Genomic DNA, 121,896 nt, shown 5'->3' with positions numbered 1-121,896 from the left:
TAGTGATGCCATGCTGTCAAAAACAGTGTTTATTTTTGGGAAGCTGGTAGGTGTCTTTGAGGGCAAAAGGATAAAAGTTAATGTTATACAATTGGTTGTGATACAACATAAAAGCCAAGTCCGAATGACTTAAGTCATTTGGCAGTGGCAGAAACTGCTCACCATTTTGTTTGCTGCAGCCTGTAGTGAGATGATCTCAGCCATCATGCCCGGGAGCTCTGTTTTACTTCTGTCTTTACCCATTACAGTGTAAACCCTGCAGCAATTTCCATACCCTGAGCATGATCCTGTCTCTTCAGGTCAATTTTTCATTGTTCTGGCCCTACTCCAGGTGAAAACAAATCATACTTAGCATAATTTATTCTTCAAAGGTCAAGGAGTTTCTGTTACTCACACTTTTCATACCTATTTTATCAAGGTTTGCATGTGACAGACAGGAACTTGCAGAAACAAACTTATGCAATAAGTGTGCACATGTTCCTAAGGTAGGGTTAAGCTAGGTGAAAATTATCTAAAGTCAATGCAATTCCCTTCCTGAAAAATTAAAAATTGATTGTTTTTTAATTTTGTCTAACACTTCATAATCAAGATTGAATTTTCTAATAATATAATGTAACCTTAATATCTATGCCATGATTAGTCATAGCTGATATTAATATTCTAATTAAATAGTAGGAGTCATATCTTCTGATTTTAGCCATTTCTGTGTCCAGTTTCAGCTATCCCACAGGAAAGTATTCCCTCTATGTTACCTATTTATTTTAGGAAGGAATGAAGTACTCTCTGAAGATTCACACTTCTGTTCATTTTAGAAAAAGTTAAAGGACTAGAAAAGGGCAAAGGTCTACTTTTTAATGGCCAAATTTAGGTGTGAATGGATGTTGCAAATACTTGAATGGAGCCAAATATCCTCCCTATTAAATACAGTAGAATACAAATCAGAATTGTTTGGACAGATTGCTGGTATACTTGACTCAGAGGGATTTGGGGCCAAACCTTTAGTGCAGGCTTCTATAAAAGCAGAGGACAAAAGCCCTAAAAAGTCCATGTATTCATGTGCCTTCTTATTGTTGGAGTTTAACCTGGCAGGCAGCTAAGCACCACACAGCCATTGTCTCATTCCTCCTCCAACCCCTACACTAGGATGGGGGAGAGAATGGATGGAAAAAAAAAAATATATATATATATATATATATAACAGAATATAAAAAGCAATGCAATTGTTCATTACCCACTGACCAGACCATCCCTGAACAGTGCCCCCCACCCTAGCCAACCACCCCAGTTTATTGTTCAGCATAACACCTTATGGTACGGAATATCCCTTTGGCCAATTTGGGTCAGCTGTCCTGGTTCTTGTTCCTGGTTCTTGTCCTCTCCCAGCTTCTTGTGCAACCCCAGCCTCCTTGCTGGCAGGACGGTATGGGAAGATGAAAATTCCTTGACTTAATGTGAGCAATGCTCTGTAACAGCTAAAATATCAGTGTACTATCAGCATTATTATCATCCTACATCCAGAACACAGCACTATGGCAGATACTAGGAAGAAAATTATCTCAGCCAAAACCAGGACAATATCTGTAACAAAGGTGTTATTTTTAATATAATATTAATTACTGATATTAATTTAATATCAGTATCATCATGGTAACATCGTTTCAGAGTTTTAGGACTTAACTGCAAGTCAGAAAATCCAATTAATATAGCCAAGACTTACAAGAGATTTAATATGACATGTTATACCTCTGGCTGAGACATAGAGAAAAGCAGAATGCCATCACACATTCAGAAACTGGGTGAGCCAGACAATGACTGACCTGTTTATTAGAAGAAAGAATTTTGTTTGCCTTTTATCTCTTCTTCTTTTATCTTCCAGTTGGACATCATGATGGTCTTCAGGGGAAATTTGCTACTTCACAGCTAGATATACAACAACAAAAATGCAGAAGCTGTAGGAAATTTTCTGTCTAAATGTCTATGGATAGATATGGGTAAAATTTAGACTTTTTACTCTGACTTATTACTCTGGGCTTTCTTTCTAGCTGATAGAGACTGTGATCTGCTAAGGCTGAAAAACAAATCTATCTCCAGGGAAGAAGACTCATTCAAATAACTTGACATTCATGCCTCTTTTTCACATTAGCAGAACGCTATATACAAACTCATCTTTCTGTTAGTCTCTTTAAACAGATCATCAGCTGCTCAACACATTTCCATCTAGCTCACCTTGAATCCCTCTGGAAATGGGAAGAAAACCAACATAAACATCTTAGGCCCCACATTGCAATCTGTGTTCTAAGGAGTCCCTGAAGAAGTGGAAATGAAAACCTTCCTCCCCCTGCTCTTTCAGACTCTTCTCCCACCCTCAGGTATGAATTCAGACATTGCTGTGTTTTTCACAGACTGAAGAAGAACCAAGGAGAAAAAAAATGTAAATGGAAAGGAAGGAAGACACCCCTTGGCATCTAGCTTTTATACGAAAACTAGCTAGCATAACATCTCACTTCTTTCAGTTAGCTATAATTACACTAGCTGTAATTACCTGGATACAACAAAGCAGAAAGGAAGGCAATTCCATGTTTCTATATTACCATTTCTGTTGTTTAATAGGACTTAGCAGCTCACTGGAATGTCCTGAAGAGCAGAGTGAAAATGTATTGGCCTGATGGTCCTCACCGTTCAGTACAGTTTAGGTTTTCTCACTCCTTTCCAAACTCTGATATTCCCAGCAAAGAAATTAATCAATCTGTCCATCTACAGATTACAACAGCCATTTGGAAAAATAAAAAAATAAAAAATAAAATAATCTCAAGCACAAACACTGGAAATGCAAGTTTATTCCCAAGCTTCTGAATATTTTACAACGCTGGAGAGCAAAAACAGTCAGACATGAGAAAATACTTAGCAGTGTTCCTAACGCTCCCCTAGCCCTTCTCCTGTAAGTCTCATTCTTTTTCTGTGCAGAACAAATTTACTGCTTTTCTTTTTAACTTGCTTGCAACTTTGAGTCTTTTTGCTTCTAAAGAGCGAATATAAGAAGACAATATAAGATGACTTTTTAGTCATGTGTTATAGTTTGACAATGCATTTGGTTTCCTATTTGCATCTCTACTGAATCAAAACAAGGAACAAAGCTTGAACGAGCTGGATAGATTCCAGTTCCCATTGTGTAAAGATTGAATAACAGTTTCCAGAGGTCATCTATAGTGTCACTGAAGGGTACTACTGGTGTCCACTCCCCAGACACATTATGCTCATATGTTCATTAGTAAAAGAGTGTAGAGAGGGAACCAAAAAGAGGTGATATGTGTGTTTGCTGTTTATCCATGAGAAGGCTATTTTGATCAGCCAGTCAGTCTTTAATACATCACTGCAGTGCTTGTTCTGCAAGAGACAGCTGCTGGGCAGAATTTCTGCAGAAGTGGATTCTCCTCCAGTTTGCTCAGAGTAAGCTGTAATCCTCAGAGTTTTTTATTGTTGTTTATTGGTTTGTTTTTCTTAATCAGGCTTCTATACATGATTACTCCAGCTTCTGAGGCTGCCTTAGCACACAGATGTAGTCATTTTTACTCCAGAACTGGTTGGAACAGTCCATCTTGTCCTTCTCCAAACTGGCATAAGTCCGTATCTCTTACCATGCCACCTCCGACCGATTTCCGTTTGCACCTCAAAAGGAAAGGAGAATGTTATTAACAAACACTGTTCAAGGAGGACATTGGTGAGAAACAGGAAAGACACAAAGGGTGGTTAGAGAAGGGTAAAATATTACTCTTCCCATTTCAGAACAAGCTAGCTCCTCTGGGCTCCCTTTCTATCTGATACAGAAAATTAGGATAGTACAAAGAGTGGTTCAGCTGGCCTGTCCCAGACTTCTGACAAAAATTATAACATGGCTAGCTCAGAGTTGGTCTCCTATGTTGAAAACAGTAAACAATTCCAATTCTAGCATTCAAGAATTAAGGACACACTCTCTCCTGTGTTTCTCCATAACAATTATGGGCCCAACAATCAAAGGCTGTTATTAGAGCTGTCACACGGAAGGAAGGAAGGAAGGAAGGAAGGAAGGAAGGAAGGAAGGAAGGAAGGAAGGAAGGAAGGAAGGAAGGAAGGAAGGAAGGAAGGAAGGAAGGAAGGAACTTCTTTCTCCCATCAAAGTAATTATACTTTGGTGTACTCTCTAGCACTGAAAAAGATTTTCTCCACCAATAGAATATTTTCTCAGCTTTTTTCAGTATCTTCTTTCTGCCTCTTTTTTTTTTTTTTAATATCCCTTTGGAAATTTATTCCAGCGTTACCAACACTTCCTACACAATTAAACACATTGTCTCCACATTGCTTGCTCTTCCCAATTGCTAAGAGATGTCTTCTTGTTCCCATCTGTTTCTAGAACAGTAACATTTCCAGCAAGTTCCTTAATCTACACTCACCAATTTGTGGCTAAGAAATAATGCTACTTTGATATTTAAGACAGCAAGAGGAAAAAGACACCAGCAATCATTTTCTTTCTGTTGTTGACAAGCATGCATGCCATGCCTTGTCATGTTCACAGAAACACACACTGGGTCCAGACCGGCAAGTAAGGCCTGCTTTAGCATCTGATTCTTATTAGAAATGTGCCTTCCCAGATGCTTGATAGGAAGGAAATATCTACATTGGAGTGCTGTATGTCTGGGACAACAATCTGGATGTAAAATTGTGGAGACTATCATCAGAAGAGACTAGAGATTATTAATACACTGGTAAAGTAAACTTTAAAAGTAAACTTTACATTGGAAAATGGAGATCTGGTCAATAAAACCAGAGGGATCTAAAAGCTGGTCATCGCTCTCTAACACAGATGATTGCACTTTGTAATTTGAATCTTTCTCTAAGCTGCACTGACTGTGATGATTAGGAATAGGATTCACCTCCTAAACACACGTTTGACATCCTAGGGGGTATGTCTGTGGGAGCAAAAACAGTCTTACCCCTGTGGGGTGGCATACATGAATCAAACTCTCCTTTCTTAGGAGCAACAGGTAGAAAGTGTATGTAGAAGAGTGCTCCTTTAAGGGTAACTCATCAAGGACCTTTTCCAAGGCAACAAGGGATAATAAGAAAGGAAGGAAGTGATGGGACATGATGGTCAGTCACATTAATTTATGAGAGCATGTGAGAATGTAGGCAAGTTTACTCCAGCAGAGTTATCTGATTGAAGACTTCTAAGCTGGGAAACAAACACAAGAAACAAGCCTCCCTGTCATGCTAGTCGGTGGGCTAACAAGCTACAGGTGCCACTTCTGGGAAGGATGAACCTTGCAGCTGATAAGATGTGAACCAAGAGTGCCCAGACTGGGAGGGGGGCAGAAAGTGCAGAGCACTGCAAGTCCATGATGGTTGTGCATGGGAAAAGGGGAGCAGGAGGAGTGAAGAGTGGGGATAGGTAGATAAAGGGTAGGAGAAGTGCTGGTTGCATGTAGAACAGGGAGGGCCAGTGTACATGTCTGGCCAAGCCCAGTGCTTCTTAAATTTCCTCATTAAATGTTTTCTTAACTTTCACTTTGTTCATTTGCACTCTCTCCTGAGTGTATGTGTACTGCAAGTACTCTATGCCAACTACAGGTAAGACCTGTGTGTGTGTGTCAGTGAAAGTTAGTGCCAACTACTGGAGTCAGGCCAGGGGTGTAGGCTCTGCAGACTGTGGTGCCAGCTACTGAAGCAAATGAGGACCCAGCCTCACCTACTGGAGTTACTGGGGGTCTTTTGCTCCATGCCACTGAGGCAGGAGCAGTGTGTGTTCCCAAACCAGCTGCTGGGGGGGGGGAACTGCTGAGTCACTCACTAAAGCTCTGAGGTGCATGTGGGGCTCTGCACTGGTGGCTGGGGGGGGGCTGTAGGTCACTGCCTGTGTACCTAGTGCTGGCTGCTGGGCATCGGGGCATGGCCGAGTGTCTGTCTTTCTCAAACCTGGACTAGCCTGTGAGTAGCTGAGGCCTCAGGTCCAGCCCAGAGTATCAGGTGTGTGTGAGGTCAGTGCTGGTACAAGGAAGGGAACTTGTGAGCATGGGGTGTATGAGGGACAAGTGTGTGAGTACTGCATGTTTGCAGTGAACTTCAAGCTGGACTAGCCAGTGATTAGGCAGCCTGTGAAGCAAGTAAGGGGCCTGGGATCCATGCAGGGGTGCTGGGTGGACAGAGGGGCCGCAATGGTACTCGAGGAACCCATGAACTTCAAGTTGGACTATCTGGGGATAGGTGACCTGTATAGTGAGAAAGGAAGCTTGGGATCGGTGCAGGGGTACTGGACAGACAGAAGTGCAGTATCTGTAAATAGGTGTGGGCTTGTGAACCTAGAGAGTGCTGAGTGTGTGCCTGAACTAGTGAACTTCTGTCTCTACCAGCCCAAGAGGAGGAGGGGGACTCAACTGTCTATGTCTATGGCTTGCATGAGTGTTGTGCGTCACTGCTACTGAAGGCAGCCCTTGGCTGGGGCAGCCTGTGTGACCGGTTGTGTCAGTGTCTGGTCTCTGTGTGTGTCCGTGTGTCTCCAGGATATGTGCTCAGCTTTGCTATGGGTTGGGCCTGCAAGGGGGAAAGCAGCAGCTGTGTCCTCCAGCCTGCGCAGAGATCCCAGGTCCCCAGGCACCAGGCTGGGCCCAGCAGCCATGCAGGAGCAGTGCTGGGCCGGAGCAGCTGGAGGAGAAGGCCTTGCTCTTTACCTCACTTAACAGAAACCAGCAGACTTTTAGTGTAGTCTGAAACTGAATCTCATTCACAGTTTAAAATAGCCATCTCAGCTACCCTGTATTATGAAAAGGGGAAAAATCCAGGTTTTCAATTTCTTCTAAAATAGGGAAGATAAATGAATTATGTAGGCAACAGAAGAGTTCAAGATGCATCCTTATTACAATTTCTAGACTATAGAAATGGAATTGTTTACTAAACTAAGTGGAACAATACTTGTCCCATTAAGAATAAAGTTCTGGATTAAATATTCTACATGGAAAAACATATTTATCAATGCAAGGAAATACTGGGGAGTTTCATGAGCATACTAAAATACTAGAAAATAATATTTTGGTACTTGGCAATCTGTATAAATTTAACATTATTTACAGTTTAGTCATTTAGAAACTGGAGGTCACACTGCTTCACTGCACCAGCTTGTGCTGTCAGGTCTGGACCTAGAATGGGTTTCCCAAGCTCCACTATAGTACAAAAGCATGTAGAAATGATTAAAAAAAAAAAAGGCTTGATGGAATAGCTCGTTTCTCCACTAGATGGCTTCATTCACATGAAGATAATTTAAACAAAATTAATCTTCACTGATTCCCATGTTAACAGACAATCCTGCAAAACTGAAAGATTTGATTATGATTGTTTGCATGATACTAATTATGAAGTCTATAAACCTGTCAGTGAAATCAATATTGTAAAGAATATAGTTCCCTTACCTCTTGGTTCAGGAAACAGTAAAGAACTGCTACAATAAACCCCTGAGGAAACACACAAACAAACAAAAAACAACAGTTAAGTGTTAGCACAGCTTGAAAAAGCCACTTGCGCTATCTGAATCCATGATAGTAGTGTGTATGTGAATCAATTTAGTCAGAGTATTTTTAGAAATTTCTTAGCAATAAAGCTTCTTCTTCTTCAGCAATAAAGCTAGTCAGATAATCAGCTAGCTAATTTCACCCAAGTCAGAAAGGCCATAGGAATTCACAAGAACAGGTGATATGACAAACTCCCAGGTTATGTTTACAAAAGCATGTCCATTCTACAGCTAAGAAGCTCCTACAGCTTTTAAGTCAAGTTTTGTGCCATTATATCAGGTGAGATAAAATTCTGGCCTGCTGAATATATTTTTTTAAGTTTCTGAACTGAGATAAAGCCAAGAAAATCCTAGGAGGTCAATGGACCTATGTGGTCAGATACTCACTAAACACCCTGTCGTTTTATTCAGTTTACCTTCTTCTTACATTATTGGTTAACAATGAAGAACAGATCCAAGTATGGAGGCTCAAGAATAAGTTGTATAGGATGGATTGTATGGGATTGACACAGTGAGTTAACTGAAGTTAAAAACTGAACTGAAATGTCTGAAGTTAACCCAATGTCAAGCTTACACATGAATATGAAAGACTTGGCCTTGTATTGACAAAACATGCAAACATACAGTCTAACCTACAGCCAGTTAGGATGTGGGTCACATCTTCAAATTTGTAACACAGCAAAGAACCATGAGGAGACATTATCTTCAGTATATAATTATTTTTTTGTTTGCTGCTATTTGTCATATAGAAACTAGATTAAATGAGAAAATCTGCTACGAAGAAACTGAAGATTCCTCAGTGATTTTACCTGAAAAGATCCAATGCAGAGCTCTAAATAAAGCCGAACCCCCAGGCTGGTATATTCCGGAAGAAAATTGAAGACAATATAATGGGTTCCAAATAAAGGAATTAGAAGCAGAGTTGACCTTGAGAGACGTCTAGCACGGGGCATGAGAAGAAGTAAGGTAATATTATTTTTCCAGAGTAAAGACCAATGTATGCAATACATAATAGTGATGAACAGAAGTTAAAAATGGGATCTAAATGTCTAGGTGTGAAGTTCTTATCTCTTGGGATGACAGTGCTGGAAAGCATAATGAGAAAATATCTGGAAAGAGTTTTCTCATCCTTATTGCCTTATTGGCAATACTATGTTCATGACTTTTCTTACTGTATTTTGTAATTCACTCTTTCTGAATGTGATTGTAGTTCAGAAAGACACAAGCAGTAGAATATATTTTGACTTATCTGAGCCATTGAAAATTTGACATTTATTTGTAGACAGATACAGAGGAAGTAATATGCAGGCTCCTTGTATAGTCCACGTCCAGAGAAAGACACCTCTAGAAAACAACTTACTCCTTTGACTAGTTTCCTTAGGAATGGGGTAACATTGGGAATTTCTAAAATTAAATGTCAGTCAAACTGAGCCTGGTTTTGGCACTGGATCTGTGCTTCTGTTTAGAAAAGGTGATATAAACTTTTGTGACTTAAATCATTGATAAATTATTTTTTGTTGTTGTTGTTCCATACATTACCTGTACTGAGATGAGTTATTGAAGTTGATTTGTCTAGGGTCTAGTTTTTTCAGCAAAATTCTGATGATGTTGATAAATAGGACAAAATTGACCTGTTTAAAATATTTTTGGGGGGAAAAAAAAGGTTACTTTCTCATATGAAACTTTTCAATTACAATCATTATTTGACTCCTATTATGTAATTTGTACCATTTCAATGAGACCTGTGTGTAAGATGATTAATATAATCCCTGTTGGCAGCATTCAAGCCTCTCAATAGGTTGCATTCCTTCTTAAAGATATAGATCAGGCTGAGAGCTTGAGAATTTAGCTCTGTTAAGCAAACTATTTTTGTCAATATCTTGTGCGATTCCTTTTTTTTTTTTTTTTGTAGCTCATATCTTTTTCATTCTCATTTGAGATGGCTATTGCATTAAATTTTGGCTAATATCTTTAGACATTATTAGTAGAATCATCTGGTTAAGTATAGATATCTCCAATGACATGGCTGCATCTGGTCTGATCACCCTGTTCTCCCTTTGTAGTCCATGGCGTGTGAGCCAATCGATAGAGCCTCAGGTGGATTTGGGGATCTGTCATCTCCTCTGAACATCAACATCTATTGTCAGGTGAGTCACATACCAGAAGTGGCTGTTTGTCTTTGTTGACTCCGAAAAAAGCTGAGGAGCATTATCTCAGCTCCAAAGCTAGCTAGGGTCAATCCTAACCTGCAAAGATAACTTTCTCCGGTTGCATTTTGACACAGCTGTACTAACGTCTATGGAGCTGCTTAGTGCTCCACAGTCAAAGAGTTTCTCCACATGCATTTTGTGTCCATAGACACCAGATTTTGTTTAGGGGAGGCTAAATGCTTAATTTTGCCTAAGAATGTACATATTTCACCAGAAGATCTCATTTTATCCATCAGTAATACGTTAAGTACATTCCAGCAGAAATATCATCAGTATGATCCCCTGAATTCTCTTAACTCCAAAAGTGAATGTGAGGTGGGCATTAGTAAGCGGAAAACTAATGGAGGTAGAAAGAAATACAGTATTTTATTGAAACACAGTAAATTATGACCAGAATTCACCTTGAGATTCTCCATGCTTGTTGTTTACCTATATATGCCTTATTTGTATGCATCTGTCCTCCAATTACATTAATCTTATGATAGATGGTCTTAAGGCCATCCACTAGCTGCTGTCTCACACATTCCTTGGGCTTAATGACATGTGAGAGTAATCATGCCATAATCATTTAAGGCCCATCAATTTATTCAATTTATGTCAAGCTCAAGAACTATTATTATCACCTGTGAAAAGAACTATTGCTTTTGAAATTTTATATTGAAATTTATGTCTGATTCTGGACTCTTAGGCAAAAATTCTGTTATCATATACTATAAGAATGGTTTAACCCCACATCTGCCATTAATTTCAATCAGATTGAAAATTCTATGAAAACTTCCATTTCTTTGAACAGTGTTTGCTATGGGTGATAGGGAGAGGGCAGTTCTCTGCCTCCTTTTGGCCTACATTGTTTGTAGGTAAGTGATAAAATATTTTTACAGAACAAATTCTACCATTCCTCTTCCTTATTAAAAAAAAAATAAAATTAGCAAACAGTAACTTTTTTTTTTTTTGCATTTGAAAGTCATTTTTTCTTACAACTGTTGTTGGCAGAGTTAGAAGTACCTACCCCAACAGAAATTATAATAGGTCCTTTGATTAGCCACCAGTAAGGAGAGCCCTGATTAATATCCCAGCATCTGAGAAAATAACAGCAAATTTAGAAGAGAGATGTGTGTAATCACTACAATCAAGACGCCACATAGCAGTGCCAGTAAAATTCTTAAGAGATACATTTTCGTGGAAGTGTCAGTATAGTGCAAGTATATAGATATTTAAGTTCTGCTTTGTACAGGACCTGCTTTTTATAGATTATTCTGCCCTTTTCAAAAAGATACAGAGCTTTCTCGAAGTGTTAAGTGAGACATGGATGAAACAATTCCAACAAAAGTTTTAAACAGATGATGCCATGACTGATAGAACGATACAACTTTGTTCTTCAAAGACACTTATTTAAGACATGAAAAACATTTTGTTTGTGTAAAGTAATGAGCACTCCAGCCTTCAAAAATATCAGAAGGTATTTTGTATCAGAAGCTCCAAAAGTTTTGCTTTCTCACTCTGTTTATCTGATTGGAGTACCTTTTTCTTTTGCAGCTGAAATAAGTATTTCAGCTTCCTGAGAAGCATGTCCTGCACAATTACAATACCACTGCCATATTATGCTCCAGTGGACACTGTAAATCTCTATTCACTATGTCTATACTGGAATGGAAATTCAGAACTCCACCTCGGGCACTTATCTAAATGGTAATGTAGGAATAGGAAAGGTGTGTAATATACTGATATTATTTTCCCGTGTCATTGAAATGGCATGAGCCTTCATCACTATCATAATTTTAAATATATAATTTATGTATGTAGAATAATGTAAGAAATAATGACTTACTCCGTGTCTTCAAAGTAGAATTTTGCTAATATCCATATAAGGATGAAAAGTGTTGGAAAACCTGTCAGACAATTAAACAAAAAAACTTTTGTTGTCTAGTTTCATCAGATAATCCAAATCTTTTCCACTGAAATTCTACTGTGATGTTGCAGGTCACCTTTTTTCAGAACTGGGATTACCCTTTGTGGTCTACTAATACCCATGATGAAATGAAGCACGTTGTGGCATTGACTATTTGGTGATCATGAATCAGTGTGAAGATGTAAAGGGATACAGAAGCTACTCCGCACATGATGCAGTGCTGCCAGGAAAGCCTGAGCTTGCAGCTTCCTACCTTCGTGAGTGCAATTCACATGAGTGATTTTACCTGAAGTTAGCACTTGAATGCAGATAGTACATTAAAACCCATGTTTTTGTTGTGTGCTTTTTGCATGACAAAATATTAGTGAGTATTGTTTGTCAAATCCTCAAGTAATAGCAATATGAGCAGCTTATGAATGCAGACTGTGATACCTTAAACTTTCCTAAGATGGCACCTAAAATCTCCTAAAACACAAAGAGCATTCAGTCTTCTTAGTTGTAACGCCTACCTTAACCTTAGCGTCAACAAGCATGGATTGCCTTCCTGAACTGAACAAAAATTCCCCCTGGGCAAGTACGTTCACCTGCCATATATCCTCAGGGAGGAGTACTCTGATTTTTCCTTTACACAGCAGGTTTATATTGGCAGTCACTTGGTTTGGATCGTCAAGTGTACTTAGTTTTCTACATATTTCACAGGGACTTTAATGCTATACTTTTAAAATCTTGATTGCTCTTCACTACTCCACGTGTAAAAATAAAAGCAAAATCAATGCTTTGCTTTTTTATTTTTTGCTAGCTAATTCAGTTAGGCAAACTCAGTTCCACATCTAGGATATTTTACTGGATGGATAAAGCCTTTTGTAACATCTTGTGTTTATTAATTTCATGTAAAATCCTTACTTACCCCAGCCAAAGAGAACCAGCCACCAAAAATATCTTTTTCCATGAGAAAGGGATGAGAGTAGTAGACAGTTTAGGTAAAGAGCCTCTACCAGCAGCCACATGAAATTGGTCATCATGAAGTAGTGACAGAAAACAACTGAGATCTTGCATTCAGTCTATAGATCAAGAAAGTCAAAGTTTTGGCATTACATGTGCATACATAATTTTGATTTGCAGATGTAGTAAGCATCTGTAATTCTGGCTGAGATCTAAAAAGAATAAGATCTCACAATTACAGGCATGTTTGAAGGGAGATCATCAAATGTAATGTGGCATTCTGAATAATAAGACTTTAACCATCATAGTAGCTTGGAATCTCTGTATTTCATATTTCTCCCATAAATGCACCACTTTCAGTGTAGTATATACAAGTAGACTCAAATGCTCAATAGCCTTTGGACAAAAGCGTGTTCTAGGACCCATCATATTTCACTTTCCCTCCTTATGCTCAGTTTTAAGTTTTTGTGTGGCCACGAGCAATGTAGAAGAATCAGCTGATAAACTTCTGTCTGAAAACCTCTTTATTGCCAATATATGTGGCTGAACCAAAGCTAAGTTGTTTGCCTAGTATCTTGCATATCCTGTGGTCTACAATTCAGAGCTTCGGGTGAAATCCAGAATTTCCAGAAGAAACATCTTTAAAAAAAGATGTTACAAGATATTCAGAGATCTCTGGTTTTAGGCTTTAGATCATAGAAGGGTAACAGCATAATGATACTACTTTTTTTTTTTTTAATATAGCATGGTCTAAATATGATTCGGACTACTGCGTTAATTAGTGTTCACTACCACATCAGAAAAAAAAAAAGGTAGTAAAAAGTAAAAAGTGAATCCATATACAGATGGCATGTAAAAACATCTAGTACCAGAGTATCATGCCTTTTCATGTGCTTACTGTAGAGAAGCTGCAATGGTCAATGTCTTCTTCTTGGAAAAGGACAGAATCCTTAATGAAAATGGCAATAGCTTTTAAGATAAAAGTGAAAAAGAGCTGTATGTGGATATAATTTCTGGGACAGCGAAGCCTCCTGGAAGAAAAGAAGAAAGGTTCTTCTGAGGTAATTCATTGACTTGTGCTGGCAATAATTCAGATATGCAATAAAACCTTATTTTATCTCAGGTACTCACAGGTACGTATAGAAAATAAACTTTAATTCACTGAGCTCTTTCTGCTAAACAGGCAGAGACAGAAACCTTCCTCATGTAAAGCAATTCACCCACAGTCTACATTTTAATCTCTTCTCTTGTTAGGTGAGGTTTCCTTGTTGGCCTGATGTCGCTTCTGGTCTGCCAGATTCCAAGAATCTCAGCTTTGTTATGTGTTCAGTGTGCCTGAGCTGAGATGTCTTTTAGTTGGCATTATTTTGGGGCAAAAAGAAACTTCCATTTGAAGAATCATTTCCATCAATATAATTATGACTGTAGCTAAAGCACTCCCAAGAAAAGAATGCAGAGATATTCTGGAGTAACTAGAAAGTTTTCTCAATGCACAGGGTAATGATTAGCAAGATTTTTACACATCAAAATACTGTGGTTGAGTTAAATTGCATTAAATGTCTGTGTAGGCTGCCTTATCCAGAATTAAAGAATACTTCCCTAGATTACCAAAGTTATTCTTGTGAATTAAATGAATAATTGCTTTAAAACAGTTTGGCACATCTTTAAATTTTTCAATTCAGATTTTTTTTTTCCTTATTGTTATTATATACAGACTTTTGGAGGGAGTTATGCAATTCCAAGTTTTCATTTGGAGCTGAAGACTTTAGATAATTAGCAAAGAGCCCCATTAAAAGCTGAATTCCCTCCAGATCCAGTAATCTCAGGGTCACCTAATCCAAAAGCTCAGTTAGAGTGTGCAGATTTTTACTACTGAAATGAAATGCCAACCCCATTGTTGAACTGTAACTCTTTCCTCCCTATTGCTAAGTTGTTTTCTGTCAATTGTTTCTTTCTTTCCCCTTACTTGAGTTGGTTTGTTTTCTCAAGGTCAGAGTAGATGTCAATACACATAATCTGTTGACTTCCAGACATGAGTTAGGAAGCTGCAGAGGTCAAGAAACTTTCCCCAGAGAAAGCTGATTCTTACAGCATAATAATAATATATATATTTAGTACTTTTTTTTCAGTTTTGCACAAATGCAAGAAATATAGATTCATAAAATAAATCTTACACCAGCAAACATCAAATCTACATTAAATAAGAAAACAAATAATTTTTACTCAAAATTCTGTACATTATACATGAGAGCATCTAATAGATGGGCAATTCAATGGGCAAGAGATCTTACCAAACTTGCCAAATTCAGACCCTAACTTTCAAAGTATGTTTTTTGTTGTAAATGTTTCAATAGTCATATATACAGTGCCATAGGAGCACTGACTCAGAATTGAGGTCTCTTATATTCTTCTTATTAATATCAAATTTACTGAGTCCACATATGGCAAGAATACATGTTTTTTTCAAAAATTAACTTGATTCCAGCTAAAGCAAGCAAATATATGTATTGGTTGTTAGGATCTGAGTTGATGACTTCTGCCAGCAAACAGCCAAGGTTTATTTCACAGTTCTGATTCTTCTTATTTCTGTGTTTCTCTGATAATCTTTCATTTGTAGCCCTCAGTTTAATATGATTAAACCAATACTGCCTGAAAGTTTTATTTTTATTCTTCTGAATTTCTGTTTCTATTACTTTATGTCTAATGTCTCATACAAACTAAGATATGAAGAACTTTTAAATGAATCAAGTTAGAAGATAACTTCACATACCTGAATGCAATAAGAACTGCCACAGCAATAATAAGTGAGGTGATAGATACACTGTATCCTACAGTATAGATGATCTTTATGGTAGAAAAGTAGGATTGCTATAAAAGAAGAGAATGATCCATCATAAATTGCAGCCAAATGACAGCTATTTAAATGATTTTGGCAGTTTTGCTTTATTTGATGCTTCCAATCTGTTCACACCCCTGAGTGCCTCTTTTGTTCCTTTTAATTCTGCAGCAAATTTCAACTGAAATTAATCATTAATGCTTCTTTTATGAAGACCCATTCTATGGGTACGTTGATATTGCCCAGTTTGATAAAGAACCATTTATTGTTTAAGATGGTTTCAAGCTCATTCATAAAACCCTGAAAGACTGAATTTTCCAAGAAAACATTGTAAAAACTCATGCATTTGTTTAAGCATTTTATTTCACACTGTGTTTCTGCACAGCAGTAGTGGAAGCATAATCCTTCTGGCAGATGGCTACACGATGAATACAGAATGCTGTAAGCCTTTCCTTATGCCTCTCCACTTTCTTTTTCTGTTTCCTTACTTAGAATTTTGCCATCTATTGTCTTTTCCATTTTTTAAAATTGTTATTGTTAGTTTTATATTTTTTCCTGGGGTTGTATTATTTCCTCTTTCTGCTTGCTTCCATATTCAACTTTTACTTAAGAGTGTCAATCACAATCCATTTCCATTTAAATGGAACCTCTATCAGACATGATCTCTGAGTAAGGGTTATCTGACTTCAACTATCATGCATGGAAGCAGAAAACAAAATGAATAAGCTCTAGGGTGCAGATCTTTCCCTTTGAACTCATGTGGTGTGTTTCTTGAGCCCCAGCTCAATATTTTGATGTCCTAACATCCATGCAGCTATTCCATGCAATCACCTTCACTGTGAGGAAGGACACATTTGTTTTGAGCCTTAAGTATCACCAAGGTCATTATAAGGCTGCAACTGGTAGGATTTATTTCATTTATTTTAGGTACTTAAAAGTTAACATTCTAAGTATAAGCAGCTGAGTCTATAGTAAAATGAGCAGTGTGAGACCGTGGTCCCAGGATTGTGCTGCTTGGTTGTTAACACAGTTCCATTTCTTGAAGGCTCCTTTTTTATTTAGGGAAACAAGCACATCCAGAAAGCAATTAATCTCATAAAATAAGGCTGGATCACTTTCCATCAGCAAGAAAAATAATCTATCACTATGCCTACCTTAGTAAGGGGTGCAAGGCAATAGCTTTGGTTTAGTAGGGTGAAGCCTTTGGTGCTTGAGGACCCAACATGCACATTGTGTGCATTTCTGACTAGCCATGGTAGTCAGCCAAGTCCTGTAGGCTGGACTTTTCTTATTGCTTAGAGCACACTATGTGCAACATGCATTTTTCTTCCAGTTTGGTGTCATCCATACAAAACCAGATCAGCCTTTCTCAGAACATGTCTCAGTATAAATGAAATTGCAAAAAGTGCCAGAGATTTCTTTGAAAAGCTCACGCCTGATCATGACCACAGCATTAATGTAGATCCACCGTGTAGTCATTAGGTTAGACTTGCACAGACTTATTTTATTTTATTTATTTGAGGTTGGTAAAGTTAAATGATATGGAAACTATACAGTGGCCTTTTCTGTCTTGTGGATGAACTGTGAATTATATATGATTAGCCATGTATCTGACTACACGCATTTCAAGCCAGAGATCAGAGAAGGTCCTGAGAGCTACAAAGCTATCCATTAAGTCTGCTAGGCACTGCTCCATAACTGTGTCAAAACTGTGCTGGACCTGTCTTAGTTGGCAACTTCCACTTAGAAATCAAAGATGAAAAACATAGCAACCAATAATCAAATCCTTAAGTAGATAAACATACAAATGGGGAGTTTACCGAAAGGTAAAATGTGAGTTACTGCTTAAAAAAAAAATCAAAAAAAAAATCTGTAGACTCATTTAGGATTGCTTCTACACCAGAAATGCAGGGAAGTAATAAAAGAAAGAAAGAGAAGAGCAGAACTGCGTTTCAGTGGAATTGTTATTCGTGGTAAGCAGCAGGTACTGTCCCTCAGAGGCTGGAAAGGAAGTCTGAGTTAAACAGCATGACAGCAACCAGTACAGAAAGTAATGGGAAGACAAGAGAAATTTCTCCATAAGCACATAAAGTAAGCTCCCTCCTGCAAGTTGAATGGACTTAGACAACTACAGTATAAATGTTAGTGGGCAAAATAAATAAATATATACATACATACATAGTATTCACATTACTTGTAAAGATAAAAACAAAAGTGCAATTTAGCCTGTACAAAGGGGGGGACAGAGGTCTAGAGTTAGACAGTACAACTGATTTTTAAGGATGTAATATTTCTACCTCCTTCCTATCAGTTTTAATCTGGTGGACATATAATCTGATTCTTTCCACTTAGCTATTCTTCATTTTCTCCACAGCAGCTAAAACCAACGGAGACTTTATATAACTCTAATAATTTTTAGTATTGTGTTATTTTTCACTAAATGATGTATCTTTCAGTATTTTAGCTGGCTTCTTTTCTCTGAAAAAAAAAATATATACAATATTTTTGCATCTGTACTAGATCAAAAACTATTTTATTTTTGTTTTTCTTATATAGATTCTAAATGTCACTGAGTGTGCAAATCTAGCTGAAGCAATATGTCAAATATAGGTTTTAAAATATTCTTTGTTTTTATTTCCTTGTTGAAGTAGATATTTTATGTTAGTCAGGATGAGAAATCATACACCCCTCTTGTCCTTTGGTATTGCTGAGTTTGGAATAGTGATGTTATAACAGCACATTTTCTGTATTGGTGCTGTGATACCACAAAATCGTCTTGCTGATTGGTCTTATTGAAATGTCTTAATCCGTATTTTATGAATATTTTGGGAGATAGCCTTAACTGTAGTATCTGTAAGCAAGTGCAACAGGACTGCATGATTTCATGGAATTTGCAGATGACTTTATTTTCATTGCAATCTTATACCTGAAAAAAAAAATGTCATCAGTAGTTCTCCAAAATATTTGATCGGAGTAAAATTTGAATCGCATTCCATACTTGGTAAGAAATTTTAGCTTCAGCTGAGTTTTCTTCCCTAGTGGTCTTCAGGAATAGAAAGGAATCCTGTAACGTCAGCACATCACTCACATATGTTTATTTAATTAAACTTACTTCTTCAAGGGGAATCTCATCTTCAACTGGACAAGCAATATGATAGGAAGGGAACGGGTCTGACCAGCCTTTCTTTGTGCAGTTTCTTCTTACTATCCCAGCTGAAACAGAAACACTTAGTTTTACGAATGAAGGGCTACATAATGCAGAAAATAAAAGCCAGGATAAGATTTCTTGCTAGTATGGAGGTTATACTAGGAGAAGAGGACCATCTCCCTTATCCCACAGAGCTGACAGGAAACTTTACATGTGTACATCCAGTTAGTCAGGTGCAAAACTTTTAGCTTAATTCTGACGATAAACAGCAGGAAGAAGTGAGAGAACCAAGGAGACAGAGGTAGAGGTGAAGGAACAAGGATGAAATTATATTAGAGACAAGGAACCATATTTAAGAAGAATGGGAAGCACTGCCCCATAAGACTCATTCAGAGCTCACCCCTCTAATGTACCCCTTCTCACTGTCATCTTTGTTGGGGCTTACTCTTTCCTTGATGATCAGACACTGGAATAAGTAGTTTGTTCTCTAAGGACAGTAGATTTCCATAGAAAGATTTATGAGTCAGATGAAGGATAAGTAAGAGAATCCCAGAGCAGGAAATGAAGGTACACAGATGAAAGGGATTTTCCTTATCCTTCATTTATAGCTAGCATGTTCTGGGTGGGGCAGAGGTTGGGGTTTGCAGTTTCTTTTTCTTGTGAAACTGCCAAATGTAGATCTCTCTTGGAAGATAATTTTCTCCTTATGGGCTTGCAGTTTGTTCCTGGCCACATTTACCCAGAGAGCAAACAGTCACAAAGGCATTAGTTTGTACAGTCTTGCATTTGACCAAACACATATGCTACTTTAATGACAAAATTCTGCTTTGTATCTCCAACCTTGGTCTTAAAGAACAATCACATTATTCATTCCTCAGTCTTTGATTGCATCCCACACTAATCAAAGCATAAACCTCATAAAGACCCATGCTTAAGTTCTGACCTAAATGACCCCTCTGCAAGCTCTGTAGAGAACTTACCAAGCAAGCTGATCTTCAAGCTCATGGAAACCAATGGAAATCACTCCATTGATTTCAGTCTTCTTTGGCTCAGGTTCTCATCATCGTCTATGGGATTATATCCAGTTATACATAGTGCATGAGATGTGAGATGGACTGCAAAACACCCTCAGATCTTATTGCATGCTGTGTAGTTAAGTCTTTGAACAGGAGCTTGGAGTAGTCTGTCTTTACTATTCGTTATTAGAAAACCAGGCATGCAGCATAATAGTAGGAGTACAATCAAAAGAGTACATCACCTGTCTCCTTCATGAAGTGAAAGAGGATATTTGGGCATGGTAAGGCAAGAGTCTCTCCAGCATCTGCCTCTGGCCAGCACAATAATTTGTCCCAGGTTCTCTTGCAACCTCAGATAAAAGTGAAATACATTTTTAAACTTAATTATATCTGAGCAAAATGAAAGATTTTTTTCTAACTTTGATCCTCTGCCCCTTACATTTCTTATAAAAATAGTTAATTCTCAAATTTTATGTTATAGTGAAAGATAAACACCTCCAGATGTCTACTTACTCTAGTTAGATGCCTTTTTCAGACACAATGCAACAAATGACAACGTGCTATGGAAGTGGGAGGAAGAGTGTTGCTGGAAGACAGACCAGGTTATGGTTCCTGTTAAGTGGTTACCATGTTGTTAAAGGTCAACACATCTCCACTAAAAAGTATGATGCCATGATAGCACCTAGTCAGAATCATAGAATCACAGAACGGTTTGGGTTTGAAGGGGCATCAAAGCCCACCTAATCCCACCCCCTGCCATGGGCAGGGACCCCTCCCACCAGCCCAGGCTGCCCCCAGCCCCATCCAGCCTGGCCTTGGGCACTGCCAGGGATGGGGCAGCCACAGCTCCTCTGGGCAGCCTGCGCCAGGGCCTCACCTCCGAGTGAAGGATTTCCTCCTAACGTCTAATCTAAATCTACCCTGTTTTAGTTTAAAGCCATTCCCCTTTGTCCTATCCCTACACCCCCTGACACAGAGTCCCTCCCCAGCTCTCCTGCAGCCCCCTTTAGGCCCTGGCAGGCCGCTGTGAGGTCTCCCCGGAGCCTTCTCCTCTCCAGGCTGAACAACCCCAACTCCCTCAGCCTGGCTCCACAGCAGAGGTGCTCCGGCCTCTGAGCATCCTCGTGGCCTCCTCTGGACTCGCTCCAGCAGGTCCCTGTCCTTCTGCTGCTGGGGCCCCAGAGCTGAGTGCAGGCTCCAGGTGGGGCTTCACAAGAGCAGAGCAGAGGGGGACAATCCCCTCCCTCCCCTGCTGCCCACGCTGCTTTTGGTGCAGCCCAGGACACGGTTGGCTTTCTGGGCTGCAAGCACATGTTGCCGGCTCATATCAGCCTTCTCATCCACCAGCACCCCCAGGTCCTTCTCCTCAGGGCTGCTCCCAACCCATTCCACGCCCAGCCTGTGTTTGTGCTTGGGATTGACCCGGCCCTGGTGTAGGACCTTGCACTTGATCTTGTTGAGCCTCATGAGGTTTGCAGAGGCCCTCCTCTCAGGCCTGCCCAGGTCCCTCTGGGTGGCATCCCTTCCCTTCCACACCACACAGCTGGGTGTTGTCAGCAAACATGCTGAAGGTGCACACAGTCCAACTGACCATGGCACTGACGAAGATCTTCAGCAGGCGGAGGGAATAGGACAAAGACATAAGTTATATAGACTGTCCACATTTGGACGTGAAAAAATTTTGAAAAAGAAAAGAGAATTGAAGGTATGGGAGTAGGTGGAAAAGAGCTGAGTAGAGCCCAGGGATGTTGGACAATGAGTAAAACATTCAAACATGCATTGGCAGCATGGCTGTATCCTGATTTTGGTAGGGTGTTGCTTCTCTGTCACTTATTTAATCTACCACTCATGGATACCTGTTGTTGTATTCCCATGCCTTTCTGACTCCTCCAGACATTCAGCCTCCTTTTTCTTCAGCTCTGTTATAAAATCGCATTCTGGATGGACGTTCCCAGCAACCTACAGGGAGAGGAGTTTCAGCTGATTAGGAGGAAGGTTTTGGGAAGGATCGCACGAGCAGCCATGAAATCTAGCCCTACACATGCAGCTAACAAGCTGCGTTAAGGACACAGAGCATTGGCTTAGTGCTTAGTATCCAAAGAGACAAAGCTCTGCCTGCTGACAGACAGTGTCTCTGCACAAACCATGATGTTCACAGCAGGTGAACGCAGCAGAGCTCTGTCAAAGGCAGCTGAGCTGTACTACTGTCCATCAGAGCAAATCCTTAGGCAGCATAGCTGTCAGAGGATGATAGCTACAGCTCTGCCCTGGGAAGTTTATAACATTTCTCTGGCTACATTCATACTGAAGAGCATCTTTGCTAGGGCCCAGGTATGAGTGCAGGACTTAATTTGCACCCTGACTTTAGCCCCACCAAATCTGGATCCAAGAAACTAGAGTGGTCTTGAACAGACTCCTTTTCTCGACGGTGGAGGGCATACTGCAGAGCCCACCTGCTTCTGGGCATAGATACATCCCTGCCAATCTCCAAATAAACATTTTGAAACCACATGATTTTTGTAAAATTGTCTTCTGAATGAGTTCTTCGCTCTAAAAGGAAAGAATCTGATCTCTCCTTTCTGCCATCTGCTTTTCTTTACACTGGGTGGGAGACAAAAACTTCTTTGGAATAAAATTCTGCACCAAAGCATTTGTTGATTTGGTGTGATGGCGTAGAGGAAAAAATGACATCTAGAGTTTTAACATCAGTGAATGCTGCATCCCTTTGGTTGTTTCAGTCTTTATTAGACGTGTGCCTACATGGACACCATAAGAGAATTTGAAGGGATCCAGAGTAACCTTGGCCACCAAAAGACACCGTCTGCAGCAGGTTGTTACAAAACACAGTCACTGTGGGTGTCCTGACTGTAGGTGCCAGTGTGCTCAGTAGGTGTGGATATAGATATAAACACACAGATACACACAACAGAAAATAAACTCAGGATGAGAGTTGCATGGTAAGCAGGTGGCTGGCATATGGCTCAGCTTTGTTCTATCCAGGGAAGATTAATATTCAGGGAATTTGGGAAATAAATAGCTCACTTTCAGGTCATTCAGAGGGCAGGTCCTATCAGTTCCAATAAGCATTGTTTCCCCTTCATGCTAATATCCTTATCGCAAGTAGATCTGCAGATCATTTGAACTGCTTATTGGCTGAAAACTCAAGGCTTTCAGCCTGCTTTTATGGACAATATTGGATTAACTGCAGAGCCTTTGGTCTCCTGGGGTTTGGACCCAGGCAGTTGGAAATGGCATGTATCCACATTTCTGCACTTCAAGAAGCTGTTTGCTTCCCATTTATTGCACTTTTAGGAGGTTGTTGTTTTCCTGCCAAACTGGCAGACAGCAGTGCCATGGATCAGTTCAAGGCAGCAGTGAAAACGCAAGCTCGATACTCAAGGTTAAATGAAGCTTGGTGTATGTGAGAGGAGGGTAACTATGAGTGAACAGGGCAGAGGCCAGCTCTTGGCTTAGCACCAGGAGGTGGAGATCTGATGCGTGGGATGCTCACTGATATCAGCCATCATCAGTAAAAACACATACTCCAGGGAACCCCTCCTCTCCACGCTATTAAGAAATGCAGTGGTAGGCAGCATGAAAGAAAACTGTGATCTGTCTTGAACACCTCTGCTCATCTGATAGCTCTTCTTATGTCAACATGTATTTTATTCTTCCTTATACTCACCCTGGACAGTGAAATTCATCTATGCTGAAAAGCTCACTACATGTCACGTACAGCAGCTATTACAAAAGTAGCTTTATTAGTCATTAGTAAAAACAGTCATCCCATTTTACTGAAAAACCATTTCACAGCATTCTCTTGGACTGGTGAACTGCCCAGAAAAATCTCAGCACACAATAAATGTACTCATTTGTACAGTCCTAAATTATTTCTCCTGGCAAATAAAATGACTAGATCTTGCCTGTGAAAACTGTCTTTGCTCACTGAAATGTTCATGGTGAGAACAACGAATGTTTGGCTTATTCACCAGTCCAGAAAATCTTTTTCTGTCTGTCTCCAGACTCGTGAGAACACTTTACTATATGCTTCTGAAATAAAAAGGTGAGGCTGATCAAGTGCCAGGTATTTAAATTATTACCACTTCATCCAAGAAGTCTTGATCTTAAGCGATGCTTTCACAGTTTATACTCAAGTCAAAGGTAACTATTGCTTAAACAAACACTGAGTACAAGATCTGTTATGACGAAAGCAAAATAAACAGAAAATATTTATCCCACTCCTGGGCTGTGTTCTAGGTATATTCGTACCCTTGGAACATTTGACTACCACTATACTTTTAAACAGCTCTGAATACTAATCTGAAACAAGGGATAGAATTAGTTTACAAACCAAAACATTTATAGATTTACTTGCTTAATCCCATTTTATATCTTCTACCCTTCTGACCATCTCTGGAAGCATTAAATCACGGGGTAGAGGTGTGAGCCATTCTTTCAGAAAAGAATAACTGTGCATATACGTGATTCATCTCCCTTCGGTTTCTATACCTACAGAGACATCATTATCTCATCCAGCCATTTTTGGTTCCTTTCATGAAAATATACAAGAGATGATAGCATTTTTGTGTATAGATCAACTGAATTATCTTATACACTTACTTTTGGATGAAATGAGCTATGGTTTAGTCTCAGTTCACTAGGATTCCCCTGACTATTAAATTCACTGTTACTCACTAACTTTGGGCTTCAGCACTGAGTCAGATGAATCCCACTTAACTACAGCTACTGGCATTATGCAGACTCATGTACGGATCATCACTGCAGAGCTATTTTGCCTGGTAGCTCAAATGATAATAAGCCATGTTATTGGTTTGTAGGATCCCCAAAGAAATGAAACTCCCTAAAGTTATTTAGTTTGCCATTTTGCTGGTTCAGTCGCCTTAGGATTGTCCCTACAGAAGCTCCCTCTGTAGATCACAGATCACAAAATCAAAGAATCACAGACTGGTTAAGTCTGGCAGGAACCTATGGAGATCTTCTAGTGCAACCCCCTGCACAACATAAGGTCTATGTAGAGCAGTTTGCTCAGGGTTGCATCCAGTTGAGTTTTAAGTATCCCCTAGGATGAGGACTCCACAGCCTCTCTGGGCAGCTTCTTCCAGTGTTGTACACCCTCACAGTAAAAAGAGGTTGCTAGCGTTTAAATGGAAGTTTTGGTATTTCAGTTTGTACTGACTTCTTTGTGTACTTTCATTGTATAGCACTGCCAGAGGGCCATTCAGATTACCTAGGAGCTGAGTTGTCCTCAGGAGAGATGCCTCTCTCAATCAACTGATGGCATAGCCCTGAATAACTGCAATCTTATTTTAGGCTCTTCAACAAAAGGGTTACCATTATGGTATATGAGAATGGATTCTGCCACAACAGGTAGCCTCTTGTTTTGGGTAGGTGAGACAGCACAGGAATCCAAACTTGGCTTGTTTCTTTTTCTGAATTCTCTAAATTAGTAGAGGAAACATGAAATAGAGATTCTAGTAAACTTCATCGTTATTTATATCCATGAAGATGGACAGATTTCAAGTGCTACTTCTCTGATAGACTTCAATAGGCATCTGACCTAACAGAAGCATGACAGTTTTGAAGACACTGCTGAATTAAGGAACATGCTCAGGAGAGAATAATGTCTGATGTGGGAAGAGAAGGTTGAAGATTTTTCAATCAAATACATCCACTCATGTGATGTCTTTGCTGAGTCAGCGACCTCCAAACACCTCTTCCATCCATTTGTAATCTAGAATCTATAACCCAGATTCTTCTCTGCAAAGTGATTAGCTGCAAACATTTCACAAAGCCCTGCAGCCAAACTCTTTTTTGAGAGTATCATAACTAATATTTCAGGTTGCCCTCCTGAATAACTGTATCCACAATTCTCCCCACTGATGGGGAAGACTGAAACTGAAAATGAAGTAAACACTGATATGTTCCAAATAGAAGATGAATTTGTAGTTGCTGCATCCCTTAGTTACAGTATTAATGAAGCTATGGGTTAGCATAACCTCTGAAAATCAAGCAAATCTTTGCCTTTGTCAGAAGGCCCCAGCTGAAAGTCCTGTTAGTGCAATAAAAACAAAAACACAAATTGTACCAGATCATGCACTAAAGAGGGGCATGAAATGCACAGATAGGAAAGCTTTTTTTTTCCCGTTATTCTAGTTTTTTTCATAGCATTGTGCAAAATTTACTGCTTTGTTGTTACTTCTCCTCTGTTTTCTGTCATATATATCAGAATGGCTCAATATTTGCATTCTTTTCACATTACAGTAAGCACCACACAAGTGATGACAGTAAAAAACCCTCAGTTTATAGAAGGTGAGAGTCAGCCTCTTAAACATTTAAAACCTCTCCAAAAGTTGACTTCATCTCTTCCAAGGAAAGCATGCTGTTAAGTTACGCTAACAATGAAAAGAGATGTCTGCTTTTCCACCATTTGCTAGGCGAAATAACAATTGTTTGCCTATCCTCTGTTACAGTAAGATATGCAAATACACAATAGGAGATTTAATTTATACACTTATACATAAACATGTGGTGTTTGATCGGTGCATAATCCCATCATAACCAGCATGACTATGTAGAAGAAAATGCTATTTCTCTTGCGTAAATGGGACAGGTTCTTACAGAGACCTTCAGTGATATTATTGCCTATTAGCACTGGATCCTGATATTCCTTTTATGAGCATTCGTACTCCTCACACTACAAGGAAGCAGAGTGTGTCACGCAGGTGATGCAAATGAAACCATACCCTTGCGTGACCAAAAAGTATTTTCAGTCATCTCACGGTGCTTTGTTTTTCTTGATCCATAAAGAACAGGCTGCTGTGCCATCCCTTGCAAAATGCTTCATCACAGAAGAGATTCTCTGGGTTATGATTCACAGGAAAAAGGGAAGGGTACAGCAGAAGTATAACAAAAGGAAAATGCTGAAAACATCATTAGTCTCAGAAGAAAAGCAAATATCCTTCCCCCACTTTTGACATACCTTTCCTGATATTTGTGTGATCCTGAATGCTGTTTTTCTAATCATTGCCAGAAGCTAAATATCAGAAAGACCTCTAGGCTATTTAATGGCACTGGACATTTCTAATTCTGCCATAAGCAACCCTGCTGATTCAGCTTATTTCTTACCTTTAGTATCTCAGCTGCTCACATTAGATAATATTCCACCAAAAAGGCAGATGAAGTGATAACTAATAAGACTGCATATTGTGAAATTTAAGAAAACTGTCAAGAGTCAGCTGCTGTGATGTAACAGCTCTATTCCAGTTTCTTCTACTTAGTTACTGTCTTTTAAAGCCTACACGCACACACACAAACAGGGCTTATGCCGATTATGTTGTTTCTCCTTAGCCAGTGTGTGATAAGAAAGCAGTGAAATGCGTTGATACACAGATCCTACAAATTGTGTCCCTTCTGCCGCTATTCACACTTTTCATAGCATCTTGGCTTGTTTAATTGGAATCCAAAGCAAATAAAGAGAAAAAGCACTCATTCAAAGAAATAAAGCTCTATCCAACCGTCTGCTCCAAGTAGAAAACAAACAGTTATTAAAAACAATGATGTAAAAGCTAATTTCATGCAATTACTCACAAACACTGCAAGAGTCAAGGTATACAGGACACAGTGGTATAACATGCTAGAGTCCATGTTCCAAAGAAAGAGTTGGAATTCACTTCTTTAGCCTTCCTTAGCATCTTTCACCTTCTTTTTGACTTCCCTTTCTTCCATCAGTTGCTGATCCGAAGCATTTATCTTTTTGCACAGAAGTGATGTAACAGTACAGTGAAGTGGGAAATAAATATTAACAACTCTCTAAACTGTGTTTAACCTGCTTTCTCTCTCTCTCTCTCTCTCTCTCTCTCTCTTTTTTTTTTTTTTTTTTTTTTTTTACTTCATGTTCAAAGGCTGGAATGGATTATTTGAGTGATTGTTCCCAACATTATGAGAGTTGGAGAGGCATCTCTTTTTCTTCTCTGTAACACAAAATTATTTTAAGAGGGACAAACAGTTCAAAATATTGCTAATTCTGCATAATAAGAGCATGGTTCACATAAAAAAAAATAAAAAAAAATCTCCTAACAGCTATTGTTAATATCAATTTATTTTAAGAAAACATGCTTCTTTCTGTAGCTTCACTGTATCTGTGTGTGGGCATGTTTATATGGAATATAATAACCATGGTCCTACATTTTAAAAAACAAGGTCAAAATCTACTCACAAACATGTGAACACAAGTTGTGCTGGATACATTTTGTACGTTGATTTGAAGGCAAAATTCACATCATCTCACTTTGTCATCTCACTTTGTTTCAGACTTTTGAACATTCAGTGTCTAAATCTGAACCAATAATCCTCTGTGTTCAGAATACAGAAATATATACACTCCCTTCATTCATCTCAGCCAAACATGAGCTTTAAGACAGGTCAGATGAATGCCACTCCAGAAATGCCCATTTTGCTTTATTGACAAAAAAGGCAGTTTCACTCGGTGCTACGTGTGTAACATCTAGATGCCATAAAGTGATGTAGTGATGTATTGATGTATCTGATGTATTCTAGCCATCTTGTGTATATATGAAATTTTGTCTATCAGTACATACTGTCTTGAAGGACACCAAATTCCATATCAACATTAAGCAAATGTTAATATGGCAAAAGCAGAGGCACAAGATATAAAATACTTTTAAATATTGATCTTTGCTGTTTTCTCTCCATATCATGCTATTCCTCATAATCAGTCCTTAACCCCAGCTCCATCTTCCCCCAATGGTCTACCCTACACACCTGTTTTCACCTCTAACACTGCTTTTTCTCCATTTCTCACCTTTCTGCAGTTAAATCACGTGGCTTCTTACTGTTTGTCTGCACAGCTTGGGTAGGGGAATGACAAGACCTAGGAAAGGAGCTGCCCAGCTCCTAGAGCCACCACAGCCATAGAGAACACCCAAAGTTGTGCTTACGTGCACCTGAACTACACTTGGAAACGTCTGTGGTGATGAAGCAGTCAGGGTTTGGTTGCAAGTTGGAGCTGCAAGGGAAGTGAGCCTGTGCAGTACAGAAAGTATCTTTGGAGAGCTGAAGTTGGCAAGCTTTACTCTCAGTGTGTGCATAAGGATTTTTTTCCCCAGAGCCTTTTACACTGCCTAAATTGGGGAAGCTTTCACAGAGCTGTCTAAAACAAAATTAGAGCTATGTTACTGCCAACTTTCTTCATCTGGTTTCAGAGGGTTAAGCTCTAGACTTTGTAAATGAACACCCTTAAGTGCTTTTTGTCATGGTCAAATTTCTATATTTTTCCTAATCTCATTTCAGAAGCTACAAAATCTGGAGAGCCAAAAGATCTCCCTGCAGAGGAATATCATGAAAAAATAAAAACAAAAATAAAATATCAACCCATAGTGTTACATTTACTTTTTCATCTGGCAAGGCTATGAAAAAAGTTGGTAAGAGAACTTTAACCTACAGTGTCTTAATTCATCATGGCACATGATTTCAAAATAATGTCTGGTAGCAATATTAAATTCCTACCAGTATTTTACTGATTACCTCAAATTACTATTTGAGGAGGTAGATGGCTGAATATTTGCCCTACTCAAAGTGCTGTCAGCAGTAAGACTAGGACAGGGAGTTTTAGCAGTCTTACCAATATTTAATATTGTTGTATTACTTGAAAATCTTGTAAAACTGTAGCAATGGTTGCTGTCGTCACAAGCTCATGCCAGTAGAGGCTGTGTTATAGCCTCTCCTTTCCCCTTTACATTCCCACTCCTTTGCTCTCCACAGAGATTCCAGACTAAAGGAAAATCCTTGGCTGAGCATCCATCAGGCTTCCTGTAATATGTGCTATTAAGACCAATAGTCTTCATATTCAGACTATATCACAAATGGTCTAGAGATAGTGTGGCCTACAGCCATGTCGACTAGTGTTTGAATCAGAATCATAAACAGTCCTGCTTCATATGAGTTACACCTCAACATTTCACAGGGATGCGCTTTTTTGGCCTGAGTATTAGGAAAAAAAAAAAAAAAAAAGTTGCTTGTGAGTAAGCTTTTGGTGTACATATCAGAAATTTCCATTTCAGCCACAATATCTGAAGTGTTTATTCAGTGCTGTCGAAGTCATGCCTAAAAAAAAAAAAAACACAGAGAAGACATTGCTTACCACTTTCCAATGCACCAGAGCACATAGAAAGCCCTATGTAAGACAGCTGAAAAGGCTTCAATTTTTTAGGGTCAGGAAGCACTGACACAGAGAGATTTTGCTCACTCTGAAATTCACCATACTGAAATACTCGTGACCATGGTTCATTTTGGAAAACCCTGCTTTTCTGATTTTTTAACATTATTTTGCCAATCTGCAGCACAGACATTCCATTAAAATGAGTTCCTTCCTACTGTCGCTGTTCTGTGCAAATTTGCAGCTGTTTGTGATTAAGAAGGACTTGTCTAAGAAAGATGGACTTATGTGTCCTTTTTTGCTTAAAAAATGACGATTTTGACATTTAAAAAAAAAAAAAAGTTTCCTCAATAACTTGCAGAACTTTGAGCTTCTTCATTTCACCATAAAAGCACATCTGAAGGACTAGTATGCCACAAGCACAGACAAAAGTTATCACTTCCCACCAGCTCTATCCAAGCTTTTCACTCTTGAATATCACCACCCCTGCAAGTCCAGTCCCACACTTCTCCTGAGCAGAGACAACTATTTGATGCATCAGTAATTACTACATCTTCTCTCCCCTTGTTGTTCTGACTTCCATGATCAATGTACTCCCTGGTGCATGATGCTTCTCCGCTAAGTTCTTTCTAGTTGTGGCAGATTGCCTTTACGATGGCAGAGCTGCAATGGAGAGATTGAATATGCAGCGAAGGAAATATGCTTCTCCCCACGGGATCTCCAAAGGTGAAAGCCTGACATTTTCACAGCTCTTTCAAGGATTCTCTTGTTGCTCTTTGCGGAATGGCTTTAGGCCAGCTTGTGCTACCAACTCAGTTTGTAAGCTGCCAGCTGCTTACATAGCAGCTTGTTGCCTGCTCCCAGCCCTCCCACCGATTCTTCCATCTTCTCCCTACACATAGAAGAGCACCCCCAAATGGTTCTAAAACCTGTTTTTTTCCTCCCATTTTTTCTCTCTCTGCATGATCATCTCCGTTACTGAGACCACAAGGACACTTACACAGAGATCAGTCCAATAAAGATAAAATGCAGCTATGTATTTTATTTAAACCATTTTGTCTGTGGCTGGCATGGTTTGGTAGGACCCAATTCACATTTAGTTGGTGGAGATTGTGATACAGTGAATAGGCACAAAAATGTAAAAACAATTTACCCAAAGCTAGGTGGCATCACTAGATAGTGGCTATATTTTCTCAGGCAACAAGAGCAAGGTTGTAATTATTTTAGACTTTGTCTTTAATTCCTGTCCTTGAAAACTCGGTATTCATTCACAACTTTTTTTGGTTTAAGCAAGATTCAGTCTTATCTCCTGTCACCTTAACCACCATGCTACTGCAGTTGCATTTAGACATTTGAGAGAGTAAATTGTTTCTTCCACTGACATACAAGGCTGGATTCATAGCATACAAGGTGCTGGGTGGTTGGGCTAAATTTCACCTATGGTACAAAACATTAACCAACACAATACAATATAAGAATTATGAAGAACATTTCCACAGCAATTAGTAATATATAATTGTCTCATGCCACTGGAAACCTGGAGGAAGCCCTAATAAGTGTACAATAAATGAATTTGTCAAGACCGTACCATTTTACACTAAAAAAAGAGACAGTAACAACTTATTTTACTGACATTTCTGAAGTTAAACAAACAATTTGAATTAAATAGTCAAGGCTTCTTGGAAGACGCTGCTATACTTTCATGCCCCAAAAAAGGTATTAAAATTCGGCATTGAGAAAAAAGCTACAATTAACATTTTGCCCTGAAATTGTTAGTCCCATTAGCATGGCCAAAACTAAGTGGAAATGGACTCAGAACTACGTTTGTGGTCTACCAAGGTCAGACCCATGGGCAGATACCATCATGATGAAGTCTGTAATACTGCAGGCAAATCTACTGTGGAATAAATGGGAATTTTCTGTCTCTAAGGTTGTCTTTCCAGAGGCTCTTATTGCCATGACGATTCTTTAAAACTATTGAAATTTAGAGGAAAGGTGTGGGAGGGGAGGGGGGGAGGAAAGTTGGGTCTAAGTCATTTAACCACAGCTCCAAGAATAGGCAATTTTGTTGTGCAGACGTGACAGATGAATGTTTAGTTTCTAACAAAAAAAAAAAAAAAGGAATGCTTGAAACAGGGCAACACAATCCAGACTTTCAAAAAGTTTTAGAAATGGAGCTTTGAATTATCATTTAAATACTGAAGAACAAAAATATGCAAAGTCATAATTATGCAGGGAAATTATTTTTTCTTTCCAACACAGTGTGGAATGGTGATTATTTGACTTGTATTTTGTATGCAATGAACTCATGGATTTTAATAAAAGCTGTTTCAACATAACACAAAATGTAGAGCATTAACTCATCATCATGTTAAATAAAATTAAATCTGTTTAAGCATTTGTATACTAGGGGTTTGCACCAGCATGCTTGATTGATTTTGTTTCCACTGGGATAAATTTTTTAGCTTGGCGGTAAGGCTGTGGCACAGTTATTTGACCACAGCGCTAGCTTCAGCACTTCTTTCCTCTTCCCTTTCAACTTTCTTTGGGCTGCTTACTCCCCGCCAGAGCTATTTGTGGGCATAGTGGGGAACTGGAGCAGGATCCAGACTAGAAATAAACATTTTTCACCCCAGAAGAATCAGTTCCCCATCCACCTCACCGTGTGTTGTAAATGCTGTCAGTGTAACAAAGAAGGCAGCCCTTGGAAGAGGAGCCGGGGCCAGTTTTGGGAGAGAGCAAGCGCCACTGAAACAAACCTGAAACCATATCTTGCGGCTACCTAGGGAACATCAGATGATGTTTTCAGACACACATCTTGTCATTTGAGTGCTGTATTTAAAACCTGTCTTAGGGAGGAAAAAAAAAAAAGTTTTTTACATGCAGAAATAGGAGATAAACTCATGCACATGATCTGTGTAAATGATCAAAATAGACTACTTAGCTTTTAAAATGGCAATCTACTATGGAAAACTATAGGTTGAAGCAGATACATCATGTACAGTTATTGCCTTTGTCTTTACAAAGTACACTCAAAGGTTAAGTCAGTGACGTTTGACTTGACTTTCTTATTTACACGTTAAAAAGTTTCCTTTCATATGCTTGTTAAGAAAAGTCAAAGCTACAATTCAGTGGTAGGGCTGTAAGTTTTCATATGATAATGTAATGAGAATTTATTCTGCCAGATAGTCTACAAAAGTCTTCATCAGTTACAACACATTTCATAAAACTTATATGACATCAGACACTTACAAAAATACCCAGAGCTTGAAAAAGTTATATGTATATATATGTGTGTGTGTGCATGTGTGCGTGTTTGTTTGTTTTTCAGTGCAAGTAGAAATTTTGGAGGAAGGAAGTTTTCTATTTCACAGGGAAAAAATCAATTTAAAAAAAAAACAGAAGCTGAAAAGAAAGGTTTTTTTGTTGTTGTTGTTTTGTTTGTTACCAAAAATACCTGAATATAACGGTAAAACAAAACTTTATAACATAAGGTTTTCTTTGTAAGAATAAGAAAAAAAGTACATGTTTATCAGCTATGATGGGTTGATTTCATATTTTGAGGTGGGAACATCGTTCTCCTCTGTAAAATCTTTGAACGATCACTTGTTTGACTTGTCTGTTGATTAACTATTGTCTAAAGTCCACCACTGACCGTCTATTGTGCCACAAAAAAATAGCAAAAGTATTAGTTTAAATTTTTAACAAAATTATTTATTAATCAAATAATCAATAAAAATTGTCTTTAAAACATTCCCCTATTTCTTATGAGTTCTGCAGAAGATTTCAAAATTTCTAGTATAGACCATCAGAAATTTTCTGTCTTTAATTTTTTACCGGTTTCTCCTGTTCTCTTTTATTTGGGCTTTACATCAATAGATGAATGTAATAAACACTCATTTCCAAATCTAGTTGTTATCTGGAATCAATAAAAAAGGCTTTGAAATTTTTCAGTTGAGTAAATTTAATTTCATTTTTTAAAGAGAAGTTGGCTCAGATGAACAGAATGTTTCTAACAACAACAACAACAACAACAACAAAATTACTTTTTCCAGACAGAGAGAAACATTAGTATTATATTATTCAAAATTACTCTCTTTTGGTTCTCATTTAATCAATTGCTCATGGAGAACCTGCAAGATCTAAAAATGGTCCTTGCTTGATTCGTCGCCCATTATTATCTGCTAGTCATATTCCAACAATTCCAACATTAAAGGAAGAAAGTAATCCATTTTCTAAATGAGTATTTTTAGGGTATAATTTAACATAAACAACTGCAAAATGCAATACTGGGCTGTAGAAAATCAAGTACACAAACACAACGGATGAAGTTGCTGTTTAAAGAGCAGCTCTCCAGGAAAGCATCTGAGGGTCAAGGTGGATAAAAGGGTAAGTAAATGATGTCGTTGATGCTATGGGACAGAAAGGCAAAATTATTGGGTGTATAAATGAGGGTATCTATTATTACATGTATTAAACAATGCTTCATACTGGTGGGCAGTCAAATGTCCAGAACAAGAGGACTGGTCAATGTTTAGAGCTATTTCTGAAGTGCCATTCAAGAAAGACTTCGATGTTCTGGAAAGAATCTAAAGGAAAGCAAAGTGAGCACGGAGAGGTTTTGCAAAAATAAGAGAAGGTGAAGGGGACACATGACAAGTTTTGCATTGTAAAAAGACCTTTTGAAATGCAACAGGAATAATTTTGCCCATGTCAGACAGGACAAAAAGAAACTGGCTAAAGCTACCATAGGAAAGTTATGGATGGGATGTCTGCAAAAAATATTTCTTACAGTAAAATCAGTAAAGCCTTTGATAAACCACAGGAAGCAAATGTAGACTCTCCATCTTTTAAGGTCTTTTGAAAAGTGTCTGAAAAACACCCATGGGAGTGATGACTGAGACTGCCTTGGGGCTGGAAAGTGGATTGGTTAATGTCTTGAAATCTCTTCAAGCCATGTTGCCCTGTGCTTTGAAGGACTTCCAGCAGTCAAAGGAGATTGATCCTCAAAGTGCAGTACCAACAAAGATCTCTTCAAGGGTGGGCAGAGTAAATGGCCTTTGAAACAAATAAGAATTACAGAGGATTTGAGGTATATAAATTTGTAACTTTATACATGTGCAATATTTCCTGTTCCCTAGCAGTAATACTTTTCCTGTTCAAATTGGCCAAGAAAATTTATTTAATTTTTCCTCCTTCTTTTTTAAGAAAGATTTTGTTTTGTTTTGTTTTGTTTTAGAAGTTAATGGGAGAAAGTAACATTCTTTTTTCCCCTTAGAAAACAAAAATCTGGCACTACTTACTATGCCATTGAGATGAATTTCAATATGAACTCCATTATGCAATTGTTAAAAATCTTACAAAATCACAAAATGTCTTCACTGAAGTGACAAACAGGATTAAGGTATCAAGCTTGATATTCCTCTATGAATTTAATGGAACAGATCCTACCAAATAAGTACTAGCTGGGGGGAACAGGAGTGTCAGTCACACTCAGTAAGGAGCAAACCTCTGTGTGCTTGATACACAATACTCTGAAGAGCAGTATCCTGTCCTTAGCTGATCCCTCTCCCAGAGTTGTTCTCCTCTCATAAAGATTCATCTAATCTCACTGGTGCAGAGAATGTGTGTAAGGGGACCATGGCTAGAAATGTTTGGTAGACCACATTGCTGATGGAGACAGAAGATGGTGCTGTACTTGGGAGAATTCTGCTTATTGCCATGATAGCATGAGTTTTCTGCATTTTAAGAGATCTTGTGGAAGCTAAAGTCTATGTATTTGTTAGCTGAACACAGTGTACTTCGTCTGCTACCTGTGTCTCTGTTTCCTCTTCTCACAGTGAGAACAAGAGTGATCATGAAAAGTGTAGAGCAGATACAGTGTCACATTATAAATAAATTACACAAATTACACAAATAAATTTCTGTGTTAATGTAATTGATTATTTATATACATTATCAATAGAAAATGTGGAAAATAACATTATAAGACAATTTCCCATAGATTTAAGATAGATTTAGGGAAAATGTTATGACAGTAGGCTTTTTGTACTAGTGTTAATGCCAAAGAATGCCAGAAGAGCATGTAGCAAAGGATGTGCTAGTTTCTGAATGCTGAAGACTAATAAAGAATAGAACAGTTATTAGTACAGCCACATACAATACAGGGAATCATTTACAGCAGCAGGTTGTTAATAATAAATGAAAAAGCCCCACAGAAACAGATATTTGTTGTTTTTATATTTTCATTGAACAGACCAGTAGTGAAATATGATTTTTCTTACTACATTCTAATTAACAGCTGTTGTCCTGACCAGACACTGAGTAAAAATCAGAGATGAAGGAGCATTTACTTTTAATTAAGAGCAGGCAGATAGTTACTTCATTACCAGCTGCTAATCACCAATAAAAATTGTTATTCTTCTTGCCAAGGAAGAAATTTTGGTAATTAAATCTACTTTGAAAAGCATAAACTAAAGGCTTTTTTTGTTTTGTTTTTGTTTTTGTTTTACAAAATTTCTTTCGAGCCACTGCACAGTCTATTTTTACCTTGGGAACTAGGAGTACAAAAAGTGATTTAGGACCTCATGGTACTTCTGTATTGCTCTCTGTGCTGCCCATTACCAAACCTTATTCTCTTTGCTGCAAACACACAGATTGCTCCTATCTTGTGATCTTGATTTACCAGTTGTGTGATTTGACTCCTGCCTATTAGAGATGGATGAATCTCTTTCTTTTGGCAGTGACTTTTTCTTTTTTTCCTTCCTAATGGAAAATTCCCTCCTTACATATTGAAAAGATCTCCATGGACTTTAATGTGAGTTCTGACATCTGGGACAGGATTCAGTTACCTGAACACATGTGGCTATTGATATCTTAGATGTTCTGGTTCATCCTATTTAGCTTCCATCTGGTCAGGAGCAGCACAGATGCTCCCTAGATCCACCAGTGTGGGTGTCTTCAGTAACCTGAGGTTTCTCAAATATCAATAGATGCCATATTAGGACAAGTAAACTGAGCACCTGGGCCAGAAAGTTCATCTCCTGCATACCTATATTTAGATGCAAAAAATAAGGTGTCCAAATCTCAGTGTGGCTCTTGTCCCTAACCTAAAAGTCTAATTATGATATTCTTTTTCTAGATTAAAGTGAGTCATCTCCAGAAGGAACATCAAACAAAACTTGGGTGAGTTTCTTTATATTTTCTTCTTGTTCCTCAATCTTAAGTCTAGGGACTTAGAAATTAGTAATCAGATGTATACAGTTCCCAGCAGAATGGGAGCTCAAACTGGAAGAGGAGCTAGCTCAGTGCAATCCAAAAGTTACAGCAATACCCAAGTGGTGGTCATGATGTTGACTATGCACTGTTAACACCAGCGCAAGATGAGTTAAGTCAAGTGTTCGCCCATGGTGGTCCTGGGACCACAGATAAGCCTGAGTTTGTGGTTATTCTGCAGATGGCTTAAAACTGTAAAAAGTTTGGCCAAAAATTAGGGGTTCTGTTTGCATTGGTTACAGTAGTAATGAGAAGAGCAAGAAACATATTATTATTATGATTACACGGTAGTAACTGAGGAATTACACAACGTGGTAATTCAGGAATGCTTAAAGAGAAAAGGGAACCATAATTAACTAGTCTATCTTGCAACACAGTCCCTTATTTGAGGAAATGACATAATAACATGGGAGTAATCTCTCCTTACAAACCTAAGTACTATAGAAATAGTTCTCAGCTCAGACAGTTTGTTCACCTTAGGGAAATAGTGGCATAATGCTTTTTGAAGGAGGAAGAAAAAAAAAAAAAGTATTAATGACTGTGGACATGGGCTAAACTATGATGGTTATTATATATTTTCAAGTTTTGGGGGAGAATACATTCCAACTGTTTTCCAACTGGGCATCAGATTCAATGTCTTTTCATGTACAGGTTGAAAACTCCTTTCAGTGTTTTATTTTAATTTTGAAGACTATATAATTAGAATCATGAAGCTATCTTCAGGGTTCAGGAGAAAGACCAAAGATGAAATTAGCCCAATAAACAAAAACTCTGTTGCTGTCCCAGCCTCTATTTACTCTTTTTTTTTTTTTTTTTTTAATGTCTTCATTTCAGCTGGGATAAAGTTAATTTTCTTCACCCTGGCTGGTATGGTACCATATATTGGATTTAGGAGGAAAATAATGTTGACATACGAATGTTTTAGTTTGTAAGAGGTGGATTAGACAGTGTCTGTTATTTTGTAATCCAGAAGTTGGATTAGCTGCAGTGTCTGTTATTTTGTAATGAGATCCAGAGACCTTCTCTGATAGTGCTGAATAGTGTTGAACAGGGCTCAGTAAGCATGTGCCAGGCCCCAGCATGTAGCAGTGATTTGTGTCTCTCTGGAACTGCCAGGGTGACGGCATACTTTTTTTTCCAAACATTTTACTAGTTTTTCAGGATTCTGCACTTGTTCATCCTATCCCAGACATAACCTGGACAATTTATTAATTTATATTTTGGGACTGCAGGATCATCATGTCGCAGAGTGCAGGATATCTGTGATCTAATTGTTATGCCATCTGACCCCTGAAGAGACTTAACTCCATCATTTAACGAGAACTTTACATATTCTCAGGGGTTCTCTCTGTAAGAACTTTTTTTATTTTTATTTTTTTTTCTACAAATTCTCTATTTTCCCACTCTTTAGCACTATATATAAAAATTAGAATTTGTCAACACTGTTCTCTTTGCTTACTCCACAAAGCTTCTAGTACCTCCCAGAAGTATACATGTTCCTTGACTAAAACCCTAAGAAAGAAAAATAACATCCATACTTGCCCTGGAGAAAAAGGGAAGAGACATCTATCAAAATAGTGATACTCATGAAACTAGCTCAAGAAGTTTATCCATGGACAAGTTCTGAGCCTTGCATCTTTCCAATAAAATTGAAATGTCACATCTAATTGAAGATCTTCCAGAAGTTGTTCCACAACTGAGGAACCTCTTTGAAATATATCAACACATTTCGGTATCATCCTTGCAGATCCTCATCCACCTACACATTATATTTGCCATATTTTGATGTCTTTCAGTGACATATAAATAGCAGAAAAAACAATAAGTACCAGTTGTTTTATTACTACAGTCCCCCATAGACATGGGGAATAACAAAACAACCAACCAAATAAAACAAGTTTCTCTTGGATTACCCATAACTACAAATACCAGTTTTGCAAGCCTCAATCTAGCTACAATAACTAAGGCAACTATTTTAACCCCTCTTCTAACACTATGACAATGCTGATTTAATTCTTGTATGACAGATGTCTGCTGAACTTCAAAGATCTGCACTGATAGTGATTAACATCCTCCCTTGGCAGCCAGCTCCACAGCCTAATCCTTCTTGTTATGAAGTTTTTCCTAATATTTGATCTAATGCCTCCCTGCTGTCTTGTAAACCCGTAACGATGAGAGGGAATAACTGATGCTTGTCTCTTTCGTAACATCTCTTTTAACCATTCCCAGTTAATCACCATCTCCTTTTCTCTCTGGAATCACATGCCCAATTCTTTAAAGCTTCTCTCTGAGGTCTTTATTTGCCCAGCTTCTTCATTCTAACAGCTTTCTCTGAGGTCCCGCTGGTCCCTCTGTCTTATTTAATAGCAAAGTTGCAGTGTTTACAAGCATATGGTAACAGAAGGAAAATATAACAGAACCTTAAAAAGTAATAAAAGTAATCCTGGGATTTTTTTTTTTTTCCCCTAGATCAGAGCCAGGAAAAAACAGCTCTGCAGAGCTTAATTTTGGAGATTTCTTTTGAATGCCGTGTTAAAGGCTGCTCTTCTATTAACACCTAAATATGATCAAAAGGGCCATGACACTTCACCTGATGATGGCACAAAGAGAGCAATAAACAACTTGGAGCATTTTACACATTATTGCAGCTACAGCTCTGCCCAACAGACCTAGAGGAGTTCATGCAAGGATTCAAGCTGTGCTGCACATCAGTGTCTTCATTCTTGCAGACTCATTGAACTTGAATCTGCAGTTGCTGAGGTGTTTCAAAAACTGACAGAGAAACATATGCTCAAAAAGAGGAAGTAAAGTGAAATATATTTTTATTTTAGTGCATGTGCACCATAGCAGCTGTGCCAGCAGGGAGTCAAGATGAAGTTTAACTCCTCCAGGCAAGGTCTGGTTGAAGAGACCATGTTTGGGGAGAATTGATATCTTCCATCTTCCACCTACAAGAATTTCTGTCACTTTTTCCCTAACATGTTTGAAGTGTTATGTGGCCATACCTGTAGCATCCTGACCTTCAGCTGACTTGTGCCTGCTGCTTCTCTGCAGCTCCCTGGCCCCTCCTGCTTACTGAAATCATCAGTTTTGTAGCTTTGGGGTTTCCAGACCAGTGAACTGTATAGAAATATTTAACATTTTTGTCCAAAAGAAAATGACTCTACCATTATTATCTTCTACCTGATCAAAAGCCTGCAGGAAGTTGGACTGAGGGCATTATCTTGATTTTGTGGTTTTTCCGAGCTTTGTTCCTCATAAAGACAAAAGGAGAGGGTAGAGAATGACTGAACCACACTATCGGGAATGGACAGTATGACCAACTGACGTCTGAAATAGCAAAAGTCATAAAACTTCTTATTTGTTCTCTGATCAGAAAGGGGGAAATGTAGTAATTTCCCTCTCCAATTCCCCTCTCCCTGTGTCAGGACACCCACGTATTAGCAAAACACCAGATCCATACTAGGGTGGGGGCACAGACTTGTGCAGGAAGAAATAAACCGCAAACAAAGCAGACTGGTAACCTTATCAAAGAAGCTGTGTCAGAGGCAGGAAACTATTTACAAATCTAGTCCACTGCTGGGAAGTTGGTGTTGTCAGATACAAGTGTGGCAGAATTTGTGGCAACGGTGATTCTCCTCTGGTACGTTTTTGGTGGATGAACAAGGAGGTTCAAAAACTGCATTATTTGTCACGCACAAGTGTATGACACATTGCAATGACGTGCAGTAATCAGCATCAACAGGCAGTAACTGAAGATTCAGCATTCATTGTGTAATAGCAACAAACAGCATTTCACATGGCTGGTAGTTGCAGTGAGCTGTGTTGCTTTACACTGAGGAGTGCAAAGAAATACACGTTTCCCGCTTATGTGAACAGCAAGGAAGATGCAGAAATCTGCCTTCCAGTCTGATTCACCATTTCTGTTAGTAAAACAGTGCGTATCTCATTTCCTGGGAAGTTGCAAGTAGTAAAATGATTCTTGATGCGTAGTTCTGACACGCAAACCAGTAATTACTGTAATCTGGAGTTTGGGTGGGGGTAAGAGGGCAAAGTTTCAGGAATGGCTTGATTTGTGGGACATAAGATGCTTGCACTCTCAACTGCAAAGGGCATCTCCATATCTGCAGACTTTGGTGTTTACATCATGCATCTCACCATGGTTATTAGAACAATGTTTGCCTCTGATCACACATTCACACGGTGTTACTGAAACTCTTGAGTATCTGTACAGAAAGAAGTTGGTTCCAGGTGCTATAATGTGCAAAGTAAATTTTGAAAACCTTCCAGATAAAGTTGTTGGCTTTTGTTTTTTGTGTTTGGTTTGTAGCTTTTTGCTGTTGTTGTTTTATTTTTGTTTTCAACACAAATATAACCAGTTTTAACTGTCATTTTTATTTTATTTTTTATTTTTTTTAGGAAACATTTTTTTCCTGGATGCTACTATAGTGTGCATATTCCTTTAGATGCCTTTTTCCACATACCATGTGAACAATATCTTCATTTTTTTCAAGTCTGTTTTCCACTTACCATCATAAATGCTGTTTATTCTATAGTAAGTTTGTTTTCTTGTTTATTTATTTATTTTTTATTTTGGAATTTCATTTGCCCAAAAGTAAGAAAAAAAATTGACCTTTCATCTGCTGCATAAACTACACAAGTTACAGGAACCTGGTTTCCTTTTGTTTTCACATTACCTTATTGATAGAAATAGGTGAAAAACGAGTCCTGGGCCATAACACTGCCCCTCCATTCTGTTATAAGACATTTCCTGCTCTTTAAGTGAAGAGGGGCAGTTTCAAGTAGAAGCAGTGGGCAACCCTAGTACCTCGTTGTGCCTCATAAGCTCTGCTCCTTAGGTTCAAATAATGAATTCAAGGTATACTAATTAATTTTGCAAAGTAGATTTACTCTACCAGCTATACTGAAAAATTCTGTCTGCCCAGAATATGCCAATCAGGGTTTTGTGAACTCTCACCAATGATTTACAAGCTGAAATGGTCCTCAAACTTCACATCATACCAAGCTGTGGCCCACTGGGTAAAAGGTGCCTGTTCTCATAGACTTTTGTGCAAGCTGTGTTTTCACCAGCTCTGGGTGTGATTAACTTCATTAGGTTCAAATTAGGTTCATCTGATTCACACTGACAGGACATATATGGGCAATTACCAGATGTCAGGTGATAAATTTGCAACCCTGACAGTTTCCCAAGAATGTGTCAGTTTGTGCGTTAGGTCCTCTACTACTAGATCTATCTCCCACGTTTGAAAAGGCCAGAAGTTCATTCCACTTGACTCAGGCAAAAAGAAAATCTTGCAATCAAAGATGAGAGATTGAGCAATAATTTTCAAAAAGGGTGAAGAGCAACAGCTGTGACGGAAGGGAGAGCACTGTTTATACAAAGTGGTTTATTGTAAACCTTCAGTGAGATCAGAGCAGTGCCAGCCCAGTGGTTAAAGGACACAAGTGGATTGGAAACTGTATTTAAAAAGAACAAAACAATATAAGCAGTATCTTCAACTGCTCAGAGCACTTATAACATTATGAAAGAGAGTGATAAAAAAAGAAATTTCAAAAGGCACAAAGTACTTGATCATAGTGCTATGAAGAGAAAGTCAGGCATCTTACATACTCAAATATATGATGCTTATTGGGTTTTATGTCTTTGCCACCCTTCTAGCCTAGACAAGGAAATTACAGTAGCTTAGCTACATACTTCTTCAAAGCAACACTTTATTGTTTCTTCCTTTTTCTTCCTTGATATTGGTTTTCAAGAGAAGAGTGGATACAGAGTTCAGCAGGTAATCTGTTGGGGCCTTTCAACATGCCATTTCAGAGAAAAAATAATAATTAAAAAAAAAGTAAAGCTAGGAGATTGCAAATACAACAACAACAACAAAGTGGTTTGCACAAAAATTGTGGTGAGGGAAGAAGAAAATTCATATCAAGTCTGACACCAGAGTATCCCTTTAAAAGAGGTTTGTATTATGTTGTGTCACATACAATGCAGAAAGACATTCCCCTGTTCTTTGCCATATCTTATTATAAGAAGTATAGGTCAATGAGGATCATGTTTAGACCCTCAACACCAGAGTGTTGTCGTTTAGCCCTGGCAGGCAGCTAAGTACCACACAGCCCCTCGCTCATTCTCCCCACGTGGGATGGGGGACAGAATCAAAAGTAAAAGTGCAAAAACTCTTGGGTCAGGATAAAGACAGTTTACTAGGTAAAGCAAAAGCTGCACACACAAGCAAAGCCAAACCAGGAATTCATTCACTACTTCCCATCAGCAGGCGGATGTTCAGCCACTCCCAGGGGAGCAGGGCTCATCATGCATAACAGTTTATTGGGAAGACAAACACCATTGGTCCAAATGTTCTCCCTGTGTACCTCTGCTTTTGTTGCTGAGCATTACCCCATATGGTATGGGACGTCCCTTGGTCAGTCTGGGTCACCTGTCTTGTCTGTGTCCCCTCCCAGCCCCATGTGCACCCCCAGGTATCTCACGGGCAGGGCAGCACAAGAAGCTGAAAAGTCCTCGGCTCCGTAAGCAATGCTCTGCAACAACTAAAAGCACTGATGTGTTATCACCACTGTTTTCATCAAAAATCCAAAACACAGCATCATATGAGCCTCTACAGAGAAAATTAACTCTGTCTCAGCCAAAACCATGACACAGACTTATAGTAAGCTATAAATACTGTCTCTGACTTCATCCTGCCAATCAAATAATAACAATAAGCATGATCTGAAAACTACAGCTCAGAGTATTTACAAGTCAGGAAGTAATTAAACTTCACAGAACCTTTCAGAGATAATAAAAAGTTATTTTTGCAGTTTTAATAATAAAATAATCAGGCAGAGCTTGCTGGTAGTATTCTAATTGGTGCATAAATAAGGGTAATTAATGTCCATGCACATTCTGCTCCTTTGGCATAGTCATTCTCTCCAAGTCAAAGAGAGGGAAACAGAGACAATAACATATTACAGGCAAGGTTTTCAGAAGTATCTGAGTGAATCAGGAGCAGAAGTCCCTGGAAAATAATATCCAGATTTGGGTTCCTAATCCAGTCCTGTGTCTTTGAAAATCCCACCACATGGAAAATAAATGAAACCTGGGTGCTAATCTTGTAAAATCATATTTAGGTGCATATTTTGTTTTGACATTAGAGTGCTCTGAAGTTCTGCAAACATTCTCTGATTTTGTTTACCCGCTCTTACTTGGACATCACATCTTTCTTCTCCAGGATAGCAAATATTGCCTAATGTAGTCTGCCGAAGACCAGAAATGGAATTGGTGACTGGGCCAGAAGCAAAATCCAGGGCCCTTCCTCTGCTCCCATTTTCTAGACATTAGCTCATGTTCTTTGTAAACTACATGCTTCAAGTTCACTGCTATCACAGCCTGCATTAAGGTTTAATATGGGATGACTTGGCTTCTGTTGTGATTAAATTGAACTCTTATCATAACCCAAATACAAGTTCTCGCTGTGTGTTTTCCCAGAACACAACAATATTGGCTTGATACCAAGCTGGCACTTGGCAGTCTTGGCCTTGGCTAGGAAATGATATTTACAGATATGTACACATGCGAACGCTCCTATATACACATGCACACACACCCTCACACAGGCACATCCGCACACTATTTCAAGCACTGAGATAAGACAGTGACACCGGGGACCAGGAAATCTCCAGAAGATGCATGGAAGCTGCACGTTTATTTGAGATGTCAAAAAATGCCTTGATGCAGTTTGAAACACCCAAACACCTGTCCCCACTCTTGGTGGTTAAGAGGCAGCCAAAGCCTTTCAGAGACTGGCATTGAGTCCACACAAGAGAACTGCTACAAATCTTTAAATAAATTTTAAAAAAATATTATTTTTACCTTTTCTTTGTCTACAACCCTGGTGGTACCCAAGACTGTCCTCCTGCCCCTGCTCCCTTCTTTGCTGGGTACGTTCATTAAAAGCAGGCGGCCCTGCCTTCCAGCATTTTGGGAGGAAGGGTGGAGAAAGCACACTGAACATCCCATCTATTTGAATACCCTGGCAAGTCACTTGGGGCTCACTCTCTCCTTATTATTCTCATTTGCAGGACCTATGTTTTTAAAGAATGGAGCCCTTCAGACTGATTAGTAATGGGCTGTGTGTCCAGATGCCAAAGGGACAACACAGAGACGCTTTGTACAGACACGGGTTGTCTGCCTTTTCAGAGGGAGATGGACCTAGCCCAGAAATGCTCTTGGATGGCACTGAAAGCAGCCTGTCAAACTGTTGAGGGGTCTCTGCACCTTGTTGGAGGCAGTTTGGGGAGACGGAGGAGGGAAATCTCCATCCCAAGACTGTCTCTGTCACACTGGAAGATCTACAAATTAACCTTTGATCTTGGTAAAAGTTGGAAAGGAGAATGGCAATTGCTGGGAGAAACCTTACTGTGTTCAATGCACTTAGGCCATCATCCTGGCAATTTACCCTTAGCTTGGCAAACCCAACTTATCTTATTCACCCTGAGATCTTCAGACTGCTTTTTGATGGCCTTCAAAGGGCAGTTCTCCTCTGCTGAGTCACAGTGTGCTTTGTTCAGCCCTTTCTCAGACAGTAAAAAGGATGCTTTGCAAGAAGCACCCAAAAGAGCTAAATGTAATAAACAACCTCAGTGCAGGAGAGCAATTGTCTCACAAGACTCTGACACACAACAGATGTGAAGGCTGAATTCAAAATGCACTTTCCACTACAGTGAGCCTTTGCTTGGCAAAGCTTTTACATGAAATGACGTATCTGTGTGGGCAGCAATACTTCCCTCTCAGTCTCATTCTTCCAGCCTCCCTCTCCCAGATCAACCATTGTCAACATTTCAGTCACAACTGCAACATAGTCTACTAGTCGTCATTTCTTGGCCTCATTTCAGACCAAGACTGTATTTTTAAGTTATCTGGCAAATCTCTATCAGGTTCACAAGGCTCTGAAATGACTTAATCTAAGGAGAAAATGGTTACAGGTTGATAACGGAGTAAACACTGGCTTTAGATTTCCTGTCCGTCTTGTAGCTCAGATGAGGAGGTGTGTTCCCCTGTGCCATAATGCCAGCAAGCAACAGACTGAATAATGTATCCACCCTATGGTGTGATTTTCTGATGCACACAAATTTGCACTGGTAATGATCTGCAAGGGGCTCACAAGCTTTAGGTTCTTCCCTGACAGGCTGGGGCTGTGGTTTTCTCTTCATTTTTGTACAACAAAAATGTTCCATAGATGTCTAGCAGCAAAGGGATCGCTCGTACAGGCTTAATCACTCCAACTTCATTGAGTGTTTGCCGTTAGCTGGATGTGGGCTTTGCCACCAGGTAGTTATGTTTGTGCTATGTTGCCATTTATTCATCAGACCAAGTTCTGTAGGCACTTCGATTTCTAATGAGGTGGTTGGGTAAAAGAATAAAATGAAGCAGAATATCCAGGTATTTTCAGCCAGCTGTTAGGCAGTTATTAACTGCTTAGTGTGCTATAGAAATGCCCCATATAAAAAATAAGAAGGAAAACCAAGTATATAAAATGCTTTAGGACACATTTTTCAACCTGATATATTTAGGGAAGTTTGCTTTCCTCTGTGACAAAAGAAAATATAAAGAAATTCAAGCATAACAGAAACAAACAAAAGGCTCCATCATGTATGGTTCTGGTCAAAGCTGTACTTCTGGGAGCTCTACCAAAATATGAAGGAGGAAAAACACAAGGAGAGGATGATCAAGTGTAACTAAATGCATAGTACCATCAAAAAATGGCTACAGAATCCAGACAGCAGGTACACGTATCTGCATGTGTCATGTGTGTTTCTGGAACACATTAAGAACCAACAGATTAACTTCATAAATTAAAATTTTTGGTTTCTTGCCTCCTGTCTCCAAAGAGAATTGTATATCCACCCTCCTCCCTTTTAATCATCTCTTACACCCTTTCCCCTGCATTTTGTACCTGAAGTAATTAGACAACACTTGTAGGCCTATGTATATACACATATATTTCAAGAGGAAAGGAGTAGGGGGAAATTTTTTACTGAGATATCCATGTTATAGCACATGGGACCCCAGGAACCAGGGTCCCAAGACATCAGCGAGGGAAAGGATAAGGTGAAAGCATGTTCCATTTTAATGGTAAGAGCTAGTGTTCCTCAAAGGACTTAAAGGAAAGCATACATTATTTGTATCAGCTCAGTGGGACCAGACTGGATTCAAGACAGCTATTTGCACTGCCTTCCACCCTGATTAGTCCCAGATTCTGCAATTCCACACAACAACACAATCCAAACTTAGCCTTTCCCTTTTCCATCTGCTCCTTGTCCAACCTTTCATTCCTCAGTGAATCCTCAGGCCATGGTATTATTTCTTGCAACACTTGTGGAGGTGATTAGTGAAAATTTGGAGTCAGGAGCTTGGAGGTACATTGTATCTGGCAAATGAAGAAACATTAGAAGTAAGAGTTTTGAAAAAATGGGAAAAATTTTATATAAGTGAAAGTCAGGTAGTCAACAAAGTGCCTAGAAATTGCCTTAAGCAGACTGTTCCATGGAGGCTGTCTGTATTTCAGCCCAAGTCTCTTCAAGTGCTGATCATCTTTATCCTTCCTTTCAGCTTCTACCCCAATGTTTGACTAGTAAATTTTCCCTACTCCCAAATGTCTCCTCTCGGCAGTCTGGGCTTTAATCCAGCTCTGTGCTCAAGTCCTTTGCCAAGTAGGGGTATGCTGGAATTACTGGACTCAGTGATGATCTGAGAGAAATGGGGATTATAAAAAAAAAAAAAAAAAGTAGAAAGAGGGACGAGAGTTCAGGTTCAGAAGCGTGTTTGATGCAGGATAGAGTAAATCCAGAGCATAGTGAGTGTTCCAGGGAGATAGTACGTCCTCAAATACAGAAGGTGCCAGAAGCCCTTTGGAAAGGATGGGATCTGAGCAGCACAGTTCCTGTTTGTGAGGTGTGCTGATGGATGAGGAACATCTGCTCTGAAAGGCAAAGAGGAAAGATGTTGCAGAACAAAAGTCCGCTGAGAGAACAAATTCCTGTTAAGGCAGTGACAAGGATGTGAAATCCACTACCATCGGGGCCAGGTACTTAGAAAAAGTACTGATCCAACAATATGTTCAGGTATAAAGCAGAAGAAAGGCAAATCATATTGGGATAAATAAACAAAAAAGACCTGCAGTCAAAGAGGATGGAAAAGTTACAGGGTGCAGAGAAAAGCAGAGATGCAAAAGGGATAGTGTTTTGACCCAGGATGTTCTTCTTGTTCTTCTGCAGCAAACTCAGTCACATCTCCAGTCTGCTAAGCTAAAGGGAACAAAGCAGAGAAACCTTTCTTACAGTGTCTGAAAAAAAAAATAAAAATAAAAAATCAAAGAACGGTTCCCGCTGTGGCTCATTTTTCAGCCTCCAGTTCAAACACACCACGGCATATTTGTTCCCACAGTGCAAGGCTGACCTTAAAATCTTTCACGAGCTTTTGCTAACTGCAGCCCATCTGGCTGCAACATTCCAGCCATCTGCTTCTATTTTTAACACCCCAGGTTGCAGACAGTTTTCTTTAGCCTTAAACAGAGCTGTACAAAGCAGCAAGGCCCCCTGTTAACATACCTGGGATCCTGAGGGATTGAAGTAGAGCAGAGAAGAAGGCAGGACTGATCTTGTGCAAACAAGGATGTTTAATGGAAGATCCATTCCCAGAAAATCTCAACTCTGGAGAGACAGGGAGGATTCATGCTTCAATATACACCCACCAGGCAGCAGTTAAGCCAAACCAGTGAAGTACCGGCTGAATTTGGGAAAAGAAAATGTGTAGCCTAGCAGCTCATAGGCAGCACTTCCTACTTACATCTCTGTTAGGATCCAAGCACTCCAAGTTTAGCTTGGATATCTTGTCCCCTGTCTCATGAAAGACCAAGATCTTGAAAATATTAACAGAACAGTCAAACTATTTCCACCAGCCAAAGGGATAAATTAATCAGACGACAATGTACTGACATGTTAGTGTTCTCCTGGTTTTCTGTTATAGTGTAGTCATAAAATCATAGAATCATCTAGACTGGGAAAGACCTTCAAGATTATGGGGTAATGGCCACAAAATGGAGCACAGGAGGTTCTGCACCAACATGAGAAAGAACTTCTTCGTGGTGAGGGTGACGGAGCACCAGAACAGGCTGCCCAGGGAGGTTGTGGAGTCTCCTTCTCTGGAGATATTCAAGGCCCATCTGGACGCCTACCTGGGCAGCCTGCTCTAAGGAACCTGCTTTGGCAGGAGGGTTGGACCCGATGATCTTTCGAGGTCCCTTCCAACCCCTTCAATTCTGTGATTCTGTGATTATCAGCTCCATCAAACATCAAGCTGACTTACCGAGTCTCATCATTAAACCATGTTCCTTGGTGCCACACGATTTCTATCTAAAATTAGATATAATTAGAAAGCTGTTGACACATTTGAATAGAAAGTCCTTTCTCAGACTGGCTTTCTTGACAAGACTACACTGAATATCTTGTCTGGTACTTTAAATTCATCATGGTAAGGAAGAATATTTTATCTTTGGTAATTTATGTATTTGCCTTTAAGATGTTAAACTGAAATACAAGTTTTCAAAACTAGAGTGTAACAATCAAGGTCAAGTATTGTAAATGCTCTTATTTTTGTTATTTTTAATGAATTTTTAAATATTTTATTTAAAACTACAGGTCCTGTATTGGTATTCTTTTTCCATGTATACGTGTAGGCATATGCAAGTGAGACAGGTAACTGAGAACCTTTTAGTTAATCAAGGCCTCATCAATACTGTCAGTGAAATCTTCAGTTAATTCAGCTAACCTTAATTTTTGTCATCTGAATAGCTCTTCGTGCTTTGCTAACTGAAATCAGTAAGCATCCAGTGACTTCAGTGGGAGCTTAGAAAATCACATGTGGACTCCTGTTTGGAAAGGCCTAAATTTAGGTGACCTGGCTTGTGAGTCAAAACACATCTCTGGAATAATGGAATTCCATTCCATCTCAAATGTTAAAAATGAAACATTTCAAAATACAGTATGAAAAGATTATGTTTCCCTCTTCCGTAAAACCATAAGAAATCAATCAAACAATCAATCAATCAAACAACAACAACAACAACAACAAAATAAAACAGATCCGTTTGAATCATTCCTGTGAATATAGAATCAATTGCAATCTGAGTCTCTATCAAAACTCACTTAAGAACTGTCTTAAAGTTTTGCTGGGGTAACAGGAGATAGAAGAGTGTGTTCAACACAGATTCATTAGTAATTTTATATAACTCTGGCCCACATACATGGTTTTCCATATGTATGGCCACATGCATTAAAGTTTATACACCTACACATACACACTTTTTACTGAGTCACATGAAAGTCACACACTAGCCTGAGAATCTAGTTTGGCACAGTGTGCCTACCACAACAGAGTATGATCCCACTGTGTTTTCCATATCTCAGCTATCGCTCATCTTTGGCAATTAATTAAATCTGTAGACTTTGTAGCTCTTTCATTCCCATTCCATTTTCTTTATGCATACAAAACATTCAACTGAATTTACTAAGCTATGCCCATAGGATTGGGCACCATTTAAATCAATTGCCCTGATTTATATTTGGAAAAGAAGTACACTGGTGAAACTCCTTAGTTTTTCTAAGGCCATTATTAAAAATTAACAATGATTTCAATGTTTGAATGGGCTCAGGAAACAGCTATTATTTATTGAGAAGCTAAAGTCAAGGCTTCTTAACAATATTGGACAAAACTGACTAACTGGACAAACAATCCTTTAAGGAAAGAAAGAAGTTATTGTTCATACAGTGAAAACCCTAACATAATAATTAACCACTCTGAATGTTTTGACAGATAGTCAGTAGCAATAGAATTCCAAAATGCTTGAAAAGTCATGTGAAAAGTTCTCATGTGACAAGCCAATGTACTTGAAAGTGGACATAACAGAACTCCAACACGTAAGTCTGAAGTGCCTAAATCACTTAAAAGTTTACACAAAGTACAGATTGCCTTTCAGGTCCCTCAAAGCCAGAAGTTCGAGTTCCAGCAGATCCACACCTTCACTCCTGCCAAAGCTCAGTCAGGAGCCAGAGATCAGCTGTAAGTCCTTTGAAAACAGACATTCCCAGATTGCATTTGATCCATATCAAGAGGATCAAGACTTACCAAGCTGGCATTTACTTTATTTTAGTTTAGTATTTTAGTTTTTAGTTTTTTAGTATTTTTAGTTTTTAGTATTTTAGTATTTTAGTTTTATTTTAGTTTTCTAAAAGCTTATTTCCATGTACACACTGGACAGAGAGAGGTGAAAACTGAGAGCAAGTCATTCTTTACTAAAATGTCACAGAGACATGCTCAGTTAATTCTGGATGTGCCTGCAATAGTAAATAACATTGGCCAGTGCCTGTCTGCTGGGCAAAGAGCAAGTAGAACAGTACGATTTGCAGCCATACAGCTAAACTCTCCTCCTCCCAGTCCAAGGTGGCTTCTTTCAAACTGCACATTTAGAGCAACTTAGGCACATGCTACCTCCTGACGTGCACTGTATGAAACAGAGCCAACTTACACCTACTAGGAATTAAGTGTCTGGACAGAACCAGGACAGTGATAGAAGCCCTGGTCTTAGTTTGCTACTGTAGATGCAGTCTAAAAGAACATCTGTAGATCTCTAGGAGAAAGAGGGGGTTGGGAGCAGTCCTGAAGGAGTTGGGTTTGTTTAGGCTGGACAAAAATTAGGTTAAAGTAGCACCTCATCACAATCTTCCACAACTTACAGGGGGTTTAAAGAAAAGGAGAAAAATGTTCCTCAAAGGTGCATAGCAAAATAATAATGATAATAATAATAATAAAAAAAAAAAGACAAGAGACAGCAGACATAGCAAAGACATCCTTATGAGACATTACAAAAAAAAAAATAATTAATTAAAAAAACAAAAAGCAGTCTGAGGCAGAATGGTTAAGGAATAGGAGTGGTTTCCCTTTTCCAACAGGAACAGTAAGCATGTTTTGAAATCTTCACCACTGGAGATTGTCAACATTTAACTTGAAAAGACCCTTAGACATCTATTAAAATAGTGAAGCTAGATCTGCTTTGAGCATGAGATTTAACTAGAGACCTCCAGATATCCCTTCCTACCTAAATTATTTTGTAATTGTATGAATTGTACCCTTATCTCCATTTGTTATATTCTAGCAACTAAAAAGTTAACTAAAAAGTTCCCTTGGTGAGGACTAGTTCAGATGTAATGGTACTCACAGCAGATGTCTTCATCTAGTTAGGCGGAACTTCTAGGTATGTAGAAGTCTTTATTGACTTTAATCTTGAGATTTCTACTCCTATATAAAGGGTTTATATAGCTCCTAGATATGCTTTGAGTAAACATATAAAATATGTTTATACATATATATTCTATATATCTATTCTAATTTTCTTAACTTGGACTGTCTTCATTTCAGTCAGTTATTCAAAATTTTTGCCTTAACAGAAAATTTACACAATGTCAAGTTAGATTTTTTAAACACTGAAGAATACAGTAAGTTGAGGGATTTGTAAGCTGAAACCAGCTGATATGAATTCCTTAGGAAAAGTGTTCTGTATCTGAAGAAAAATGGTGGGTTTTGGCTGATTGGACTTCAACTATTTTTATTAATAACTTTCTAGAGTGTCATTGCATCTGAATGCATTGCTTCTCAACCCTACACAATCATTACTACTGGCATCAGACTATTGTGAAGTTGTTAACATCTGACTCTATGAAGAGGGAAGCAAAGGCCAAGGAAGAGTAATTAACATACGATGTCTTCAGCAAAGCAGCTTTTGCAGAAAATCATAGTTGATTCATGGGAATGACCACTGGGATTTATGCTATGCTGGGATTTATATTTTTTTCTTTTCTTTTAAATTTTATTTATTTATTTATTTATTTATTTATTAAAAGAACATCTTAGATAAAAAGATTTTCTTCCAAGTATAATGCACTATAGTCATCTTCGGCTAACATCCTAAGTAGCATATGGCAATAATTTTCTTGACAATCACAAAATAGGTGAGCTTTCTTGATTTTTTTTTTTTTGAAGTAGTGAATTACAGGTTTCACATTCCTTCCAGTCTTTTACTTATGAGCCATGTAAATGGAAAAGTGAACCCAGATTCATAAACCATTCCCTCTGGATTAGGCAAAGGCCAATGCAAAAAGAGGTAAATCTTCCAGCCTCAGCAATGACAAGAATGAAAGAAAAATTTACCCTAGAGCCAAAATACCAATCTGTGGCAAATAAATCTCAGTCTGTCAGTTCATGTGTCCTTCATCAATAACCTACGCAAAGAAGGACATTGAAGCACACTTTGAAGATTAACAGAAATGAGCTAACGTGGATTTGCAAGGAACAAGACCTCCAAAACCAGAGTTCCACTGGGTAAAGAAAGCTTCTGGTAAGATTTTCCTTACAAAAGCAACAGATGTGGTAGTGCTGTTTGGGAACAAGGTAGCATATCAAACTGAAATATCATAGATCATTCAGGGTCTCACAGATTCATGTAAGTGCCGAAGATTCACTCCTGTGCCTGGCTAACAACCCATCAGAGCTGAGATCAGATCTCTTACATCAGACATGAAAGTACTGATGCCTGCTCTCCAGTATCACAAAAGGCACTTTACACTACCCTAACAACCCAAAACCGTATGGAGCCAGATAAGAATGTAATTTAGCTTTTCTTTTACTGCTCAAAAAATGCAAAAAGATTTTGGAGCAAATCGGATTTGGCTCCAAGATGAAAATAGGCACAATACATGCAAACTTTCTTCCCACACAGGGACCCATATAGGTAGATCTATCAATTCCTCTTCTCCCCTTTAATTCTTCTTAAGTAATAATATGAAATGGTGAAAAAAGAAAAAGAGAGAACAAGTGTGTACTACAGCTTGTCATTTTTATAGCCACATCTGCCTCTTGCCCAGATTGCTACCTGCAAGTACTCCATTTACTCTTCAGGGAAAAAAAATAAAAATAAAAAAAGTATACTGATTCCAGCAATTGCACTTAGCATCCAGTTTTTGCCAAGAGCTGCTGTTTGGCTCCCATGCTTTCAGAGAACATTGTTCTGTTTATATTCAATGGCAGAATAAATAAATAAATAAATAAATGGGGGGGGGGAAATAATTAATAGCTTGTCCCTTGAGGTTTTTGTCTAGGGGTAAGGATACACTCTTTAAAAAAGAGAATTTACCACAGGGTAAATGGAGAATTGGTCAAATGAAGGGACAACCATTAACTGTTAGTAGTCCTTCTCCTGACCTTGAAAATTAATAGTGTATTAAAAAAAAAAAAGATAAAGGGGAAAAAAGCTTTTAGAAATGGGCAAATGGTATCATTACATTGATCATTTTTCACAAGCTGCTTAATTCCTGCCCTAAGACAAAAATAGAAACAGAAAGGAGGAAATGGCACAATGAGGGCAATTCATGGTAAATTATAGAGCATGACAAATCAGGAAGTTCAGGAGATCATAAAAAGGGGAGTGTGTTGAGTTTCTGGGTTCTTTTTATTTTTATTTTTATTTCTTTATTTTTTTAATCAAAATCTACAAATCTCATAACACAAAGAGTGAAAATGTTGAAGACTTTTTATTGAAATAGGCATGACTTAAGGGCAATAGAGTGTATAGTTCAAGCAGAGTGAAAAAAGAATATTCCCTTTGAATACTAACAAAATCCACAGATCGGTTGCCTTTTCTGCAGTCTGTCACTTCCCTCCATGCATTCTTCGTTTCTGTATTCATTTTGTGCTCTGCCTCTTTTCTGAATTCCGAGGTGTACAGTATTTATTACATTATTACTGGCAATGGGGCTGACGTCCTTTGTTAACAAGTTTGGAGTGTTTTGATAAACAGAGTTATATAAGGGTTACATCATTGTTATATTCTACCATACTCTATTTTATTCTCTTCTATTTACACATTGTTTTTCTTTATTGCCATAGAACCCACAAGAATTCCAGCAGTACTTTATGGCTGCGGACAACCGTATTTCATGTCACATACATGACATTATTTTCCTCTCCCTTAGTGTGGACGAGAAATATGTTCAACAAAGAATCTTGTATGGTAAGCGAAGTGCTAAGTTTGGCTAATATATGTATTTTTGGAAGCTGTACATTTGCAAGGTATTTCTGCCAGAGGAGACAATGTGAAGTGGGAGGTAGGGTCATCTGTTTGGACTTCATTCTTAAGTTCTTTAGGTTCCTTCTAAAATTTAGGATCCATCTGTACTACAAAAAATGGATCTTGATACAAAGAAAACTAGCCAAGGTAGTGGCGGAGCTGAATTCACTGTGATTATATTAGTTTGGTGTACTGGCTAATATTTGCAAAGAATAGGCACAGTATCATTTCCTTCAGCTGTACTATGAAACTCTGATTTCATGATATATCTAATACAGTTATAATACAGACATCCATAATATTGCACATGCTTATCTTCCATCTTCTCTGAATTTCATCTTCCTCTATCCTGTGTGAATATCCGAAGAACTGGTTGTGGTTCTCAACATAGTGTTTGAGGAAGTTCATAGTTTAGACAAATGAACATTTTGAAGATCAGGATCAAGATCATGAAAGTGATTTGATATTTTAGACAGAGCAAACATCAGAACAGATTTAATGTGTTCATGATATCCCTGATTGCTGAAATACTCTGCTGACTTATTAGTTGGAGTCTTCCCAGCACTGAATTTCTCATGCCCAGGTATGTCATCTGGATGTCATTCAGGTTAGAGGTGGCTCCAGCGCGAAAGACAACTTATTACTCGTGCTTCAGGAAGGGACATTTCCTAGGCAATCAGTAATGATAGGAAGCATCATTTAGTAGTCCTGTAATAAGACTTCAGTGCTAGTAAGGTTTCAGGAATATGCTCCAGATATGGATTAACTGTGTCAATTGTAGGATTGCTCTGTCTGCCAAAGGAAAGGTTGCACCATTCCCCATCCTTTCCTCTGCCCACAATTCCTCCACTTCTTTCTTCCTCAAGCACATTCTCAGAGAAGCCTTTCTACATTCCTCAGCTATATTTGTCAGATCAACCAGTCTTAAAACTATGATACATTCTTACTTGGTGAAAGACAAGTAAAGTTTGCAGATTATTTGCTCCTGACACAGCACTCTGCACTGAATCACTAGCCAAGTAAAAGGATGAAAAAGAGAATAATTGCACAGAGTTCCTCAGGACAGAAGCATCAAAAGAAACAATGGGAATCTGAAGACCCTAAAAGCCCAGGTAGCTAATTAGCTCTGCGAATCACTGTTACCTGCCCATCTCTCCTTGCAGATGGCTTATACAGGGTGTAGAAGAACAGGAATGCACAAGGGCAGGCATCCGTGGTTATATGGAGTTGTCTGATTATCATATCAGTGATCGTATTTAAACAGAGGTTTGAATTGCAAGTAAGGTTTGGAAAGCCTATACAACAGTGCATTTGTCCCCAGAAATGGTTCTGGGCTAAATAATTTCCGTACTATCTTGACAATTTATAAACAAAAAACGTGGTCTTTTCAAGGACATCAGGTTTAAGTAAAATGAAACCCAGAAGTGTTCTTGACACAGATGTTTACTCGAGCCCAGACTTCAATTGAATCATAACAGTTATATTCTTAATGTGACTTTATTGTGTGACTTTTGGCACATCCCAGCTTCAGCTGGGTAAAAGGAGGGAAAACACTGAAATGCTATGAGAAACTCTTTATTAGTATTATTGTGTTATTTTAAATTTTAGAAACATTAAGCTGTGAATTGTGACTGGTGCAGCTGGTGGATATGGAAAGACAATGGAAGCTTCCTGGCTTATTGGCTGTCATTATGTTATATTTCAATCGCCTTTCTTTCCTTGCATGTGTTAAAAGTCGACACAGAGTCAAGCAGTATGAAATCTAAAATTAAATTGCCACAGTTACAATGGGTAGGCGGAGCACGTATTTACTGCTAAAGATAGATGACTAAAGTTAGGATCGATATCTTCCTAGATTGTGTATAAAATCAATGGAGTGGCAAGGGTTCCTCCAGAAATTAATACAAAGCACTTTGCTTAGGCTTCTTCTAAATTGTCTTGTGCTGGAACATGTAAGAACCAGATGATCCTTGGTTCCTGAAGGTCAGGAACTATTAGTGCATACATAATGGGAGCTCTTTTAAACAACTCTGTTCCAGGCTTCCCCTTGACTCCAGGGAGCTTTTGCTGAGTTTCTGGGTGACCTCTTGTAAATACATTTCTCCACTTGACATTTGATAGTGGGTTTCGATACTTGCTGTTTCATGTTTTTAATTCCTTTTCTGGGTATCCTCCAAATATTTTAATGGATACTGATAACTTTTAAGTGTGCTTGTGCAATACAAAGCAAAACCATTTGTGCTAGAAGTGGGGAGACCATTAGTAGCTATGGCTTTGTATTGTTTAGAAACTACTGTTCTCAAGTCAGGATCTAAGTACTACAAAAGCACTTTATGTGAGCAATTAAGGTTTTCCTTCTTTAAAAAGAAGGGGTGTGGGGGTGGGGATTTAAGACTGGAATTCTGCTGTAAAGTGTTTTCACTTGATTTCCAGGATCTTTGGAAACATTTTCTCTGTGAATAAATATACCAACAAATCACACATCATTTACCTTGCCCTATTTTTTTAGTCTCTTCACTAGCAAAGTAGTTATTGTATATCTTTGCTTCTATTTCCTTTATTACCAGGATGATCATAAACAGCAGCTAGAGCAGTGAACGTGCCATAGGTTTATTACAGACCTAATACAATAGCAATATTGCTTGTCTTCAATGTTTTGTAACTTGAGGGGTAGAAAATAGTCCAAGAGCATTTCTTTGTGCATGAAGTAAACTAAAGACCAAATCGTGACTCTCACGCTTTTATTATTAGTATAGGTGTTGAGTTAGAATCATATTATCATAGAATATGCCAAGTTGGAAAGTACCCCCCAGGATCGTTGAGTCCAACTCCTGGCTACACATGGAACCACCCCAAAATCAGACCACATATCTGAGAGCACTGTCCAAACTCTTCTCAAACTCCTGCAGCTCGGTGTCATGACCACTGCCCTAGGCAGCCTGTCCCAGTGCCCGACCACCTCTGGGTGCAGAACCTTTCCCTAACACCCAGCCTGACCCTCCCCTGTCCCAGCTCCATGCCGTTCCCTCGGGTCCTGTCGCTGTCCTCAGAGAGCAGAGCTCCACGCCCGCCCTTCTGCTCCCCTCATGAGGAAGCTGTACGCTTATAGGTGGGCACTTGGAAAATGCTATAGCAAAGGAAAATGCATTGTGTTGCAGAGCAACATAAAAAGCAGGAATCATGAACATTTAATGTGTTAGAACAACTGATTTTGTTTATTTTTAAACCACCCCAAAATCCAATCATGCTGTATTTACATAGACAATACACGGGATAAGACACCAAAAGTAAACATGAAAGATAAAACACATTCTGTTTCAGTTTGCTGGTGTTTCTTCCTTTTTTTTTTTTTTTTCATTGTACATTTGCTCAACTCAGTGAAATGATCCAACCTATATGGATTTCCATGTCAACCCTCTCTCAATTCCCATTTCCATGCTGCCTCTATCAGGAGACACCCATCATATTACATCTGGGGTGCTTGTCTGAATGGTTAAGTGTGCAGTTTTTATATAGTTTTCTCTGGGTCTCATTTCTTATGCAAAATGGTTTAGTGCAGAACAAGTATATCAGCACCTATCTGCTTGACCTATATTCTATAGTTAGTATGTAAGACCAGCTACTGCTATGGGTTACTCAGGAAATCAAAAGTAGCACACACACAAAAACAAAAACAGAAAATAGTCTTCCACATTGTTTAGCGTGTTAGTTTTCTTTACATTTCCAGTGTCATTTATTTTGCTAAGCACTTCTTCATTTCTTTCCACTTATCTTCTGCTCTTATTTTCTTACAAAACTGTATACTAAACTTTCTGTATAAAACATTTATATAAACATATATATATATATATATAAAACCAAAGGAATGACCCCCAAAATGGACTTACACACAGGTATGCATTTGTCACTCTTTAGAAAGAAAATATACTGTGTGTATATCTATTAATTGTCCCTGAATGTCATAACACTGGCTATTAAAATGGGGTCAGAAAGAAAGAGGATTTTTTTTTTTAATCCTGTTTCTTTTCAAATGTAGAGTTAAATTACAAAAGACAAGCAAAAGCAGGACAGTCACAGGAACAATCATGTCCTGTTTATGTATCAGGACCATGCTGTTCCTGTTGCCGTTGTTACTATTACTTTCCAATTTCATTTCTAGTTATTACTTCCCAGGAATTCATATATCTATACATTTTTTGGTCATATATTCTCTCTCTTCACAATGGGCTGGATGCAGGTTCAGAGAGGATGAAACACTGGAAAATGTAAATAGATCTGGGGACTCTGAAGGTTCTTGTTCTGCTCAACAACATTTCTGGTCCTCTTTCTTGAAGATTACCAATCAATTAGAAAATTATGGTTCATTCTAAATAAGGAATAGTTATTAGTGGCTTTTTCTTCCAAAAAATGCTTCTGGAAAATGATTAGAGATTTATTTTTATTTATTTTTAATAAGCACAGCTGACATTAGATACCAGCCTTGCATGTCTGTATAAATACATATCTTTTTTCTGGTACAAAACCCCTATTATTGGTACAGATGTCCCTTTGTCCTATGTATTTATTCTTTCAGCAAACAGACTTCTTATCAGTACTGCATGATGTGCTGGGAGAACTAGCCACACTAAATACACCAGCAAATTTGGTGGTGGTGAGGGAAGGGTTAAAATTCAACCCAATTTATTTAACTCATGCACAAGTGTCTAATGACTTCTTGGCCTGTAGACTTCACAATTGGATAGCCCCAGGTATGAAAGTGTTATTAAGACAGGGGCAAAAAATGGAAAACCATATTGAGTTAAAAAACAAACAAATAAACAAAAACCAACAAAGTACTTCTTGCTGGTTTACAAAAAGTCTATAACACTGATAAAATCTTCAGAAACCAACGTGCTCCCCCCTCCCCCCTCCCCTTTCCCCTTGTCCTTCTTTATTTTGGCTTCATTTCCACCCTGGAGTTCATATCATCTCCTTCCAGATCGTACTCTTCTACTTGGCCGCTGGTCCACACCTTCACTCGGTCGGTCAGGTCGCTGCTTCTGGGTGCCAGGATGAAGTCGTAAATGAGGGCAGCACTTGCTCCTCCAATGATTGGGCCAACCCAGAAGATCTGGAACACAGGTCCAAGCCCAGTTAGTACATCAGGTATTAATGCATTTGAACCTGTTCTGAAAATCTCCTCTGAAGTTTTTATGCATGATATTTCCAGTGAACACATGAAAAGTATAGGCTATCACTTGAATATTTCCGTAATTACATAGGCAAGAAACTGGGAATTTCTCACCCTGAATTGAACAGACCCAGAGATGGACACCTGTGACTATGCTATCAACACCTGGTATTTAAAATTTTGTATCTATTGGTAAAACATCACTGTTGCTCAAGCTATATTTGGCAGGGAGAGGGGGAACAATTTCTAAAAGTAGCAAAGGTATTGGATTCCTTTCTCACAGCAACTTTCAGTGATACTTAGGTGGATTAGAAAGTAATACCTATTGAGGATGTATTTAGGGGTTTAATTTGCTACTAGCTACTATTTAGCTAGTGATATGCCATGTAAGGCAAACAAAGTTTGGAAGGAGAGATAATAAAAATGTTTTAGTAGATAGATTGAATTTATTAGAAACAATGGATAGTTTTGAGGAATCTATACATCCAAAGAGATACTGGGTCTGAAAACATGTTTTCTTTATTCAGCAATATCAGAGGTTTAATATGAATTACTACCTCTCCTTCTTTTTTACTCTCTCTCTCTACAAAGGCAAATAATTTTTCCACACATTTCTGAAAATATTAGCTACTTGTTTAGCAACAGTATCTTAGTTTCCCAATAGAAGTGTTTAAGAGGGAGATAATGACAACATTTCAACAGTGTCTTCATTTTGTGTGTTTTAATCTTTAAATTAAAATGGCTTCCATATCCAAAATTTCAGAACTATGCTGTACTACCACCGGACTTCCATGAATTCTTATGCAAATAGCTGCCAAAATGAGTAGGAGAGTTGAAACAAACTAAATTTTAAATATTCAAGAGCACATGCTCATTTAGGGCCTTTATATTAGCCTGCTTTATTCAGTTTTATTGAAATAAGCAAATTTTCATGAAGTTCTTCATTTTAACCACAAGGAATAATCGTAAAATCTATAGTGTTTTCAGTGCACTTATCCGTGGAAGTGCATAAGTAAACACTTAACATTAGGCAGATGAACATTTTATTAGGTTTCAAATATTGGATGATCCACTTCAGTTTATAAATGTGTTTAGGAGCCTTCCTAAATTAGGTTTGACTGGATTAAGCAGTAACAACTTGCAAACTCCGTTTAAACAATATATGCTCAATACAGAATTCAGTATAACGAGGCTTTAAAGTTTAAAATAAGTTAAATAAATAAATAAATAAATAATGGGAAATAATGAAATAATATCAGCTGTATTAGTTTGAACATACAAATTCAGCTTGAAGAATTATCAGTCTTCTTAGTGAGGAGTAAAGGAGATTATTTTTTTAAACGAAATAGAAACAGCAGTTCACCAACTCAGTGTTAATGATATGGATTTAAATGTTTCTGATTTTGAAGGTTGTGTATATGCAGAATCTCTTGTGAGCTAAACTAATTTCTTCAACTTACCCAGTGATTTTCAAAGTTGTTAGCAATCAGCGCTGAGCCAAAAGATCTGGCTGGATTAATTCCACATCCGGTGTAATCAATCTAGGAGTTGAAAAGAGAACCAGTGGTGAGGTGCTGAGGCACATGTGGCATCTTCATTACACAGGAGACTAAGCAGCTGTCTACAGAATGGATCAGATGCACACAAGAGCTTCATTCAATCCACCCACTTTTACTCAGAAAAAGGGGGAAAAACTGTTTGCCACATCACTGTCCCATCCCAACAGGGAAACAGGTCCTAGTGCAGTGACTCCTTCTCACAAGTGTTCAATCTCAGCACTTATAGCCACAGCTGCATGGCTCAAGGGAGCAGGGCCACAAGTGTTGCAGAAACGGTCAGCCTCTGAAGAGGAGGGAGAAGGATGAAAGTACCATGTTGCCCATCATCTACCTGCCTTCACTGGCCCGGCTTGCTGTGGAACATTGCAGGTATCAACTGTGAGAGCTAAAACTTACAGCAAGAAGGTGTCCCAGGGCAACAGAGAGACCAATGGCCAGAGGTGCTGATCCTGAGACATCAGTCCTTCTCCGGTCTGTGGTAGCAAGGACACACAAAACCAGCTGGAGGGTAGCAATGATTTCAATTCCTAGTCCTTGGCCTGCATTGATTCCATCTGAAAGCTGTATGGAGACAAGAAGGAAAATGTCAGCTGGTATTCCTATCTGTCTTCAACCAGACATCAAAGTTTCAGGGGATCTGTTGTCTCAATAGGAAACACATGCTACTGTACGTGAGGGGAAATGTAGCCAGCTTTTGCTGTTGATATAACAAGGTTGTTGCACACAGCCAAAGTGAACACTCGGCCACTAGACACAATGAGAACGTAGCTGGTGTACGTGTGAAAGACAAATGAGTCAAAGATTTGCCTTCAATAGAGTTTACCCATAAAAATGAACTCTAGTGTCATGACATTTATTCATTGCTTCTAAGAATGAGGATGTTGTGGTTAGGTTAAACATTGCTTAACTTGACTTTGGCAACGATTGCCAAACATACATGGGCAGGAGGTGGAAGAGACAAATAGAGTAAGAAAGGTGCATAGCTCTGGGTAGCTTGAAGAAGGTACCTATCTCTGTTATTTACAAGTGACATTAATCATTTTTTCTCCCACCACTATTTTCTGCTGTTCAGTATGAACTCTTCAGAACAAGGACTTCATGTGGGCAATTCCCTGCAGAATGCAAGCACCACGGGTAGATTTTCTCCTGAATATTAATTCACCTATACTGTGATTCAGTTGCCTGAAAATATGCATCTAATGCCATTTGAAACACCCAGGGATATGCATGGTGTTCATGTGGGACTAGCAGATGTGACACAGGAGACCAAAGGTATCTAAAATGGCTCTACAGGCCAGTGTTCAGGCAGCATTATCTCTAAACTTGGTTTGGCAATGAGCACAGTCAATGGGGATGAGCTGCTCAGCAGATGAAACGTAGGTGATCATTTCAGAGTCAACTGAATAGCTCTGTCCTTTATTGACTATATTTTCTAGATCACATCTGACTACAACAAGAGCTTTAAAACAACATATACAGAGACTAATTTTGTGTGTATCTTAGACCTGAACAGAATCCGACCCAATTTCTTTGGGAGTCAGGAAAAAAGTCCACAATACAGAAATCCTACAGGGCTGATGGAGGAAGCAATTCAGTTTCTTAGTGAAGTAAAGCCAGCAAAACTCACACTGTCAGATGTAGATATTCCATCTGTGTTATTAATCATGGAATCAGTAGAGTTTCTTAATAATGTAAATTTTGTAGAATGTATGGAAGCCACAGTAATTTACATAAATGAACATTAAACAATAGAAATTTCATATTTCAGTAGTACTATCAGAAACTTGTGCTTAACAAGTAACTATAGATGTAATGATATAACAGGTTTGAGTTCTGCTTCTAATCTCTATATTCACTGGCATGCTAGTTAAGACAAGACAAGCCTGTGTCTGAGCTGAATAAATTGTTGTTAAGCAGAAGTAATTGCATTGCATGGATCGGATAAAACATGAACTTGGACAGAGGCCAGATAAACTGAGAATGTGAGTGACTCAGTGTAGGAAGCAAGCTCTGCAAAATTTACACTCAAGAATAGTGCTATCAGTAGGTTATCCCATCTGTCATAGCCTCTGCACAAAAAATTGCAAGGTCATACATAACAAAAACATAATTACATGTTATTTTGATCTGCAAAGAGTAATGAAAGTATGGGAAATCATGATTTTTTTTTATGGTTTTACAACATAATTTCTCTAAAACTAATCTTTGAATAACCTTAAAACATAAGGATGATTAGCTGAACTCCTTCGCTTTCCACCTTTGCTATTCACTTTTCTTGTTTCTTCTGTGTAACAAAGGATAATATCAAATTTCTAACACTGGAAAATACTGCCTGAGTTTTCAGCTAACGTAAATCTGTTTAGGTACATTATAAAGAGTGAAAATATATTGATTTTGGCAATCAGAAGCATAAATATTTTTATATCTTTTTATTTAATATGTAGAACTGAATTAGAAGCAGTTTGTCCACATAAAAGGGAATTTTTGTTGAAATGACGGTCATTTTGGTTCCTTCAGCCTCTATGCAGTAGAAACTAAAATCAATTGATAAAAATTTCAACACAAATAAGACTATGTGTAAGAAATAAAAATTTGTCATAAATATGTACATATAAGCTGGCTGTGAAAATGACATGTTCCAGAAATCTATACTGAACACCTGATACAACACTAAATTAGTATTCTATTACTTCTGCCATGCCCTTTTAAAATAATCACTTTATTTGCTGCAAAGACAGTGGGATTTGTGAATCAACAATCTAGTCTTCAAACACATCCTACTGATATAAAAGAATTTGTACTATAGACTCTGGAAATTCCTATCTCACGTTCGGAGGGCCGAATGGTCAATATTAAAAGGCGAGTATGTTTGCAAATGAGTGAGTGATATACAGATTCCCCAAAGTGGATATGAAACTAGGATTTCCTCTATTATAACGCAACCGTTAAACCCCAGAGAGTCTAGATCTGAGATGTGACGTGTTCATGTTAGTATTTGAAAAGACCTTGGCATTTGAGATGATTAAACACTGACCTATCTTAAGTCTTTCCCTTTGCTTTGAAGGGCTTCAAGAAAAGAAGAAAGACAATAAGAGCAAAATTACGTTTTCAAAACCTGTGATAATCCTTATCTTTGAGAGGCGGAAATCATAGTCTTCCTTTCCCTGCAGGAAAACACTAAGGTTTTCACGTCCTAAGGTTGACGTGACTTGAGGTCATTCTCCTTGCTAATCAACAGTTATTGATGGGCTGTGTGGAATCAAATAAAACCTGGAAATGTCATAGGAAACCTTTTGCTTTCCTCTAGCATGTAATTTTACGCAGCCTGCCAGGGACATAAGATTACCTTGTGAGAGCAAGAACTCTGGGCCGTGTTCCAAAACACTGCAAACTGAGGCAAGCCTTGGATGTCCTCATTTTCTGTGGTTTGTGGATATGCAGTATTTAAGTATATTATCACAGATGTTGGTTATTTGCCTACTTGTCAGAGCTATAGTGTCACTACAGCAGCACCCTGGACCTATCAGGATACAGTAACACAAGGAACATCATGCATCTTCACCATACTAACCATATCCCAGCATAACATGAGTAGTAGGAAGGTGCATTTCCTGATATTCCCATAACCAAGGAGAGGTGTCAAGTTAAAATGAACATATATATACATATGCATATATTTGTATAGTCCTTGGTCACAGTAGATTTGTAAGGGTTACCCAGATAACAGATAGAGGTTGGACTAGGTGATCTTAGAGGTCTCTTCCAACCTAGATGAATTTGTGATTCTGTGATTCTGTGATTGCAAGAGACCTGTCTACGTGAGTCTATAAAGATACACAGAAGTAAATATCAGCTACTTGTCTTAACATTTAGTATTCTTCTATTGAATAGATCCTGAATTTAAGGTGACCATATCTCTGGTTCTTAAATAGATATAATAATGTCTTGAAACATAAGATGTAGTCACCTCTACTGTAGTGTTGAAGTGAAGGAGTCCTTTTCCAGTGTCCTGTACCCATACTGCAATGACTTGCTGTGCTGTATTAGTAGGCAGCTTACTGGTGGTCACAACAAGGTAAGCGGGCAGGGTCATGGGCTGACACTGCTTTTGCCCTTGATATATCTGTGGGGAAATCTCTGGCCTCTTCTCACCTTAGGCCAATAACCCTCACATGCTTTGTATTTTGGGTGATGCTCATTAAGGTTGCAGAAAAAAATGTCAGAAGACAGGAAACAGCAGATTAATTCCCCGCCCCCTTCATGCTTCAGATTTGTGAGGCTCAAAGACAAATTCAATGCTTTAAGGAACTAAATCTGCTGTAAGTGAATAAAATGGAATGCAGAAGCCCACAGTGATCTCCAACAAAATTTCCATGCCATAGGAGGCAATCCAGTCCTGTACGCCTTTGTGTTCACATTAATTATTCCACTGAAATTCATTTCTAAATCACTCGATTATTTTGACAAGAGAAGCACCAGAAACATACCCAAAAAGTGGGTTACATTATTGGCAAGATCTGAGAGTTATATGTAGACATAAATATATCTGATCGGCTGAATCACTCTCTTGTCTGCAGTAGCTTGCACTGAGTAATTTTCCTTTGACTGTAATAGCGCCCAGACCACATGCAGAAGCATACATGTAGACAACTGTAGTGAGGTGTATCCTTCTGTGAGCTGAATGCCACCATCACAACTTTTACCTGAGTTCAGTGTGACTTTAGATAAGTTAGTGGGAAAAAAAAAAGTCCGCTGGAATTTGCTAAATTTATAGAAATCACACATCATTCAGAAAGCTTCTGTATCCCAAGCTGAATCTGGTTGGAAGCTAAGGAAAACACTCAGGGCATACTGAACCTTTCTTTGCTGCATTACTAGAGATAGGGATGAGGCAACTTTTTCCCTTTCAAAGACTAGTTTTATCTGATAATGCAGCTGTTGCCCTAGAGCAATCTGGTTTGAATGTAGTGCTGACTCTGCTTTGAGCAAGGGGCTGGACTGGTGACCTTCTGAGGTCCCTTCTGTCTTGAGCTATCACATGAGAGACCTCAGTTTTTTGGCCCTGTGGGAAAAATTGGGAAAGGATTGTCTCACCTCTGCTGTGCCTCAGCTGAGTTAATGCACAGTTAGTGACATACGTAAGTAGTGGAGGCACAGCTGGTGGATCAATGACTGTGAAGGCTCTGCACAGATATAGTCCATAACGGTGAGTGAGCCAAGAAAGAGGTAATATTGTGAGGACTATTAGACCTGAGTGCAAAATTTAATGAAAAATCATTTCCCAGTCACGACTGTGAAAGTAACTACTTGAGATGAGCACCTGCTTTTTGGCCGGAGGAAATGTGTAGCAGTCACATTGCTTCCATTTCTCTACAACATCAGACAGTTTTGATTTATTTGTGACTGGAACTACGGAAGCTTCTTTCTCATAAGTGCCCTTAGCTGCCATGTTTAACTGACTGCCTTCCATATCTTCAGGCAACAATATGGGCAAACTAATGGTATGTTTTCTCTCTGTTTCTTTGTTTTCTTCTTCTTTTTTTTTCCTTATTTTTTTTCTTTTTTTTTTTCCCAACATGATATTAGTTGTCTGCCTTCAAGAGAAACAAGTACAGGAAATTAAACTGGCCCAAGGTAAACCCAACTGTGTACTTCACCAGTGGCTTCATATTTTTCTCATTAGGAATAAAATTATATCAAATTCAAACCTGTTTCCTGTTATACGGATAAGACAGTTTGTTATGCAAGGTGGTTTCATCATGTGATGCTATGCCTGCCCCATTTCATCCAACAAACTCTTAGCAATGGATTGTATCTTCTGGAGTTGAGCTTACTTTCATATAACAGGGATTATTTTCTCATTATTCCTGAAAAATGGTAGGCCTCTGGAAATGTACAAATCTATTTTTCAGTAGGGGAATGTCAATTTTCTCCATCCTTATGAAACACTTCACTGCAAGTCATGCTGGTTAATGCTTTTTTCAAGAGAGAAAAATGAAACCAAAGCCTCATAGCTATATTGACACATATAACAACACTGTTGGATGGGCCTTCTCTCCTTTGAATATCCTAGCCATCCCCTGTATAAGGCTAGGTTTCGGAGAACCCCAGCAACAGTATGTCTGGAACATAATAATAAGAGTGTTGTGGACCAGTTATGAATTTGCTACCTTCAATAAAAGTGTTTTTAATACTCATGCTGGGAAAACTATGTTCTTCTGTCCACAAAAAAAAATAAAAATAAAAATAAAAAAAAATTAAGTAGCAGTGTTGCAGTAAATAATGTCTTTATATTAGACAGACCTCTTTCCTTGTGTGCTGAACTCAAATAAACAGCCAACAATTTGCACCAGGCCTGATGTTTTCAGCATTACAAGTTATTTGCTTATTTCTGATGTGGCAGACTTTTCTCTTAAAGCAATATTTTTGGCATCTTCCTCAACCAAATCTGAATCTACTTCCTTGGATATATTTGTTTCTGACTATTCAAAAAATAAATATGTATATATACATACCTACATACATATATGTATAAATAATCTGTCTTCCTATGTTTTATTCTTGTAACTTAAAATTTCCCATCTTTGATTTTCGTTATTTTTCTTAATAAGAAAAATTCTTCATGTGAGTTTAAATGGTTCATGCTCTCTTCTTCATTCCTAAATTGGAAATATTAATTATGCTTTTTTATACCAAACTAACATTTAAGTGTTTAACTGGGTAGTTATTTAGCACAATGTTCTTTAAATGTAATCTCAGAAATTAATCTTCCGACTTCCCTTAAAACTGCCAGTCATTTTGTCTGACTCTTCTCATTCTTTCAGCTCCAGGCTCCATCATGAAAATAACTTGGTAACTCCTGTCTGGATGACACCCCTTTCTCCTGCTGGAAGGGTATTCCAGAGCTCCATGTATATAAGCCTTGATTTAACTGACGGTCAAAATGTATTCTGAGGCTTTAAATGTTTAACTACAGTTATTATTTTCTCTCTTTACAATTTAATAGTATTGCTCTGAAATGGATGTTTCTGTACTCATTATTTGAGTGTTAAGGATTCAGAGAGTAGAAAAGTCACATTTCTTTAATAAGCAGAGTCAGGTAAAGATCTAAAGAGTTTCACTTAAAGTTATGCAACAGGAGCACTCAGATGAAGCTGCTTATGAAGCAAAGGATTTGCTTTGGATCATATCCTAGATCAACAATAGAAGCATTTATCAGAACCTAAGGACAAAACATATTGTCCCCTGCTAGATTATCCTTCCTATAAATACAGCCTTAAGAGCTCTAGAGGGGGCACATTCAATTCCCAAAGCACAAATCATATTTTCCATTCTTTGGACAGCAGACACCCTCCAGGAACAAGACTAACTTTCCTCCCACCCTGTCTTCAGGCTGATGAGAAACTAGCCAAGGCTTTGTCTTGCAGCAGCCTGGTATGCCATAAAGAGAAGAGTGATGGCTTCATTTATATTAAACGAGCACATAAAGCTTACATATGAAGCCAATGACAGACAGTAAAAGTCAATAGCTGTATAGGACTTTCATTTAGCACAGACAGTTGGAGATGAACCACTTGTTTAACTGTCTCATTTGCACTTTTACTTTTTGATGTGACTGTGGGAAAATTTCTCTGGGAAATGTTGTTGTTGTTGCTGAGAAGTATACCACTTCTATTCAGAGGATAAGGTGATTTTTTTTTTCTTTACCCAGCCAAACACAAGTAAGTAGTTTATTTTCACTAATACATTGGAAACGTTTATTTATACCAGTAAACTATTTGTGATCTCCTGTACTGTCAGCCAAGAAGGAGATGGTGTTTCAACAGGGAATTGAGGGCATATCTGAATTTTGAGTTTTATACAATCTACTTTTCAAAGTTGTTACTGGAACAACTATCTAGATTTGCACAAACATCACAGTGTGGTTGTTGGCAGTTGCACCAAAGCAATATTCATTTTATACTTCTAGACAAACACTACAGCCAACCTGTGAAATTTTCAAACTTTCCAACTCTGAGGTAGTTTATACAGTCAGTCTTGTGCAGAGCATTCAAGACCTGGTATTTCCATGGAGTTAAAATACAGCTCTGGATATATGCACTGGACTTCAGAAATTAGGGGAACAATTCCAGCTCCTTCTCCACCTTGTTCATCAAGAGTCATATCAAAGGAAGGAATAGGGGCCAAGCTTGACTTTATTCATTCCTCAGTTTAAATGCAGTCATCATTAACTTCAAGGGAAGTTTTGTGAATATGTGTAAGGAAACATGTGCCACAGTTCTGCTTTCAAAGCATTCATTGACTTCTCTTGGCACAGAATGTGTCAAGAGCCTGGAAAAGTTTGGTTTTCTGTGGTACCTCTCAGTGGTTCCTGGAGAAGGGATGCACAGGACTCTACCAGGAAAGTACACAAAGGATTTCTTGGCTCCTTTCCTATCCTCAAATGCCAAAAGAGAAACCCCTTGCAGACTTTTCAGCACACATTTTTGCCCTCCTGCTGTTTAAAGAGTTTTCTCCAGGATGCCTGCCAGGCTCTGTATATTTGATTTAACAGGTTAATGCTGTGCTTTAACCTCACATATCATTGACATCAGCGGAGTTGCAGCAGTTAAATACCAACACTAGCTTTGGCTCTGAATGCCAGAAAGAGTAGTACTTTCCCATCATGTTGTATATTAATAAACACACAGAACCACATGCTGCTCCCAGCCAGGAAAACCTCCAGGAGACATTCACTTGCTCCATGGCATTATTATTACATTATTCCAGAGGCACTGAGGAGCACAGCCACAGCCTGATGGCCCGTTGTGGCAGATACCATGTCAGCCCACAATGAAAAGGCTGCCTGTACCTCTGCATGTTTCTAATCAAAAAGCAGCAATTTAAAGGCAGGAGAATACAGAAACACCGACACATAATATACACATAGTTTGCTATTCATGAAGTTATGCATTGGTGTAATAGTTTGGTCTAGTTTCTTTAACTCTGGAACACAGATTTTTCTAAGAATAAAGATTTCTTCAACATTTTTAATTATGATATCAGGTAAAGATCTCTCTGTTATTGAATACTCCCTATTAAGCTAGAGGATGACAGATAAGCAAGAATGTACTATTGCTGTAAAGAAAACAGGCAATTTCCTCTTGAGAAAAACAGGAAATTTTAAAAGGCTTATTTTTTCTTCCTTTAGTAGTTGTGATCTGGTTTGGTATCCTTGTTTTTAAAAATGTTTCTCTTAAAGGTAGCTATAATACAAACCAGATAGTGACATTTTTTAGGACTAAAGAAATGCTATTCTCAGCCCACTCAAAGGTCCAAATTATCTGCTGAAGTATATGAGCCCTGCTACAATGACTTATATGTTGTTTTTACCACCACAAATTTGAATTAATCTCATCTGAAAAATCCCTCTATCTATCTATCCATCTATCCATCCAGCTGTCTCCGGTGTGTGAGAGCACGTGCAGAGATAGATGTGCATACTGATACACAAAATATCCAAATATATATGGTATAACGCATAGAGTGCCAGGGAAAGGAAAATATTTTTAACTATTTATTCACCAGTCAGGAAGGATGGTGGAAAAATGAATTTCCTTCTTTGTCATACTTAATCTTACTTAGTTTGACAGCCAAACACAGAAAAAAAAAAGTGCTTAAAAAAAAAAAAACAACACAACAAAACAAGACAAAACCAGCATGAATTAATTTGAATTACAACATTAACCAATCAACCAAATTAATATTGTTTTAGGTCTGATGCAAATCATCATTTTAAAACTCTCTGTGCACACTTTTCATCGATTTCTATCATTTCTATTCAAATAGGACCTTAATTAATGCCTGCAGAGCGTTTTTCAGACAATGCACAATCAACCTTAGATCCTCCGGACACGGGCCCTGTTCATGGTGTGAAACCCACTTCGAACCACTCTACTTTAGCTCTTTAATAAGATTTAGAGCGATAACCCCTGTTATCGCCAAAGGTACTGGAGGATGAGTGATAACCATCAGTTTTAAATCCCAGCCCAGATGTTTCTGCTGTGTCTGGGCGAGCTCGTTAGAAAGCAGCCACGACTATGGCCATTTCTGAGCAGGTGCCTTTCCTGTGTCCCACCTCCCTGGCATGGTGTGATTCCCTACAATGCTGGCATGCCATAAAAGGCTGCTGCTGCAAGATCGAAATCGAATAATGAGGTATTGTTTTGGTGCTCTTTGTTAAGAACTAAAAATCATGGGCTAATCTCATGTGCAGGAACCATTTAGAAAATGCAGCCGCTTCTGGTCCCATGCCGCGGCTTGAATGTCTAAGTACGCAGATGTCCCAGCGCAGGCAAGTTTGGCAGGAGGACCCTAAATCTAATCAAAAACAGGGAGGTTGGAGGACAATGTCACGGAGAATGAGGCTGACAGTATGGAAACTTGAGGAAGACGCAGGACATAATGTGCATTGTAAAGAGGCATCACAAGGTTTTAATAAGCACAAGAGGTCAGGAACTCAGCTACTGTCTCATCCATCCAGCGGCACCTCTGGAACCACAATTCTCCGTACTGACTCAGAGGAAAAGCAGCATCACTTACACAATTGTCCACTCACTCCGTCAAGCTCTCGGTTTATTTTGGAAGTTCTAACACCACAACCAGACTTTGCTTAATTTGAGGCTGGAGGAGAGCAGACTCAGAGGGTGTGGGCACAAAGGGAGGGAAATCACAAAGGGAAGCACTGAGTCATCAGCACCAAGCATGCAAGTCCTGCTCCCATGGTCAGAGGGCCATCGCTGGTTGCTTAGGACCAGATGTGGGGAGTCTGGTGATTCCTATCAACCGTGATACCCCCTGAGGCAACTTTCCAAAGGATGGGAAAGATGTGAAAGAAAGGAGGCAGAGACACAATTGCACTGAAAATCCAGTGTTCCAGGAACAAACGGATTTCCACACTGCCGGAGTGGTATCCGTGGCTATTCATCTGTCTTAAAAAATTAATCCAGATCTCTTAATCTGCTGACCACAGATCTCTGGCTCTTCTAGAAAGTTCTTCAGTTGCACAAATAACATTTGTTGGTCTATGAAGTGGTTCTGAAAACAGATTTCTTCTATTTGTTATTCTTGGTTGTTTTTCTTTTCTCTTTATCTACCCTGAGCAAAACTACCTTCAGGTCTGTTTTTCTTGCCTACAATTTTTGATCCACTTGTAACTTTTAAAAAAATATGTTTTGTTTTATAAACTGCACGGCAGAGTATTTCAAACTGTGACCCATGAAGCTTATGGGGGCACATTTCCTGGCATTTTAATTAGTATACAGAAATACAGAAAGTACTTAAAATTATGAAATTGTAAAGCAATGTCTGCATTTTTCATAAAGTGATTATTTTCACACAAAATTAACGACGACAACAACAAAACCAACCCTGAGATAAATAAATTTGCTCAACGTGCTTTTAATAGCCTGATAAAAGTTCTCAAGATAAACATTACTGAACAGCAAATATTATGTTACCTTACAGTACAGACATCTCCTCTCACCCGCCTTTCCTGCTTGAGCTCTTTGTTGGTCATTAATTGCCCATGATGAATAGTTTCTTCCATTACCCAAACTACAGATCTGTCCTCACTAGACAATAGCCAACTATGTTGGCAGATGAGTGCACTTTGGATCAGATTTTCTCTACTCTTACAGTTTTACCTAATGGAAATTTCTAAAATGTAGTAATCCAGTTGCAAAAAAAAAATATATAAAATAAAATAAAGATATAAGATGATGTAAGGAAAAATATTCAAATATTTAGAAAAACAAAAAACATTGCATACTTTCAGCTTTTCCAATTCTCAAAGTTTTTACTTTGGCAGCCACACCACACCCAAAATATATGGGAAGTTGTGTCTTAACAGACTGAATAACCTAAGTACCTCTCTGAATATTGTCCAGAATTTCTTATTTAGAACCAGACAAAGTAATTAAAAAAAAAATTTCCATTGACTTCAGTGATGTTTAGATCAACCTCTTCATATGTGACCACTTTGTTTGTCTCTCAGGGTAAAACAGACCCTTATATTGAACATGTTAAAGGACAGTCCTGCTTTTTCCTGCTACCTTCTTTCTCTTCAGCATTGTACCTTCCATGTCTGTTTTTTGTGTTTCATTTGCTTTTATATCCCTTTTTACCTCTGAGCAGTAAGGCATGGATTCGTCACACTTTATTTCAGGTACTTAACAGAGGCTCCCAGGGCTGGAACCTCATCATACCAAGTTTTCTCTACAGCCAAGGAAGAGAGCAAGGTTTCTCTAGAGGACATCTGAGTGGATCTAAGAGCTGAAGTACCTTTATTTGTCTCTCCTTCTCTATGATGAACTGGAAAGGAACCTTAGAAATTGAGCTCATCACTTGGGCCCCTCAGTGCAGGTCCTACAGCTGGGCAGGATGAATCTAAGTGCAGGCATCCAGTCCCACCCAGCATCAGTGAGGACACTGGATAGCCACTGGCTGCACTAAATTGCTCCCAGCACGATTTTCCTGTCAGAAACACCTTTCCAAGGCCATGGCACTGTCAGAACAGAGGCCCCGGTCACGCATATCCAAGCCCTCTTCCCACCCTTGCCAAAGAAACAACACTCCCTTCCTTTCTATTCTTTTTCTCAATAGTGAATCTATACCTCCTCTTCTACCAGAAGGACAAGGAGACTAAGTAGCTGGCAGGAATGCCAGCTCTGTCCCTCCCCTCCTTGTCCTCAGGTTAAAAAGCATGACAGGAAAGCCGATCTCTGTGGTTTCTCCCTATCCTCTGTTTGCTGAAGGAGGCAACGTGCTGGGCTGCGATTCCAGGATGCGCCCCGTTGCGATCAGCTCTGCACAAGGAGAGGTGTCCTGCTGTTCTCCCCTGCGCTGGGCTCGGACCTGCTGCCCCCTTAGACCCTCATCTCCCATCCCCAGGCAGTCCCAGCTCATCAGTGGGAAATGAATGGACGTGCTTTCCTCTCCAGTTCTCTCCTACGAGGGAAAAGAACAGCTGTTGCACTCCCCATCTCCTGGGAAGTCCCCCCCCCCCCCACTGCTCTTTTATCCAGAGCATTTAGAACTGGCTGGGAAATAGAAAATAAAATAAATAAAATTGAATTAAAATAAAAACTCTGAGCATTTGACAATGACAAGCACTGAGACCAGGGCTTTTCACAATATGTGAGAACCATTTTATCCACTAATTCACAGAACACAGAAAGTGTTGCCAGATTTGTAAAACAGGCATGGTGGAGACTTACCATACGCTTCCTCTTACAGTAAAGTTTATGGTATTGGAAAGGATGAATTTAACTACATTCCAAAGGTGTTCCTAGAGGAAGGAAAAAGACTTCCACCCTCAAAGGTAATTTTTGAGATTCAAGGAGTAGTCTCCTAGGCTTACCAAAATCAGTGACTCTACTGTTTTTCTCTTCTGAGGTGGCCTTGTGCAGAGCTCTGAATTGTACCGTTGTAATCTGGAGGATCACCGACTGAGGAGCACGAGGCTGGGGTGGTCACCTACACCCACTTTACAAACGGCCAGATTCAAGGCTTCGGGATGGAGCAAGGAGCCACCCATCAGCCCTTTGTGGCAAGCAAAAAGGAAAAGCCCAAATGCAAATGGGACCTCCCGTGCTTAATGGCAGCTGGCAGTCAGACCTCTCGAGGAAACCACTTGGGCGGATACCCTGTCCCACGCGGCCGAGCTGTTCTCCCTGCCAGTGGTTGCAGAGGGAAAGATCACGTACCACACACACAGCCAGAGCCTTCTGGACTTAATAAAAAGATTCCCTCTTCTTCCCCAAAATGTTTTGGATTAACCCATCAACATTTCTGGATTGATGGCATGGGGGGGATCCCTGCAGGCACCAGGCTTCAGCAAGGGAGGTAAGCGGAAAACCCCCAGAGTGACAAAAGGGTGGATGATACTGGGCTACTCAGGAATGACCTCAATGTCAGCTTTTGTTTTCAAAAACTTCACTGCCTTATTTTTGGAAATAACTGCAATGCCACAGAATGCTAAAACATATATATATATTTTTCATCCTTTCTTTACTTTTTTGCCAAAATGATTCCTGAAGAGATATTGTATTTGGAGCTTTATGTCCCAAATATCCCTGTGAAATCTAAGAGGCATGAAATTTCAAATAAGTTCAAGTTTCAAACTGCAGCCAGGAATATCCTGCAAGAAAGGGTCCACAGAAAAGACATGAAATACTTATTCTTAACAGAATCAGGTGAGATAAGTGACTGGAATGGAATTTCCATTTATAGCACTCCTCTGTGTATTGCTGTGGCTGTAGGACCATCTCACTGACATCCACTGACAATGGGATGATTTAATGTTTAAAAGGGTAACTACCACTTTTGCTCCTGTTATGGTACAATGACAACAGCAAAATGACAACATGTTGAGGAGGAGGAGCTGCAGTCAGGCAATTTCTGTGCAGCGTGACTGTCAATAGCTGTGAGCAGCTGGATGGGAGAGGGCTAAAACCTGTTAAATTGTTTCCTCTTTTTTTCTAGCCTACACCTGAGAACTCGGTTTGTTGTTCTTCTGTTTTTTTTTGGTTTGTTTGTTTGTTTTGTTTTTTCTTCCCCGTTTTTGCACAGCTAAAGGAACAAAACAAGGAAAATGCAGCTGGGGTTCTGTATCAGGCAGGATGTTAGCACTTTGCCTAATGCAACAGGTGATGCTCACACCTTTTGTGCTAGAGTTTCTCCTGCTACCCATCTCTCTCACTGTTCCCATAGCTTCTTTCACTGCAGTCATCATCATCTTACACAAACAATTAATTAGGTATTGGAAAAGAGCCACATTCATAGAAGTGAAAATAACATTGATCATATACACATTAATCAGCATCATGAGCCAAAGGTGTGTTACCTGAGACCTACAGAAGAAGCAAAGGGACTCGGTCATGCAAGTCCCAGTGATTTCAAAGTTAAATCGGTGTCAAAGGGCACCTTTCAGCAACATGGATGTACAAAACTGAACATAAGCAAAACTGTTAATGACCATAACGTCCTGCAGCTCTGAAAAGGGGGTGTGGAGAAAGGACCGTCCCTATGACATCTCTTACGAAATAAAAGAATTAAATAAGTGCTTAAATTGATAGCAGTGAATGCAACTACCCTAGATCCACCCTGGCATCAGCCAGGACTGGACCCCCTGCTACAATAAGCAATTGGCTGCCTGAGCTCACCACCACACCACCACCACCACCCACGTCCTCAGTAGCTTACAGGTGTTGCACTCACATTTCTACTTAAAAAAAAAAAAAGGGGGAATAAAAGGTTTCTGCTTACCGCATTGAGCCCCAGGAGGTTGTTTGGGAGAGAGGAGGTGACTCCCGACAGAATAGCTGTGGCCACCACTGCCCCCAGGCACTGGGCAATGATGTACATGAGCGCTTTGAAGATGCTGATCTGGCAGCTCAGCAGGAGGCCCAGGGTCACGGCTGGGTTCAGGTGGGCACCGCTGATGTGGCCCACGCTTTGTGCCATGGTAGCGATGGATAACCCAAAAGCCAGTGAAACCTTCACGTTGTCCTGAGACCTCGTCGACGTTTTGTTGCCCACCACTGGGAAGCTAAAACCCAGAGCTGAGCCTATGCTGATAAAAATAAAGAGGCTCATGGCAAGGAACTCAGCCACCACTGCTCTCCAGAACATTTTCTTTTTGAATTCACTAGCCATCTTTCCTCTTTCTCTCTCTCCCCTCCTCACTTTTCCTTCTCCTCTCTCCCTTCTCCTGCCTGATATTTTCCCTCCGAGGTCTGAAGAGAAAGCTGGAGAAAAAATACAGTCCTTGGATTATTTATAGGGCTTTGGGTGGTCTGTAGGAGGGAAGGGGTGTTGCACAAAAGGAGGAAAGAACATCTACATAGATGCTGACTGCTAGATTGATGTAAGACACTGCACGCTTGCCAAAGTTTTTCTTCCTTTTTTTTTTTTTTTTTTTTCCCCCGCTCCCTTAACAGCCTTCGATCTCCGCTGCCGTTTTTAAGAGGCTTTTAAAAATCCTTGGAAAAGCCTTTAGGAGTGCCTCAGGAATTTTACCCTGACTTGTTTAACTTCTGTATCGTCATTCAGCACACAGATCGGAGTGAGAGCTTGTGCGGGATTTCTGTCTGAAGCTGGACTGAAAGGAAAAGAAGAGTTATCTGTGCAGGCTGGTAAGTTATTCACGCTCAGCTTCACTGGCGGCTGGTGACATCCGAAAGTAGTAAATAAAGCTGACAACTAAATCTGCACTCTAGAGACGGAAATATCTCTGTTTCAGTTGAAAACAGGTAGAAAAAGTCTCTTCTGCTGGTTCTGTGGAGACGTGGATGCATTTCTTGTGCCAAGCCTGACGGCTGTGTGGACAGACACACTATTGACACAGGCTAACACAAGCTGCTCTTAGCTGACTGATGGTAGGGGTAACTTCTAATCCCTGTGACCGCTGTGTAAATCCAACATAACACCACTACAAGTGGAAACTTTCTATAGATGTGATTTGGATGCTGAGGGACAGATATTTTTGTTTATTTTTTCAATTTACTTCATTTCTTCGCTTTTTTTCATTCGGACACAGAGGTGTCTCAGGGTTTTTGCAAGCTTGCCCTCCTGCATCTCTTCTGATCAGCAGGAAAAAAGCCAATCTGGGGGCTCCCTAGCCCACGCCCTGCAGTGAAAGTACATCTAACACTGCTCTGCTGAAGGTCAGCTGCACTGGTGTCACCGGGGAGACTGAGCCACAGGGCTGGACGGACACAGGGACAGAAAGGGAGAGCGAGGGAGAAGGGAAATTACATGCTTGGTTTTGCAGACAAAATGAATCTCCCAGCAGTGCCAGAACGTCCTCCGGAGCAAAAGGTCTCATCGCTTCTGGTTTTATCACAGCAGGACTTGTGTACATGCCTCAGATTAACCCCTGAGTTATCGGACCTCTGTGGGCTTTAGCAGCTGGTGTTACTCCGTAAGCCAGGGGGGTTGCTCTGGCTTCAAACTAAGCAAAATCTGATCCAGAGTCAGAAGCAAAGTCCCCAGGCACAAGTCCTTATAGTAGAGCATTTCAAATCAGCCTACCTCTCTGCCTCCTTTTTTTTTTTTTTTTTCATTTACATCAGTGCACTTGTGTCAAATTCTAAATTGTACTTAAATTAACTGAAGGCTTTTTCACTTGGGCAATAAGTCACTATGAAGATAAAAACAAATACACACCTGCATAAGAGTGTTTTTTTTTCTTTTTTTTTTTTTTTTCCTAAGTATATTCAGCTTTCAAAAGATGATTCAGATGCAAAGCTGAAAACTGCTTAAATAAAAATCTGGATGTCTGAAGCCTGTTGTCCCCAAGTTCTTATTCTTTCTGGTCATAAGATGTTTTTGATTTTCCAAATAACCAGTTTTATTTCATTCCGTTTTATTGTGCATTTACACAACAGCACTGTACCAGTGGGGGGAAAAAATGTGAAGGAATGGGGACAAAATAATTATTAGTTTCACACTTCTAATTACAGAGGAATCGCAACGAGGAACAACATGACAGACAAATCAAAAATCAAATTTACCCAGAGACAGTGCGTGGTGGAATATTAATATAAAATAAACTCAGTGCTAGTTGTATTCTGTTCGGCAAAACTTTTTATTTACTGCAGACTGTCTCTGAGACTAGAAGATCATATGCGACCAGGTTCTGTGGTCATAACAACCAGATGCCCAAGACACAGGGCATATGTCACCTCAGGGGACTGGAGAAAGAAGAGTCTATAAATAGTTCACAAGAGCAAGTACTTTCCACGTGTCCCAGACTGGCACCTGTGGGATGGAGCTGCCCATCCTATTCAGCTGTGTTCACAGGAAATTCCCTCTTTACTCACTTCTTCCTACAATTAGGGTCTGGGTGACCAAACAACCTCTGTACCAGTACTGATAAGGTGAGAAGGAATCCCTCCAAGGAAAATTACTAGAAGCCAGGAAAATGGGCTGGGGAAGTGTTGCAGCATGCTTGTTGCAGCATGATTCCTACAGTCTCCCCTAGGTACCCCTGACTGGCCCATGCCAGAGACAGGGTACTGAGCAAGACCTTTCTTCTCACCAGTGAGGTACCCTTGGCATGCACACGAATCCAATGTTCCTCAAGAGCAGCAGATTGACCACCTCCCTTTGGGGTTAGCTAACATAACTAACTGTATGTTCATCCTGGGACTCTCCATTTGTCTCTTGATAGCCACTACCCACCTTTCATATTTTGGAACTAGATGCCACCAGAAGAATAACACTATCATGCAGACTGCAAAATAAAAATAAAATAATAATAATAATAAAAAAGCTGAAATAAAGACAAACTTTTATAATATATACACAGTCAATGCACATCTGAAAGAAATACGGGGAGCTGTTGACCAATCTTACCTTTCTAAGCTCTGATGTGAATGAACTCATGATCATCACTGATGTGTTGTTATTAATTGCTTGCACGGTGATTATACCAGCACCCCCACACCTTCCATACTGCATGAAGAGAGGCAGCAAAGATGAACCACCAAGTGGGGAAACATAAGGAGATATTGGCAAAAGAACAAATATTCTGCACTTAAAACAGAGGGAACTGGCAGATATGATGAACGAAATCAACAACATAAACACAGTAGGGAAGGAGGAAAGAGAAGATGTGAGTAGAGCAGCAACACATGGGTGGAAGATTTAACCCAAGTGATGACTGCAGTACGAGGGCACCATAGTTCCAGGGCAACATCTGTTCAGAAATGCCCTCCACAACACAGATCTAATTGGTGCCCAAGTCGTTACGTCCCTTTTTCCACCAAATGATCTCCACTCCATCTGATTCAGGCTAAAGGCAAATGCCCCAGCACTTGGCCAAGGGCTCCGAGGCCTACATACCCAATCTCCATAAACTACCCTGAAACCAAAAAAGGACAAATTCCAGTCTCCCCAATATTGGATGAGCTGGGTTTTGTGCAGAAAGTTTGTCTAGGCATGACTTATAGCTTATGTGCCAAATCATGCTTGAAGGTGGAGTTGGGGTTTTTCTTCAATTATGTATCTAGAAATAGAGGGAGATGACTGCCAACCTTATGTAAGTGTTTAAGACAGGCAATGAAGAACATATCTGATGGGAACAAGGGGGAGAAAGTAGCTTTTGAGCTGAGGGCTGATTCTTCACAGATGATTTAAATCAGTGTACTCTCAACATTATTTAGTTACAGTAGAGACAGTTGAGTGAAAACTCAAGCTCACAGGACTGGATATTTAATTGCCAAGATCCCAGGGCCAACAACCCTTTTTTTTTTTTTTGTCTGAAACAAATCAGGTTCTGAACGTCTGTAGCACAATCCTCATTTAACATTTCAATCAGAAAACAAATGTACTTGTTGGTAAAGTGGCAGGCTTTGTTCTGTGCTCCCACATGTCAAATCATTCAGGATCTCTCTACTATTTGAACAAGAAACAAATGTTAGTGACGGCAAATTTGGTCTTGGCTAGCAGGACTTGTCTGGGAATTTTCCATTTAGGTGAAGGAACAGTCAAAGTTGAAGGGCAGAGGGAACACACGTCGGTCCAGAGGCCAAATGAACAGAGGAACCGGGGGAACTTTAGCAAACTAAAGTCACTCTTCTCTCAAGAAGGATTTGGTATCCTGCAACTCTGCCAGCCAAGTGCATCAGCAGGCAACCAGCAATTGCTAGGATAACTATATTACAGTTTCAGAGACAACAGCAATTCCTACCTTCTGCCCATAGATTTTCACTCATAGATTTTCTGGCACCTCTTTTCAGGCACTTCTGGCTGGAAGGAAAATGTTTTCCCATATCTTCTGTTCAGTGCTGTCCATACAAAAACGTTGGAGTACAGAGGCTGTGTTTCCTATAAGAATGGCACTGACTTAAAAAGATTTACACCAACATTCAGGAGGTGCTTCTTGGAATCCACTGTCTGGTTAGGAGGAGAATCTGTCCTGCTTGTCAACATAAGTGTGAGGTGATAGCTAAGTGCAAAACCACTTGGGAACCTCTCTGCAAGAGATGTGCCTGAGCACAACTGGCACCTTACAGCACGACTAAGGCAGCCAAGAGTGGTTTTAGGTGTGAGGGATTTTAGTCTGAATCCCTGACTTACACTCCTAAATCCAGGAAAGAAGGAATATTTCAGACACATCCCCCTCTTTAGCATTTGCTGTCAGCCAGTCTCAGCACCCACTTGCTCCGTATGCTGACTGCCGGGAATTCCCCTCCTAGCTTCTCATCTGACTGTTCACTGTACGGTAAACTCTGGGTCTGTAATATCCTCCTACAGAGCTGGACACCTAAATCCCTTTGGGAGGCCGGACCTCAGCTCTCGGAAACCTGTCCGGTAGTTATTTGTGAATTGCCTGGTGTGCCAGGAACCAACACGTTGTGTTACCCCATAATGAGCAAGATTTAAAGGCATAAAGTCCATAGAATTTATTTTCTTTTAGGTATTTCATGATTGAGTGAAATCAAAACAGGTTCTAAAGACCTACCAAGTTTTTCCTTTTCTTAGGAAAAAATAAAAAAAATAATAAAAAAATCTGTACATTTTACCATGGTAACCTCATTAACATAACTCTCTTTTGACAGATTTTCTTAAAAATATATATATATTTATATCAATATATGTGAGCATCCTTACTACAGAACTTCCCTGTTTCTGCTCTTTTTTCCTCTTCTTTCATTTTTTCCCCTCCAAGTCATAAGAGTAAAAAAGAAAAGTTTATCAGTGAGTATATGAAGTGACAAAATCTGTTACTGTAGGGATAAATTAATGAAATTCAGAGCAGATGTATAAGCAGACGTAAACCTATTTACATCTACGATGAATTTAGTTCAGACAGATATAGAGAGATGATGGTTGGACAATTGTTTCCTCTTGAAGGAGGTATCTAAGGCATCTGAAGAGCAGATCACTCACGAATGTCTTGGGAGTGTTTGCTTCAATTTTCATTTAAAGTTGTTCCCTTCTCTGTGAGGAAAAGACCCTCAGTGTCAAATGCAGTGGTGAATGTGTTAGCACAGCAGGCTTTTTCATCACAGGTACAAGAAAACCCCAGGTGGCATTTGTCTCCCTAGGTTGTAGGTATCTACTATGAAAATGGCTCTAGCTGAGCTGGTGTCCTTCAGCTGCCTCTTAGTGAATGCAGCATGGGCCTTGTTAGGTGCGATCACTGACTGATCTTAAACATCTACACTCTGCAGGCTCCATTCCAACAGCTATTTAGGGTTCCCAGGCTGCCCAGCTCCGGAATAAACATTTACTTTTCTCTGGCAACCTCAATTCTACGTCCATGAAAACTGTACAGCTGGATATCATGTTGGTGAAAAGACCGATACCCTTTTTTGACACTTCTGTGACGTGAAATAATAAAGATGACTGTCTTCCAACTGGGACACAGAAGGGAATTTCCCAGACAAGTGCTAAATAAGCTTGCACGAGGAATCAGCTTTTCTTTCACCGTGATTCTCTTGTACCTCACAGCCTCTCCAAAAGAGGAAGCGTTCTGCGTCATGAATCTTTCAAACTGCCTGCAGAGTGCGTAGTGTTAGAGAAAGGGTGCGGCTAAGCTGGCTCTCATCATCTTTTGTCTGAAGGCATCTTCCAAAATAGGCATTAATTCTCCCCAAGCTTATGCTGGGGAGGGAGAGCCACACACTCTGCTGCTTAGCAGCAAGCAACTCACAGCAGCATTAATTCCCAGTGTCCCTTTTAGACTAGCAATGGGTGTTAACCAAACAAATGTTAATGCACTTTAGCAGCAAGATATTTTTGCAAAAAGAGGGGGGCATGAGTCTCTTACTCTAATACAGGATAATATCTTATGTCTTTCTCCAACCAAATCTTGTCATACATGTGTTATTTGAACACAGGTGTCTTGTGAAACATTTGGTTTCTCTGGCAGTCCTAGAAAATGCCACCACACTGAGGGTTAAATTCCAATTATTATGTTTTCTAAGCAAACATATTTAGCAACAATTGTCCTTTTGAGTTTCCTGTGCCCAGTGCATCACTGGGAGGTTGACCAATTTTTTTTTTTATTATTTTTTTTCTTTTGCCCTGCACATTGTGTTACATAAAATGACAAGTCTGCCAGGAATACCGGGCATGACACATCAGTGACTGTACTAATGAAAGCCTTGGTAATTCATTACAAGCACAAGAGGTGAATAAACCATTGTTATTGCTATAGGAAAGTTTTCAGTATGGATCGCAGTTCACTTGTTTTTTTAATGTGTAGGGCAAAACAGGTCCAATCTTCTACTCCCATAAGCTGCAAAGCTCCACTGGAGCAATGCTGATTATTTTGTTGTTTTGCTGTTAGTTTTGAGGCAGGGCTTTTTTCATGAGTTTTGTTACCCAGATTTCATCATTCCTCTATCTTCTATGATCTGTTTCACCATGGCTCAACTGCTCAGGCTCACAGCTTGTCTTTGGCACAGTCCGAGGTGCTGATTCAACATCAGAGACTTCTTTATAATAGTGAATTTCTTTTAACTGCCAAATGTTATAGGGCACTGGATGTTGAGATGATATGAAAATAAAAGGGAGACCTTGAGATGAAACTTGTGACCTAATTCCCAAGCAGGAAAAAGCCTTGAGGTGAACTTTGTTAGGGTTATCACACAGCAACAGTCTGTGAAGTGTCAGCCAGATGTGTCAAATCTATAAGAACACATTGCAACAGCAAAGTAGCTCACCATCTTCACATAGGCTGCAGAAATAAAGTGGTAAAACAAAGCATCCATGGGCAGAGCCCTGGTATGCCTTACAGAGTGCTGTGTCAGAACAACTTAGTAAATGGAGCATCTTAGGAGTTTACTTAATATTTCCTCCATCTCCAATTACAATCCTCCTGACAGCAGTTTGTCTAGGCTGTCTTAAAGACCTTCCTTAAGGATGGTGATTCTTGTCCCCATCCAGATGACCTAGTACAGTGCTTACCATTAGGAAGCTCTCCTAACATCCAAACTTGCCAAGTCTCCTTTATTCCAATAAAAGCCCTACATGCACATTGGAAAACAATTTATTCCCTTTCTCTCAAAAATGTTTAAGATCTTTGAAGATTGTCTTTTTTTTTTTTTAATTTATTTATTTATTTATTTTTCCCTAGACTGAACAACTCATTTGCTTACAATATTTTCTCTTTGGTCATATTTTCTTTTCTTGACCTGGAAATATAATTCTTTCCTATTGGGCTATTGGGTGTTCATATGATTATAATGCTTGTGTTTTCTCTATAGGAAAACATCCCTTGTACATCAGACCAGTTTTACAATTCAGAAGGTTAATCTTAAACTCTGATTGTGCATCTTCAGACTACTGCCACACGTTCTAACTGTATAACATTTGCAAATTTAACACCTGTTCACTACTCCATCATTCAGGACATAAAACAACTGAACAATAACACACCAGGACAAGATCCTAGCAGAGTCACTACCTCAATGACATCCTCAGTTTTGATAATGAACTGTTGATAGCTATATCTCAAGTGTAGTTTTCCAACATTTATGCATTTATTGCAGTTTCATAATCCTAAACAGGATTGTCCTCATTTGCTTATGGGGACAGAATACTCAAAGTCTGTCTAACATCAAAAGATGACGCATTTAGGACAACTCACCTATGCACAAGCCTTAAAACAATAAAAAACCTTCGCAATTGTTGGACTCATATCATTTAACTTCAAAGAGATAGCCTTATGTTAGTCGTACTTGCTTCCCTTACAGTCAGTGGAAAGAAATAGACATTTTTTTATGCTTGACTCATTGAAACTCTTTATACAACTACTTTGGGCACGTGACACCAGAGACAATACTGACCATGGCTAGATTTTTACTTCAAAGGGAATTTCAGTACTATGTATGTTGTGGCACAAATTATTAGCAAGATGTATCGTAATTCTCCTGGAAGAAGAAAAGAGCAGATTGGCACTGGGAAAGCAGTAAGAAGATCTGCCAACATTGCCTATTCTGGGTGTAACAACAACATATGTCACAACTGGGAATTGGTTATGGTCTTGTGGACATGAACTTCTCCAGACTGAGTATGTTTTCTGGTGCTTGTATTTCAGCAGGAAGCACTATATTTAGCCTTATGATTAACCAGAACACATACCAGTAAGTCTAATGAACCTCAGGAACTTTATTCTACAGTTCCTTTATAGAGCGTGAACCTATGAAGCCCAAGTATATGAGCACATGTAGGCAAAGTATCTGGTAGTCCTTGTGCTACGATTTGTCTTTTTTACACTGCATCTCATACTGTTTGCATTCAGTGCCATTTGCTCTTGCACAGCTATGGCAAGAGAGGACATGACCATTTGTTACATATTTGGCACCCTGAAAATCCCCTTGCGATCTGGGTCTGAAATGACTGAAGATGGGTCCATAGGGTGGATTTGGAGGCAATGCAATGGTCTCCACCATGAGGAGGTTCTACCTTTTTTCTGCTATATACCAGGGTGACACAAATCACTTCTGGAAGGTGTCTGTCTTCTTCTACTGGCTATAGAGGGACCTCAGATGATCAGTATGATCTCAGTGCTTAACTTCTAGATAGCTTAAATTAGGTGAAATTACAATACACTCCCTCTCAGTGAGTATCTCAGACTGAGAAACTGCCAAAGTTTAAGCATTTCTTTATTCTCAAGTGAGTGGAGAGGGGTTGTCTCTGGCACAGCCAACACACAGCACAGCTCACACTAATTCTCCGAGTTCACTGACACAGTCTCCTGATGCCCTTTTGGTGATAAAACTCTCCTATACACTGTCTTCTCACTCTTTTTTGAAGGTACCAGCTGTCTTTCCATTTCTGAATAGGCAGGAAGAATAACATTGGGCATTTGTGCACCTTTGAAGGCACAGTGTATAGTTTCATCCCTATGCCTATATGGATACCATAACTGGCTTTAAACACTGTCCAGCCTTTTGCTGAGTAGTCTTTAATTTGTCTTCTTTGGGATCACCAACATTTTGTAATGTATCTGTATGTAGCCATTTCCTTGAGCGCCCTTCCCTTTCTCTTTCACCTTTTGTCTATTCTTTTTTCTTCCTCATTTTTATCAAACAGATACTCTCTGTCTTTCTTTCCGGGTTTGAAAATCCTGTTCATTTGAAGCTAGACTCATATGCCAAGAGTGAGAGTTACCTTTCGGTATGGCTTGTTTTATCTCTAAATGAGAACACGATGACACCAGCAAAGCCATCAGCTTTGAAGCCAACTAATTAGAAGTGAAATAAATATTGTGAATAACCTTCAGCTCTATCACTACATGATAATGATCACTGCAAATATCTAACCATCATTACAACTTGGGATCCTACCTAATGTAAAGAAATAAAAACAAACTAAAAGAAATAGAAAAAAATAGGAAGAAACTGAAAGAAATAGATTAATTATTCCATTTTTTCCGTAATTGTAAGTAAACTCACACTCATAACATGGATATTTATAGGGACCACTCTTTTACTTCCTAGCAGAAAAACATAATTGTGCAGAACCATTGCTACAGAAGTATTCTGAGATGCAAAACTAAAGAAAAACAAATAAACAAAAATGGTTTAAATTATGTTAGGTCTCAGTTTTCCTTCAGAAAAGCAAAGCTGAGATCTAGGAAGCATTAAAAGAGTTGGCTTTTCTCAGTCATCTATCTGTTTTGTGGTTATATAATTCTTTTCTCATCTCACCAGGGTGTTAAGTGCATGTGGATTTGCACTCTGTAAGGGCATGCTAGCACCTCACTGACAATGAGAGCATTCACACTGATTCATTGATGCTGCCTCAGGACAGGAAACAGCAGTGCTGGCATAAAATGAGCTTTTCTAGAGCTTACTCTATTGGTTTAAGACATGCTTGCCTCTAGAGTCATCCATGCAGTGGACATTCTCCATCTCACAGGTAAATTAGGGTCAGGATCTGTGTTCAGAGGAGGCTCAAACATGCTTACCCAGCAGTGACTTACAATAAACCTTGGCTTGGACAGAAATAGATTACGAATGTGCACATCATGTGGTGCTGTATCTCAGCTACCAGGGCAGAAACTTTCCTTTAAAGGATGGTAAAAGACATCCGGAGAGGAACCCACTTCAGCTACGTGGCATAAAGAGAGCTGAGCCACACCCTTAATTTCAGTAGTGTCACATTCATTCCTTTCATTCAGTGGAGGCTGGGATATTTATACTTCCAACCAGGGTTTGCAGACCTCTCAACAATTCCAAACTAAGTATTTATATTCTGCCATGGAAGTGTCTGTGTGGTTTTACCTCATGCAGTTTTCCAAGCTTCTTTTTCTTCCACTGGGGCTATCAGAATACCTGAGAATGGTGCAAGCAATATCTTTGTATGCGCTCATTACTTCTTAGAGAACTACAGTATATAGCCATATAAGCATTGCATCCATCTGTTAAATACCAGAAAGTGAGTTAAAAAGCAGAACAAAAAACACTGGCACATATCATGAAGGACAGAAGATATTCAGACAAACAAGTCTTGTAAGGCAAAACCTAAGTAAAATCATGTCACCACTAGGCATACTCATTTAAAATCTGAATATCAGTTAATACTGGCAGTGACCTAAATATATGACTCCGAATCATATGTGACTCCGAATATCAGTAAATAAGGGCAGCCTTAAATAACCCTGCAAGAAGTTGTAGTTTCGAGATCCAACCTTGCTCTGCATTCCCACATTGTCATATGGATTACATGGCAGGAAGCTTTGTGTACCTTCAGTGAGGGTGCACATATGGAAAGAGGGTCACATTCAACAGGTAAGACTTTCTAAACGAGGAAGAGTGGTGGTTTCACCCTGCTGGACAGCTGAACTGCAGCACAGCACTCTATCCTCCCCCTCTTCAGAGGAAGAGAAAATACAGTGGAAGAGCACTCAAGGGTTGAGATAGGACAGGGAGAACACCCACCCACTACCATCACGGGCAAAACAGACTCAGCATAGGGAGATTAAATGTAATTTATTGCCTATTGCTAACAGACTAGAGCAGTGAGAAACTAAAAGCAAATTAAAAACACCTTCCCCCCTCGTCCACTCTCTCCTCCCTCCTCTCCCAAGTGGCACAGGGGAATGGGGAACGGGGGCTGTGGTCAGTCCCTGTGGCTTTGTCTCTGCCGCTCCCTCACGGTCCCTCTCTGCCCCTGCTCCACGCGGGGTCCCTCCCACGGGATGCCGTCCTTCCCCAACTGAGCCTGCGGGGGCTGCCCACAGGCAGCAGCTCTTCAAGACCTGCTCCCACACGGCTCCGTACCACGGGGTCCGTCCCCCAGGAGCAAACTGCTCCAGCACGGGTCCCCCACGGGCGGCAGCTCCCCCCAGACCCCCTGCTCCTGCGGGGGCTCCTCTCCACGGGCTGCAGCTCCGGCCCGGGGCCTGCTCCTGCGGGGGCTCTCCGTGGGCCGCAGCCTCCTCCAGGCCACATCCACCTGCTCCACCGGGGGCTCCTCCACGGGCTGCAGCGTGGAGATCTGCTCCGTGTGGGACCCGTGTGCTGCAGGGGGACAGCCTGCTCCACCAGGGGCCTCTCCACAGGCCGCAGGGGAATTGTGCTGCATGCCTGGAGCACCTCCTGCCCTCCTGCTGCACTCGCCTTGGGGGCTGCAGGGCTGCTTCTCTCACATTTCTCACTCCTCTCTCCCAGCTGCTGTAGCACAGCAGTTTCTTTCCCATCCTTAAATCTGCTCTCCCAGAGGCCCAACCAACATTGCTCACAGCTCCGCTCTGGCCAGTGGCAGGTCCCTTTTGGAGCTGGCTGGAGCTGGCTCTGATCTGACATGGGGGCAGCTGCTGGGCTCTGCTTACAGAGGCCACCCCTGCAGGCCCTCTGCTACCAAAACCTTGCCGTGTAAAACCAATGCAGGAAAAACAAACAAACAAACAAACAAACAAACAAACAAAAACACAAAACAAAACAAAACAAAAAAACACCAGGAAAATAGGACATCTGTCTCCTCTAAACTGAAGATCCATTCCAAATAACAGCCCTTTCCCTCATATAGAAGACTCACCCCAAGATTTCTGCAGTAATGTGGGATTAGGTATCCACTTGGCCCAGGAGAAAGGGAAAAGGGGATGTAAATGAGATACAGTTGACTTGTGTAAGAGTTGGATCAGATTAACATAGAATAGGATGGGGACTGACTTTCTGAGTAGGCAGGGGCTGTGCATCCCTGTTTTGCCACACTGGGCAGGAGGAAAAGTGAGAATCACTTACTGAGTTCTTGCTGATGTCTTGAAAGAAAAGGAGGAAGCTCCCTAATCGAATGACATCCAGAACTACTCAGTGTTTGACTCAGTTTACGAGGAATTTGCGAGGCAAAGATTTAGGCCCACCTAATCTGCTTCAACCCTGGAAAGGAGGAACACTATGGGATGGAAGTACATGTAATGACCACACACTTCAGAATTTGCTACAAAAAAGATGTGTATCCTGGAAGGATGTGCATCTTCTCGTCTGGTTGTTTGCAATGCAGACATGTAACAGAGTCTAAAAGGTATTCTATAAATCAAGATTGCCCCAATATTAATTCACTTTCTCATAATGGTTGGATCAATAGTGGGTGGAAAACAATAGTGAGATTGGATGATTTTCTGTGGTCTGAAAGATGAGCAAACATTAGAATTTGGCAGGTTTGAATAACCACGTACCTTGGACTTGTAGGTTAACTGTATGAATGCAAGCACTAGCTATGAGGACTTCTTATACTGACTGGTCTGGAAACAAAAGCCTCCCAAGCTTCTTAAGACATAGGCAGACTTCTTAAAAGTCTGGAACAGTTTCTGCAACTACAGAGTAGTGGTAGTTCTACTATCAAAACATCCACAGATCTGGATTAGGATGTGATCCTGTTGTCTTCAGTTATACACCACTACAGATCCAGACAAGTTAAAAACTAGGAAGGGGAAGGTGATAATTAAGTAAATGAGCTTTTCAAAGCTTGGCTAAGCTTTGAGTTGCATACAATAATTGTAACAGGATAGAATATGGTGAAGGGAAAAATGGCAGACATTCTTACAAAGGGAACCTCAAGGGAAGTAAACAGAAAAGAAGCAGCTGGCCATTACTGCTTGCACATACAGGCAGAGCTTTGGCTGGTGTTATTGTTGCACAAATTCTCTGAGACCCAAATATTAGCTGAAGTTCAGCAGGTCTTGCTAAATATCTTCTCTTAAAATAAAGCATCCATTAGCACCGTTTCTATCCACGTGGAAAAGTTTCTGCATTGCTTAAAACATGAGCCCAAAGCTTGAGTTCTAGCCTTCTGAGAATATCAAGCTTGCCTTCCAGACTACAGCCCCCTTAGTGCCATGCAACTATGAAGACCAACCACAGCTTGGGTTTCCAACCATCTTTCTCTTTGTAAAGGTCATCAAGTCATTACCACTATTTTGGATATTATTGACAATTAGGACACAGTCTGCTAGAAGAACTCTCCAGCCTCCTCAGACAGATTGGCAAGGTAGTTCAAGGTGGAGACACTGGGACTGCTTCAGCTGGTGAACTAGGAGCTTTTTCATTACATGGTGTTATGCCTTCCTTGAAACAAACTGAAAAGTTACGCTTCTTAGACCACATATTGAAAGATTTATTTTCCTGCCATGGATTGCATTTGCAGCTCTCCTTTGAACTATCTCTGCTGTTTAGACACTTTTCCATAAATGTGTACTCCAGAGCTGGATACATCATTTTACAAATGTTTCAACTGGTGTAGTTTAAAGAGGCAAGGTCATTTCCCATTTTCTATGGAATGTTCTCTGTACACATCTAAAAGTTGCACTGGTTTCTTTTTTGGAAGTTTATGTTGAGCTAGTTACTGATGTTTCATTTGCAATTTGCCAGACAAATTTCTCTCCTCCCACACATAAAACTTTCAGTCTTCTCTCCCAGACATATTGCCCTCAATATGACTTCATTAAAACAAATTACACTGGAGTATGAATACTTAGACATTCACTATTCTGTCCTATTGATTGCTAATTGATTGTTTTGCTAACCTTTGTTATGGCAACTGCAGGCTGATTTCACAGGCAGTGTATTCTCATGGGGCGGTTCCTAAACATTAGAGATCATTCAACCAAATTAGCTTTGTCTTTTTCTCTCATAGGTGCTTTCCTGAAGCCCTGAGGACTTGAAGGGTTTCTGGAAGACTGGGTTATGTAGAGTCACTGTTGACATGATAAATCACGTCTAAAAGTGTCTCTTCTTCTGACCATGCAATCTTGTCTGTTCTCGATGTAGGTCCTTCATTTTCCTATCAGGGCAACGGAGAGCTGTCCTGATTTGGATTTTATTATTTATTTTATTATTATGGATTTTATCATAAGGATAACTTGTCTTTCTTACCAAGTTCTGGAAGCATTTTAAAATCTGTCTGATGTCTACCGAGTTTAGGCTAAACAATTTATCACTTCTTTCTGATTCTCTAAACTTTCGTTTGCATTGACTTTTACAGTATAGATGCTCAAAGTGTCTTGTTCCAGCCATAAAATCTATGAAAGAAGGGGAGAAACACATAATGCCAAGTTCTAAATGAGAAATATCTTTTATGCTTACAGGAACTTTTGCCTCCAGTGGTGGGTACATTTTGGTTTGAATTGCCCAGAGAACACATACCCAGCCAAATACCTAAAGTCTTGCTATCTTTGGCAGGATCACATAAATAATGTTTCTGCTTGAATAACATGTTCTTGAACAGTTTCTCCAGTGTATTTTCTGCACATATGTTTCCCATCAGCAGCAGACAGAGCAGTCTTACCCAAGAACACTTGTATGTCCAGTTTACAGAGGTGAAAAGGAGAAAACCAAAAGATTTCTAACATTGTCTTCAATTCTTCAGTGGACATGGGTGTAGAAAAATGCTAGTGGATCAGCAGGTTTATATCAGCAACAAACTGCATTTTACCCGTATTGCCCAATGAATTTAGTCAGCATAGTCAGTGGACACCAGGAGTTGGTCAGTGGAGCTGTACATGCCGTAATTCATCTGCCTAAACATAAGTTCCATGCACCATTTTATGCATTGCAGTGTCTCTTGCCTGGCCTCTGGCAGCTATGCCACAAATGTTTGGGTCTCCTGAATCTCTTGTACTGTCTCCCTTCATATCTGACAGCCTTCTGTGGATATCTCAGGTACCCAATGATATTGTAAAATTTCCTAGCTATTTAGGCTAGATAATTAAGTGTGGGAAGCTAGAATCAACGTCCAGGTAAAAGACAGTTGCGTGGGTTTCCTTTTTGGACAATGAGCACCAATATGGTCAGAGCTAGGTGAACCTTATTCCGATATATTGTCCAAAAGAGGGGTCACTAGCCATTCTCTCGTAGTACCAACCTCTCATAGAATCGTAGAATCATAGAATGGTTTGGGTTGGAAGGGACCTCAAAGATCATCTAATTCCAATCCCCCTGCTATGGGCTGGGACATCTTCCACTAGAAATCCCTTCCCTACAGAGGAAGCTGCTCCTTCATTTTCAGATAACTAAAGCTGATGTGGGTCCCAAACTTTACATCACACTCGGCAAGCATTTGTCCAATACTGTTCCTCTTAGCAGGAGAGTATGAAATGTAGCTTGGCCATAAGGAATCACTTCAGTCTCACCTAATTGTCTTCGGAAGGCTCTCTGACACACATGCAGGCTTATGCTAGTGCTTTCCACCTTAACAAACATACAAGACTGACAAAGTCTCATTCCGGGGTTGGAAACATAGTTAATGGTGTGTCAGAATGACTCACATCACCACTTACCTAATGTTTCCCTTTCTACATCTTAACTGCACATTGCTCATTTTCCAGCTGCCACTCCTGTGCAGGTGGCACGCAGACATGGCAACTCGAAATCTCAGTGTGCTCAGTTCGGTTTCTTCTCTTCACCTCACTTTGAGGATCTAAAGACAAGTTGCAAAGTTTCATAGGCAGTACACACATTTCCACATTACTGGGTGAGAGTATCATGTCATTAGCCGTCTCCCCTTAACCCCATAAATATATTATTGAAAATGACTTCTTCTGTCGAACCACAGAAAGGCAGGTCTCATTTGGGCTCTCATCATCTTGTATCTTCTGTCTCAAATCTTGACCTATGCACCTTACCTCGCACATCCTATACAGCACACATCCTGAATTTCCTTCACCTTTCCTTAACTGGGAGCCATTGTAAGTCATTTTTCTCCTCAGATCCCTCACCTCACTCCTTTTCTATTTTATGAAACAAATGTCTATCTTTCAATTTCAGAGCCTTTCGTGGAATATATTTATCTTCTGTTAATTCAGTATTAGCAGGCTGATGCAAACTTCGCAGAAGGCAGTGAAGACAAACTATCTTTATCTATTTGTTTCATTCTCAAGGGATCTCCTCTTAGACAATTTCCTAGTCCTCAGTTACATTTTACACACACAAATATAATATATACACATGCTGGAAATATTTTTGTTGTTCTTTACCTCTTTCTTCACAGAATCACAGAATGGTTGAGGTTAGAAGGGACCACTGGATGTCATCTGGTCCAACTCCCCTTCTCAAGCATGGCCACCTAGGTTGCCCAAGACCATGTCCATACAGTTTTTGAAAGTCTCCAAGGATGGAGGCTCCACAACTTTTTTCTTTGAAATCAACCTTCATTGTGAAGTCCACAAAGCACATGACAACAGGTAGCTTGTACTGCGTTGTGAGACAGGCATCCAGCGTAGCTCTGTAAGAAAGAAGCTAACTTGCCATTTTCACAGCTATACCATGCTAATTGAGGGATGGTTCAAACATCTATGATAGGAACATCAACAACATACCTCCCAGTATTTGTATATGGCCCAGAGAATATGATCTTGCACAATTTCGTTTCATGCGATGTAACTCCCAGATATTGCATAAGCTAGGATTTTGGGGAAAGACCTAACAGTGCAGTACTGTGACTGAAATAGATCTTAATAAATTGTCTCTTTTGTGTTTTTTTTTTTTACTCTCTATAAATGTATTGTTCTGTTACTAGTAGCCCTAAAAACTCTCTTTGAAAGACTTCTCAAGAAATCATGAGATATTCTCCTCTTAAAATTAACACCCCAAAAACTCTGCCAAAAGAGGAATGTTGAAGAATGTATATTATATATCAAAATTTTTGCAGTTGTTAGGAACCTCATGATTTTATTTTTATTTTTATTTTTAATGGCTATTTCTGATGGTATTCAGCTAAAAACAAAACAAAACAAACAAACAAAAAAAACCCCAGAAACCTCAATATTGATATCTACATGTAAACTAGCTGCCTAAAAGTCTCTTATATTCAGTTGACACTTGGTTTTTTTACTCAGCTACCTTAATACATGCATCAAGTTGGCGTATTTTTGTTTCAAGGACATTTGATATTCCTTCTCCCACCTGATCACCGATTGCCTGTCCACACAGTTGCAGATCTCCTGTATGGCACTATTTCTGTTTAGATTCTTTTCAGATGGCATTAGACTCTGTACTTAGGCAAATTAATCACTTAGTAAAAACAGTGGAGCCTAAGGACTTATTAAGCTTATGCTGTAGAAAATACATGCATTTGATAAAATAAATTATTCTTTAGACTCCCATGATTGTACTGGACAGATATCCATGGACTGCAACTGGAGATGGTGCATTTCCATGTAGACATCTAGGTGTTGGCATCTACATTTAGGTGTCTTAATACATGAGATGAAACCTAGTTCAGATTTCTAGGCAACCTGCTTCATAGTATGCTGCCTGAGTCCCACTGTATTTTGCTGGTAAGGCACAGTTGCAAATAACAGCTGGAAAAAAACTTTGCAACAAAAAAATACCATATATTTGTCAAATATTCTTTCACAGAACTATTAATTCATTTTTGGAAGCAGAAGGTTTGGAGAACTTCCAAGGAAAGTGTAATCAGTAATATTAGATTTTGTTCAATGGCCAAATATTATGGACAATTCCACTTATATACGAAACTGAAAAAAAAAAAACATATCGAAAGGGTCAGTTTATTTCTTGTTCCAAAAAAATTCTCAGAAATAATATCTGAACCCAGACATTGAGAAAGTAAATACTTTCAGATTGTTATGACTTTATTCTAATTACAATATTTATATATTTATTCTGTCCTTGCTTACTATCTACAGTATTGTTATAATCCTCTGTCCAACCTGGACTTAGACCTCTTAAGTTTGAAGTTATTTTAATATCCTTGGAAAACTGTTTGAGAACCTGCCAAATGTCACTGTTATAAAGCTGTTCATTGTATTACACTAAAATTATTAGTTTCTTATTCCATTCTGTTCCATCTTCCTCATTAAGTTCCGCTGCATTAATAGTGCAGAATCCCTTTTCCCCTGCTGCACCTACCCTGCTCATTAGTTTAAGATTGCTCCTAGGCCCTTCAACCATTGTTGGATTAGGTTATTTAAAACACTTATTTTTTATCATAAATATTAGCCCTTTCATAGCTTTTGCTGTTTCTCTGAATTCTTTCCAGTCTGTCTCCATCTAGATTTAGACTACATTTAGAATAATGTAGTTCATAACAGTTGTTCCAGCCACAATATGTCATATGTAAGTATTAAGAAAAATGAATGTTTTTATGTGGGTTTTCTCTGACTGTGTTTCTGTATTATGATGTTGCTATTTCCTGCACACTTAGCATCTTTTATTATTTGTCAAACATGATAAGTCTAAGTGTCTTAGTTTTGAGTTGCATCAGTTTTAAATCAAGTGTTCTCTTCCGCAAGGAGCTGTATCTATTCTGAAGAGAAATGAGAGGTTCTGCACAACGTTTTCCATCATGAATTTACAGTGCCATTTAGCAAAGTAATATGCCAGTTATTCATAAGAACAAAAACAGAGTGAACTCAAAATAACCAGTCTTTTTTTTTTTTTTTTTCTTACCACAGGTTAAAATTAGAATAAAATAATCGGCTAGATATAAACTTGGTGAACTTACAGTTTCCAGCTGCATTTTTCCTCTAACACCTGAAAATATGAAACTAACATCCCTGGGTCTGATTTCAAACCTGTTTACCCAGATGTAAATAAGCAATTACTCTATTGAAATGGGGATCTTAAAGAATTTAAGAATAGCAAGTTTGGACCCTTGGTGATAACATTTGCCAGCATTTATTTTTCCAATACAATAATTGGAAATGATCCAAGAGAAGTAAACAATGAATCTGTCTATGGTGGTGTACTACAGAAGAATAACAGACAAAAAGCATTGTTGTTGTGTTTTGGAGAGAGCAGCTGGAGTTATAAGGCTGCCCTTCTGGCAATACATTTGTGGTCCTAGTATCAATTCTTTAAAAAGCAGACATAATGAATGGGCTTTTATGCAGTAACTTACTCCAAGGTCCAGTTCTTTTCTAAATCGTTGTCTGCTTCCCCCTGCTTGTGGTGTGAACATGTTGGCCCTGGGCCCTTGATTGAAACCTAAAAGTACTCTTCAAAGATGCTCCTTGCCAGTGTAATCCTCCCATACATTACAAATTGCAGATTCATGGTTAGTCATTCTGCCATCAACCACAGCAGGCCATGATCTACAGCAAAGCCTACACTCAGAGACATTAAATAACATATGAACTCTCTTTAGGGCAACAGTATGTCACGCAAATAATACACTTAGTCCTTTCTTGCTATGTGGCAAGCCCACTCTCTCCTTTAGGTTTCCCAGCATAGCAGAACTTCCCTTGTGTATGGTCACAGGAAAATAGGGCTAGGAACCAAAGCTCCAATTTTCAGGGGCCACAGCATTTGTTTTTTATTATTACACGTTACACGGGTTGGAAAAAAAAAAAAAAAAAAAAGACTGATTTTGCTGCACTTCTGAAGATGTACTCATAAAAAGTAAAGTTAAAGCAAAATAGTCTCAATCACAGTTTCTGTGAGGACAATGCATGGAGACAGAAAAGAGTCCTAGAAAATAAGAAACAGAAATTCTTCAGTGACATATAGCCTGTTGAGGATATAAAGTGAAAGCAGATTTCTTGCATTGTTTTGAAGGTTTCAAAAGGGAAAAAATAGCATATTTCAGGCTGGGGTTTAACTGGTATTTGGAAGACTTCCAGTAGTCACTGACTGATTAAGCCTTATGCTTTAAAAGCAAACACAAATGGTTTGACAAACCACTGGAACTTTGCATAGCCATGGAAAAACGAAGGGGCAGCAGAGGCATGTTCCTATTTGGATGTTCTCATTTGGATGGGATGTTAGAGTGCACCAGTCCTTGTCTTGTGTCACGAATTTCAGGTAAGAAGCAAGTCTGGGGATGTAAAGGACATGGGTGCCACAGAGCTCTCAGAGCCATCCTTGGGCGATCCAATAGCCAGGGCCTCAGTGTTCACTGCTCTGCACATCCAATTCTCCTCTAAAAGCATTCAGAAATTCTGTTTACCTTTTGAGCACGCTGAGTAATATATACCCAAAGCAGAAATGTTTAAATGAGTAAGAATTCAAATAGTTTTGTAGGAACTATACATATGTGTATTCAATATAGAGAATTAAAGCTTGAAAATTGTTCTTAAAAAAAGAATCACTTAACAAATTAAACAAATAAATAAAGAAAGAAAGAATAAAGGGAAATGAAAGTAGATGATGCATGTAATCAGTGATGGTTGTGTTATCAGTGCCAAGGGACAGATGGCATGCAATGACACATGCTAATAAACATTCAGATTGGCTTTTAATACACTAATTGTCAACAAGAGAAGAAAAACATTATAAATAGTATATTGGTATTTTCTATTATGCTTATTGATTGCATCTGGGAAACATATTATTGGGATCAGTAGTACTGAGCATTCAACTGAGCATGGCTCCAAATGATGACAGAAAGTATATTTTTCACTCTCTTGCAAACTCTACTGCATTCTCCTCCATATTCAACAGGGACTTTGGGACTATCAGACTATGGGACCACACTAAAATCAAATACTGTGGTGCCTATACAAGTGCTTAAAACAGTATGTGCTGTTCTAGAGAAAAAATATGTAGCCCCAAAATCACGTAGGCTCAGCTTTTCTATACACACAGTGGCGGAACCAATAGCAATGTATGACTGGAAATTTAGCTAGTTGTCTTCCATCAACACAAGCAAGAAACCAGTGTAAAACACCATGCCATTCTCACAATTGAAAATGCATAGGACATGTGAAAAATAGGTTCTCAGCTTCAGTGTTTCATCCAAAAAGCTTGATGTGTTGAAAACTCTCTCTGTATCTCTGAAGAGTTGTTTGGGATGCCTACTTTTCCAAGCGAAAGTAAGGTAAGCCAGCTACATCATGCTAGTGACTGTGCTGGAAACTTAATAGTAAAAAAGGTTTTCTGCTGGAGACAGATCCCTGGCCCTGTTCAGTTTGCTAGTACAAACAGAAGCAATGTTAGTCACTTGGATCCACCAAGTATTGTTACAAGAGACACAGTTCCGAGTAGCTGGAACTACTCTGTGCACTTCTACCAGGAATAGTCTTCATGCACCTGGGCAGGCATTAGGATGATGTGAAATATTCCCCATTTTAGCATTTCTGCCATAGTGAGAAGGCCAAGATGACATCATCAGCAGAAGAAACTGTGGATGAATGTCTTTTGGGCAGACATTTGATTTGGAGATTTCTTCCTACTTTTGCAATTGAAGGTAGATATGGTTCTTGCCCCCAAAAGCTTGCTCCTAATTACTGTAGTGAAGAAGTTGCGCTTTAGGGTACCATAATAATTTCTCATTTTTCCTAGTAGGCTGCTGTATTTTTCCATTTCCTTTAGTTGGCCTGACCACAGGGCTTCTGCGTTTTTTCATGTACTTTTGTGTAACAAAAATATCGGGTAATAAGATCAAGTGGCTGATTCATCACTTAGGTTTATTTAGCTAAGGTAGTGGAGCATTGTGGAGCATTAGACGTAGATGGGTGGAAAGAGGGTGGGATTGGCATGAGAGAATATTTACAGGTTCTTCATCTTTCTTTTGTATTCAGTGTTTCAAAACAACAAACACGAGTCTCTCCACACTTTAAAATGCAGACAAAGTTCCTATACTTTTGTCTTTTCTCAAATACGGGATTAATATAGCATGTCACTTACTAGTAAACAGCAGAAGTAGAAAAGTAGAAGTAGAAAAGTAGAGTAGAGAAGTAGAAAAGTGGCAAGCAGTAGAAAAAAAGTAGCAAGCAGTAGAAAAACTCCTAGGATGACAGCAAAGGGTTTGTGCAATATAAGAGATAGAAATATATATATATATACATATATATATACACACATATTTTTTTTTTTTCATAAATGACTTGGATGCAGGACTTGCAGGTATACTAAGTTTGCAGATGACACAAAACTGGGAGGAGCTGTTGACATTTTTGAGGGTAGAGAGGCCTTGCAGAAGGATCTTGACAAATTAGAGGGCTTGGCAATCACCAACCATATCAAGTTTAACAAGAGCACGTGTTGGATTCTGCACCTGGGAAGGGGCAACCCTGGATTTATGTACAGACTGGGGGACAAGACGCTGGAGACCAGCCCTGTGGAAAGGGATCTGGGGGTTCTGGTCAATGGCAAGTTGAATATAAGTGAACAGTGTGCCCTAGCAGCCAACAGGGCCAATGTACGTGGGGTGCATCAAGCACAGCACTGCTAGATGGTCGGGGATAGAGGTTGCCCCACTCTGCTCTGTGCTGGTGCAGTCTCATCTTAAGCACTGTGTGCAGTTCTGGGCTCCATACTATAAGAAGGACATAAATCTATTAGAGAGTGTCCAAAGCAGGGCTATGAAGATGGTGAAGAATCTGGAGGGAAAAACATATGAAGAGCAGCCGAAGTCCCTTGCTTAGCTCAACCCAGAGCAGAGCAGGCTGAGGGGAGGCCTCATGGCGGCCTGCAGCTCCCTCACGAGGGGAGCGAAGAGGCAGGCGCTGAGCTCTGCTCCCTGGGGACAGCGACAGGACCCGAGGGAACGGCATGGAGCTGGGACAGGGGAGGGTCAGGCTGGGTGTTAGGGACAGGTTCTGCACCCAGAGGGTGGTCAGGCACTGGGACAGGCTGCCCAGGGACGTGGTCACAGCACCAAGCTGCCAGAGCTCAAGAAGCATTTGGGCAATGCTCTCAGACATAGGGTCTGTTTTTTGGGTAGTTCTGTGTGGAGCCAGGAGTTGGACTCGATGATCCTGGTGGGTACCTTCCAACTCAGGATATTCTATGATTCTATGATTAATCTTAGAGTCTTTTCTATCCTTTAATGCCAATGTAGTCTAATGTAACTTGAAATCCCTCAGGCACACTGAAGAAAGACCTTCAGAGGAACAGCTGTATTAAATTGAACTTAAAAGCCACCATGCATTGGCTGGCAATCTATAAAAGAAAGGACTAGCATAGAGATCACAAGTGAGTTTTTCCAATGGGGTAAATTATAACCTGCTTCCAGTTTTGATTCCATTGTTTCAAAATCATGAGCTGACTGAAAAAAAAGGCTCTGATACTGTTGAATGCAATAATTTGGCCTGTGAATGAGTACTTTTAGGTATCCAACCCCAAAGATTGACTGAGATATCTACTTAATTTTATTAAACATAAAACAGTCTCTTCATTTGCTTAGAGCTACAGCCTGATCTCAAAAACTGACCTCTGCTGAAATCTTCCATATCCTGTCCCTAATCTCCTAAACCATCTCAGCCCTGAAGCACAAGTACTAGGAAAAAAAAAAAATCCATAAAAAATACACCACACAAAAAAACAGGGAGATACATTTTTCATTTCATGTGCTTCCTCTGCTTGGATGTGAACAGTGTTCACAATATTTTATCTAGCCCATGTGCAAAGAGGACATTTGGTTTTGTCAGCATCTGTTTCTTGGAAATGAAGTGAGCTGCATGACCTCTACTAGCAAATCTAGTTCACAACTGTCAAAAAAAAGTAAAAAAAAATCATACCATATTCTTGCTTCAATAAATACGTAGAACTCCATATTAGAAACAGTTGGTTCTTTCTCTCCTTCCTCTGTTTCTCTTATTAGGATGCTTTCCACAAACTACAGTGAAAGTATGCATGTGAACTTCTAATTTCAAAAAATAAATGTATTACTTATCAGCTAATCCCCTCTATTCCCGTATCATGATTTACCTTAAAAAAATCTTCTCTTTCTGTCCTTCATCTCTCCTCATAGTAATTATAAAGAACAGCCAAAGTCCTTCAGTCATTATCTTTAGCCAAGTTCTTACTATCTCTGCTCTGAAGCCAAGCTGATTGATTTTAAACAGGAGCAGAAACACTCCATAGAGGAGTCTTCTACATTTGCAAGATTTTAAAAGTTTATAAAGATGAACTTTGACTCAGATAAAATTCTATTTCTATTAAAGTTCATTCTCTCTACTGATATATCCATTCCAACTGTCTCTATAATTTCTAGAAGTCTTACGATTATCTAGTGTTTTGGCATTGAATTTAAGCAACCAAACCAGTTTCTCAGTTTAATCTAGATTGCTCCCATAAAGGGCATCTTTTGGTATCATGGTAGCTTGGCAATGTCCTTATAAATTTTTATTTAGTCAATATTCCTAACAGGAAGCGCATTCTTCCTTTTTTCTTTCTGCCTACACTCATGATTATAATAGGGGGTCACTGTGTCCATCTAAGTTCCTCTTTGCTGGCCAGTTTAAGGTATATTGCTTTCTCTTGATTGCTTTTTTTTTTTTCCTTTTTTTTTTTTTTTTCTTTTAGAATTGAACTAAATTATCACCCAGAGCCTTTTCTGGCCCTAAAGTATGAAAATTAGGTAGTCTGTGTCAGGCCTAACCTCTTACTGTTTGTTGATATGAATAATTGAATTGACTTTCATGTGTCTAACAGGAACAAGAGACAGGGATGCAGAAGTAGGTTCCCCATGGCTGGCTCCAGCCGACTACTGAATTTGGAACCTGAACAGTGTGGTCATACTAGGCATGGTAAAAGAGAAGATGATAACTCATTAATGCTCCCCCTTTAAAGCACCCTCATTTATATGCAATTTAAACTAAATGATGGACATGCAAAGCTCTGGAAATTCTGCAGCTACAGCTTTCAGACCTTTTTTCTCTTTAGCATTGAAGACATAGTTTTTAGATATGCTCTGAGCATTTTCCTTGGATGCTAACCAAGACTGCCAAGCACTTCTGTGCTCTCAGAGACTTTTAGCTCTTCACTTGGAGTATCTTCTACTAAGCAGAGCAGAAGGATATTGGAGTTAGGATTAATTCTCCCCATCCCCCAGCACTGAATCAAATAAAACCTTCTTCCACCCACACATTGCTATCTCAGCTTAACAACAAAAACAACCTGCCAATCTCTCCCCACACAAAAACCTTCAGACTTTTCATCAAAAGTAAGGGAAAGGTACTGAAAATTTTTTGAAGTACACAAGGCAGAAATTGCCATCATTCCTTTCAAAACATCTGCTATTTTTTTTTTATTATTATTAAAAAAAAAAATACACTGATGAATCAGATCAAGAGAAAGGGAGTGGGGTATTTCCTGTATGCAAAAACATGCCACAAAACAAGATGAGAATTTTTTGCTCCCCTCTAGAAGAGCACATTTTGGCCAGAGATTCCAAATTTGCTGAGCAAAAACTTCATTTCAAACAGTCAGAGAAGCAAAAACAACTGCGAGACTTTAAATGCAATTGGTGGTACAGGGGCAAATAATATGGCAAAGGCTACAATGCTGAGGACAAAAAAGTACATTCAGAAAGTACTAACTCAGAACAGGGACAAAAAAAAGAGGACAGGAAAGTAATGCTGTGAGATTCAATCTTATAAAGCTGAGAGTTAGGGAAAAGAAAAGCATCCAAAATATTTGCACTGACATGGAAAGATGAGAACTAAAGATGAATGGTGAGAGTCTGATGGGAAGAATATGGCAGAGCAAGAAGTTGAATTTAGGTCTTCCAGACACTTATTGCTGTAGTCTTTGGACTGTGGTGACTTACTGGAAGCATGCTGGAGAAATTCATGAACATTAGTAAGGGACTCATAGGAGTCATTTGTTTATCCAAACTGTAGGCTAAGCAAAGCTTTGGGATATTGTATTGCTTAATGAAGTGTTAAGAAAATCAGGAACTTATCTGAATCATCCACATTTTTTTGAAATCCTTTTAAGGATGCCCCTCTCTAACCTGCAAACATGGACTTAGGCCATGAATTTGTCAGGAATCGCAATATCTTGCAAGTCTTTAGTGGCCACATGCATGCTAGTGAATAACAGTTCAGAGCCCATCCTCATGACAAGATATAGCCAAATGATTAAACCACCCTGTTAAAAACTTCATTGCCCTTCTGCTCCCCAGGTGGCCTTATCCATACCCTCCATTGGGAATGCATCCCTATTACCCACCCAAAGTATATCCAGGCCCTTCCTGGGGTGGCGCTGCTTATCTCAGGCCAAAAAAATCATTAGGGGTCATGCTGGCAAGTTACATAGTATGGACAATTGTTAGCAGATTCCTGAGCCTCCCTCCTGGCCATCTTTGTTTTTATAGGGTAGGTATAGCCTAGGAGTTAGACAACCAGCAGACAAGGTATGAGAAGTACACTGAATGGACAGAAGATGTTGGAATATGCCTGAGCACACAACTCTTCTTTTACCAGTGAGTCTCTTAGCAAATCAGTGTTTGTTTTTTTGTTTGTTTGTGTTTTGTTTGTTTGTTTTTGTTTTGTTTTGTTTTGCTTTGCTTTGCTTCGTTTTGTTTTTCCCATGGTCTTCACCATCACTGTGAGACAAGCTTAATTACAAGCTGTATAGGACTCTTCCTATATAAGCAACTGCTCCTTCAGTTCATCTCATTTTAAAGCTCAGTGCCCTCTGCTGTGTCACAAGGTGTACAAAACAGAGTCCTGAAGCTGTTAACTCCTAGTTTTCCTTTGAGTGGTTTCAGTGATGTGTGAGCGTGTTTAAATTCATGAACATATTTTTTGTTTGTTTGTTTTCATCTAAATAGTAAAGGCTGGTTTCAACTACATTTAAAAGAAGGGAGGAGAACTCAGAGATGGTAAATTCCTAAAACATTTATTAAAATAGGCAGCTGAGTAAAAAAATTCTCTTACTGAACTTTAATCAACTTTAATGAAATTTACTTGACATCCCAAAACCTACTTATTGGAGAGAATGCATGAGAGAGGGAAAATATAAACATGTCCAATGTAAACCAGTTTATTCCACTTATAAACCACTTATAAATAAAATTTAGTAAAAAAAAAAAAAGTAAAAAAAAAAAAGTAAATTCCACTTATAAATAAGCAATTTACTGCACTGCTCAAGGAACTGATATTTTATTTAAATTCAAGTCTCATTATATCTTTAGCCCTTTGGCATTTCATGCAAGTCACCACACAAGAAAGTATATTCATCTAAGATTCCCAGGCATGACACAGTTTCTGACATTCATACTGAAGTGAAATCTGTGCAGAATAGGAAGCAATTTGCTAACTGTGTTATATATACATGAGATATAGACTGTGTCATTAGCATTCAGGTTGTTTCAAACCTCCTTTGCTGCCATTGCCATAATTTCCTACAATTTATTTGTAATTTGTTAACAGTTTTCTATTATTCAACTTGAGAAACTGGAAAACAATATTTCATTTATCCATCTTGGCATTTTCCATTAATACTGCCACTGAAATCTAGACTTGCAGAGGAATAAATAAATAAATAAATAAATAAAATAAAATAAAATAAATAAAATTAAATTAAATTAAAAACCAATCAACAAAACAACAACAACAAAAACAGCAACAGAACTAGTAAAATATACATATGTATACACTCATATATATAAACCTTGGGAAGAAAAAATCTAGGATAAATTCGTAAGGTGGAGGGGAAAGCTTCCCAGCAAGAAGACCTACTGTGTAAAAGTTACCCTAGGGAGGTGATGAATGCATCATTGCTTGAAATACTGAACATGAGCTTTCTCAAAATGAATGAGTAAGTGTGCACTAGAGAGAAATCCCCTACTGGCAAGGTACTGGGCCATTAGTAGTCCTTTGCCATCTCCACGGTTCCTGATTCTTTGTATATCTCTGTGGTCTAAATGAGCCACAGAAATTTTAACAATACTTTCCAATAGCTTTTTATCAGCTAACAGTGAGAAAATATCTGGGGAGTTACTCCAGCAGTCCATGCAATTTCCCAGACCAGGTCAGACTAAGCAAGCTGTCACCTTGGTATGTGGTAGATCCAAGACTAGAAGTGATTAATACTCTGTAGCATCTAACAGTGCTTTCCATACAGGTCTGCCATAAAAAAAAAAAAAAAGTTCTCTCATTAGCAAAGACATTATTCATTAATTCTTTATTCACTTAACGTGGAAAATTCAGGGGAAAAAATAATAAAAAAATAAACAAGGAAGAAGACAATCAAAATTGATGAGGTGCAGGAATAACATTTTTTCCAAGCTTCTTTCCAATGCAGCCCTGTTGACCCACCAATCTCTAGGTTCTGGTCTGCATCCAGCTAGCCAAGGGCAGCAGGTTTGCTCAAAAAACAAGCTTGTATACCCACTGCATGTGGGTTTTGACTATGAATCACCTTCTGATGTTGTTCCAGTTATTTTTTGACTGTGCATTTTCAAATGCAAAACATTTCAAGAGTGATATGGACATCAAACAAAAGATGCCCTGGAAAAACCTGCAATTTCTTATGGAATTGCTTCAGGATTTATCAGTATGAGGAAACTGCACAGATGGTGTATTTCTAGGCATTAGCTTATCACTGAATAGGCACTGTTTCACATAATTTATATTTCAGTCTTGGGATTTCCCTGACAAGCTCCTCCAAATCATTCCTAGCTGTTAACGTCCTGTCAGATTTAATGATTCTGGCTTCTCTGGCAGTTTTATCCTTAATGTGAAATAAATGCTTTCCTGATGCTCACAATGTGTTGCTAATGGTGTCGGAGCTCAAGAGTTTTTATTCATGTTTGTCTTTTGCTCTTCAGAGGCTAATCAAAGCTGACCGCTGAAGGCCATGAAATGGATCCTGCTGGCTTCACTGAAAGTTAGGCAAGCCTCCTGGCCAGGTGGGACTGCAGTGGTCACTGAGGCAGATGTGGAGGGGATAAATCTCAAAGGAAGCCACTCCTACTGGATAACTAAAGACAGACAAGTTACTTGAGAGACAAAATATTTTTGCCAGAAGCTGTAGGAAAAGGAATGCGTCTTTGGATATCAGCATGGGCCCAAATCAGCTGCATGAAGCAAGAAGATGGAAAGGTTTTGCTTACTAAAACTTTTTTTTTTTCCAAACAATACAACCAAATATTCTGGTTTCACAGTGGAAAAAATCTAGTCAGAGTACCACAACCTGTATAACCAGCCCTGATGTGTCAGGCACAGGAATTTTATTCCAGATATAAAGAGACCTGATGTTTCCTTACTCATGCTTTGTAAGAAGCAACATCCCTGACCCAGGTGAGAAATCTTCCATAAGGCCATCCTGGTTCCCTCTACACCTGTACTGTGGGAAAAAAAAAAAACTGTTCAAAAACATTTCTGAGCAACAATTCCCTGTTCTATCAAATATGATTTAGTGAGACCGGGTCTAATCTGATGCCGCCACAAGATGAATTGTCCTTTCTGGTAAGTTTTCATCTTTGCACATCTGGTTCTCAGGATCTGGTTGTGCTAGGCAGGAAATCTCTGAACCCTAAGCCCTAAGAAACGACTGTAATTGAAAGAGGGTACTTCTGCTGGGTGATCTTTCTCCTTGATTGTCCATGGAGAGAGAAGCTCCTCCAGTGACTGCATCCAAACACTCATCCCTCTCCACTGAAGGGAGAAGTACACAGAGCCTAGATTACTGACTTCTAAGACAAACTTTGGTGCTCAAAGTTAGGTGCTATGTAGTGTCTCTGATACAAGCATCTTTCACGAAGATCCAGGAAATTTGAGGTCCTTAGTCACATGGGTGGAAGAATGTGTTTCCATCAAGAAAATGATGACATTCCAGGTGCCACCACTCTAGGGATTTTTTTGAAACATTGGCAGCAAGTTCTAATACTGATAGAAGATAGAAATTTCTAACCTAGAGCTCAGGACTAACTCTTTTCCCCTGTATTATGCAGGTTACAAAGGGATGCACATTCTTCACTGAAAGTGAGGGCAGAAAAGCAAGATGATCAAAGAAGCATCTTTCCCTATGGCTAGACTTAATTCTACTTTGTTTGGATGATATTTTTGTGCCACTTAATGTAACCCAAACATCTTCAGAACAAGACTGTTCAAGAAAACAAGCACGGCCAGAATCATAAAATGTGAGGTGGAGAAGGGACTCCTATCTCTAACATGCCACATATTTCTAACACGGCAAACCTCATTTTTTCATACTGTTTCTTCTCTGATTTTTTAATCTCTTTTTCCACAGGATAAGCCAGAAAAAAAAAAAATCTCAAAAGGTCAGAATGAAAAATAATATTAGATATTGCAGAATGTGGAGCCATTGCATTCCTTTTTCAGCAACACCAGAACCACATAAGAAAGTTTGCAAATACCATTTAAGATAGCATGGAATGAGTCACCTTACATAGGACCTTATTGTCCTATTTAGGGAATTCTCAATCTAGCTAAAATTAAATAACTGGTACTAGTTATCACTATTAATAACAAATACTCTAAAGGCAGGTCATCCTTTAATCTTCCAGTGCTGCTGTCAACATTTCATTAATCTGCATAAAGGCTTCGTGCTGCTTCAGTGGGGTGAAGGAATTTTTTGCCATCGATTTGGAGCCAAAACATACCCTGACTGCCATTTTCAGGCATTTTAACATTGTCTGATTTTGCAGATGTGCCACACCACTCATTTCAACAGCACAGACACCTAGCTGTTTTCTAAACATGTTCAGAAGCTCAGTTTCTGAACTGGCAAATTTTTGGTAATATTTGTAATGTTTAGATACCTGTAGCTCAGATGATCTTTTGCCATCGTTATTTTTCTTCCTTCTGTAATGAATATTCATGAAATTACTAATTCCCAAGGCAAAATGTAGGGAAAAACTACTTCTATTCCATATGCAGTTTAGATATGTGAAAAATACATGTTTATAACTTTTCTTTCCAATCCTTTTCCAGCTCAGCCATCCTACTTGGAAAGGGCATTTGTCCCAGAAACCATTCTGGTATGAGACCTATTCATCCCGTAGGCTGTGACTGAAAAATGCTGATCTATAAGAAGTGCTCGCATCTTATATCCTTCTGTGTTGGCCTGTTTTCTTTTCAAATATAAAAGTCATCACTACACATGTAATTACCGTTTTGAGGTAGTAGTAGCCTTTTCTTTATTGATAGTATCTCCAGCACTTTCAGCAATCATTCTTATAAAGTAATTCATGCACACTAGATCTGAATTTCATACAAGTCCTTTCTCAACCTAATTTTTGAATTTGAATAATTTATTTCAGAATAAGCAGAGCAATTATATTCTTGGGATTATCCAACAATCAGTAAGGCAGAAACACAGGAAATAAGAACCCAATTACTTTTATAAAAACACATACATTTGCAGACTCCCCCCTTTTGGCCAATGGCCACACCCAATGCAACCTGGAGTTCATCCTGTATCCATTTGTTTAAACAACCAAAGAACAATGAAACATTTTTGGACATTCCTGCAATTGCTTTCTATCCATCAGTTCTGTCAGCTGCTTGGCAACTCTTTACTTGGCCTCCAAAGTAAACCCACCCTCTGAAGAAAACACAGCAAACCTCTACAGTCAGCCTGTTTGCCTGCAAAGTGATTAATTTGGAGTGTATTAAAACCAAAGCCAGTGTGCTGATAACATGAAGCAAACAGAGGGAGCAGTATGTTGAACAGCTCGGAACGAACTGTTCTTGCTCTGCAAGCCAGGCTGATATTCTCACCACGCATTAGGTTTTCCAAGGGATGAGAAATGAGTACCCTGGGTAAGTTCGAAAGGCTCAAGAGATCTTCCTTGTTATCCAGCTCCTCATCTGAAAGATTGTGGAGACACCTTTGATAAACATACATTAAAGCTCTTCATGTTGCTCAAGTCTGAGATCAATCTCTTTAAGTGTTTGCTGAAATTTAGGGGTTTCCATCTCTGAGATATCCCTGAAAATTCCTTCCCTTATTCTACTGATTAAATAGGAATTTTTCATATTATAGCATATGATAAAACAGGAAGGTTGAGATGAAGACACCTCTTATAAAAACATTAAATAATTTTTTGGGTTATCTCAGCCAGATGTTATTAAACTCATCACAGGAATTACCAGCTTAAATATGCTGGCCTGTGATAGCCAAACATTAAAGCCACATGATAAAAGTACTTTTTTTTTTTTGTAAGCTTTAAAATACACATATCCTTGCAGCTATTGAATTTGCTAGCTCTTCTGTTCTCAAATTCATGTGACAATATCAGTTCATACCATTTTGTTCAGAAAAGTGTTTGCAGAGAAAAGTTTAAAAGCATCAACAGAACAAAAGATTCCATTTTTGTTTAGTATTTTTCAAGTCAGTAGCACAATCTGGAGGGATCTGCCACAAGATTTGAGTTGTCTGTAATGTTAGCCTACTTATCTGCCATACACACTTTTAAATCATACTCATCCCACAGTTTCTGGGCATGCCCAGTTATAGCCAAGGAAAATAATTAATCTAGACTGAAGTCAAGGTAAACAATTTAAAGCATTTGAAAATGCTCCCTGGGGATCAAAAAAAAAAAAACAAACAAAAAAAAAAGCAAACATACTTCACTAATGGAATGAATATGTGATTTCATTCCATAAGCCATCGCTGAAGTTTCTTCTGTTTGGTTGAATATCTGTAATAATTGTCTAAAAAGAAAGAAAGAAGTATTATTTTTAGCTAAAGGGTTTGATTTCATGTCCCATCTGATTTTTTCCTAACAGACCTCAAGATGCTTCTACGAATGTCCTGGTGTATCACACCCCCTGTCTCCCCCACCCTCCCACCTCCTCCCCGCTTTCATGCATGGCAAAGTGTTCAGAGGAATCACAACAGACAGGGAATGGAGGTGCCACCTGCCTGTTCACTTTAACTAAGTGTACTCACAGCATGTTCAACATAACATTAGAGACATGCATGGGGACGGTATATCTAGGGTCCCTCTAAAATGTTGACTTCCTCTTGCCTAAGTGTTTTTGGTAGGATCCCAAGTTCATGTATCATTGCAACCAGCTTCCAACATGCACCTGTGTTTACTTAACTTCAGAACCAAGTTTGTGCTGGACGTTGCTGGATAAGGTATTATCCTCTAGAGGGTGGTTAAGCTATACTTTCCTTAGAAAAATACTGAAATTAAATTGTTAGAGACATGTTCTGAATACGTTTCAGAGCATAGTGAAGGTAACCTAAGTGGGTGGCTTACAGTTCATTGAACTATCACACTTCCAGTGCTCCTGTAGCCTGGAAAGACTTCCAAGAAATACAGACTGAGCAAAAAGGTGTCAGACAGTTCAATAGGCCTACCTACATGGTTGTCAAGACCCAAGCATGACCACTCTCCTTCCCAAAAGCAAGAGAGTGACCTGAGAAAAGCTGTTACATTGAGAACAACGAGAAGTCATTGTGCTAGGGCCTGTTATTAATAGGAACCTTAAAAATGTCCAGAGACTTTTGCCAAGGTTTGATGATGTCACCGGGAATCCAAACATGGCTCATAACTTCATCTTTCCTTTATAGATGACAATAGCAACCTGCTTGGTCCTTGTCCTAAACCTCAAAAGCACAACAATCATCACATTAAATTACCAAACACAGGACCATGACACTTAGAGAGACCAGAATACAGCTTCTAAGGACCTTTAAGAAAGAATATTATCTGCTGGTCTGTCTTGGGTCTTGGCATCCTGAAAGGAAAATGTGAAAGCTCGCTGGAGGAGGTTGGCTTTTGTTTTTTGTTTTCAATGTTTTCACCCAAATATAAAAGGAAGGGAATTCCCTGTTGCTTTGTGCTGGGCATTACAGTTCTTAGCAGCAAAAACTGGTGATACTAGCTTTCAGTGCTGAGGAAACTGTACCTTTAGAAAGGTGAGAAAACTTCCCTTTAAAATTCCTAAATAATCTTATATTCTGCCAGTTACAGGAAAACTCTTGATGAGAGTTTTGGGAAGGAGAATGATTTTAAGATAGTTAAATTTTTATTTCACATTAAAATCTGTTATCCATCACAGTGCAAATATGGCATAATTTAGCCATACTCAGATGAGTTCTGCATTTCTTTATTCTCCCCAAATCTGAATCTTTTGTTTCAGGTAAGTAGAGAAGGTCACGAAGGTCTCTCAAACCAAGCAGGACAGAAACATTAAGATATCCTCATTGCTGCAGGGTTTAGGCTTAAGAATCCTTTTGGTTTCTGTGTTTATTCACCTGTTTAGTTACTTCGCAGCCATGATTCACTTTCCTTTCTTTCTTCATTAGTCTTTAGTTTCAGGCATTTATTTATTTATTTTTTAACACATATCACTTTATCAATTCCTCATATTTGATGGATATTATGAATTGTTAATGCTTTTTTTTTTTTTTTGACAAAAAATTCTGTAGGAAGGAAAGGATTTTTAAAAATAGCAGAAAATGCTATCCTGGCTGTGTATATATACGCTCCACTTCTGAACACTGTTGTTTATTCACTTTGGTAAAATACATTCATTTGAAAAAATATGCATCGATACAATTTTGACAGATGCCATCTGTATTTTTGTTTGCTTGTTTTTGAAGAGTTTTTGAATATATTTTTTATTTTTTTTTTTCAAATGAACTTATGAATGCTTTAAGAATGTAAATACAAAAGATGCCTACAAAAAAGTAAGATGAAAAAATGTGAAAGTCCCACATTCTGTGCCATTGCCCTCTTCTGGATGAAATAGCAAACCTGCCACTGCTTTTGTATATTTTTTTTACTTCCCAATAATTGTGTCCAGACCATAAAAACACACAATTCTAAAATATCAAGAAAACATCCAACCTTAGCTGAAGAAAAAGTTTCTATTTGCAGGGGGGCAGAAAACTTATCTATTTCCTCCATGAGCTGTAAATTTCAGGTGTCACAGTAATGGGCACTCACTCACAAACAGTCCACACATACATTACAGGCTTTAAAAGCAGTGTCCTGTTCCTGTTCTCTGCTTTCTGTGAGTGGCAAATGCCAGCATGGTAGTGTTGGTGTCTGATGTACAGAAAAAAAAATAAATAAAAAAATCTCTTGGCAGAATAATTACCCTGTGCTGATATTTGTGCTACCACAGTTGCTTCACCTCCAGCCTGAGAGCTGGCTTAGTTGAAGTCTCGAGGTGTACCTCATGTATATATTTGCTGTGACACCAGACGTGTCGCATTCACAGTTCACAACACGGCTTTAGAGTTCGGTTTCAACTTACTTGTTGCAAACGGGGATTTGTGAATGTAAGGAAGCTGTTTAGGAGAGCGTTTAAACAATCGAAATTTCACAGCCAACGTTAAAGGTCTACATGACGGCAGCATTAGAAAGGTGAGGTTTGGGATTCCTGAAATCCCATGCTTGATTCATATACAGTGGAAAGTAGGGAAAAAATAGAATGGGAGAAAAGTTTACCTTCCAAGCTGTCCACATATCACCCCCAATAAACATATCTGTCCTCCCTGTTCATGGGGGCATAGTCCTTTCCCTCTGTCCTGAACAAAAAAATGTCAGAAGTTTATTTAAACCTAGCAAAAATCCCCTGAAAGGGGCTGCCATAATTTGTCATCCTCCACCTCATGCAAAACATACCCTCCATCCATGTGTTCCACTGTACAGCATCAAAATGGATAATAAAGATGCCAAGAAAGGTTCTTAACTGTATTTTTTTTAATTTCTGTTTCACAGAATAAAAACAAATCTGCAGGTGTTTTAAATAAAACATCCTATATGCTTTCTTTTCCTCATCAAAAGGCTGAAAAAGAATTGCTTGTCTGTCACATCCCTCCTGAAATGTCTTCTATGGGACACACTGGAATAGGCATTTTTATAAGAAACAGCGCTCCCAAGTATTGCTGGGTGGCTGGCCTGGGCAGCACGTGTGTACAGATAGGTCAAACTGTTCGGATGCATGGCAAGCCAATACCTACTCTACAAGCAAACCTGAGCTTCCACGGATGTGTTACAACTGAGCCTTTGCCAGTGGGTGTCACTAAAAATTTGCTGTAAGGGATTTTATTTATTTATTTATTTATTTATTTATTTCTGAAGCTGGCAGGGGGGGCAAGAAAACCTGAATATTAAAAAAAGCATTTCAGGACTTATTTTTGGCCCCAAGCCTTGTTTTGAATCCTTCCTTTGGTCAAACAATGGCAATGAGATCAGAGCCAGGCATCTAGTGCCCTCTCATTACTTATCTGGACTGACGCTTGCAGTGAATAGCTGGTTGGAGGCCCAGATTGGATGGGAAATGATTTCGTTGAAGTATCCTGCATGGATTCCCCGGTGGTGGTGGCATGTTTCTTTATGGGCTTCCTACGCTGCTCTCCCTCACGCAGTGGGGGAACGCCAGCCAGGTGACTCACTGAGGTTCTGCCCCGTGTTTACTGCAACAGCCTTCTCCACTGGGACTTGGTTGCTGCGTGGATCCTGACTTTCCCAAGAGCAACTCAAAGGGCTAATTTTAAATTAACAAAAGCTTTGGAAGGCAAAGAGAGGGGAAGGGGGAGGGGGTTTTCTTGCAGGAGGAAAGAGATGGCAGAAATAGACTCCTTCCTTTTTCCTTTCTCTTGTCCAAGATAAGGAAACATCACAAGCTAAAAGCAATTTAAAAACAACTTAAAAGGCTGATAAATTTAGTTACAAGTATTCCACTGGCTGGACAATCGAGATATAGAGCAAGTCTTTAGCCACAGTTTTTTTAGGAAAAACTACCAGTGGTCATGGCAAAGGGGCAAAACCAAAGAAAAACTTCATACTGCATACTACCACAGGACAAGGTCATAAATTCTTTAGAGAAAAGGTGGTCCAGTAGTTACAACACTGGGTTTTAATTTTTGCATTCCACTTAGGTCTCCAGCCAATCTAGGTTTCGTCTGCAACTTTGACAAAGTCACTGCAGCTTTTCTGTGTCTAGGTTCTCCACTCATAAGATGATGATATCAGCATTAAGTTGACCAGGAACAACAAATCAAAGGCTATGAACTTTGCTGAAATTATCATTATAGAATGAGAAGTTGTACCCAGGCCTTAAGAGGTCTCTCATACCCTGAAAATACAAGGCTGGAAAATTTCACTGGGGATCTCAGGTGTTCCTGTTACTTTCCAGTTCATGGTCCAAGTTTCCAACTAATTGATATAACCTAAAATGTGTGAGCCCTGCAGACTGGTCCTGTAGATGATGAGATTTGCTACCTGAGCATAGGAAGACAAAGGCAGACTTTCAGTGTGTCCCCTGGAAGGCTGAAAGCCAACTGATCCACTCACTGGAAAGGGTAGCTGAATTCACATACCTCAATATACCTCGGCTGGAGATGTCCTTCCTCAGCAGGACTGGAACATAATGAGCATAAATATTTAATCTTCAGAAAACCTAAAGCGAGATGTCCTATGCCATCTCAAAGACCTCACATTCCACTGCAGCCAAGATCCAAACACTTTCAAACCTCTACAGGGGTGAAGAAATTAATAATTCAAGGAGATAAAATCTGAGCATGATTTATGAATATTTACAGAGATTTATGGGACTGCTACAGCCTGATGGTCCTTCTGTCAAAACTTGTAGAAGCAGGGAAATGCCATCAGAAAATGGCACTAACAACTACTCAGTACAAGTAAAGTTTTTTGATGGAACCAAACCTATTACAACCACACTAAATATTTAGATATTTAAATCCCACTCATTTTATGTTTCTTGTCCACTGTCTTTTTGCTACTCTTATTGACTGTTTTCTCAGTACGCTTTGGGTTGTATGGGGTTTTAGCCAACTTCTAAAGTCTGACAGGCCAACAAAGACATTCTATCCCTCGTTGTGGTGAACATGAACCAAAACAGGTCAGCACTAACTTGGGGATATCTGTATAATGCTCCATTGCACTAAGTAAACATGTCTTTAATCTCTCTGTACCATCTGGAAAATAATAATATTTCTTTTATTTTTCCCTTTTGATTTTTTTTTTTCTGTTGAGATTAAGAGTATTAAAAGGCAAGCCCCTTCTCTTATTACACAAAGATAGAACAACACAAGTATAGCAAACAGGCCAGAACCTGTTCCTTGGCCCTGAAGGCAAGTGGTGTGATTCATCTCATGTCCATAAGGTTAAAATCTTTCTTCCATGTTAAAAAAGCAAGACCTCACCCACATTGCCTATGGGAAATAGTCTCTGACCTGTGATATTACTTGAATCATTTCTAAGAGTTGTCTGGGAAAGAGCAAAATGACACAGGAAAAAACTGTTCCAAGGAGCATGCTAACACTGCATCACTATAGAATATTGCAGGTCCAGCCACAGTCTTCTTTAATTTAATAGATATACCCAGTTTAAGTGTACAAGTGCCCAAGGCAAAGTGCAACAAGGTTTAAAAGAGACTGTAGGCATTATCATAAAACAAATGAAAACAGATTTTTCCAACTCACTTTTTGATTTTGCTTCTATTCATTCAAATCACTAGTCATGAACATCTCCCTGAAGGACAATACCGACCCGGAGGCAGCACATAGTCTCTACACTACCATTCCTGCAGCAGACAGTCTTGTGCACGCCCAACCATTCTCTGCTGGTTTTCTAGCTTTGGAAAATCAGCACAATATGTTACACCAGTGCTTGAGAGGAAAATGTCATTAAAGAACATGACTCTCTTGACAGAGCAACGGAGGTCTGTATTGCTTGGATTGGTTATGGTGTATTCAGTTGTCATCTTTGAAACATGTGACTGTGAAAGCAACACCACTCACGTAATCCTTCCCAAGGGTAGTGAGAAGGAACTGCTGGTGTAACATGGCAAAAAAAGATTTCCAAATCTTGATTCTAATTTCCTAATTTTTTAGAAGAAATTGCTCATCTGCAGCTAATCATGTTTTTGCCTTTTTTAGTCTCCAAGAACAATATTTTTTAAGGTGCTCTTAATGAGCTGAACAGCCTCATAAAAGCTCACAAGAGACAGAGAGACTGTCAGAGACAAATCACTTTCTTTGATTAAGCCTCACAAGACATTCTTAACTGAAAAGAACACAACAAAGATTGATCTTCCTCCCACTTAAATCAGTTGGACTTTTTCTCTAAGGTGGGATCAGATCCAGAACAGATTAATTAGAAACGTGTTTTGATAAAATGCTGTTATGTAGTATGAGGCGTGTAACCAGAAAAGAAAATTAGGAGGAAACAGGAGATAAGTTAGGAAAACAGGAGAGACATAGCTGGTGGTGACTTCCAAAGGGAGAAAGGCCAGGAAAGGCTGAGGTAGTAGGTTTCTAAATGGAGGGCTCGGCAAGAAATAAGAAGGGAGATCCACACAACCTCAGCCTCACCTCTCACGGGGGCTTGGACCCTTCTGGCTTGTGGGACACAGTGCCACAACCGCACCTACATTCTCAATAGCTTTGCCAATAGATAAAGGCATTTATTCATAATGAAGTATTTCATGCGCCTTGGCAGAAAACCACATAGTTGCTGAACAGTTGGGAAAAAGGTTTGTCAGAGAGTCTGTCTGAAGACTTGCCTGTAACACTGCTTGCTAGCGCTCTGTTGGGCTACATCTCAGATCTCAAATATAGTCAACCATTCCTCCAGCAGACACTCTTGTGCACTCCCAGAAATTCTCTGTTGGCTTTTCAGCTCTGGAAAGTCAGCAAAAGAACAGACTTACAATTTGTTCTTCTTTTTCTATTTTGTTGTCTTTAATTATTATTTCTAATGTGTCTAAAAGAGCTATCTTCCCCAAACCCAGATGAAATTCTGAAAGTTCTTAATGCAGTCCTTTTACAGCAGATTCTTGCAGGTAACGTGGTTCTGATAACAACAAACTTCATAAACTGCTTTGACAGAACTCACAACACAAAACCTTCTGCACTTCCAGGTGCAGTCTTTGGGTTGTCTGCCGATGCATTTCTCACTTTCATTCTCTTCCTATTTCTGGAACCCAGATATTGTAAAGCATAGATTTTGAATCACTTTAACCCAAAACTGAAACTTCATTAAAGGCTTATTCACATGTCACGTTGTAGATTCAGATACAGGGAAAAATATACCTTCCTTTCTGCTCTTTTTGAAAATAAATTGCTTTTGAACAAATGAAAACCCACTTAAATTTTCATCTGTACATTTTCTGACGAAGGAAAAATTGACAAACTTGAAATAATGTCTTCTTACATGTTTTCTTTCTTTGATGCAACAGAGATTTGGCTAGGACAGAACATCAATCTGCCAGAATTATGCGGAAGGCGTAGGATTCGTGGTATTTCAGACCCAGTCAACACAATTAAGCAAGCTTTGTTCTATTTTGAATTCACAGAACATGTCCATCACCTTAGAAGTAACTTCCAGAAAGTTTTGTTTTGTTTTATTTTGTTTTGTTCTTAAACCATGCTAGTTCCAGGCTGGCTTCCAGAACATTTAAGTTTCAAATCCAAGTAAGATCTTCTAAGGAATTACCTGAGCTGAAACTCTCTGCTCTTAACAAGACTTACCTGTTAAGGAGAGAGATGTTCCTTGCACACAGAGCTCTGTTTAACTTCAGGCCTTGCTGTAAGACCTTCTTCTGTCACTTTAAGATTAATATTTTCAGTAGAATTTGACATCTCTGTGAAAGAAATAGAGCTGTAAGTTTCAACAACTGTGTCCAAGCTTGTTAAGCAAATGAGAAATAAAATAATCTACTGAGCATTCTTAAGTTTAAATAGTGTTGATCTATGCTGATATACTAAAAAAAAAATAATTAAAAAAAAAAGACCTCAATGCCTACATTAAAATATATGTATTTTACTCTTTGTTTTTATTAGTTTGTAAATTCATTGAAAACATATCTAACTCAGCCTTTTTGAAGCTGTAATATCCCCAAAGCAAATTGCATCTTCAGTTTGCTGACAGGATTCTTAAGGATTGTAACTCGAAATTCCATCACTTCGGTGTAAAGCCAGGATTTTTGGAAGTTAACGAAAAAAAAAAAGAAAATCAAGCAAATCAAGCAAGCTTCATGTGAATTCTCAACAGATGCAAACAACAATTTTAATAAAGCTAAACTTCTGCCTGGGACCTAAATGTCCAATTATTTTTATTTCATTTCCAATTTGTTGTGGAGACCGTAAAGGATAAGAATGATTTGTGCCAGACACTAAAATGCACAGTTTAGACTGTGGTTGCTGAGTATCATTTATTATATAGTATCAGCAGAAAGATACAGAGAAGAAATTACAAAAAATTACAAGAAATTACAAAACATCTTCTGGGCTTGCTGTACTCTGTGTTTCCAGATTCATTTACTTATATATTTATTTAGGTAACCATTATGAATTTAAACATTATTTACCTGCTAACCCTTAATATTTCAAAATTCAAAAGCTGGGTTCTGCATTTTCATGTTGAGATCTCTCAAGTGAGATGCTTTTATATATATAAGGGTAAGTAAACATTCAGGAAGAAAAACAATTTTGAAAAGTAGATCACTTTGCTGTATATGTTTGAGCCCAGACTGTTTATTTATTTATTTATTTATTTATTTTTCCCCTCCTGATGATTTAACATTGGCAAGAGCTCTTCTCTGGCATTTATCATGCAGCAGAAGGATGTTTCCCCTTATAGTTTACAACAGAATATCTACAATTTAACCTAGAATCATAGAATATCCCGACTTTGGAATGACCCACCAGGATCATCAAGTTCAACTCCTGTGTCCCTAAAGGACCACCAAAAAACCAGACCCTATGTCTGAGAGCATTGTCCAAATGCTTCTTGAGCTCCGCCAGGTTTATTATTTTCCAGAAATAATATTAGAAAAGGGGGAGACAGGATGTCTTGGGGATTCTAGTGTTAAAGAGATCAGTGAGACACATTTCTGTTCTCTTCTCAGTTCTTATTCTTACAGAATAAGCCAAGAGAGAGATTAACTACAGCAGATTCAAACTAATGATTCTGTTTGCTCCTTGGCATGCAAAGGCTCCAGGATTATCCGCTCCACACAGTTTCCCTAAAAGGAGAGAAGGATAGTAAGCAAAGCACTCTATAAATTGCTTGTCAGGGAATTTTAAGTGAGTGTTCACACAGTAATGATTCTCTTCGGCCTCCTTGGGCAGGGAAAGGCCCCATTTGCTCTGGCTCAGACTAATTTTTCAGCACGTTTGCCTTAGTAGGAGTGCTGCTTTTTTCACATCCCCATTTTCTGTTGAATCAGTGATTTGGTTGTTTCAGTTCCAAGTTTTCTTAATGTTTTTTTTTTTTTTTCCTTTTTCCTATGAACATTTGGTAAAGAGGCTTTTATTTGTGCTCAGGCTCCATGTCCTGACTCATTATTTTCACAAAATACACCTGGCTGATGACTTTGCATCTTTCCTTCTTTGGTAAAAACTGCATGGATGTACCAATTCCCAGTTGCAAAAAGTTTTCACTCTAATTAACTGACACAAAGATTGTCTCGGTGTAGCTAATTCTTTAATCAACTGGACATAGTTTTTAACATCAAACGAATAGAATTTTTGTGTTTAAATCAAAGCTCTGTTTTGTCTAGAAACCTGTAACTGCTTACCCAGTTAATCCATCTGTCCATATAATCATTTGTGTGGGGAACTGTGTGTCATTGATCATGATCTTCATCTTAGCATTGACACTGCAACATGACTATAAAAGCAAATGCAGCTGAACCAGGCTAGCCCAATGGATTAAGTAATCACACAGAGATCTGTGTCTTCAGTTACCTTACACAATGTTATATTTATATTTTATCTATATTTGATTTATTCTGTGCTTTGGGAGCTACTGAATTAAAAGCTTGTTCTCAACGGTGGAGCTTTACTTTATTCCATATATGGCAAAGCTTTTTTTTTGTTTTGTTTTGTTTTTTTTATTGAGTTCATTGAATTATTCATTTTTGAAACCAAATCGTACTGATGGCAAAGGGAATGGCAAAGTTCACCCTTTTGATGGGATACTGAACTTTAAAATTTAGTTATTTTCCTTCATTCATTTTCACATCTTTTTTTCCTCAAGGAAGCATATGGGTAGAGATAAAATCAACTTCATTAAGTGGGTCATTAGAAATGTTTGTGACTATAAGGCTTTTCTATTAATTACTCTACAAGGCTTATGCCAATATTGACAGGAGGTATTTAAGACAAAATGATACTGACTTAGAAGTATTTAAAGACAAGTCAGTAGTTCTCTGATTAATTCTCATACAAATATTCAGTTTCTAATTTTGCAATATCCACTCAAATTCACATGGTAATCTCTTGATTTTGCAAAGAAATCCTTAATGCCATCCTTAATGAAGATGCCAGTTTTATTGTCAAACTTCATGCTCTTAAGAAACAAGGATGGAAAAATATAACTCATTCAACAAAGATTTTCCTAAATATCCTTAAGTGTATCAGGGCAGAAATAAACATACACAACAATTGGATGATGGTACCCTATATGTCCTTGATTTGAAGTCATCTTCTTTCATCTTTGAATCTCCCTTTACCACATTCTGATCATGTGTATTGCTGTTTTATTTATATATCTATAATTAAATATGTATCACATTATATTTTTCTTTTATTTTCAAATTATTGAGGTGCAAGCAGGAAGATTTTATTATTCACTTTCAGTTTTGCTAATTATTTTTACACAGCAGTATTTAACTAAATATTCTACATGAATGCAACTCTGCTTATGCTATAACATTTACTGAAAGTTACAGACCAAAACCCCATCAAAGTTTTTGTTTGTTTCAAAAGAGGTTCTGAATCAGTACTGTGGAACTGTTTAAAATTTTCTG

At 39.0% G+C, this 121,896-nt stretch overlaps 2 protein-coding genes and 2 long non-coding RNA genes across 7 annotated transcripts; 1 reads left to right on the top strand and 3 right to left on the bottom strand.

Moving 5' to 3' along the window:
- Positions 1–2,821: 2,821 nt before the first annotated feature.
- LOC310894859 (growth hormone-releasing hormone receptor-like) lies at positions 2,822–27,450 on the bottom strand. Its single transcript, XM_083825488.1, has 13 exons — positions 27,201–27,450; positions 21,449–21,551; positions 19,835–19,942; positions 18,541–18,641; positions 15,363–15,460; positions 13,491–13,623; positions 12,558–12,711; positions 11,570–11,630; positions 10,751–10,820; positions 9,071–9,162; positions 8,341–8,470; positions 7,434–7,475; positions 2,822–3,666 (listed from the first exon to the last, which is right to left on the bottom strand). Exons 1-13 carry the CDS (start codon positions 27,255–27,257, stop codon positions 3,544–3,546), a joined length of 1,272 nt encoding a protein of 423 aa, XP_083681614.1. The 5' UTR covers positions 27,258–27,450; the 3' UTR covers positions 2,822–3,543.
- LOC310894863 lies at positions 3,673–41,700 on the top strand. 4 transcript variants are annotated; one of them, XR_014580245.1, is made up of 6 exons: positions 3,673–5,601; positions 8,281–8,497; positions 9,595–9,678; positions 11,722–11,907; positions 36,929–36,972; positions 39,532–41,700. It is a non-coding gene; the product is annotated as an uncharacterized lncRNA (long non-coding RNA). The 4 variants fall into 4 exon arrangements; XR_014580246.1 differs by having other exon boundaries at positions 41,482–41,692; XR_014580247.1 differs by lacking the exons at positions 36,929–36,972; positions 39,532–41,700 and adding an exon at positions 27,515–29,454.
- Positions 41,701–58,448: 16,748 nt separating this feature from the next.
- Positions 58,449–77,778, bottom strand: AQP1 (aquaporin 1 (Colton blood group)). The gene is made up of 4 exons (XM_083825493.1): positions 77,292–77,778; positions 62,382–62,546; positions 61,887–61,967; positions 58,449–60,366 (listed from the first exon to the last, which is right to left on the bottom strand). The coding sequence occupies exons 1-4, from the start codon at positions 77,679–77,681 to the stop codon at positions 60,187–60,189; spliced, it is 816 nt and encodes a 271-aa protein (XP_083681619.1). The 5' UTR covers positions 77,682–77,778; the 3' UTR covers positions 58,449–60,186.
- Positions 77,779–109,826: 32,048 nt separating this feature from the next.
- On the bottom strand, positions 109,827–119,096 carry LOC310894865. Its single transcript, XR_014580250.1, has 3 exons — positions 118,613–119,096; positions 110,721–117,763; positions 109,827–109,959 (listed from the first exon to the last, which is right to left on the bottom strand). It is a non-coding gene; the product is annotated as an uncharacterized lncRNA (long non-coding RNA).
- Positions 119,097–121,896: the final 2,800 nt, after the last annotated feature.

This window comes from Anser anser (genome assembly GCF_964211835.1).
Source record: "Anser anser genome assembly, chromosome: 2".
Taxonomy (NCBI): Eukaryota; Metazoa; Chordata; class Aves; order Anseriformes; family Anatidae; genus Anser; species Anser anser.
This window is presented reverse-complemented; position numbering and strand designations above follow the sequence as displayed.

Excerpts from the sequence above, each read along its gene's own strand:
- LOC310894859 (XM_083825488.1), bottom strand. The coding sequence starts at position 27,257 with ATGGACTCTAGCATGTTATACCACTGTGTCCTGTATACCTTGACTCTT. Across the intron at positions 12,712-13,490 it reads ACCATTGCAGCTTCTCTACA|ACTGAATGCAAGATCTCAGT; the intron begins GTAAGCACATGA and ends CTTGATCTATAG. Across the intron at positions 10,821-11,569 it reads TTCTACTTTGAAGACACGGA|ATGCTGGGATATTAATCAGG; the intron begins GTAAGTCATTAT and ends TTATTTTCTCAG.
- AQP1 (XM_083825493.1), bottom strand. The coding sequence starts at position 77,681 with ATGGCTAGTGAATTCAAAAAGAAAATGTTCTGGAGAGCAGTGGTGGCT. Across the intron at positions 62,547-77,291 it reads ACCTCCTGGGGCTCAATGCG|CTTTCAGATGGAATCAATGC; the intron begins GTAAGCAGAAAC and ends GTCTCCATACAG. Across the intron at positions 61,968-62,381 it reads CCCTGGGACACCTTCTTGCT|ATTGATTACACCGGATGTGG; the intron begins GTAAGTTTTAGC and ends TTCAACTCCTAG.